Source organism: Varroa destructor, unplaced genomic scaffold (assembly GCF_002443255.2).
Source record: "Varroa destructor unplaced genomic scaffold, Vdes_3.0 BEIS01000003.1, whole genome shotgun sequence".
In the NCBI taxonomy this organism is placed as follows: domain Eukaryota; kingdom Metazoa; phylum Arthropoda; class Arachnida; order Mesostigmata; family Varroidae; genus Varroa; species Varroa destructor.
The window spans coordinates 14,905,474-15,031,598 of record NW_019211456.1 but is presented as its reverse complement, the minus strand read 5'-3'; the positions used below and the strand labels follow the sequence as shown (position 1 = coordinate 15,031,598).

Sequence of the window (126,125 nt, the reverse complement as noted above, 5' to 3'; positions counted from 1 at the left end):
TGTCGAAAATAGCTCACTAGGTAGATGTTGTGCCCGGACTTAGCGACACGTTGAAATCTACGCCGTATTCGTCGACACAGCTCTGTGAAGGGTTGACATTTTTCCAAATGGCAAAATGTAAAATCCTACCTAAATCGATATATTTTGAAAGAAATTGAATTTTATAGAAGTCTATCATTCATGTTACTTTATTTTCCATTAGGATTTGGAAGCGCCTATTAATATGGTTAGAAAGTAGCGAAAGTAAACCTAATTGAGAGGTTATGGTAATGTTAAAAACAATGCAGTGGTGTTTTCGCGTTCTCTTCAAAACAAAATGCACGTGAATGGTGTCTTGTTCCCGTATGTCCCGGTTGGCTTTTTATACAGCTGAACATCTTCTAAGATTGTGAAGTGAGGAGACGTCGGTAAAAATGAAGGAATTATCAAAGCCTTTACTGGAAGGCGTAGAAGAATTTGAAATCGTTCTGGGTATGTTTGCGTGACGATAAAGAGTACCATAGTTGTAAAAACAAAAATGAATCACGAAATTCCAGTTCTTTTTAGAGATACGATTCACGCCAAAGTGACTAGAGTTTATAGTAGATTTTCGCTTTCACCAGCCAGGCATCTGCATAACAGAAGTTTGAAGTAAAAGCGGCGTTTTGAGTTTGAGCCACGGTAACAAATGTTTTACTTCGAGAGTAAACTAACCAGCCTACCAATATACATGAAATGTCAATGTTTTAAAACATAGTACATATTATTTCAGAAAGTCTTAGTACTCTCTTTAATTTTTAGTTTTTTTCGTTTCATTCTGGAGTAAAATTACAAACACGAAGTTTATAAAAATACTCAGATAAACATAAATAATGTAAGACTAAACATTAAATATACTTTTTTTTCTTGAATTTATAATAATTTATTTTTAATAGTATTAAGGTGTATACGTAAAGAGAAAACGTAAAAGAAATCAAAATGTCAAACAAATTATAACGCTTCGCTATAATTACTACGATTCAAAATATATTCCTTAAAGTAAAGACAGTAATTGATCTTAAATCAACTGTAACTAAATATAAGCTAAATTTAACGTTTCAGCAACGTACGAGAATTTTGTTCTTGGCTACTCATTTCGAAGGCTGCAGGATGACCTATTTTGTCTTGTGCAGAGCTTTGCGAATTCAGGTCATCGTGCGTCTGTACGGACTGTGGCGAGTGGGGGCAAATTCATGGCATCCGGCTCCTCAGACGAAACTATCCAATTATATAACATGGCAAGTCGCAAGGAGATGGGAAGTCTTGTGAAGCATGACGGAACAATCAACGCGCTCAGGTTGGCTATATTTTTGTCGATAGAAAGATATTTTTGCTCATAAAGACAGCTGTAAACAAACTTGTTTTTAAGACGGCATGTACGAGCTAACTGAGCTGTGTATTGCAGCTGATATAGCCAGATGAGAATATAGCCAGCCGCTTGCATATATATTGTCAGAGAATATTCGTTTTGGTACATAGGAACATTACCGTTTCATGCACAGAGATGGCATAGAATGCTTTGTACGGCTCATGTTATATGGCCTACGAGAATATTCTCACTGAACTATGAGTATTGTTCACTGAAAAAACAATTGTTAAAATTAATATTTTACGTATACATTTATTGACCTTTAGGTTTCATGGCCAGACACATCTCTTTTCTGCTAGCGATGACGGCACAATTTGCGTCTGGGATACAGGAAGTTGGCAGTGTCTCAGAACGCTCAAGGGGCACAAACAAGCCGTTAATGATATTGCCGTCCATTCATCAGGTGTGTATAGGAATGACTTATCCTTCAGCGGCGTTCATATCATATCCTGTGCCCCGTAAATTAACGATGTTTTGTCAATTCAGTTTGAAATCAGTCGAGAAGTGCTTGAAAAGGAATCTGATTTCGCTACAAATTAATTATTCGCGTATCATTTGAGAATCAAGTGAGGTACAAAGTACTCAAACATTCATTGTATCAAACACACATAGTGAATTTCGCACAATAAGCTCGCTGGTCGTTCACTTTGCAGACCGTCTGTTGATTAGTTAGGACACATTGTACGTCAACCTTAATTTGAAAGAAGCAAAGGGTTATGAGAAAGCCACAATTGCTCATTTGAATCCATCTGCCCATTTAATAGAATTATTTTTCAACGACGGTAATTATTACTTAATACGCAACTTTTTTGTGTTTTAGGCAAACTTTTACTATCAGTCTCTAGAGATAAATCTCTATACACATGGAATCTGGTCAAGGGTCGACCCGCGTTTATCACGAATATCAAAGTACGTCTTCATTGAATTAAGACGAATCTTTTAGATAGCTTACACTACGCTGCCATAGTTGGTTCGATCTAACGTAGTCATTAGGTAGACATCATTAAAGGACTTAATGTTTCTATTTCTTCAAGCACGATTAGTAGACACTTTATTTGAGGTTATATGCAAAATATAGGAAACTAACGAGTGGATTTTACTTTGTCGTCCACGTTAAAGGTGGAGGCTTCACGTGTTGAGTGGTGTCCCACCGACGGACCTGGCGACCTTTTTTTGGTGATCCATGCAAATCAATGCGATATCTATTCAACCGCCGCCGGTGGAATCGTGGGAAGCATTGACTTTGGCAAAAAAATATCCGATCTCGCATTTATCGGTAGACATCTCGTGCTGAGCGGTGAAGAGGGCAAGGTAGATACTTTCAACTGGTTTCTGGTCTGTTACAGCCGATAGATTATTCGTTTCTGTCTACGCTAGTTGAAGCGACATATTTACTGCTACCAGCTTAGGTCCTCATCTAACATCTGAGTTTACAGCTGTTCGGGACATGAGCAATTATCCTAGACAAAACTCGTAAAAGTTCGTTTCGGAAAAACCTGTAAAACAAAACTGGTATTCTTTCCTGTTCAGGACAAATTTTCTTAGAATTGGGATAGCAGTTTGTTATTGGACATCCTGTTTGATAGATCGCTTAAGCCTGTTTAGTATACGCCAGTGTCAGTACCGGACGTCATACTCGCAATGTTTAGCTTAGTAAAGAGAACAATCATCGAGTGTAAAAGGGTCGGCAGAATTAAATGTCTTTGCAGAGATATATAATGACCTCAGAAACAAAGTTGTCGGCTCAACAATTTCGCGTTTCCTTTTCCTTTGATAAAAAAATACTGAGTGCCAACTTGAGATCAGGTTCTCTACTCTCAGCGTTTTACTCATTGCACTATCGCGGCAGTCCTCAATAATGTCATTATCATAATGATGACATTTGTTGTGCTTTATTCTTTCAGGTGAACATATTCGATCTGTCAGTGAGAGATGACCTCGGCAGAGTGGCTCCGTCGTGTTTGGTTGACTTCAATGCCGACCCATCAGGAGCGCGTATAAAATGTGTAGCTTATGCAGGCCCTTCTGAGCTAATGGGATGCCATTACCTCGTCACAGCCACCAGCGAAGGAGTGATTACCGTGTGGCGCGTTAACATCGCAAGTGAAAGCAGTGACGACAAAAATAAAGTACGTCAACTCACAAACACGACAGCAGGTTGCAGGGTGACGGCATGTGACATCTACATAAAAGCAACTGAAAGTGATGGACCCTCAGCAGGCGATGACCGCAAGGCCGCGGCAAAACAGGAAACAGTGTTAAAAAAAACAACTGCTACAAAGAAAAGACCGTCGAAAAGCGAAAATTATCAAAAAAAAATAGACGAACGACGACAACAACAATTCATCGTCGAACCGAAAAAGATTAGGACCCTAGACATAAAACAAGTAAGGAAACCGGGCACTGTCAAAGGCAAGAAGACATAAATAACGTAGTGAAAATAGAACTCGCGCCAGACCAAGTTGCGGCTATTGCGATAAAAAAAATGTAAAAAAATACTTTGTACACATGTCATATTGCAGAATAAAAAACAATGATGACATTCTCATGAGCTAGGTCGGCTATGACATGCAAACTGACACGTTGGCAGAAATTACGTTTGGACTGCCGTTGTGATAATGACAATCTCTTTGTAAAACCTTTAGACCAACTGTTATATCAGACACACTTCAAAGATTTGTGTCTGAGTGGTGCATTACAAAAACGTATATCAGGCAATCAAAGAGAAGCAAGGCAAATTAGTAGTTGCATATTCGTGTATCATAAGTAATGAAATTTAACGCCGTAAGGGCCTATTTATTATCATAATGAGGTATTACATTAATCTGTATATCAAAAAGAAACAAAGTACAAGACGCGTATATATTGATTCTTTGATTAAGAAAGACTAGTATAACAATTTGCTGCCGCACATTTAAAAATTGTGTTTGAGCGGCAGCGAATTTATGCGATACGCCATACGAATTAGGTGCCTCCGGTTCAAATAAAAATGTACTGAATTATAAAATGGGCTAACACTGAGGCGCTCGTTTAAAATGGTTTAGTTATTTCATGAACGTTAGCTAGATTGTATTGTGCTATAAAATAAATACTTCAAATAAATCCATGATGCAGGAAATATAGAATCACAGGCGAGTATTCTAATCCTGCTGTTCATAGTTTGTTTCTCACGTAGGTAGTTTCATCCGGTAATTGTTTACTATAAATAAGGAACTACTGATTTATATTAAATCAGTTGATTATAATACAATAATTGTGTTATTATTTAGTAGATGTTCATGGTACGTATACTGGCTAATTTGAATTCGTCTAACGAAATTTAGTGTAAAACGGTAAATAGCGTAGTATGTTTACGATTCCGCCAGCAATATACTTTCGATTCCGCCAGCGATTCTCGTTAGACGGTCTCGTTAGATTCCACAGTTAGTTGTTAAGGTTAGGCTTTCTGTTCTCTTTATTTATATACTTGACGTCTCTTAAAGGGCATATTGCGAACGAACTACCACCGAATCGAGTTTCTTCGGTCAATTAGTTATTTTTCTAGAAAGAGATTTCCTACAGTCTCATTCGATCTTCGTCGTTAATTTTTGTGCGACCATATGTACAAAGGCGATTATAAAGTTTTAGGGATATCATCGTGCTAAATTTGTTTATCACTGATTCTTTCCGCTTTGGTAAGGGTTATTCAACCTTCCGTCATCCATTTGGCAGTGCAGGTGATGCGGCGACCCTGTCCCGAAAAATGCCGCCCGGGATAATATGCCCGAGTGATAGCTTGTTCCCAAACGCAAACGAATTGATCTTGGCCGTAAAAAACTTAGTCCTGTTTTTTCCAAACGCTTCTTCTACCGGCACAGCGAACTCTGCCAACATGATTGTCTGCTGGTCGAATGGACAGTGTCTAATTCGGGTTGTACTTCAGTGCGTTACCAGACGAACTATCCAATTTCTATTACATTTTAGACAAATTTGCAAACAATTGACCTTTACGATGGACATTCCCCTTCGCATTTGTGTATAGTACACCTGCGCATTGCAATCAGCTGAATATATCTGTCAAGATGTTTCTGTTTACAAATTCAAAATTAACCTTTACTACGCACTCCTTTCTTCCACTGTATCCCAAGCCTAGTGTGGGAGTTGCCACACGATCTATTCATGAATTTGTCTATGTTGCAAGCGGTCGTGACTTCGTGACCGTCATATACTACATCGCGATCGCCCGCCTTATGGATCGGTCACTTCGGTCCACGTCGCCCTGCGTTCTTCCATCTACGTCTGGAAAACATTCAACAAACTGAAAACAACCACTTATATATATTACATGGCTGAGAGGACTATTAATGATGAATTTTATGTGGTTCTTCCATATCTGCTTGATGAGCAAGCGTCAGTCAATTTGGCATCGACTGCTCCACACGCTAGACCCTCAAGGTCGTCCATCGCAATAATGACGATAAAAAGCGGTGACCGTAACTAGGGTCACGCCACTGTTAGTAATGGATTGCTGACAATCATGCGTCTGAGCTCTCACTATTACCTCATGACATTAACATCCCTGTGAGTGAACCGTAAACGTAAAACTCGTTTGAGAAAGTTTGATTTGATGACATTTCATCATTTCTTGTGAAGGGTTTTCGGATATTTCTCAGCATTGCTCTCTCTCTCATGAGGACTAAAAATTAAGCTTATTGCATCGACTTGTCCGGAACAGTCTACACGAAAAACCAGTAAACATTATTTGACTTAAAAGATATCCCTATATAGTGCACAGATGGACTTATAACTATCTATCGTTTGTTCAAATAGTGCAACAGAAAGATAGATATTGTCGTTCCATACGGTGATTTCATTCCACAATGGTTTGAACCATTACAGTGCCTTATGCTTGTGGTCGTCAACGGCACATTGAGGCGCTACTAATTTTTACTTGTTTGAGCAGGCATTTTCTGGACAGATGATCTCATCGACTTTGCCACGTTTACAGTAACTATTACGAAGGCTGCTGAGTGAAGTTATATATTTCTAACTTTCTGACCAAATTCGTCATGAGGGAACAGCAATGACATCGTTGCCTTAACGGGAACACTACATGTTTGTATAATAATGGCGCTCGGACTTTAACTGCGCCAGTTGAAGGCAAGAAATTGTAACTCGTACATATATATGATGTGTTTGAAACAGAGTTTTAGCTTAGAAAGAGTGAGAATTCAATTTTTGATTTATTTATTGGACAATTGACGAACACAGCTTACGTTATAACTTACCCTAACGAAAAAAAAACCTGACTACGAAGAGGTGAGTCAGTTGGTCGGTTGAAATAGGACAGTAGTACTTTTCTTAAAATTACAATTATTGTCATTTGACTTGGATGTACCCGAAATAATGATCTGCTTGACGTCAAGTATGGCGGCAGAACTGTGCATCAGTTGCTCACATGCACGTATAATAATAATAGATAAAGTGAACTCATGACCAAATGCTGGCGTGACATCTTGATTCTTATGCCATTCACGGGTGCATCTTGTTACTTTATCTCCTGTGAGGTTCAGTATTTCTTAAAATACTTAACTCTTGGAGGATATGTTTTATACTATGCCCAATTTCAGAAATTATAGCGTAACAGGCAGGTACTTAGTGGGTGGAATGTGTCAGCTATTATTTTACCGTGTCGTAACTGGGAAAAACGATTGATAAAATTATTTGCACTAACATGGTAATGACCAGTTCGTAAACAGGCCACCTAATTACAGTTGAAAAAAAATGCTGAGCTGAATTTGGAACCTAAAATCTGCTCACTGAAGCTGATATGTAGGTATTTCACAATGAACCTATATTTTTTTTTATTACGATAAAGTATTTAATTGGCTGCAGGCAGCTTTTATGATAGCAATTTCATCTAAATCAGGCTATTTACAAATCTAAATCAACACAGAAATCCAGGAATAACCCGATTAAACCACAATAGTTTCTTCTATGAATCTATGCATATGGCTAACCAACGAACTGACCACTCTTATAGCGGTATGCGTTTCATCTTCGTGCGCAATAATGTGATAAAATTATATAAATAAGGATGTCGTTTATAGGTACAAACGGGAAATAAAATGTCAATTAAATGCACATAGGCAACGCAAGCTCTTTAGATTCGAGTCGAGTGAAAAGAACATATACGGATATTCAAATCAAATGGCAAACTGACATTCAGTCTACTTTTACAAAAAATGATTTAAAAATTTCACCGTAAATCACCTTCTAAAGTGTCTAATTTTTAACGAATGTCTGTCAACGATGCCTGGCCTTCGTAACCAAAAATTTTTCCTAATTTCCATTTGTGTTCTCCCTCTCTTTCTCTCGTTTTTCTACTGAGGTAGACCATTATGTTATTTGCCTTTGGAAACGACTCTCCAACATGTCTGCGGGCATACGCTTTCGCTTGGTTTACAATATTCAGCTATACCATGGTTCACCCCGCGCGGCTGAAACTTGCCAACACCGACCACCGCCAATCCTAAGCCACTCAGTCGACCACCCGAAAAAACTATATTAACTGAGATAATAGCCTATGTGCGAAAACGGCGTGCGAAACTCGAGTCCGGCCATTGCGAGGAGAGTGTATTTGGCTACTATGCTTGCCTGTTGCTCGTTCCTCGGCCAGATCCACAAATAAACAATAAGAAACCAGCATAATATTACACTACCCAGTGCGTCGTCTGCTACCAGTGCTCTTCGCGAACCGTTCATCGTCGCTCGTACGGGTAGGCCGCCGCTGTTGCCATTTCCAACGATGTAGTAGTACCCAAATGCCATTCTTGCACTATTAAGCTACTGCTAGTGTTTAATCGCTACTGCGCAAGGCCGATAGCAGACAGATCTTATTTGTGTACGAACCTATATAACTGGTTAGCGCATGTCCCGGAGCAGACGACCCTAATCTGACGAAACATCATCGGCCATCACCGACGACTTAGCTTATCGGACCACCATTAGCAGACGATGTACAGCAGCTCTGCTGGCACGAGTTGCAACAACACAGCGTTAGGGGGTGAGTGTAGCAACAGCACTGGATCGCTCCGGCCATTCTCGGTCGAGAATCGGCGAGTCTCTCCGGGTACAGGCAGCGCTGTACCAGTCGCGCTCAGTCTCCCCGCCTGGCCGCTTTAGTTGTGCTAGCAACTTGTCCGCCTCGCTCCTGGCTGGCCGTCTGTGGCTCACAGTGGTCGGTGCTGCTGCTGCTGCTGCTGCTGCCGATCTGCTGTTGCTAGCACGGTACTCGGTCGTTTCTTGTGTGGCTGTGCTTGACTCCTGTTGGCTGGAAGAAGCAGAGAACTAATAGCAGCAGCAGCAGCCGCCGCCGCAGCAGCTGTTGTAACAGCAGCAGCAGCAGTTATCGTCACAGCAGAATTAGCTGTGGCCGCAGAAGCGGTAGCAGCGGGGAACTGATGCTCTGTGTTGCAGCTGATGGCGGTGTGCGACGGACGGTTATTAACTCGCTCAGTCGTTCGCTTGTTCACGCAGTCACTCAACGGTACGTTTCTGCTGTTCCGCGTTCGTCCGTCTCTACTGTTGTGTTGCACCACGTCTCTTTCTGTGCCGTGCTCTTCGTTCGTCGCTGTCGTTTCTAACCGCTGCCATCGAAAACGGCGCGTTAGCGGCGCTACCAAACTAATTCGATTTAGACAGCTCACGCCGCAATATCGCATAGGCGGTGGCTGCAGCGGCGACATCGGTCGTAGCATGGTACGAAGAGATGGTTCCTAATGGTATACGACTGTAGTAGACAACTAGACAGACGTAAGCAACAAAGTAAGAACGGACCGCCGGAGCTGAGATCAATGATGGTCGCTAGCTTACGCGAACGAATGAAATCAGCAGGAGCTGAGCAGTGATTGTCCTGCACGCAGCACAGCAGTGGCTTGGATCCCTAGCCGTGAATTTACCGTGAGCTCTAGTTGTGTACAGTAGACGTGTGCACACAGGTCTCTGTCAATCTACCTCGAAGCAACCTGGCGCCAGAAAAACATCGTAGAGAACTTCTACGGTCAGAAGCACGGAAAAAAGCACCGTGCGATTCGTAATAAGACTGCTGTGTGCGTTTGCCGTTAGTGCTGGGCGACGGCCATGGCTCGGTGGAGTTGCTGTTAGCAGCTCTTGCAACGATTACCAGTACGACATTACGGACGATTTATAAGTGCGAGTCGTTGCTTCTACGCCACTCAGTGAGTGGTGATGTCTCGAGCGACGATGGCTCACACAGCGGCGATCATTACAATGTAGGAGCAATGCTACCCAGTTCAACTCGACCTGGCTCTTCCACACCGAGTCTATGAGCGAGTTTGTGAATGGCGGAACGAGGATTTTTCACTGACTACTGACAAATTTCTAAAACAATAGTAGCTTGATTGGTAGCTAGCTGAACCTGCTGCTGGCAAATTCGACCACACCTACAGTTAGTGATAATCTTTAAGATTGGCTTGATCTGTTCTGCTACGTAAAAGGCCGATAACGGACCAGATCCTTGATAGCTACGCCCGCTTGAAAAAGCACTCAATCCTTCGTTGTATAGCTGAGTCGGCTGCTCTGACAAGAACGGTATTTACCCCGGAGGCACAAACGGCAACGGGAGAATGTCACGGGGCCATAGGAAGGGCACAGCTTGTGCTTACCCAGTCGTTTTCTAAGCCAACTCTTAAGTGACAAATTCTACTGATAGCGCTGCTGTCTACAAAGTGTTTGGACCACGTACGGATACAGAGTGTATTTGGTAATAGGCGTGAATGGGTGAGGGCGAAAGGGACGACAAGAAGCTATCGGCAGTTTGGTCACGCACCAATCTTAAGTGATCACAATCACAATGTGTTCGCTTCTGTATGAAACCTAGCTACCATGACGTACTTGTCACGACGAGAAGTGCATCATAGTACCGTCAAAGTGAGAGCAACTGTCCGCTTCACTATGTGGAATATCTAGACGTGAAGACGACGCTAATTTTTTTGTTGTCATTGGGCACTTTCTTCTATTATTGTATGTGCTCGGAGTGCCACGGAACGTGTGGAGTTTGTGGCAATGTGACGTGAAGTAGGAAGGACTGCGAGAATCCAATCACGTTCAAGTTCGCTGGAGTCCTTTCTACATAGTTCAGTGTGTGCATGAAAGCGAGTGATTGTGTACGACGAAAAAAGTCTTCGTAGCCAGCCAGCCAGCCAGCCAGCCAGCCAGCCAGCGTCGCTTAGGACACTTGATACCAATCAATAGCAGCAATAACGTCGACAGTGGCTTTACGCTTTGCCTACTGGTACAACAACTACGAGTGATGATCGCCGACCAGGCGAGTTCGTTCAACCACAAAGCTAGTTGACTGTCCAGCTAGTATATAATACGCTTAGTAATATCACTGCAGAGATTCAGGAGTGACCTACAAACTGAGCTTGACGCAGCAGCGAACAGCGGAGGTGGTAGGTACGGACAAGCGAGCCGAATCCGATTGATCTGTTCGTCGGTGTGTTCATTCTCTGTTCATCGGTCGATCAAACGAGCTGCGCGAAGCACCGATTAGGATTGGATCTAGATCGGTACTCCCGTCTCCGTCTAAACTGTAGGCATACAGCAGACAAACAAGCTGCAGTGATTACCATTACGTGTTTGCATTATCTGCTCGCTGCTGTTATTGTTATCGTAGTGGTGCTGTTCTATAAATGTTGAAAGTGGGCGCGCCGTCCTGCCACTTCTGCCATGCTCATGGCACGCCGCTAATCTGCTAACCAGCCGCCCATCTCAGGCGTCTATCTAGCGATCCTCCAGCTAGCAATCTCAATGTAGGAGCAACCGCGGCGGCGGCGGCGGCAGCGGCAGCAGCAGCAGCAGCGATAAGAGTCGTCTGGGACAGAGAAACCTACAACGATCAAAAGCACCATCGGTAGCAGCCAGTCGCAGCAACTGCTGGAGGCCGACCGCACCACGACCACTCTGCAGCAGCATCAATAACAACAAACACAGCAGCAGCACAAGCCGGCCGTGTATGTCGTGACGCGGAGTTCCACCGAGGATCCATCAACAGGCAACCATCGCTCGTTCCGCTGTTTGGGGTTCGACAGAATAAACACAACAACCACATCGGCAATGAGGACAAATGCGGCGTCCCGGCATCGGCAACAACGAAAACGCTGAACAATACCAACGTGGATACTTGTATCGACATGGATAACGATAATACCAGTCATAATAATAGTATTAATAATACCTGCACGAGTACGGCAGCCGCAAACTCTATTTCAACGGATAGCGTTACTCATCGAATTGAGGTAGGCGGGTAGTTTCCAATAGATAGAATTAGAAGTAGTATACATTTCGCGTATTCATCATTCTGTAGTGTTATTGGTGTTTCTGTGCGAACGAACGCACGTTCAAACAGTCGTAACGACTGGCAGATAGGACCGAATCGGCAAAAAGACATCTATGTAACGTAAACAAATTTAAAATTAAACGGCTAGTGACCATAGCCAGTACGTGTCATCTGTGGACTTCTGAACGAACCCTGTTGCACATTGTAGCCATGTACAGGTAACAAGTAGCGGTGACAAGCCAGCTGCTGGCAACTATTTTGGTTTAGACTAGCAATGTGTTGTTGTTAGTCACATTGTGCTTCTATAGCCTAACTGATCCTATTTAAACAGCATCAATCGTTAGACAGGTGTGTACCTTTTAATATACAGGTGCGCTCGCCAGTTAACAGAGAGCGAGCGGCATTTTAAAAAAATGCCTCAACCATGCTTAGGAACGTCGTAGAAAAGATGGTGTGGCGGCGGCGGCGGCGGCGGCTTCAGTGATAGTCGGTTTCGAAGGCGCATGTTATGTATTATTGTACGACGGTGTAGCAGGTTGCACAGAGAAGTGTACCTCGTATCTGTATTTCACTGGAGCCAGCAAAGGATTGAAATGTTCCTATTGAGCGATGACTAAAGTTACAGTTTAATGGCTGCATTTGGCGTTCCAAGTGGCTAGATTGCGTCACACGTGTACGGATCGAACTAGCGCAAGTGTGCAAGCAGTGTATGATCGAAAAATGTAACGAGTATCTCTACGCTAGATGAGACGATTACGATGACGATCAGCAGCTATGTCGCGGCGTTAGCAACTGTGCTAAAAGTATAACAGGACAACAAAGTCCGGTACAGCGGGACGAGGAAAGAATCGCTTGCTCACCCAACGTTTGATCCCACGCGTTTTCACCATGCTCGAAGATTTCACGCCTGTTTCAGCCGGCTATAATCGCCTACTACATCTGTGTGTCGGGGACAATTGTATGGCCGGGCGAAGTGGCAAATGCGGCGGTCGAAATTCACGGACCGATTGGGTATATCGTATCTCGCCATATATCCACCTCCAGCCTACTGCATATAAGGAATAGAGACATACGTAAGTGTCTTCCGTGCTACCGATGAACAAGTAGGTGTTATCTAGGTTGAAGCGTTTGCTGTCGAAATGTTTGCTCTGTTTCTTGAGAATAAAGCGAGTTTGGCATCGTACGTCGTGCGTACAAGTCGACTCCCCTTAAATCGTTCTTTATTATTGCCAATCACGTGCGCTATTGGCCAGCGTCGACTAGAACAGCTTGTAGAAACTATCGACTAGAAAACGGTCGTCGAACAGTTGACAACAACATTAGCTCACAATTGAACTGACTCCTAGAATAATAATATCGGCTGTGCACTGCAAGGGTAATTGTCGGGCCGCCAGCTAAGTAGTTCACTCGAAACTCGCATTTCGCTGTTTAAATATAAATAGGCAAGACCACCCGGCGCCGAGTAGTGTCGTTTGGTCGCTAATTAAAGTCATTATTTTGCACCGACGGCAGTGAATAACAGAACATAGACCAGCTGTGCATATCTGTACCGTTAGCAAGCATGCGAACGTATGCATGTTCGCACATTTCCTATACGCCTTACATGCACGTACAAATATCGGTATGATTGTCGCCTACCGTTGTGGTGTAGTCCTTTTTTTATGCGTGAATTTTCATCTCACTGCAAAATTTCGCTAGCATTAGGCTGTGCCAACAGCTGGAGGTGCAACAGCAACGGGCAGAGACCATTTACAAACGACGGCCCGACACTGCCAATAGCAGCAGTAGCAAGAGGGTACTTGTATCTCCTAAAACGAACGTGCGGACAGTGGACATGAGGGCACCCAGGCAGCGTCACCACGGCTGACATTCACAGTTGCTTTAGCCGTGGGTAACGGTCCAGTTGTGGCTGGATAGCTGGATTGGAGTTGCATCGGCCGGACATGGCCAGCTGCCATTACACAATGGCAACAGCAGCAACTTGCTTATTGCAGAAGCACCTGACACCAGTAGCAACTTTGGGGCATAACAAGGATATGATGATGATCGCGATAATGGCGACGCCGCTGATGATAAAAAAAAAATGGCGACAGCACCGCTGACGGCACCCACGAATTGACGCTGTTTGCTGTAAGGACTAATGAATATAGCCATATACGATGGATGGATGGAAGGGCTGTGTTGCGCAGTATTGTCAATAATTGCTGGTGTCTTCTTTGTCCTGCTGGTGCTACTGCTGCTGCTGTCGCCGCCGCCGCCGCTGTTGCTGCTGCTGCTGCTGCTGCTACTGCAAGGCGACGTTAAAGCTGTGATGTTGCCGTCGTCGTTGTTTGGGGCTGCTTTTTAGCGTCGTGCTAACACCGCTAAAGTCAATCGACAATAAACTCTGGCAATTTTGTTGCTGATCTGCCACTACTGCCGCTCGTTCGGCAAAAACAGAGGAAGAGAACTTTTCGAACAATCGAAACTTTATGCGCGAACAGCAGACGGTGGTACTTCGCAATGGTCGCGGCATGACAGGAGCGCAGGAACTGAGCCGCCGTTCTCATCATCTTCATGTGCGTTACACAGACACCCCAACTCTATAATATTTGTATATGTGTAGTTGTTCCGTGGCCTATTGCCAGAAGCTATAATAATTAGTCTTCCATTAGCACCGTATTTCGCAACCTGGTGGCCAATATCTCATTGTTACCTCCCCTATTCTGGGCATGTTCGCACAATCAGTTGCTCCACATACATAATTAAACATAATTGCATTATATATGATAAACATAACTGTCATTGTGATTATTTATTGTTTTTGTCTTGCAGTGTAAAACCATGCAGGTAGTAAGCTGCAAGTTATATTTAGCAACGATATGAAAATTCGAGCTCGAAACTTTTAGGTAGTGAACAGTTCTGGCTTTCTTTCTTTCGTTAGTGCCATTGTTGGCGTTAGTCCATAGTAGCATACCTGGGTGGACCGCTAGTGCCATTCCTTCATTTCTTGCTGGAACTGTTAATAGTACCTTTTCACTTGAAGGTCGGCAAGTTAGACAAGTCCGTTAACTGTACTCAGTGGTGCGTGCCACTGTGGAATCCGTGTATGCTCTCTCCCACGGCATTCGCTACCTGTCAGTAATATAAACAACAACAACAACAACTGTATTTCGGCGATAACGTCTGGAGCGACCGAGCAAAAAAAACGCCGGAGGACGCGAATTAACCTACTCACCCCAGGCCGTAGTTGTTATCGTTATGGCTTCTGTTCTATTAGATGGGGTAGTTGAGGTCATTGTTTTTTCTGGACGGACTTCAGAAAAACAGAATAGCTCTTTCGTTCTTCGTATTATTCCGCTACTTGTCGGCTTGCGTTGGTCATGGAGGTACGTTCAGAAAATTAGAGGAGCCTGTGTATGGAATTTAGATCAGGGCCTACTGTGATATTGTCGTTGTCCTTGTTTCGTCGAGTAGTCGTTGAAATGCCATTGGGGTAAATATACAAACATGCGTTAGTGACATAAGTTCCGGCCGCCATCGGTAATTTGAACATCAAGTACTCATCACAAAGATGGAACGTGGAGTGAAATTTGGCTATCGTGAGAGCTCGATAAGTATCATAAAGACACGACGGATAGACGTTGTCAATGTGTCACAAAATCACTTGTCGGTTGTGCAGCGATGGGTGCGGAAAACACGATCATAGACCACGTCTTATGATGGCAGAAAACTTAACGCAACAAATATGGCAAACATGCCTCCATGAACAAACATGAAGCGTGACGAAGATAAATCGTAACTTGTGCGACGGCTCATTTTTTATGCTCATATCGATTTAATAGAGTTGTGTATTTACCTAATTTGCTCTGTAATTTAGGATGGTATGCATTTGTTTTCAAAGTAGACTATTGGAGTAGTATTAATGATAGCCAGTGAGTGAATACGATCGTCGACCATGCGGTCACGTCTATCCGATTCAGCACCGGTGAATGAACACACAGATTCCGTGTAAGTCTGGTGAACAAACAGTCAGATAAAAATTTGATCCACATCGTTGTGAGGCCCAGATGGGCTGGTCTGCACATGTAATGAAACACTTTCGCTCATAGTTATATCTTACTTCCAATAACGTAGACGGGAAGTTATAAACAGCGATGGACCACCTTTTAACGAAACATCTATCTATCTATAATGTTCTCTATGATTGTATATGTACACGCAAGCGTGTAAACGTTTGTTTATTCTATTTAATACACAATGCAAGGTACCCCAGCGCGTGATGTCTATAGGACCCAAATGCTGCTGCTGCTGCTGCTGTTGTCAGTCACCTTTGTCTGTTCTGACACGGGCGGCTGAATAATGCTAAACTGCTGCGCTAAACTAGGCGCCTGTTGCCAGCTGTCGTTCTTTTAGTCTTCTTTTGAGTTGACCTGACAGCGGAAAGTGTGTATAACAATTTTGTTCGCATACGTGCTTTTTTAGTCGTAGGCAGATAGATACCAAGTGGAATAAATGAACTGAGATTATTCAAATCCACTGTCGGTTATTTGATGCCTTTCTGGCTGCCAGTTCTGTCTAGCAATGTACGATTCACGTTTGCTGCCGATGCAACGCTAGATCAGTGACCGCTAGCTGGGTAGTATCAGTTGCAATTGCTTGTTGTGCTAAATATCTTTGATCATGTTATTATCTGTAATACGTGCGTAAAGGTTTGCTACCATTATCGTGCACGTTTATCATTGACAAGGCGGCGACTGGGATTCGCGCGCTATCTCTCTTGAGTCTGGAGTTTGTCTGCAATTATCTGTAGCTTGAGTGCTGTCTGTTAAATTGTCTGCCTAATATATATTTGCTCGTCTGGCTGTGTAGTTACCCACCATTGAATCGGTAGAACACGGTAGAATGGATGGCGTAACGACGCCGCGTTGTGCGTGCTATTTTCTTTCTACTATGAAGTACTTTTCCCTTCTCTTCAGAGCTTTAATGGACAGTTTCTATTTCGGGCTGGCAATAACCAGGTAGACGTACAACTCCTCTATAACTACTTCCTGGGTCGCACTGGAACAGGTCTATTAAACTGGGAGCAATTGCCAACTGGTCTTGCTAATAATGCGATGCTGAGAGATATTTGCGAAAAATGGGTTTACCAAAAACCTGGTCAGCGCTGGTCTTTTGACCGTTCTTATACCTGGGAAATGACTAAAAAAAGAAATATATGCAATAAAAATGGGCAGAAACGTTACTTAAGGTCGAAGTATTACGGTACGATATTTGCCGGATCGCGCGTTTCGACAGAAAACTATCACATTACCTGAGAAAAATTACCTGAATTTGTTGAAGTTGTTGTTGTTGAAGAATTCAAATTGTGCAATAGAAGGGCAGATATAGGAAAGAATTAACACAGTAGGTCCATTTCGGATATGAGCATCAGCAACAAATGTTTGATTTTGAATTGTAAATTCATCTGAAGAATTTCTAAAGCAAACCATGTCTAGCGGTTCCATGAACTCGACGGAATTGGTTTAGAGTATATACGGCTGTTATATTTCCAGGATATGTCCCGATATATGACAATTCATAAATTTGACGTTTTGATGATGTTTCATAGTAGATCTCTCTTTGGTACCCTCCGTTGTTGAATATGAATTCGATGTTAAATTTGAGCTGGATCAAAGATGTTTCGCACTCGCATGAATAGCAAGCTTTAAGCTGTGCTTTGAAGATGACAAGGTCAGTATACATATTGGTAAAAATGTCTATCAACCGCTAGCAGTTTCTTATGGAGCGTCGGTCACCCAAGAGTGCTGTGTTCAAGTGTACGCTATTTGAACTTTAAACAATCATTCCCTTTAATGAAGCGATACTTTTAAGGATAAAGTGAAACAGTGGCTAGAATGTTGGTTTTGAAAGAAAAGTAGAGACGGAATACTCCACGTACGGGTCAGCTTTGAATGGGACCTTTCTTAGCTTCTTATTTTATACCATAGCAGAACTGTTAAAAAAAGTTACGGACCTTATTTTGTCATAATGATTGATTTAGCGCATTTTATCCATTATTGCTAAGCTGAAGCTTCATATTACGATATTTAAATTCGTGCGCGAAATTCGACGCTGTATTAATCTTCTCTTATAGGTTTGAGACTAGAGTCAACAACTGAAAATGTAGTCAATGTTCAATAACATCCATCTGTTTCGCTAGGAAGTATTACTTATTAGGGAATTTTTTGATATTGACAAGCTTGTGATGATTTTAGTTCCCGTAAACGCCATCAACGTACTGCGTTGTTTGCTGCATAGACGTGACGAGCAGGTGAGGCGGTCAGTGATAGCAGTTGTGTGTGCATTACCATATTGGGGTTCGTTGCAATGGTCGTATCGTTGCAAGTGTGTAATTAACGTCCGATGGCGGTTTCGGACGTGCAATTCGAAACATTTCTATATTTAGTAATATGCTTGAAACATACTCCTGCGGTAATCGAAGTTTTAAATCTGTCAAAGAGAGGTGACAAGCTTTGCGTGTGTCCATACTATAGCGGCCATTGTCCCGCTTCCGAAACTGGCTTGGCGCCCCTGTCGGTAGAGTATGATTCTAAAACCGGTGTTAACCTCCACATTAGGCTAAATCTTCCTTTGCTGACGTACGTTCATGACCGAAAATAGGTGCCAAGCGATTCATGGTGTTCTGCAAGAGCGCAGATTAAGAACTGCGATTTATAAACTTCATTATGTAATTTATACAGAGGCTCAAATTGAAGACCGTATTGAAGAAAATCAAGAAATCATATCAAGAAAACACGTACGCTACTGACAAGTGTTTTCTATTTAATATATCCATAATAAGGAAATCTAGATCAAAGAGATATTGCCTAATTTATCTGTCTTGTCCGTACTTCACATAGGAAAATTTCAGGAGAAAATCTATGAATTTATGAATAAGTCATAACTAGCCAGAAAGATAGCATAGAACGCGCTCAAGTTGCCAACGCTAACAATGTCTCTTTTTTTCTGCTGTCTTCAAAAAGCAAGAGCCCAGCAGGACTACTAAGTGTTTCGACATCCACTGTTTGACGCTTGTTTTTATCGCAAAGTACACTAAAGCAGCAGCAGCAGCAGCAGCAGCAACAGCAGCAGCAGCAGGACACGTTTTTTTGCGTTCAACCGCACACGCGCATTCTGATCGTGTGTAACGTTTTCGCTATTTTACAATAGTAAAAACTTCGTATAATCATACCATAAAAATAGTAAGCCAGAATAGCTAAGCTAGTGAGTTGCTCGTTGCTCGTTGCTGTGTCTGTCATCATGTGTTGTATGCACCAATGAAGGGTGGAGTGGGGGCGGGGATGAAGACTCGTAATTGGAAGAGCGGGCCTAAAATCTACAAGTGGCAACGCTGGTGCATTCTACCGCGTTAACTGCTATTAGAGTGTTCAGGGTCAGCGGTTGCATAGTGATGCCGAAAGAAAGCAGAAGCTGTTGCCAAGAGGGAAAAGCTACTCGAAAAGCGCATTACGGTTATACGACGAAGAGACAGAAGCTTCGGCGTCGTCTTCGTAGTGCTGATTATGCAGGTGTGGCTTGTTCCACCCTCGTTCTGCTCGCGTTCCTTTGTTGTTAGATTTGGTCGGCTGCTGCCTCTGTGATGGCTGGTGTTGTCGGATCGTCTGAATTTTTTTCTTTTTTTTTTAGTTTTATCCGACGGTTGCCTCTTTGGCTGTTTGCTTGACTGAGATGGTTCACCGCTGATGCTTCCGTGGATCGGACTCGAGACAGCGGTGCGATTCACTGACTGCCTGGGAGTCAGTCGTTCTTCTACATAGTGTTAGCGCCACTAGAACTGTTGTTGCTCGCGTAAGTACCAGTCTGATCCGTGATTTGGCCAAGCAGCGTTGATATTGGCTATTGTCGCTGCTGCGGTTGTTAAATCTTCTGAAGAATTCTCATCACCGACGCTGGTGCTCGAGGACGTCGCCATTTCGGTGTTCGACGGGGGCCAGCAGCCGTGAATGTAAGCGACCCGGCCCGTTTGCGAAGTTCTGTAAACGCAGACACAAACCCATTTTTCATAGAGAATAGATAATGGTAACCAGTAGATGGGTACGACGCAGCTGTTCTTCTTTCCTAATTCTACACGTGGATATAGAGCGAAACGACAATTTGGTCGTTTCCGCTGCGACGCGTCATGCTCCGTCTAGTTTGTGTGCTTTGCTTGATTTGCCAGCCCTATATATCCGCACGGAAGTCGGTGAACAATAATTGAGTCATCATAGCTTCCTCTATTATTCACCTACCCGGTTTCTTCCTTGTACGCTCCTAGAATACGGTGTATGCCCACGGACTTGATTACTTATTATAAATAATTATTCTAATGTATTTCAATGGTGTTACTAATACTGCACAGTAAAATCAGCAACAAGCATCGTACTACAGAAAACTGCCGCCCCTACAAAGCTAAAATACTGTTTTGAAGTCCGTATCTAGAATGAAGTATCTCTAGTATGATTACGCTTTGTATTATGATAAACTTCATATATATGGACATTTTGAAAGTAAGTTGCTCGCCGATGTCCATAAGCCATGACGCGCAAACAATAATTCGAGAAAGCTCTGAATTAGGCGAGAACCTGAGGAACGGAGGTACGACTATTCGAGACGATTGTTTAGTTTTAGGAAGTCCGGCACTCAATAGGAAACCGTAATCAATTATCTGCTATATCATTGGTACACATTGATATCTATTATTTTTAGAGACACGGCGCCGCAAGCCTTAAATTCGATTCCACCTATCCTCATAGAGCAGGTCGCTTAGCTGTGCTGCGTGGACAAACATCCAGATAAACCTAAAAAGCTTGCGTCTCAGAAACGGCATCCTGATGGAACTTTTGGAGATTAGAAAAAACTTGGGAAAATGAGATAGCTTTTGCTGCGTAATCGACTAGTGCATCGTTTAGGTTTTAGATATGGCAGTTTGTCTCGCAAATCGGGCTGTCTGCGGTCGGCTTAGCACCATGTAGTAGCAAATTGAAGATTATTTTCGTATTAAATACGAGCCTCATCATTACGAATTGTTAAGATTGCCTACTGCGTAAAAACATTCGTGTCGTAAGTTTAAACTTAAAAAATCGAATTTTGGTAGTTTTTTTTTTATTCGACACCACTTTTTGACCTACACACACGCACCTGTTATGCAATGTTCTTTGCAGAAACAATCAATCAATGACGTATGCATGCACAAACAGACTTTTTGGTTTATCGGTTTCTGACGGTACAAAACATCACGAACACCTATGTGTTTGTCTGTATGTGTCTTTTTGCGGCACAGCACATTTATATCTACTCCGTTATTTATTATTGCCATATGGTGGATGGCTTTAATTGAGAACACATCCGCGCGAAGACGGACGGACGGAGACGCATCTAAGTATGTACTTAATGGAATATTTTTTCGGCAAAGTTGTTGTTTGTGGCTGAAAATTGTTTTTGCTGATGGCGATGTCTGGGCGACCTATCGGTTGACCCACTACGATAAATCTGGCTAACATCTTGCTTTTTCACTGTGTCAAAAGCCTTCCGGATGTCCACGTATCTGGTAGGCGATATGGAGAGACTGATACGCTGGCAGAATCACCATAACGGGTACGTTGTTAATACCGCTGTATGTAATGCTGGTACCAGAGAAGGGAGACGTTTGCAACAGTTGGCTGCCTCTCTAGACGATGTTTTCAAAAGGACTGGTTTTGTTTGCCGGTTATCGCCAAAAGGGCGTAGGCAACATGACGGATAACAGACACCCAAAGTGAGCATAAATGAAATAGACGCTTACGGGAACACACACGCACACGTGCCCATCGTAGCATTGCTGCTTTAACGTAGATGAAGAAACGAAAATAGTAGGCGGTTTATTATGTCGCCGCTTGATTGTACGTTATATACTTTTTACACCACGCGTTAGTAGCGAAGCACAAGTATGATATACTGGACTCCGTGGTATTTTGTTTGAGTTACTAAGTGTAACGATGCTTGAAACTCCTGTTGAGTTTTATATACTACTTCTGTTAAGTAGTATATTTATCGAGCGCGCACTATCAGATCGCTACGAGGTAGCGCTAAAATAATATGAGATCTAACAAATTCCGTAGCTGTATTTCTAAGCTTATGCCCGTAGCTATAAAGTTTTAATATTGGACGATAAAAGGCTCAAGCTGATCTCTGATTCCACGTTTTGGCCTCCGGCCGACCTTCACAGTTAGATTCGAGCGGATCGACTCTTAATAAGCGTACGTAGATGTCAAATAATCTAGAATGAACAATTGAACCACTTGTCGGATAGGTCGCACACGTGGCAGATGCGTTAGATAGATATCTATAGCGCGCATCACTATCGTGGAAAGACGTATTAGCTAAGCGATGCTTGATGCCAGTGCCATATACGAATTTCGAGACATTCATTTACTTAGTCGGCTTGTTCATTGTAGGCTAGCGAAGTCAAAACAGTTTCTTCATACACAATACAAATACAAAAAAAAACAAACAACACAACACAACGGAAACGCGAATTTGCTGACCCTTCTCAAGCTCCCGCCCTCTATCGCTGATATCAAAATGTCAGTGCTATTGACATCTAATGGATTTGTATCGATATTTGATTTCTATATTATCGCCGGTCGGTAGCTGAGTGAAGTTAATTCCCAATTCAATGACTGTTTGCTACACATCGTTCATAATTATTAGTGGACCGGAACTGAGTATCAGGCTTTGAGGGGATGAAATCTCGCGCTCTGGGTGTTTCAAAATATGGCGTATTAGCTTTAAGGCGATACAAGTATGGCGTCTGCATTTGGATGCGTCCATTCGTATAACTTTCCGAAAGCTTTTTAGAATAGACTTTTCCGTCCACGTTATATGTAACATCGACGGAAAAGTCTATGTTAAGCGCTTTAACCAATAATCCAGTGCATTGAAGTGTGAAAACGATAACGTCTGCACACTGCTCGGTTTATCTTTGTTAACGAAAAGCTTTGGCTATAAATTCAATAATTGCGAGAGACCTATGTTAATCTTGTTGCCTTAACTTCACAAGCCGTAAAGCTTCGATGATGTCACGTTAAATGTGGAGAAGATGGAACGCGTACCTGCATGCTTTTATTTGTGTCCAAAATTGTACTCGCAGTCAAAACGTTTCGGGGACGTAGTGTCAACGAAGCCTCGCCAGAAGACATGATATGATTAAAAAAATGCTACTAATGGTATTTGCTATCGATTATTGCGGTCCAATTACACTTCCATATCATTATTGTACCTCATCGTCTCTTACGCTGTTTGTTCTCTTCCGTGACTTCATTCGCCGTTCGATGATCTCCAACGTAGTCTTAGAAAAAAAAAAGCCAAACCGGCCACCTGCTCAGCGTTCTGTAACTTTTTCGAACTTAAGCAACTCGTGCAGTAATCATAAGCAGGACATGTTGATGATGACGATGGTCATGTCGGAAGCGTAACCTTGTTTTTCGTCGCCCAGGCACAGAAAAATTGCCAGGTCAGGACGGTGTGACAATGTCTGTTAAAGCAAGCTAAGATGACCGCTCGACGGATCATAATGGTGCGCTGATTTCTCCTATCTATGTATGCAAGGATGCGGCATGGCCTGTATATGCTATTCTGCATAGTCTATTCATCGTCAGGCTGAGTTATAGTACGTGTGCGGTGTATGAGGTCGTCTTGTACTGTGTCTGTCCGTTCGTACATGCTTGTCTATGTACGTATCTACGTAGACCCATATTGCGGCCAAACAGCGCGCCCTTTTGCAGACGCTTGCCAGACCGCCCACACTTTCCGACGAGGGGTTAAGCTAGGGATTAAGTAAAGGGGCATGGAGGGCCGGACTAAGAGGTAGCGGAAGGAACTCTGCTAAAGAGAGGGTAAGAGTGTCGTGCGACCGCCGGCTTTGCCACCATCGTGGTCGCCGTCTACAAAAGCAGTTATGGAATGGGGATGAACGAAGGCATTCGCGGACTGCAGCTGTTAGTAACTTTTGAGGGTGTAGTTGTTCTGCTGCTCGTTGCCTACTGGTCGTTGCTACCCAAAAAAGAGAAAGAGCAACGTGGTGGAGGGTAATCGAAGGACTTGCGGCCTAAAAGGTAGGTAGGCACCGTGCGTGTCTGTTTTCCGAAGCAGACCAAAGGCAAAGAGGCGTTTGCGGGCCTAAAAGGGCAAGGGGCAAGCCAGAACGATGTAGGAGTGGCACAGTATAGCACCGCGTACGGTGCGACGACCAACGCGAAAAACAACGTTAGACTCAGCAGGACTACGCAGAAACATGATGGCTACCTGGATCATAACATAATATGAAACTGTATTGCATTTACCAGTCCATCGTAGTCCATCTGGCCTTTCCATGCCAGGCTTTCGAACTCTGAAATTGCAGCGGCAATAAAAACGCCCAGAGCATAAAGCATGTCGCTATATTCGTGCTACAAATTTCAGGAAATTTTGTTGCACTGTGGTTTGTCCTTTGATTTCAGCTAATGCAGGTATTCGCCTCGCGTATTATTGTAGCCACGCGCCTACGATACGATAAGCAAGAGAGAGATCCGATCATAGAATTGAGGACAGTGGGCAGAAGTGCCTAACACAGAGCAGACTATAGGGCACGCTTGAGAGCCATTGAACGTGCGGTTTTGAGCTCACACTGAAGAGGGCGAGATTCAAGTACAGACGAGGAAACAAATGAGAAAGAGCAGGAAGCCAACAGTGACCAAACCTTCGGCGGCCCTGGGGCTCTAACACCTCCTGTTTTAGCCCGGAGAGTAAGGCGCTCCAGTGGGGGATTTTCGGAACCGAATCTGGTTGGGTTTCTCATCGGGTACTGTAGCGGTTAACCTCCCGCTAGCCCGACCGTTTACTAATAATTTGCAACTACGTGTACATTCGGGAAACCAATAGGGAAGAAACCATTAGGGAACGTGAGGACCTACTTGCAACGATGTTTGCGACTGAAACTACTACATTATTAAATAGGGCTCAAATAAGTATCTATATAGACCTATTAGAACGTGTCACGAATAGAAAACTAGCTGACTAACTTTACGTATTAGATTTATTTAACAAATCTTTCTTCAGCACTGTGGCGCCTCATAGTTAGTAGTTATATATATGAGTTTTGCCGCTGCCTAATCTTTACCAAACACATCTAACTAGCTAAAACACGAAGGGTCCAGATGAATGCTATTTACTGTTGTTTTTCGCAGATCGATATTTGTTGAAATTTACCGTGTTCGAAATGTGATCAGATGAAGGTTACTCTTCAGTTATTTCAGTTATTTCTTCAGTTATTTATGAAATCAGTTATTTCATACGCTCTCTGCCCCCTTTCGGATGTAGGCATTTTTCAATATGTGCGCGAATACGCAATAACTGACTGGTTTACCACTACAAAAGGGAACACTGATTATAACCTCGTCAATGCTATAGAAGTGCAGGAATGAAAAAGGATGATCGCCCTTAGGTCTAAGGTGTCAAGCATGCATTTGTCAGCTGGCAAAAAAGCAAAAGTTGAATTAGTCGCGGTATTTCTCCACAACATTCACAACAGAAAATAATTAAGAAACGAGATATATGCAGATCTTTTGTCTTATTGCATTTATCTGTCAGCGTTGACTTGCTGCCTCCAACGATCGTGTTCAGCTATTCGAGTCTCCTCACCGCGTACTCGAAGCTGATCCGGTCGGTAGGGCTTGATTCTCGCAGCTAAGCACGTCTCCCATGTCACAATGCTCTACGCTGCACTCTAAAGGGCAATGTCACCGGGAACATCTAGGCTGAAGTGGAACATTGTCTGTCAATGTAGCTGTTTGCGGAATGCTTCCATTGCCATCGTATATTCACAGACACATCAAATACCCATACAACATCGGCCGTCATGGCTTGACCACGCTTGACGTCCGTGGTCTAGACTGATCCGATCGAGAGGTGATATTGGCCCGGTTTATTTAGACGCTTCCCATTGATACACTTACATCAGATAGAACTACCTAATATAAATATCTAGTCACGTCTTGCTCTAAACATGAGAAGAGAACCATTTTTGTTGGACCAAAGTACCACGTACGTGTTGTTTTGTTCAGCTGGTAGCCTGACGTAAAAAAACACCTTCTTCGCGGTAAATATTTTCGCGAGCATCTTTTGCACAAAATTTCCTCATTCGAGTAGGCGCTGTATTTGCAGAGTGCCAAGCCGGGCGTCGTTTCAGTTTGGACCGGTTAAATAGCAGCACCAATGGTACTATTCTTTGTGTAGCCGATTTATTTTTAGACTGGCGTATTTTTCGCCCGCAGATGTAATGGGACCATCAATTAAACAAAGAGACCGAGTACAGGCTGTCAGTGTTTTCTTGTCTGTACGTATAAGGGGTAGTTGTTCGGCATCCCAGTGGCGGTCGATCTAAAATTTAGATTTGAAATAGGGCTTCAGCACGACGATAGTGCCAGGAGCTCTCACGAATACCGTCGTTGAGCCGTATGCATGTGTCTTCGAACCGTTATGAGACTTCGGACACTGTCAACTTTGCATAAACAACGATGCAATGAATTTAGTCGGCTAAAAGCGTAAGCCCGCTGAAGCTGTTAATTATCTAAATATCTACGCAATATTTTGCTGGTATTTTGTATGAACACTATTAGTAACAAGATTTATTAGCGGTTATGAGGCTGTTCTAATTGTGTGGGGAGCTTTGTTTTGCTCCCACAAAACTGGCCCATGAGCCTATAACAACAAATATTAAAGATATAATTAATAAGAAAAACGTTATCGCCTATTTCAGTGTCACTATGGCTATGGCATTATGCCGAAAGTCTGTTATAGGAAAAGCTGTGTGGCACCAGCACTGGGAAATCCAATGTAATAGTAATCAAAGAGATAATTGAAATTAGCTAGATAAATATTCTTGTGTTCATAATATATTCACTTTATAGAGGACGCGAGATTTTAGCGCAGCATTGGATAACAATGGTATTACACGATTGCTGTTGCGTTAAATAGACGGCGACTACCTTTGCAGCTTCAACTGGTTGATATTTAGGTGTATCATTTTGAGGCGTTAAAAATTACCGGCCCTTGAGTTTTTTAAGTTACAGTGATATGGCTCACCCTAAGGAGATTAGTAATGTTTGGGTAGCTGCGCTGGGTCTCTACTGTTGGCACTATCAAGGGGTTAGAGTTGCAAGTCAGGTTACATTGCAGAAAACACATCTTAGACGCAGTTTTTACGCAGTTAATTGGTAGGACATAAATAGGACAGTAAAAAATGCTCAGGAATGAATTCGGAGATTTACGGGTAGCTCATTCCTTAAAACTTAAGCCCATACGAGAAATTAGCGTTCTTAGGAAATGAAATATAGCTAAATATCACCGCGGGCACAGACAATCCACCTTAGTTTGTCGATTAGGATCTATGTATCCTTGGGAGAAGGCGCGTTAAGGCATGACGCACTTAGTCCGAGGGCAGTCAGAATATATGCAGAACCTTAAATAGCCTTGTAGAGGCTTCAAATGCGTCTGCGTGACCTTGGACGTGTGTGATTACGTATAGACTATGGCAAGCTATTTTGTGCTCTCGATATTTGAATACCTTTGCATTGCTATGATTTCAGATGTGAAGTCCACACATTCGGCTTGAGCTTTGTGAGTTTTCACATTCTAACTGAAATTGACCTCGCTCAACACTCCGCAGCGCCTACAGTTCATTCGTTAGTTCAATATCTGTCCTATTGAGTGAGCTAAGCAAAGGTCGCCTTTTTTCTACCGACATTTCTCTCATCCTATGCTTCGTCTACCGGTTAGGCCATAGCGACTGCGGAAAGCAAGCAAACGCTAGTCCAGGCTATGATTAGTTAATCTATTTCTGACTGTCAGGATTCATACGTTCCTTTCACGTTGTTCAAACATGAACAGAAAGAGGATAGTTGGATGAAAAAATAAAAAACTTGTTCGATTTTTCGGAAAAAATTTAGGTAAGAGTGGCCATGATGGGAAAAAATTAGCGAGGAAACGGTTCAATAATTTTTGAGTTTGTTTTTTGCTGTCCCTCACGTATTGCGCAGCCAGGGCGAAATCAGTTCATATCAAGACTCCGTTTTAGAACTGTTCGCTGTAGCAGTGTGGTAGGTAAAGCGACCCTTAGACGTAGGATGTATCCATCAATTTTAAGCTGTATTTAATCGAATTTTGTGCATAGACAAACTCACTCTGATTTGACAAGCTGATTGTTATGCGCGCAATGCAGTAAACAACGGTAGTTAATAGGCAGGATTGTTTTCGAGAAAGATTGTAGTTCAGTGATGGGAGGTACATATAGGTTTTGGGAAGGCCGAGCATTATTATTAAGCCAGGCCCCTTTGGTATTATCCATTTAGACGAGGGCAACATCTATCATGTTTTATACAGCCACTTTTCCCTGTCCCTACATGACACGCCCCCCAATCAACTAGACCTGTATCTTGTAACATTTTTTGGGTAAAGGGTAAAGGAAAATCTTTACACCGAGGCCAGGGATGACAAAAACGCAAAGGTTTACGTGGTATCAAGGCCTTCAAAATGCCGCGATTATCGACTGTGCTTAGATGTGTTGAACTCGAGCTGGATTATGGTGAAGACGCACTCTAATCCTAGAATTTGTTTTAGTCAATTTATGTCCTTATGCGTGGTTTTAGACGATGAAAATAATGTGGTACTTATATGATGGCTATACGTATGCGTTAGTTAAAAAAATTTAAATAATCTATACATTTTTGATATTAATAATTTTTAACTAAAATTATTTTGAGTAAATGTGGGCAAAACGTATAATACAGCCAGGCCATCGCTTGACAATCCTTTGTCTAGCACCTAACCACCTGCACGAACATATTTACAATATATGTGGAGCTTATGTGGTGAATTGTTTGCTATTATTGCGGTATCAGGGTGTCGACAAGGGTATATAAAGCATCAGGATTATGGCAGCTCTATTAAGGCTTTGAAGTTTTTAGGCTAATAATGGTATAACAGTGTGACAACAGGCCGCTGTAGTTCTGCACCGCTTCTGATGGCACTCAAATGTCACAGTAACGCGGCTGCCAAGCGACACAGGTGCTAGAAACTTGAATACTCGGCCGCAAAAAACTTAAGCACGACCTTAGAATTTCATCAGCACACACTGTATAAGCAACTTAGCATATTGATGACATTTTAATTGATTTTCTGGGTTTTAGCAGAGTACTTGAACCCTGTTTATCAGTTCCCACATTAATAGGTACGCAGTAACAGTTATTTATAATGCCCCAGACACCCAGCGTAATTCCTGCTTATAGATTCTATAAATTGCCTTCGTTCTAAAACCACACGGAAAAAGGTGTTTTTTTCTTTCAGACTTATCGATCTCCGTTGACTTGATTAGCTCGAAGAGTATGAAGCTCAACTGCTTTACCGAAGTTTGGATCATGAAGCTCTTAAAGAATCTTAGATTAGTGTAATGTGTAAATGTGTTTGTAATTGAAAAAATCGTTTATCTAGATTAATCTTCCACAGTCTTCCATTAATCTAGACAGGCGGGGGCGAAAAGATTGTAGCCTGTTGTCCGTCTTGGTGGCTAGTAAGTTATGGCTCTACGGCCCGTCGTGGTGAAAAAGACTTGCAATTTTGTTCGAGCTTTTCAGAAAGTTTATATTAGAACGATTACGGCCTACTTAAACCGAACGTACGTATTATTTTTGATATACGCAGAAATCTTTCGGTTTTTCCAGAAACTTCTCAAAATTTCTTTTTAACTTCCAGTCTTAACGTTGTCAGTAAACAATTATTTCGACTTGCCTAGCATACCTATCGAAACTCGACTGAATAAGGTTCCTGACGGTGGAAATGATATAGGGTGGATGTTCTTCCGTTTCAAAGAAAGTAAAAAGGAGCGTGACCGCGCATAGTGTTCCCAGAACTTAGGAAAGGCGTTTCCCTCATTTAAGCAAATCGACGTCATCATCTGACTGAGCTAAATGTACGGTACGAAGAGTTAAGTGCGAATGTCAGGCTTTCGTTGATCGTAATGCAGTTTCGTGGTAAATAAAAGTAACTTTTATAATTCTGTGGGTTAATGCGCCGTCTTATACGGACACAAGTAGATTTGAATTTGGAAACGACTACAACTTTAAGAGGAAATGTTGAGGTGAAACTTCAGGCGATTGCGCATATATCGTAGTGTAGAGATTCGTTAAAATTGTTTCGACTACAGCTGAAAAAAAGACCTAAGTAATTCAACTTATAAAGAACTTGCCGATACCGTTTATGAGCGTAGAAAGCGAACTAGGTAAGGGCGCATTGCATAGAACCATAGGCTGTGGACGGGACCATGCGGTGGACTTCACATATGGTCGAAAAAAATTAGATTAATATACAATAGTTCGCCATAATACGAGTGTGTTTCGAGTGAGTGAACCTTCAGATCCACCCAGCAAGAGACAGTTACATTTAAAGTCCTTCGAACATTCTATTTCGGTGGCAAAGAGCGGGCGATAACCGACTACGGCCTCGTTATGCGTATATATTTTAATTAGCAGCTTCTGGCACGCCTGGAGTACGTCATCTCCATTTACTAGCTTTAACAAGTAATGCTTACATAAAGTCTAGAAAAATACAATTTCATTTGCATCAAAAGCATGAAATAAAATCTGTGAAATTTCTGGAAGTATTTCACTACGAAACACCGTGTGGTCTGTCGTTCGCTTACGTCGTCGTTCGTGTTCGCTATGTAGGGAGCGGGAGCAGGCTATGCGAGCGCAGAAGGCGAAGGGAGAATAAAAAAGAAGGGTTCGCCTGCTTTGGGTATACAAGCTCAATTACTAAAACGTAGATTGGCATCATTGTCCTCGTAATGGCACCGTGGGTAACATCTTTGCTTTAAGGACACGTCGAGGTTTTGTGTCGCAACCGGTAGTGAACGCATTTCGCCTCGTGGTCGAAGCCAGCCATCTAAGGCAATGCTGAACGGCACTATCAAGCGTCGAACTTAAAACATTTTTCAAGTTGGCATCTTTGTGTGTATATGCTTAATATTAAATCTGTGAAGTTGCGTTGGCGGTGAGCCCATCAGGGGCTTAGGTTTTCCTTTCGTCTTGGTGGCTCGGACAAGACGGGCGATAACAATGGCTAAGGGCATGATATTGACTGATGGAGCAGTCCAGAATTCTGGAAGAGATTTCCCTTTTTTGTTTCCCTGTTTTGTTCCCTCTTTTGCGTAATGTTTGGATTTCTAATTCTTCGAACAATGACAAGCAAGGTGGTTAGACCAGAAAGGAAGGAAACAAGCATTTCTTCTTTAAGATTTGGAGGCGATCTGATAGCGATATCTCACGCTTGACTAAAGTGATGACCGTTGCCGTTGGAACACTGCTACTGCTTCTGCCATGGTAGGTTTCGGTGGCTCCCAGCATAAATAATGCCGCACGAAAAAAAAAAATCCTTCAAACAGTTGCCTAATTAACTGCTAGTCGTCGATAACAGCCAGTCTGAGTGAACTGTGGCTGATCGTAGATATTAGGCCGATACAACTATATTGACATAGATAATTATCTTGCGCTTTTCGCAATGTTTTCCATCTTTACTAGGCTTCAAAGCATTTCGAGCTGATGACTCAACGCTTTTTGCACGAAGCACCGAATTCAATTATTTGTTTTTTTTTTTTGCTACCAGCTGGTCAGTAGAATAGGTCCCGAAAAGAGTTTCCGCGCAAAGGAAGTTGCGTATTGATTTTACGATAAGAAGGTTGCTGTTGTTAGAAAAGCACAGCCGTGTTCTACAGCTCTACAGCTCTACATACATACTTTGATAAAATCGAGACTGTTGTCATGCTTTGTGCACAGCCCTACGAAAGTTAGTCGAAAAATGGACGCAGACGTGCCTTTTATCGTATCAATATATACTCACCATCCGCAACGGTATAGCGGACGCGCGTACAATGCGCAACACACTCCGGGTCTCTGTATATAGCCGTTCGTCTCTTTGCTCGTGTATTGATACCACTAGTATAGCTCTCTAGCAGCTTTCCTTCCTAGACGATGCAGAACGTAAACAACCGACCAAAAAGGATCGGTATTGCTTGTGGCCTTTTGAACAAGAGACAGATTGGATGGTGCCATTATGCAGTACACCAGCAGCGTTTACTCGTACTTTGTTTCTTTTCCCTAATGTCGCATATATTGTGCACAACCAGTTGGTCATCTGACCATTAGAGCAAGCGCCTCTTCTGCGCTAGTAATCTATGATAGTGCGATTGCTGATGGTCAACGCGCAGAGTTCGATGTCCTTTTGAATTTGACCTGGGCTAGTCCCGTCGCCATGTTGGTGTCAGATTTGTTTACCCTCGTATATTTATATTTGCTAAAATATGGGCCCGTCTTGCTGTGCAGGCAAGACTGGGGCGGTTCTGCGACATGAGGGACCTGTAGTAATAGCGGTAACAGTTTATTGTCTGACTAAATTGCATAGCCAGACGGTGGCCAGACCAAGCTCTTTAAAGCAGGTTCTGAGTAGGTCCGTCATTCAGTTTCGGTATGTCTTTGTGTCGGTGAAAATCTCGGCTAGTGACAGCTTCAGCGGCGGCGTTTCCTATAGCGGCAATGTGTCAAAGGAAAATCACAAATAATAACAATTGTAGTCCGCTATCGATGCTGCCAGTATCAGCAAAGTTAGCGCTGGCGAGAAGTCCATGTCTTTGAAATAATGAGGAAAGCGCGAGCCAATTCGGAACCATTTAGTTTGTTTGCGATTGATGCGACGTAAAGAAGAGCAAATTCTGTTTGCGGCAAGGGGCGCTAGTGAACACACACGTAACGTAGACAGACAGCGTGAATGAGTGAAAGAGGAAGGTTTTCAACAGGATTGGATGGGTAAACCGCCTGCGAGATAGGAAAATTTCGTAGTCGGTGCTCGTCACAATCGTTTTTTTTTTCATTTCTCGTCTTGGCGTACATGTTATGGGTTAGAGGTCAATTTTAGGTGGACGTTAGGGCATGCGTATATTTAATGCAAAAAATCATCTGCGAACATTTACGGATTGGCGAAGTGCCATATATCATATGCAAGTTAGACATCGATGCAAAGTAGTCAGACCAAATGTACGCGTATCTACAACATTCAGTAGAATTTATGGCTAGACACGGATGAGAGTGTTAGATAGATCGAACAGAGGTATTGTCAGGTTAGTATAGTTTGCTTCGAGAAACAGAATGTCGATTAAGCAGGGTTAGCGGCAGAAGAAGGCCGAATGTGGATACCTAAAATAACCCCAAACAGCTAGTGCTAGATCTTTGATTCTAGCGCTTTCGATATCTTTGATTTTTGGGTCTCCTACTCGACATTGTTAGACATATAAGAGTACGCTTTCGAAAATGCGCCACACGTGTTATATTAATCTGGTTAATCAGGGAACCGACGTTCCGATATTTGCTTATTTTTGACAGATATTACCATAAAGAGATCTGTTATTGTTGAGCTGTTAATATATCGTTAAGTTGGAAACCACCAATTTGATTTAGGGAATTAGTCGCTACCGGATTTTAATGCCAATAAAAACCACATACAATGGCTTCATGACCATGTGAATTCAGTCAGCTGCGTCAGCTTCTTGAACTCGTTTTTTAGCTCTGCGCGAGCTTCGCAATAAATTTATGTCATTCACAGCCTTTAACTAAATTTCTATCTGGCTACTCGTACGGTCCTGCAAACGTTTCTCAACGAGGTTAAAATTGACGCTCCTTGTGTAGCTCTAAAAAAATGGCTGTGCATAGTCAGGAAATTAAAAGCAGACACTTCTCAGAGAGGTCGATTCGTTCAAATATTGAGAATATGACGCTGAGCCTACCTGGTCCGTATCGTATGGAGTTCATTTCATATCCGAACTAGTATATGCAAAAATCAGCCGTATCTGCTACTCCTTCTACGCGAACAGGTGTCTACTTAACTCCAATAAAGTAGTAAGGGAAAGAGCTGTTTCCTGTAAACGCGCGAAGTTGCGAGCTGGCGGGCATTTTCGTTATAGGCAAAACCTCGTTTATTCTCGGTTTTTTTGTTGCCCTTTCAAGGACTGCTTCGTACAATTTCTTTCGACAGAGCAATGGCATTGTGGCTGCTGACAAGGGTCCGTTCGGAGGTAGCATTTTCTGTTGGCGAGCTCGCTGTTACATGGATTGCCTTAAGTGATCATTGTATTATATATCTAGCTGCTGCATTGGTGGACTTACGTGCACACAGTCCGCGCTTGGTTTGCCTTCATTCTGGCCGTATCGTTCGGCACTACAGCGGCTGCCACGACGACTATAAATGGTCGTCAATTTCGACGTGCTTGATGAAGATGACAACAATATGAGACCAAGTAACCGAATTCGAGCTGGTATAGGATACGACAAATGGGCGGAGTTCTGTGTTCAGGAAAGGAAGGAAGTCCTCAGGAAGGTGGAAGACCTTGAACGGAGGTTAACAGCAATAGATACAGCATAGGTAAAGCCATTCTGGCCAGCCTCTGGTACTGTCAGAATAACGGTGCAAAGTGTTTTCAGACAGAGACTGTATATAATCAGATTATTATAGGCAGCTTTTGTTCGCTTAATGCCCCAGTTTCTGAGAGCGAGTTTCTCATTGACAGCTTCGCATAAGTCAGCCTGATCTACAACTTACCTTCAGGTGCGTCCATTGGCCAGAGACTAGACGCATAGGGCTCTCCAAGCTATGACCTCTCTTAGAATAAATAACCCCATTCGACGCTGTATAAGTGCATGTGTATGCACGTACATGTGATTAGTTCCGTTAGCAAAACGACCACTTTTCGTTGCACCAATCTGACTTCTCGTACAAGGTACTATGGCGATCGGACGTAGTGAAGAAGCTTGAAAAATTACGTGTTTTCAAAAGACGACGAGGTTTAAGGTTAAACGGTTGGAGCGGGCAATATCAGCAAGTACTGCAAGGTTTTCTTCCACCAGAGCCATAAAACAGGGCTCGACTATTCCTGCACCCTTTTTTTTTTTGTTTATATCGTGTATATGTACAGCAGCAAAACTCGTTATAATGGTGAAGCATTATAACATGTGCATTGTCAAGGTCGATACTGATGTTATGGGAGACCGAAAGGCTGTGTGACGACTAGAGACCGGCCTGGACCTAGGTAAAGCAATCGAGTTAACTATTAGAGCTTTATTACGATATGGCGTGCATCTACTAGATCTTGAGAATCAGCAGCGCGCGGGCATTGGTCGCTTCGGGACCCGATACGAGGCAGTTGTTTATGGCCGTACGTGTAGTGCTGGGATTAGTCCATATGAGACTCAGACGACGTCAAATGTAATGCAACGCAGTCTCTCCCACTTAATCATGCAGTCTGCCAATGTTGATAAATGCATGTTCGAGGACGATACTAGCACGGTACCAGGGAAAAACAGTTAATTGACACTGTCAATATATTTAATGATTAAACCAGGGATTTTTTTTGTGCCATATGTGCATTATGAATCATCAGCCATCCCGGTACCATAGCCCCTCGAGGTGGCCTGACGTCAAGTGAAATAATATTTACGACAACTACGTATCACTTAATGGCGGTTAAAGCGGGCAAGCGGGGCAAGTAAATATTAAATCAAAATTGCCGCTCTTGCTTACTATTTTTACTATTTAGAATAGTTAAAGCACTCTAACGGGCTGTAGCTCATCTGTCTATCGAATATATTTATTAGCGCCAGTAGCATCGGCCTTTTTTTTGGAGTTTTTAGTCGCTATTTAGGAGGGATGCGTCTGTAAGCATTGTGATTGCTGAAATCGGCAATCTTTTGGTACATATATTTGTACTCCTGACTGACTAGACCAGAGAAGTCGATTTTGGTGCCAATCGACAGCTCGCCAAAAGACAAGTCCAAAGGAATCCTATATCTTCCTAGCTAAAGCTACGCTTTGGAACTGAAAAATGGGAAAGAAATGATGCCAACGGTGTTTCGACACGACGCACTGCTACCACCGTCAAAGCATTATCATTACAGCCGCAAGCGCCGTCATACCCATCTCGACGTGCTTTGCCATTTAGTGGTACAATTCGCCCCTTGTTAATTAGTGTACAGCTAATTAGCGTCGTAAAAAGCATTGAACATCGCCCAAGCTGGTATAGACCGTTTAAAGTATTCGATTATGGTGGTCAACATTCGTTGCGGGAATGAACAGGTAACAGACGGTACTGGACGCCATTGGCAAGCGTTTCGAATCGTTTATGGCGGCAATCGTAAGCATTTTTCTTCAGGGGCATCAAGGCGGCATTGTGAAAGCACGTATTACTGCATTGTGAACGTTCTACGTAAATGTACGAATTGTGTGAACACGTCGCCACCTAGGGCTTACCAACAAGATAACGTTAGCTATTGTTGTTGATGATCATCCTATACAGTCAAATAATCTCTTACGAACAACAGATTCGGTACCGTTCCTGTTCGTTGCCTTCCACCCTTCAGTGTAGGGGATGCTTTCGTGTCGTCGAAGGGAGGAAATCGTACTCGACTTAGGTTTGCTATTTAAGGCCATCGAACTTCAATATTCATTAAGCATTACGTAGTCGTACATCTTCCAGTAATGTAATAATGTTTCAAACGCCATATGTGCAAAGGGAATCTAAATATTTAATAAAACATTCCCTTACTGCTACTCATAGACCCATTTTAGCAAGGATATAGTTTGGTAGACACTGCGGCGTCGAGTAACACAGATTTATATTACAAAGAGTTTTTACACTTGGCCCGATTTGTTTTCTGTCTTTAAATTCAAACTTCAAGTGCTGCCTTTATGTTACCATTAAGAACTGAGGTCATTAGCGGTGTCCACTCATAGCCGTTTTCTCTCTATCGATTCTTATCACTCGCTTTCAGTATCGCACACCATTTTACTTATTGTGCCTATAGGGTCCACGAGGTTGCTAGCCGCCAGCTGCTGCATGTGGGATCGGCCGTTCTGTTAGCGATAACCCACCACTACGATATCACCATGATAATTGTAGCATTATTGTTTTCTTTACTTGTAGCAACTGTTGTAATGATGCTAGTAGTAGTAGTGCTCAACCCTGCAATTTTATCAGCTGTGTTAGCGGAAGGCTCCGGTATGACACCTGAATAGGTCACAAGTACTATAATACTCACGGATGAAAAGTCGACTAAAGTATCAGGTCAGAGGAAGAAGATCAACTTTCTCTATTGCTGCTGCTGCTGCTACTGCCGCCGCTGCCACTGAGTTTGTCTGAAGGGGATTAGCGATCAGGAACCGTCAAGTGCTGTCTTCGCCACTTCTGCAGCCTATCCGAAGGTTTAGCGAGGCGACGGATAGGCAAATAGGCGTTTTTGCCTGTCGGTGCAACAATAAATTAGTGTGAGTAGCAGCTCATATATATATATATATATATATATATATGCGTGTGTCCGTGTAAGTCGCAACGAATACCGACTTTCTTCTACCGACAGCGTTCCCCCACGACGAGAACGACGACGACATCAACAACAGGTATAGGAACTTTTGGTCATCTAACCTGTTACCGCTACTGCTTTATAGAGTGTAACACGCGTTAACAGACGCGTGCACGCATAATAAAGAGATAATCAATAGAGTACTACTATTCAGTAAAAGATTAAACGGCGCGCACCTGCAGTATCAACGATCCATGCCGTAGGGAGCTGACAGGAATGAGTACGCTGCTAGCCGGACTATAGAAGAATATGCTAGAGGAATTGGCCTAGGCCCCTGGCAACAGTGAACTCAGGTTTCATCGTCACTGTCGATTGTTGATTGATCATTGAGTCAGTGAAAGAACAAAGGGGGAAGGGGGTAATGTAATCGCTACAACAAACAGTGCCACCACGAGCATCTGAGCAATAATCCTGGGGATCTGAGGATCCGTAGGACGAGCAGTATGAATGGTCATGTTGCTGGTTGGGGGAATCACTGAACGTCATCTCGGTGGAACGTGGCCAGCATTAATTGATTGTACGGCCGGTTATGGCTGGTATTAGCTGGCTCTGCTTGCGCCAGTCGATTCCCAGCCAGGCATGCTACGCACCGTACGTCCTATGTTCTGCTGCGTCCTATAAATTATAGTAGTTCATTTTATTTCAGTTCCTTCCGTGTTCAACAGGCTATACTTTGGCTAGTTACAGATTGCCTCATCAACAAGTAAGTGACGCGGAATAATACGACTTACAAATAACAAAGAACACTGGATAAGACGAATATAATATCTAGCACGAATGGCAGCCAATGGAAAGATGAACGCCAATAGCGGCTATTACCGAAAATTAGAGAACAGAACGTTATCGTTTTGAGATATGACGGTCAGATGGATAACATATAGATAGTGGAAGATATTACTTGTTCTTAAAAGAGAGCGGTCACGAAATAAAAACGATTTTTTCGAACAAATGAGGGCTTGTTCTGTCGTACGAAGTTTATTGCATATGCAGGTACATGCACATATGTTATACCTTGGGGATATATCCGTATATATTATTATTCATTTGCAGCTATTGTGCAAGAACAACCGTGCTAGCATATCATCGTTGTAACCCTAAGGATTACATTTTCGTATTACGTTGTAAATGTCAGGAAGTTAAGACTCGTATATCAAACTCGAAGCGTGTCGTTTCGCAATAAGGTGTATATACTACTCATAAAAACGTTTTTTTGTCTTCGTCTCTGGAACCATTTTCCTATTAAACTCAATCAGAATTTATTGTTATTGGTAATACCTAGCTAAATAAATAAAAACAAAGAGTTAATCTAGCTAAATTCAGCGCGATCTAATTATCATTAATACAACTATAGCGGTGGTTGTTCGGGTCTTTCCAGGGATATTTTATATATTAATCTAGGAGATCGTCGCTTGGATTGGTTGTCAGGCTTTACATTAAACATAAAAATGGTTTATTTTTGCTTTGTATATTTCTTTACCTTCCGAAAGACCAGAAATTATCTGTTGGTGATTCGTGTCTTTTACGATGCCGATATTTAGCTAAAACAAAAGACATCGTTTTTAATGCGTTAGTTATTTAACAGTACGGCGATTTTCAGGCATTTTTAGAGATTTCCGCTATCGTTAGTCAAGCCTAGGATAATAAAGGATGCGTTTGGTGCAATGACGAACTGCAGTTTGCGTATTTACTAGGCGAAAACAGGCTACGACAAAGTAGAAAGTTCACGCGGGGGAGGCTATATTGAAGCGACGCTAGAATTTCTTCATGTTGCTCCTTTTTTCCCAGACCTTCGCTACTTCATCCACCTACATCTCGGCGGTTAGGTGCACAATGTAAACAGCAAAGAATTTCGGTGTGACATTCCCGCGGATACCGATGCTTATTAGGGGCAGCGGCCCTTGCACACAGGAAAAGGTTCCCGGAGCCGTCAAGCAACGAACGGCCACCGTTCGCAAGAAGGCAACACGAGCTTACTATGCAATATGTACGTCTGTGGCCAACTGTTAGGGTCTCCGCCTTCGTTTCCCTCGTAACGTTGTTTGCGTTTCAGCACAAAGCAGTTACGGCAACGTCTACGCGGCGTCACTGCCGCGGCCGCCATTATCGTAATCGCGACAAGCGCCTGGCGGTATCAGGTGGACCCCTGACTTTTTCGGCTGCGCGAACAACGGAGCCCCACAGCTTCGCTTTCGCTTAACAGATTTCTTTCCTGTACGCCAGCTGACTGTTGCTAGTTTGCAGTTGTTGACTACAGTTGCTGTCTGGTCGGCTATTTACGGGACCCCCAACTATTTGAACTAGCTATCGTATTTGTCGCTATTATACTATTAAATCTACAAATGGCAACCTGCCCAATGATAAGTATGCGAAGTTGCCGCCATTTTGTCTATAAAAGTAAGAACGCATCTTATATTTTTTGGTATAGGTTTTGTACAGTACAAACGCACGTGGTGTCTCCGGTACCCGGGCTCCCGGTTCTGTCAGTGAGTGTGTGCACAGAGAATCAGTGTACTACGTGCACACGATACACCGCATTAACGTGTACCAGCCAAAACCACTCGGGAGCTTATCTCGCAGTGTTAATGCATGACGTTATCTTGATCAGTAAATGTTGATGTTAGCCGTCGAACAGCGCGAAATTGTTTCTGAGGCGCTGGTTTCATGAGAACGCGCGAATGTTGGACCTATATTTACTATTACATAGAAATTATTGCATCCCCTTATGGGGCTTGCGATGCTTTCAGGAGTAAGTAACATATGGTGGAAGGAGAAGTTTGATACACGTTAAACCCAACACGTGGTAGAAATTGAACCCAAATGCAGAATAATAACAAATGCCACTGTCGAGGCCAGGGCTACGTTTATGTTTTATTATATTAGATTATTATAACAGTTTAAATGCTATATATACTGTTACGACGAAATTGTTCTTTGATGATTTTTCTCAGATTGGTCCTTGTCGAACTCAATACGTCTGGTTTTTAAGTAATACCTTCAGTTTTAGTGTCTGCCATCCCGAGTGGCTTAGGTCTTATTGTAAGACGAAAAAATAGAAACAGAAACAAATACTGATTTTTCACCATCTCTGGAACCACATAAACTGGAAATTTTGCGATACGAGCAGCTCTAGATAACAACAAATCGATAACTTCATGATAGTGCGTAGCACATGATTAGCAAATGAACTGTTAGAGAGGGGCAACAACAGACAAGGAGCAGCAGAGTATTTTTTTACAGCTAGATATAGAACGCTCATTATTTATCTCGTCTAGTTCTCTTTTAGCTTGGACCTTGAAACTTACGAGCTGAAATTAGTGTACTAAATAAGTTTAAAATGTTGCTCCCACTCTAAGTCTCCTAGGAAGTTCGCCCTAACGTCTTTAGGGCGAACTTACTGATCCCATTTTATATCGACTGTGCGAGGAGTTTAAAAAGCATATAGATCATATCGTATGTTCTGACTCTACCATTTCGAAGGTCAACGTTCAGTTGTATTGCGGAGCTTCCGACTAACGACCTCATGGACGTGATGATAACGATAGTATATATTACCTTATATAGATGAACTGTGTCAGGTACTATGCTATGAGCTACGATATATTGTTAGTATTGCTTCGAAGCAACGCCAGTAGCAACAGTCGTAACCCAATGGCAGCAATTGACTCACTGAATTGACCTAAACGCACTGCGTTCTGGCTAGTGATTTCTTTGCCTTCTGGAACAGATATTTTGCTAACATACACTACATACGTCGTTGGTTTTGGGACGTTTGGTAATTTCATTTAGTATAAACTCTGATACTGAACATATAGCATTTCGTTGGGTCTTCATGAGATCTTGAAGCTTCTGAGCGCAATAATAGCAATTGCAATGGCCCGCCCAATAACCCTAAGCTCACCAAATTTAAACAGAACGTATTTTCGGTATGCCGACACATTCTTAAAAGAGTAACCTATATATATATATATATATATATATATATATATATATATATATATATATATATATATATATTAGGCTCCTACCAGCGAACCCAGCAGACCTTGAATTTAACTAGGAGTTACTCCAGTCTTTCAGAAGTTTGTGACTGACCGGGGGTATTCCAAGAAGAATAGGTTCAGAAGTCTCGAAAATCAATGTCTAGTGGTCACATAGTGCAGTAGAAATTTTGAAGGTATTATAAGAAAACATTAGGCAAATAAATGTTAAGCGAAGGCACAGCACGTAAATTTTTCAAGAATGAAGATTGGAGTGTCCTAAAAAGTGAAGGCCACCGAAGAGGTAGCAAGATAGCGACATTCGAAGGACAAGAGGGCATCGTCACAATCGAAAAGGCTTTTCACGGAAAGTATGCTTGTAGTCTAAGAGCTTGATTAAAACTGGCATTGTTCCGCATGTTACGGAATTACATCATTAACACTGGAAATGCAGCAGGAACTCGTTATAAAACGTGTCTCCTGCGAATCGGCTTTAAGCCACTTGGAACTGCGCATGTGCAATTTTCGAACCTTTAATTAATAGAAAGCTCGCTTCAAGCATACTGTCGCCATAGACGAGGCATGATTCAATCTTTACCTACAGCCAAAAAGGGACCAAGCGAGAAATTGGCGTCGGAATATAGAGAGGTCGAGCTCTATAGCAGTGACGAGTGATTTTTTGGTCGCACTTGGATAGACATCACGAGCTCCTGTTACTATAAGATATTCGCAGAAAATGCAAACCGCTGTTTTGAGTTCTTCAAGAAACTTATAGACCGTTGGTGCGGCAATCGAGAGCGCGCAGTCTCACCGCCATATTTCAGTTACCTTTTGGACTAAGCAAGGGACCATTTAACGTTGACTTTAACCCGCTTGTTTTGTCGATCTGAGTCCATGCTTCCTATCCTCTAGGATGGCCAGCCTGTGGGCAAGTATACCCCTAGCATACCTCTCTGTTGATTCACCTTGAGTAATCGTAAATAGAGAAATTACAGATGCGAACTTAGCTTAAGAGCTGCCTCAAAGGATCATTCTAGCCTATCTATTTCAAAGGATTCGCTGTTTGTAACGGCCATTAACGTAGTTGTTTTCTGCATCCTGCATCCCAAGCCTATTATAACACTTCGCCTTCGGCTGCAGAGAGTAGAGTAACGCAATAGAAACAGTTTTCAATAAATTCCTTCAGAAGCCTCATATTGTAAAAAAAACGCCGGTCTTTAATCGTTGTCTATCGTCTTCAGTACCGGCTGCCTATGTGCTATCAGTAAGGATATAGCTACTGCACCAGCTGTGAGTCTCTATTAACCTATAACCTTATATGTGCGGTATCGCCATTATGCGTTCCATCAGATGGCTGTCTTCTAGCACGAAACGAAGCCTGTCTATGCCCGGGTTCGAACCTAGATCAGAAGGTGTGCCTAAGATTAGCAGGCACGCACGTTACCCACCAATCTATCATGGGGACACATACCAATACGACCTTCTATTAGCTCTCAGTTATTCTAGTTGTTTGCATTCATGGATATATGTTCTCAAGGTCCGTTCGTTGTGCAATTGTAACCGATAGTTTGCATTAAGACACCAAAACTCTGGATAGTACTAGCGATAGTAGCAGCAGAATATCCCGTAGTAATCGTGTCATAGAAATATGTAGCGTATATCAGACAGAAATAGTTTGCTTCCACTGGGACTGCTGACAGAAACAGGTGCCCTTTTGTTAATCTCTGACGTGCTCCTGATGAGACTGGCCACGATCCCTTCCGCGGCTATTGTTATTTTGCGTCTATTGTTATCGTTTTTTTGTTAATAGACAAATTTTACTTTGGTGACGGAATGAGGTTCGTGCTATTGCAAGGTCGTCGCTTGACAGGGTCATATTGCTTTTCGATGACGAAAATCGTTGGCAACTGCGAAATGCTTATTCCGCTCTAAGTACTAATTTGAGTTATTGATTGGTATTACTGAAGAGCGAAGAATTAGCCATTTTGAAGCAGCAGCTGCTCCGAATAAAGGTACGGGAGATGCGAGGTAAAAGCGAACTAGAAATAGTCTAATGCGGTGAATCAGAATGCTATCTTCGCCATGGCGAGTAATTTGCAGAATCACGAATTGTTTTAATTATTCATTTAGGCGATAGTGGTCTTTATTATTCGTTACCGAATCTCATAGGGCGTTGACAATGAGAGGTATGATTTGAGAGATATGACTGCCCGCCTTCCTATCTGCCCATTTTACCGGCCTGCAGAGGCGAGGAAAGACAATTGAACATAAGTGGATAAAAAAAAAAACGGTAGATTCGAATCAGTGTAGATAACGGCGATGCAACAACTGGCGCCATCGACAACAGGACTTCGATTCTAAATGTGATCTCATCGCATTGCTTGCAGGCACAAGTTATTGAAAGGGTTGAGGTAATTTGCCCTTCACCTATGTTATTGCTCCAGGTATGATTTGATGAGGAAGGAGGAAGAACTCGCTGTTGTCACCGATACAGACAGTTTAAAACAATAGGTTTAGTGAACTGGCCGACAACAAGCTTGTTACGCTTCCCTTTCTCGCTCTTTCACCCACGAAGCGAAGCGTGTTAAGCTGCCGCAGAGGCGGCCTCAACGATAAAAAAAATGAAATGTCACAACGATAGCTTGTTAGGTAGCGGTAATGTGTGTCGCAGGCAGTAGTCAGACGACGGTCTCTATTCATAAGCTCATGTTGTTTTTACATAGTGGACTTTGCCGAGTTACTGCGTTCCATTGCATTTCGTTGCTGCATGCGCAGTGTATGACGCTTTTTGTGCGTGCTAGTTTTACCGCTTTACTTATTGTGGCTGTCCACCCTTCTTTTCTCCATCCTAACCAGTCGGCTAGGTGTGAGCAACCTAGCGCTCGCCAAGCGACCAACGTCGGGCCTGCTCTCAGGTAGTACACTAAGTAGTTATAGTTAAACGAGCCTATTGGTGTACCAGTGCACGATGTCAGTCAAGCTGTGGAATAAAGTTTCGAGCAATTGGTATGAACGGCCATCGCTTTCGCTTCGCTAGCTGGACACACGGAGAACCACCTCCTCACAAGTCGTTTAGGTTTCTCCATGATCTTTGGCACGATTGGGGCACGAACCAGTTTTCGATTGTTACTAGTGCTGTTATCAAAGTATCGTCTGCGATACCGTCGGCCTGCTAATAGGTCAGCGAGGCGCCGTCTATTTGATTGGCCTATGACTGTATTAACGATGACACACACATGTGCACAGAAGCAGCAAGCACTGTCAAGAGCTCCCCTTGGTCAAGGCCTCTTACCAACGTGCGTTGACACCGCAGTCACCCACCGACAAACATGCGCCTGTCGGATATGTGTAATGAGGCTGGTAACGAATGCACACCTTTAGTCATGGAACCACTTAAAATATCAGATCGAAAGCGTGAAATGACCATTGATATATGATTATGATGGCATTGATAAGGTTTTATGACAAACTGTTGTTTGTTAATATGATGTTGTCGCAAAACTTACAGATTACACTATGTAATTTGTGTAAATAAAGAAAACTAAACAAAAGAAACATCATTGATCTTGTTGATGCGTAACGTGTGCGTTAGAAACGTGTGTTCGAAACAAAGTAGATAGACGGGCTGCCGTACACGCTTAATTTTTTTGTGTATATTGTCCTAGGAATCCTGAATGAATCTTCAACTATTTATAATGTTTAACATATAAAATAAAAAGTTAGTAATTTTATTATTAAAATGAATGAAACTGTTGTTGCTTAAGCTCATCAAAGTATCTAATTACTCCGCTTATTCAGACTGCAATCGTGTGTGTATCTACATGTGGCCATCAGCATATACACAGTATGCTATCCTAAAATCCAATAATATATATATTGGATCTGCACATGTCGTAGAAACGCTCGTACAAATGACAAAATATATCAGGTGTTTGTTTTTTGTTTCTCATGAATATTTTTGGAGCGAGGGTGTGCAGTACTTATCAAGGGTCATAGACCATCTAGATCCAGTATAGAGAGATCTACTTTTTTCATATTTACCAATTCTCTGTGATATAAGCAGGAGCTAGCCTTCAAATGTCTTTCGAACCGTGAACAGAATTACAAATTCCAGATGGTAGACGTGACTTGTGCCGCGCATGCAGTTTTTGTTAAAGGTCATTATCGTCCCGAAAGGTAGAGCAGAGGTTTCTTCTTTGCTTTGTTTCGTTTGATTCTCGTCTTCATTGTCCGGGACCGTTCGTCACGTCTTTGCGTGTCTCATCACTCCATAGCGCCTTGATCGTCCGTGGCGATATCTTATGCCGATGACATTAGACCAAGCCTCGCATTTGCGTGAGACGATAGTGTAACGGACATACGGTTTTCGGTCTTCTGTGAAACATGGAATGGAATATAAATGAGAGGCAGAATAAAAAAAACTAGCCAGAGTAGGAAATACGTAAGTGCACAAACTTAGCCAGGCCTCTTTGCACACGTTTAGGTCGTACGGCGTCCAGAGAACAGGGCCACATACCACTGGGCGCTGGAGGGTCGATAGAGACCGCCACCCCCGTGCTAATTCCATGCCGCAGACGATTGTCATAGCAGAATAGGATCGAGACAACTACCCGATAGCGTCGGACGCTCTGAGGTAATAACTACGACTATGCTTCTGGCAGAGCTTTCATAATAAAGAAATTACAAAGTAAGGTTCTGGAGTGCCACTTCAGAGTTTGAGACATTAATTCGATGTAAAATCACTTGTGGTCAAAAACTCTCCGTAGCAACAGCGGTAGCGGTGGTCGTCGTTAGTGTACGTTTATGGCGACGAGCTCGTGTTATTCGTTGTTGTTTCACAATGTATTGACTGGATATGTGTTTGCCTTCTTTTTGTGTTGATTTCCTATACTGCCAATCATTTATCATGTGCACTGTGCAGTGTTATTTGGATGACTGATTGGATGTGTTTTGCGGTGTCGTCTGCATCTCTATGTAGCGTTGTCCGTATATATATATATGCTGTATATGAGTATCTGAATAGCGCTATCGTTGTCATTCAACCTGCGCACAATCCTCTGCGTCAATGAGTTCCTCGCTTCTTTCCGCCCGATTCGTTCACACCAGCTTATCGCGTTTTCTCTCTCCTGTTCACTTAATTCTAACAAAATAGAGCGACGACGCCAGCGGCAGAGAGACCAGCCAGTGCTCTGATGAGACACGTTCATGTATGACTTTTTTCATTATGCTCATCTGATTGTACAATAGAAAGAATATAGTTTATCGTGCGCGCTGTATTCCACACAGGTAAACAGCGAGACAGGCCGAGAAACGAACATGGGCTTGGCGAGGCCGGCTGCGTTGGTCATTTGCTGTAACCAATCAGTGTAGTTTTGGGAAACAGACGATTTGATGGAGGGAAGAGGAGATAGAAATCACTCTAGCAAGAAGGCAGGAACGCTAGCAGGGAAGTTCAAGCACTGGTACTTCTAGGTAGATAGTACGTGTACAAAGAACAGGGATGATGTCATATGTTAGGTAGCGGCATTAGTGGCCGCAATTGAACTAGTTATAATAGCGGTAGAAAGAAAACGCAGAAACTCCTCCAGCAGTGGGGCAGCTATCATCAATGCGTTGAGTCATTATTGAGCTCTAGTACTGCTGGCGTTTCTATAGCGGCGATATTGGCGTCCATTAACACGAACACGCTCATTGCCTATCAGTGGTCCTACGGCTAGGACCCTCGTAGCTTTCTGGCCAGCTGACACGGCTTCCACAAAGCCGGCCAAAGACAGCAACGATAACAGATACCGAAAAGTAAACCTAAGTTTTGATGCTGACAATATTCCCGAACAACTATACCATTGGCACACCATTGGGACTGCAGGCTGCATAGCCAGACTGAATCAAGGTTTACGTGGACGTTGACTTTTCGACTGGGATAGAAGAAGTCTAATGCTTTAGTCCTGTTTCCGATGATAGCTATTTCATGGCTAAAATACTCCGTCTAGTTACACTGGTTGTTTACGGGGGCTCACGTTGACGCTAATTAATGCCGGTTTATCGTGCTGTTGGTAGAGTTGTTGTGAGCAACATCTGTCACTTCGACTACTACTGCTAGTGCTATAGGTCAGACCGAAAAGACCTAGCAACCCTTACAAACCTGCCTAGGTTTGCTCTATGCAGCGTCTCAGTGGCGCCGAATGGTCACGAGCCGCCCCGGTACTCATACACCTGAACAAACGCCAGCAGCCATCGGCGCCATTAGACGCTTGGTAGTGGCAATACGCCACTGCATTATCTTTCCTCGCTTCCTTCGTTGCTTAAACCATCAGGCGGCGGCAGCCCCATAAGAGTGACGACTACGGTAATCTTGCCGTGTCGTCTCTTCATCCTCTACTCGACTCAATTGACGCCGGCGTCGCCATCACTGTTGCCTTCACGAGCAGCATATCTGCGCGAGCGCGAGCTTTCACGCTGACAGCCCCAACACCAGTAGAAACGGCTTTGCGCAGAGCAGGCCAACGGGCATTGGGGCTATCGATGAAATGGCATTCGACACCTCTGCTGCTGCTGCTGCTGCCGCCGCCGTCGTTGTTGCTGTTGCAGGCAAACAGGTTTCGATTGTACATATGGCCCTAAAGCGATAGTGAAACGCCGCCGCTTTTTTTTTTTATCTAAGCAGTTTGGCCTGTCTGTCACGCATAAGCTGTCTAGAAGCCTAAAATCGTTGTTAGCGTCGTTGATCGAGCAACTCAAGCGTTTTTTCCAGGCGCTGCCTATCCTCCATTACCAGCTAGCAGCCAGACTAGTGGCGCAACGTTTGTGTCAGTCGAGGACGCGAGACGCTGGACGGTCTGAGTTGTGTCGTTTTCGGAAGGGCAGTAGCGGGCAAGGGACGCTGGAAGAACGTGAGACGCGCTTGGTCGCGCGTGCAGTCGAGGAAGGGAATTGTCGACGTAATCTAAGTGGCAGTAACGACAGCAGCAGCAGCGGCGACTATGGCGCCAACAGAAGCAGCAGTCACAATAATAACAGAACAGTTTCAATAATAGTAAGAGCAACGCTTGCAAGAAGTTCAGACTATGCCGCAAACATGTCTGTCTGCTGAACTGTCTCAACGAGGCAACTGGCTGTTGACAAATCATAAACTAATAAATTGAAGCTAGCCCAGCAACTGGTTTCTGCCTGGGGAGTCTGCCGCTTATGATCCACCTTTGGCAATGTGAATGGCATGGTGTTGTCTCCAGTTCGTTTGTGCCGTTGGTCGATGTTTATCGAACTTCGTCTAGGACTGTTGTGCCACGCGCGCTATCTTAGCGCTGCTATCTGCCGTAGAGAAAGCCAAGGGCTTTATGTACCTGAGTGGGCAAATGTGTTCTTGTACTACGTTAAGCGATCGTGTATTCGCGTCGATTTGTGTGCGATGTGCTGAATTGCCATGATTCTAATTATTGCCCTTAGCACTAATTGGTCGAGCCGGCATCGACGTTTTCTAGCACTGACGCTGCCCTTGCCATTGTCGCTTCTCCAATGCGTACTCGTCGGCGTCTTGTCGCATATGTCGAACGGACTAGAGGTCTGTTTGTCGATGAGGGCTGTGGAAAGGTTCAAGAAGTCTATTTTGTACTGCAGTGTGCTTCTGACTTTTGGATATCACATTTCGGTGAATATCACCTATGGAAAATACACACAATGATAATTTTAATACTAATAATAAGGTTTAATATTACCTCGTTTACTTTTATAGTTCTTCTCAAAGCGAAAAGTAAGCTACTGGTCATTTTTTAGAAGACATTACGTTTTTTTGCACGTTTTTACACAAACAATGCTAAAACGGGTGAGGTGCGTCTAGCGTCACCTCGTTTCGTATTTCCAAGTCTATCTAGCAGTTGAATTGGTATATTGTTGAGTTTATAGCGGAACGATGTTTCAGCTTCCACAAGAAGTTTCAAGGAACACTAATAACGTTCCCTTGGTGTCACCCCGTCATAGGAGGTTATCTACCAGTTACGGCGACTGATTCTTAGCTGACCGATGTCGCACTGAAGTCGAAGCAGCATCAAACATGCCAACCGTGATGACACAGAGAAAAAAATAGCAGGAAAATATTAAACGAAAATAGAGTACCGAAATGTATATGATTGCGCATAGTTTCGATGGATATAACACTAGTAAAAGTATACTTTAATATTACGGGTTATGAGTCTGGGAAATCGACGATACACAATTTTTTAGGGAACTTTTTGAAGGGGCACATATGCGTGTGTACGCTTGCGTGCCTTGTTGTCGATTATTTCTTATCACAGCGTGTACTTGCTAACGATCTTTTCGGGTTTCTTTTTGCAGATATACTACTAGAAGCAGAAGGACGTACTGTCGACACCAGGAGTTTTTCTCAAAAGTGAAATTGGAGGGAAAAGAAAGAACGACTCAGGACTTGTGGCTGCTTTATTGTATTTCACTGCTCAGCCTTAAATACAGCGCGCAAACATATATATACATATATATATATACCCGCGAACGAACTCGACGTCGAGAAAGAACTGTAAGAAGCAGAAGCGATAGCAGCTAAAAAATGAGCCCACAATGAACAGATGGATGTGGTAATTATCGGCATCAACAGAAGCTCAATGCATTTGAACTATTTCAATTGCTATTACTGCTACGGTTACTATTATTAACCGCCATTGTTCTACCACCTATGTCACCAAGAATCATAACACCACAGTAATAACAATAACAACATATAGTCGCCCACAACAACAAACACGCAATGGGCGTCGTTAGGCGACGTTACCCTTTATACATCGATATTTATACGAATCGTTTTCACCGCCGGTAATAATTGCTAACAAGAATCCTGGCTATACGCTTAACTATTATTTGGAATTCCCTGTCAGAGGCTGGAAGGTTTTTGCTAAATCATCTTGTTTTTGCAAGGGAGAAAACTGCGCCCGTTCTCACTAACAGAAGTCAATCAACGCCTGTGCCAACCTCTTAAGCCGGTATCGTGCGCCCTCGTGCTGGTGTGCGTTCAGTGGATGAACCAGATTTGATAGAACCATCTTGTAACTGTGAGTGATCTGGTGCGTGTAGGTCGCGGTGTACTTTTAGTTGGAGGGTCAAAACATTTTGTTACCGTCTGTTCAATCCTAAAGGTGAAAAGTCGATTTAATGGTAACCAATTATCTGTAAGCACCGCGATCCCATCGTCAAGCAGTAAGCATTTTATCGAGCGAATTGATCCACAAATAATGATGCGTCGTTCGCCTGACAAGGAGGCGCTATCACCTTCGCCGCCTCCGCCAGCACCAGTCCGAAGTTCGCTGCGCACGAATCAGGGGCACATGACACCTGAGGGTGGCCAGCACCAACATCAACAGCCACGCAAAAGGGTTTCCATCCTTCGCCCGCAGAAGACCTCCCTGGGCGGATCGGGGGCGCCGAGGCCTCCGCCCCGGCGGCTGGTCTCCTCGCAGGAGAGGAGGTCGCCCCGTGAAACGACACCAACACCTACCGAAGTCAGAAGTCCGACGTCGCCAGAAAAACGCCGTACGCCATCTAGCTCCCGGCTGATGGTCTCCGGCGATGGCTCTCGTCCAGGAGCGGTATCCCCGCGAAAAGTTCGCATGCGCGATGAGGGCTTGCTCGCAGCCTGTCCACGCAGCGGCCCCGGTAGCAATAGTCACCAAATGCAGGATGAAAGCACTCAGGCAGACGGATTAAACGCCACAAATGGCAGCAGTAATGGAAATGACGAAACGAATAATCTACATCACGGAAGCAGCAATGGAGCTCGTAATAACAGGTTAGTAGTAACTGCAGTAGCAGAAATAATAATATTGACTATAGTTTCGGTTACATGTATTGCGAGAAACGCATTAGGACTAATATGGTGTATGTCCTAATCTTGTTACTGTGTCGCATTGGTGGTATTGGGTAATTTGAATTGTGTGTGGTTAACGTTATCACCAGTACCAGATCTGCCTAGCGGCGGACCCGTCTTTTCGACTATATTGCTGAATGATAAGTGAATAGAAAGGGAGAACTTTTGTTCACAGATCAATATCAACATTTTGTCTAACATATATCGGACAGTTCGGTCTGACGTATCCCGCAATCTCTAGCCTTTCGGCTTTCCTTGGGATGTTTACAGTTAGAAACTCTATCTGACCCTGGACTCTGATGCCTTTGATTCAGAAATTGATCCAATCGTTAAGTAAATAGATTCACCTGATGTTGACCGCGTGCGATTCTGTTGAAACGGCAGGTCCAGGTTTCGCTATATACTAATATTTTTGCAGCTCTCCTTATTCACTGAATTTTCATGATAACGCCGCTTTTGTCGAGCGATGTCCAATGAAATCCAGATTATGTTACTTGACTTTTTACCGTACCAATTTCGTAACTGTTATGCGTTCATGGTAAATGGTTCTTCGAATTTATTTAGGTTTGAAATATAGATTGATGGTGCAATTAGACAAAACACATGACGCTTTGAGTATTTCGTGCGATGTACAAGCTTTTATCTGGTTACACAGTGATCTCATTTACAGCACCTAAGGAAGTTGTAAGCATGATATGGGTATGTGCGTCTGTTATATAGATTGCTCGACAAACGGGCACATTTAAACCAAGCGCGCCCCATTCAGCCTGATTGGCGCAGAGCGCACGGGTACGATGAACCAAATATATGAAGGTTTATGCAGGCCAAGAGACATAAAGCTGCAGACACTTGTATTAGTCATTTTTGTTAGACAATCACTCGGAGGCTAAAATTTTCGATATGAAAAATGAATGAGCCGTCCGGGAAACGAAGAGAAGTTATCCGTTCGAATATAAGCTTCCATCGTAAAACTGACCTTTTTTTTTTTTTTTCGTAAAAACCATGCGGGAAATAACACTCTCATCTAATGTTCTTGCGTTTCGTACTCCTATGATACTATTCTGTCTATTAGGATAAATGTTCTGATTATAATAAGACGAAGTATGTGAAAACTATATATTTACACGTTCACCTTGCCTCTTCAGTACCACACAGCTACGTTTGGCATAAATTTCGTTATAAAATCTGGCCTCGTAAGATCGTTGAGCTTCAGGCGCATAGCTATTCCTAGCCATAGATATTCCTCTATGGCAAAATTAATCTACAACACTAATGTTAACGTGTTTCGGATTAATTTTTGTAATCAGGTGGCGGCCATTCGAATATATATATATATATATATATATATATATATAGTTAGAGAACAAGGAACAAAGGACTGCAGTGTGTATACGATAAAACGATTTGGCAAAAATAATACGGGTAGAATTTAATGTGTAATTTTTCTCAATAGCGACCTGAAAATGTTTGGCTTTGTTTAAGAAAGCAAATTTAGATGACTAGTTCCTTGGGCTATGGCTATTACCCTGGTTCTTCTACGTAGTCCTACAGCCTTCTGAGGCTTGGGGGCAACATTAAATAAATATAAGAGTTTATACAGTATCTTCATTGTAGGCGCTTCGAAAAGATTTTGTTGAAACGAATTTTATAGAATAACTTCAAGAAGTTGTCCTGCAAAGATACGAAGCGTTTGGCTAATGAGCCGTTCTCGGCAAATTGACAAACATTAAATATAATGATACTGGTCAGTTTAAACAGGATCAAGTAGGACAGGCAGTTTGTCAGGCTCAGTGAAATATGTAGCTAATCGGATAGAACGGCCTATATTTTTTCATAGGAAACCCAGCACCTATACGATAGGGAATATAGCTCTGTAAAAAGCTTGTGTGTGGAAATATTGGAAAGGCTATTTTAGATGCATCCATTTGGCAGTTCCGTATCCCACATATTGCAAAACATTCCCAACACTGCCCAATACCAATTGTCGTAGCCTTTTTCTAGCCTTCTAGCAAGTACTTGAATATGTCATAAGGTAGTTCTATTTAAGTTTGGAACGGATTAGTGTTACGAGCTTCTAGTTTTATCTGCATAGCTTCGAAAGAAGCGGAGCCTTCAAGCTCACATTGGCCTGCTCCCGCCGGACGAATCTTGCCGACGGATCAGTATCCATCAAACGACTGAGACGTGTTAAACCTAACGGGGCCTGCGCTACCATACGGATTTCATACTGGATTAATTTGGTTGCTGATAACGTTATAAACGGAACGACGAAATGTTCTCCTGGCACTGTAAAGAATAACACAGTTTTGCATACGGATATTCTATATCTGATTAGAGAGAAAAGGGCATAATGTATATTAACGAAAAATAATATTTTTTTTTTTTATCTTTTAATCTAAAAAAACAAATTTTACTGGCCATCAAGTATCCTCTTACTCCAACCTTGATAACTTACGATAAGCTGCTGAGATTTAATTTATTTTTATCGGTAAGTAGTCCCCTTAGCTAAACATGGTATTTGAAAAAAAAAAGTTGTCAGTACACATTCGCTGTTATATAAAGTTATAAAGCTCTTTTTGTCTAAATCAAAAAGTAGGTATATTAGTTCTGCAGAAATATATGTTTCCTATAAGCAGTTTACCCGTTTATTCTGTCAGTTCAAACCAGCTTTGCTATAAAATAGTTTCTTTTTTTTGTGGTCTTTATTAAGGCAATGCTTATGCAGTGCGTTCATCTCGAAGATTTTAGGAATGCTCATTGAGGAAGTGACGATTGATTCTTGTGAGGCAAAGTTCAATATTATTGTCTTCCTCAGTTATACAGAAATGTTAGGAGGATTGTGTCTGATTACAGCATACAAGGGCATTACTCAGATTAGTATTTTCATTGTAATTATTAACGTGCTTTTATTTGTTCCGAGAAGTATTTTGCTGAACGAGTAGGTTTAGAGTCATGCGATGGTCGTTGTGTTCAGATCGTTGTGGTACGGTCGGTTTTAGAAACGTACATTCGATTATCGTCATACATCTTCGATGTAAAGGAATCTTCCCACTGGACCTCTGAGGTCTGCCTAGCAGAGATTTTGATTAATCCACAGTGTGGAGCACATTTTTTGTAATTATAGAAGTTATACAGATGTGTAAAGTCTCATGTCTCATTTTCCATACTTTAATTTTCAGCAAACAAATCAAACACGGGCTTCTCTAAAATCGAAACAGATATTGTGATAATTTTCTAATTAATTATTTAATTTAATGTCATAATAGCATAGACGGGAGTATTCGATTTAATCTGAAAAACATCCGTTGTAAATTGTCAGTGACAGGAAGAAATAAATAAATAAATTTAGAATTTTCTCTGACGTGTTCCATTTCTGTACCCTTACACCCATAGACTAAAGACCTCATTCAGGCTCTCAGGATACATATGTCAGTTTTCGTCATCAATAGTACCCCACCACTTGCTGTATTAATAAAACTATTGAATTGTCTAAGTGTGTACCATGAAACTGTACCATCAAGCCTCAAGCCATTTTCGGAAGAGACGATGGGGTAACATAGTTCCAAAACAGTGCCAAAGCTTATGAATTATTCGCGATAAATAATATCACACTCGGGTCTTATGGTCAAGGACATTGGGACGATTTGTAGGGACGTAAAATGTAGATGAAGTGTTATGCTCGCTCCGAAGTAACTTTCGTTTCCGACAATTATATCAACAATTGATTTTCAACATATTCATTGTTGGCTATCGGCCATCTTGTGGAAGACTCTCCACGCGTTCAGCGGTGCCGGTAGCGATGCCCGCTGGTGGATCTCCTCGATGAGCTCTGATTAGGGGATGTTACCAGTAAATCATTGTTGCTGCTCGTACGACGCAATGCGTACGATTGAGTTAACGGACGCGGTCTTCCAGTCAACGAGCAGGAGCGAGGGAAGATGGCCACAACTTGTACAGAATGCTGCAGAGCGGTTAGCGACAGCGGTACGCCCGCATCGCGTAACGGATCATCTTCCAATGTCTAACGTCCAGCGCGTCCGATATCGACACACCGTCGCAAATGTAGCGACAATAGCAGGCAACCAATTACTCACTCATTGTCTCTATTTCGTCCCGCGTAGAGCATTGTAAATAGGTAAGCAAACTAGCAAGTCCAAGTTTTGCTGTCCATGTACCTGGATTTTTTATTGTGAAACCGGTGTTAGAAGTAGGCGGTCTTGGCCAGCCAGTAGATACTGGTAAAAATACTGCTTTGTATAATTTCTTATGAGCAGCTGTTCTTGGAGTTATTCGGAAAGCCTACTTCGTGCGTGTATGAGCAGGGTTGCTTGTGTTGACATGTGCCTATTGGCCTCGGTTGATCCGTTGCTAGTTCCGGCATCACGTCGAGGAGAACCGTCGTCGAAGTGTAGGCCCCGCAAGAAATGCGCGAAGAGGAGCAATTCCGGATATTCATGTGAATCACACAACCTGAGGGCTATTGTACAGCGCTATTAATCTATATGAGATAAAGTAGGAGGTGTAAGCCAAGGACCTATTTGCAATGTTAGCAAGTATAAATTAATGCAGCAGACAGATGCGTTCCGCGTCCAGTGGCGTAGACTTTAGACAATGCTTTCAAAGTATAGTACTTGCTGCTACCTACATTGTCTAGCGCTGTTGCTTCTTAGACAAACTGCCATTTCTTGGCGAGTACGGTTCGCGTTATCGGGTTCCTGGTTCTTTCAATCGGTCGTACAACTAATTGTCAGGGTTAGTTCTATGCCGCGGTTAGATGCGGCAAGCGATCTCAGGATCACAGACAGGTAGAATGGAGAGGTTGGGCAGTTAAAGGAAGGTAGGTAAGGCCTCGAATGCGGTCGCTTCGATTTTTCCTGGCGGTCTCGAGTTCAATCCACTGTTGCCACTCTATTAATACTGTTACTATTATGCCTCCGAGAGAAGACCTAACAGGCAGCAGACCCCTTCACGTGTCGCGGCTAGCAGAAGCTGTGCAGCTCTTTAACCCTTGTAGTATAATTTATGGTAACAGCATTGAGCGCTCGATTCTGGAATAGAAGCATTTGGTGCTTTCCCTTTGAAGTGTGTTTGTTTCTGTGCATCGAGGGCACCTCTTTCCACAGCATGAAAGCGAAAAACTTTGGGTAGACGATAACGACAACGACGACGTGATGAATATAAGGTTTTGTAGGCAAGTCTTGTTTATAAACGTCTGTTGCTTTAGGCTGTTGACACTGACCTTGCTATTTCGGCTAATTTTGCGATGAATTCGATACTATTCTAAACAATGATCTGTGCAGTCCTGATATTAAATTGGCACGATCCGTTACTCAAATAACATAGCGTAACGCAGGAACGTAAACATAAAAATAAAATGTTCTTTCAGTTATGTATTGTAAGAAATAATAGATGTCTTCAAAGCTATGACCCCGTGTTCATAAATAATTAGTAATCTTAGGAAACGTTTTCACCGGATACTCCTTTCAAAGTTGGCAAACTATTTTCAGGCACCTGATCTCGTCGAAATATATAATTCAGAAGGTGTCGGAAATACATCCTTTTCCACAAAAATTTTCCACGAAAATACAAATGTACCAGGTGGAAGGTTCTCTTAGATTTTCTTTTCGCGTGGTAAGTGGGAAAAGGAAGTTTTTAAAAAACAAGAGAAGCCATTACTCCACAAATCGTTTTTAAGGTTTAACGCTTGATAAAACGACCTAAATAACTGGTTGTTCATTTTTGTAGAGATTTGAAGCAGGTTCCAAACGAAAGCTCCATGCAAACAGATTACATAGATACGAATAGAAGCTATCTTTAATATTGAAGACGTTTATACATCCGTGTCACTGCATAACACAAATGTAGGTGGCCTATTTAGAAAAAATTCTGTCTTCTTTGTGTTTTGGCTACCCAAACTTCGAAATTTTAAGTCTTCGTTCTCTATCGAGGGACGTTGTATAACTTTAGTGAATTCTTTCTATTTCTGCAGCTATTCTACATAAAAACCTAAAGAAAAACTGATCTTTAAGTGTCTTAGAGGTTGCAGGTAGACACGTGTTTTAAGTTAGAAAATATAATTACACCGTCCGATCCCATAGTACTTCATAAATCATCATATAAAGCAACTCAGCGCCAGCTGTGATATGCAAATTGCAGGCAGCGTTGTTCTTGTACTACTGTGATAGCTTTTAAGAACGATTTTTAGTTTATTAGTTTTGTCATATATAATTCGCAGAACACAGAGTTAAATATCTGTTTATTATTGTTTGCGATAAACTTTCTCGTTAGGCTTTTGGGTTGTGTCGGAGACGAGGAGTCAGGAGAAGTTCTGCCAGGTCTTCCAGGTTTGGCTATGGACATGGTTACATTACATACCGTGATGGACAAGCAGGTAAGCTATATTAGCTTAAGGTAGAAACGATGGCAATTTGAATTATGTCAGTATCAACGCTGTACACCTGTTGACCTGTCAACTAACTGTGTGAAAGGTCTCGTATATATATATATATATCGATGAAAGATAATTCGAAAGCTAATTGATGATGTCGCAATGCATGATACTGTTAAGAAATGCTATTCTTCTTTGATTTAGTTTTACGATGAGATCTGACGTCCAGATGGAGGCGTTTGTATCCTTATCCGTAATAGCGGGATCGATAAGCGTCAGTGTTGAATGGGTGACGAACTTTCGGTGAATGGCGTCACGCCTTCTGTTAGAACTAAATAAGTCTGAGGCGCTGATTGCAAACGATATCCCCCAATACAAAAAAATGTCTCTTATGGAATAAGAGTTCGCTTTGCTCAACTTCGCTTTGCTAAAGCCGAAAAGGTGCTCACAAGCAAAGTGGTGGTCATTGAATTAAGTCATTATTAGAGTGGAGTATAAATACATTCAACATCTAACTACTCTCTGATGACGACATGAAGGTGGTCGATCCCAGTCAATTGCCAGCAATTGCTAACCTGACCGACAACGAAGATGTCAACGTAAAGGCCCGGGCAACTTCGCCAGACGGACGCTTCCTGAAATTCGAAGAGGAGATCGGTATATATCTTTATAAACGATGAGAAGTGTTCACCAGTTACATTAAAAGATATTGAAATGGAACCCTAAAGTGGTAGGAGATAAAACTGAAAGTAACTATGTCAAATTTGTCAACACTATATAAAATTGCCCTAAACCTAAGAGCAAGACTATCGACAGTGAGTATATTCAATGCATTTCTAGGTACAACTGTAGTGTAAGTAGGCTATGAACAAAATTACCTTTCGTCTTTTAGTATTACCCATTGGATAAGATTTACGTCCTGCCATAATGGCATAGATTCCCTTGAGTATTTTACGATTAATTTTAGATTTAATTTAAGATGTGCCAATTTAATAACAATTGAACGGTATAATTTGTAAAAACAACTTTTACATAAATAAATAGCATATATTGCGTGTAATGATCTAGAATGGTTAATTTGTAGTACACCTTACCGCCGAACAGGTCGAGGAAGCTTTAAGACGGTCTACAAGGGCCTGGACATCTCGACAGGAGTTGCCGTTGCTTGGTGCGAGCTACAGGAAAGGCTCAGTAAGGCCGAAAGGCAGCGCTTCAAGGAGGAGGTAAGCTCCAGTTTGTGACCTTTATGGACATACACAAATATCTGTACATTAAAATTATACGACTGTTGTCCAACGCGACGTGTCGGTATACCACCGCAGTGACGACCGTAGCTGAACGTAGTTTTTTGAGGTATATATGCCTCATTACAAGATGCGTCGTCTGTAATCTTCGAGGCAATACGCAGAATCGTCAGGTTCCCCTGCTAACATTAGGTCAGCGACACAACGACATTATTATGAGATTTTAGATCTTATGCACGCCGTCGTAATGTTAATAGGTTATCTGCATGGTTTACAATATTAAAGTAATGTTCCGTCTGCGATGATAATACGATGGAATACGGCGATGGAAGCTTTACTATACAGTATAGAATATGGTTTGTTAGAATCCTTCTTTATCATAGTCATGTGCACCTTGACGTCGTTGTTACAGGTTACTGCCTTTACTGAAGGGAAAGAACGTCCGCTTTCACATAGTCTATTATTTAGAAGAGTCAGGCCAGCTAGCGAAACACCTAGACTTGTTCTTCTCGAAAGGGAGCCTGTTTAGCGGTGGGATTCCGCTTCCCAAATTTCAGGCGCCCCTCCGCGTCAGCGGTCGTGCACGTGTCATCTGCTTTGCGCACGCTTATGCCAATTCTGGGCTTAAAGTTCTTCCCGCGGTTGTCAATGAAAAGGCAGTCGAATGCGCTAGTTGTTCGCAGAATTTATTCTCTATAGAACTCTATTCGCTCATAGTCCTCTGGTTTCCTCAAATTAACTTGTGCACCTATGTCCCTACTCCGTTGTCTCGCTCAGATATTGTTTCTCGATTTTATCTCTTCGTAAATAACTACAGCCGCTTTACTAATTTAGATCTATTATTATGAGTCTATGCAACTGTCTATGAGGCATGAGTCTATGACGCTGGCAGATCGATCAGAAATTTTTTGCCTTTAGAAATAATTAGTAAACCACCGTCCTTTTTTGAGGTTGGTTTTGTCAAAATGTTACGCGGCAGAAGTTTTCAAACGAATTGAATCAAGCAAATGACAGACGACGATGTTACGTTTATATTGAAGGGCGAGTTTAAATTAGAGAGTGGGGTAAACAAGCCATGGGTAAGTGCTTCAGAGCGAACGAATAAACCAAGGTAGCCGCACACGATGAATTCGAGAAGATCCATTCAGGAAAACAAGTTGGAAGAGTGTTTGTTTAGTTGAACCGAAATAGACAAAGGAGAAATGATCTTCATGAACGGAAAATATCGTTTTGACACGGTATGGGGAAATCAGTATTCGCTACGTATCGTGTGAATTTCAATTGGACAGAAAGTGCGTGAAGTCTTCGATTGGAGAGTTAGCAGTGGCCGTGCATTGAGCCGTTTGTTTCAGGATGTTCTAGATGTGGTTTTAAAATTTACTAACTTAATTCTTAATAAGGTTTTTAAACCAAACTAAATATTAGGTCTCGAATGATAAATGACTTCATCTAAAACTGTAAATCCTGTTTCGAGATGTTTAATAATCAAGCGAGGCCATTTTTAGAAAACGGTTGAGTAGAGTATACATTTTTTCGTTTACCAAGTGATTAGGTTTTTTACCACTAAAATTACGTTTTTCAGGCGGAAATGTTGAAAGGGCTACAACACCCAAACATTGTACGGTTCTTCGATAGTTGGGAGGATACAACGTCAAACAAACGCAAGATTGTCGTACTCATCACTGAGCTCATGACGTCGGGCACCCTTAAAACGTATCTGCGGAGATTTAAAAAGATCAATATCAAAGTGCTCAAAAGCTGGTGTCGCCAGATTTTGAAGGGTCTTATGTTTCTGCACTCGAGACAGCCGCCTATCATACACCGAGACCTTAAATGTGACAACATTTTTATCACTGGTTAGTTTTTTACTTACCTTACTTAAAAACTTAACGTTTTTTTACGAAGTAACTATGACATAAATACGTCCCTTTTACTGAACATATTTGCGTTTTCATCAGTCTGTTGAATCAATACTCGACGAACAATCCGCGTTCGGCAACTCGATTAAATAAATAGAACAGTTATACAAGCTACAAAAGATGGCCACTGCAGTTCAATGGTTCTACGGCTTATGTGTATATAGACGGAAATTATAAATACTCATAGTGGCTAACTCGTTCACGAGTTATTAGGTACGAACAGGGAAATCTATATGCAATGATCGAAAGAAAAACAATTTCCTCAGCAGAACTTCCAGTAACATATTCTGTAACATCCGCCAAATAATGTTCTCGCATTGGCATGGATCCACAGGTATTTTCTATCGTTGCCCGCTGCACTATCAGTTAGGTGTTAGATTCAGTTTCAGTACATTTAAGCCTTTGCTTCTGGTTAAGAAATATTATTTATGTGGAAATGAACTTCAATATGAAGTCAAGCCATGAAGTCGTCCCGAACGATGTCCTCGCATTTGCTACTTGAACAACGAAAAACAATGAACAGTTGAAGATACCATGCCACATCGACTACAAGCAATTGCCAACAATGGCCAATTTGTTTCTATGAGAAAGCATGCTTTTGAAGTTGGCTTACAACTGAACGTAGCTGCGCTTGCCCTAACTCAAAAACCTAGTAAACCTTTGACCTCATACATAAAATACTTACGTTTCATATTGAACAAAAATTGTCATAGGCACTACTGGATCGGTGAAGATCGGTGATTTGGGGCTAGCGACCTTAAAAAACCGGAGTTTCGCCAAGTCTGTGATTGGCACCCCCGAATTCATGGCTCCGGAGATGTACGAGGAACACTACGACGAATCCGTTGACGTATATGCTTTTGGTAAGTAAATAACTGGAAACAGTGAAGCTCTTATAGGTATTTAGATACATATGGATTTTGGTTTGATTTTTGACCTGCTTTATAGATTTCAGTATAGTGTCTATGAGCTTTATAATAATTATCAAAACCTAACTTGTAAGAATTGCAAATGCTTTTTTTAAATGAGTCTTTTTGTTTTCTACAACAATAATCTCTGAACGAACGATGTTACGAAGAAATTAGCTCGACAGAAGTGCCGTTTGTTGATTGGGGCACTTACAAGTATTTTTGGCGTTTAAGGCTGGTCCCTTCAAACAGCTGTACCTTCCGTGAAGTAATTAACACAAAAATGGCCTCACTGTAATCACATTTATGATACAGTGTTAGATAAATCGTATCTGTGTTCCACATGGATAGGGCAATCCTGTCTTTGTTGAATTTTGTTGTTTTATTACCTATGCATAGTTGAACACTTTAGTTTCATCGAGCCCTATTCCTCTGCGTATCTGCGAGAGGTTGGCGTTCCTATTTGGACTGTTAAATATTTTGCACCTGGAGGATGCAACGAACGAAGAACAGAGAATTGAAGGACAGACCTGGTTACGTACACAGTCAAGTAAAGGTTGTAAAGTGATGGATTGCTTGTGAATACTATATAAATTAACTACATGCAGTGTGAGCCTAGAACAAATACTTTATTATCCTTGGTTAGGACCTTGTGACTAATCTTACGCAATTTTTGAAATAGCTTTACCTCTACAGTGAATGCTGCTAGACTACGTTAAACAGACATGATTACAGTTTGTAGTCATCCAATTCGGAGTTCCGCAATAGTAGGCTCCTATACTGTCCTGATTTTGTCAAACGAACGTAAAACGATATCCTATGCTTCGTTTGTAATAAGTGGCCATCTTTAAGGCTTCACCCTTGTTCACCACTTTCTTTTAGATCAAACTGCTTCATAGAAAAATATTACGCAACATTTATATGTTAAACAACGATGAGTTAATACGACATTATGCCTTCTTGAAGCAGCAGCAACATCATTTTTCTAAGCGAGCGGGTTTAATGTCACTCAATTAGATGAAAGGCGTGAGTAACAAACACAGGTCTTCACGCCGCTACGGTGCAAGTAAGAGCTATTTAGCCAGTGCGGTCACGTGCGGTGCGATAAATGGTCTTCACTCATTTTGTTTTTTTTTGTCAGACACGGACCTTCGGGTCTCTTCCTCGGTATCCATGTATTTACTCCGGTATTAGTGTCTGTTTTTTTCGTTACGGCAATGCCGTATATTACCCAATGTTGCCACTGTTCTTCTCCACTCGAGAAGAAGTTTAGCGCCCTTAGCGTCGAATAGGGTTTATCTATCTGCGATTGTCCCAAAGGCCAGGGCATCAACTGTTCGGGCCAACTCGGCTTCTTTCTCTTAGAACAACTAAAGCCTGGTCTAAGTAATTTTTCGACTATTCCACTCAAGCGGAGAATCATGATTTATATCATCGTGCCTAGATTCAGATTATTTGCTATATACCCTGCACGTTTCGCAAAAGGATGAACAAAAACGGAATAGTTCGAAATGGAAGCCATTCAAGCGCGCAAACGCGGACTCAACCGTGTAAGCGACTTGGGCTCAAGTCTTGAAACCGGGATGATATTCAAGACTTCCTGATGAAGCTTAATATATCCCTAATTTTGAACGAGACACAAATTGCCCCGTAGTAGTATACACGATAACCGCTAGGCCTTTTAGCGACCTGCCTGCAAAAATATAAAATCGGTTGATATTGATTTGAATATCGTTCCTATAAAATCTTACCTTGAAGGCTACGAATTGAAGGCAGCTGTTTTTAACTTAAAATGTTTACCGTAGTTAGATCAAAACATCTATATCAACGTACTTTAACTTTTACAGTTATTATAAACTACTCCAAATATTGCTGATGTCGACAATTTATCAATGTGTAATTGGCATTAAAATCATTAGAAAGATCTGTTATTTTGCGTTTTGGTAATCTAAAATTGCTTCATCCGAATGCTTTGTACGGTCGTGCACAGTTAATTGCTACGTGCTTTCGTTGAGGCTAGCTGCCCCAGAGGTTCTTTCATAAAAATATTGCGCATTTTTTTTGCCCACTGTTGGGATCACTGAAACTGTCTAGTTGCGATTATGACTCTTGTATGCCATGATGTTTGGGATAAATTATGGTTTACTTTATAGTAACGTATTCTTTGTAGTAATTACACTGAATAGCATTTAATACTTTATCTTTTTACAGGGATGTGTATGTTAGAGATGGCTACCTCAGAGTACCCATATGCCGAGTGTTCCGGCCCCGCGCAGATCTATAAAAAGGTCACGAGCGGAACTCGTCCCCAGTGCTTCGATAAAGTAAGTGAATACATACGATAGTGAATTATAGGTTCGTCAATAAGGAAACCGCGTTTATATGCCCATAACACTTTCTTGGCCCCTAGTAGAAAACTAGGTAAAGATCTGCAGCCAGGTCCTTGGTAGCTTCGAAATTTCATACTATTATATTATCGTGCTCTTGTAAAATGACACTGCTAGCCTTAAAATATGCAAACGCCTTGGTTCTGTTTCAGCGTACATTGAACATTTAGAATTGAGACGGTCGTTGTTCCTCCACTTGACCATTATCTAACTCAGAGAATTATCAGAGATGCTCTACTGCGATCAGAATAATGAGGTTCGGTTAGCTGAAATTGACACTCATGTTCGCCTCCGACGCACATGTGCTGCGAGAGGCTTTCGCCGTAATTGCGCGTCATGCTAAGCGTTGTCGCGGCTGCCCGCAATGACTACCCGATACCAGCTAGGCTTTTCCACAAGTACTCGTAAAGTAAAGAACGCCATCAGATCTTGCCCCAGCCGTCAATATCATTATGAGATGCTGCGGTCGATTGAGATCACTGCTTTACTTCTGCCCAGTAGGACGGCCGACATGAAACAGAGCTATGGCGCATTACAGTTCAGCTGTTAGCAAATAGACACGGCTGAACGAAGCCAAGTGACGCTTGAAGTTGTCAAGCGATGGCTTCAGGGCTCATCTTTAGTACTGCAAACACGTCTTCTCTTTCATGCTGAGTCAGACTTCATCGCAGAGAGGGCTGCCTCTTAGCAAGCTGATGGACCAAGGCTACCTTCTTGGTCTACAGATGGGAAGATCTGCGGTTATAATAATTAAAGTACAAGGAAGGCGTGTAAAATGACGGCGGTTCGCACTGATGTAACAACAAATGCTAAGTTCTAGATTCTAGTCGACCTTGAGCGTCAACAACCTCACCGGTCTTGGGCGCAAAAAAAGCATGAGAAGGCTGAGCGAGTGAATCAATGCGTACACGTTTGTACTAATATATTATTCGACCTAAAACCAAATGATACGACTACATCTTGTTGACCTGCATCTTTGAGCAAACTCTACAGATAGGTGAACACATAAACATACATGAAAATGAGCATAGTAAAAATTTGTGTAATCTCCGCCTACGTATTATAGTACTTTGCTAGCACCTTAGAGTATGTCTCGAAACAATGCATCATCTTCACTTTTTAGCATTTACCATTGGTTATTATCTGTACTTTGATCTGGCGTGTATCGAAGTTGCAAGTCAATCTTGAAAGGTCAACGGCGTGCAAGCTGGCGCATAGCGGCCAAAGATACGTATCTAAAAATGCAGGCCTTTTCCTGGGTACTAAGTTGTCAAAAAGAGAAAAAAACAAGAAAAACAAACGGAAACAATCTCATTTCCGTTGCTTCTGTGCTCAAGCAGAACGAAGGTGTCTAGCAATTTTGCCAATAAGTTTAGAATTTAATCTCCACGAGACAGCGTATCAAGGAAAAGCTTCTCCTAACAGATGTGCCCATTGGATTGGGCCAGGACTATTCGTCGCAGCTATGAGAAACATGTTGCACTTGCGTTTGTTGTCAGCTATTTCGAGGATACCCTTACAGATTGTGGCAAAGCGTGCTAGTTCACATTAAACTACGGGGATTCTTTTTAAATGTTCATACTGCTGGAACCGGAATTTATGTCTGAGTTGACAGCCGATCGATTGGGTTATATCAAATAGATACAAAAAAGCGGTTTGCCCCTTATTTTTGCCTGTAGTGTCTCTACGAGATTGATTCTGGCAGAGGAGTAGATGTAAACGTTAGAACAACTGTCCTAACTTTTGTTCGTCCTTTTCGAGATTTCGTTATAAACCCGAATCGTAGCCTCTTCAACAAGTTGTCAGTTTTTCACCCGTTTATGCCACATTTGCATGCAGAACTTGGATGCTGTCACATGCAACATACTGTTATGCTCACAATATAAGCTGCCTTTCATTGCTCTTCGGTAAAGAATAGACTTAGGAGTTTATGACTGGCACAAGCGCAATATAACCTTCGTGAAAACCTGTTCTCGTCATTGTTGTTATCATGTTCAGGCATTTTCTATAATCTATACGCTTATTCATACACCTATATAGGTCACATTTGTGTCAAATAGACGCTTTTGTGGGCATAAAAGGTAATTCCTCCAACGGGGTGCAATAAACGAAGGGGCGCAAAATATGCATCTCACAACTTACATTAGGGGCTAATATAATCAATGAGGATGAAATGCCTTCGGTATGAGGTATGCTGATTTTAGTATGCGTTCTTTCATACGTTAATAGCAAGAAAAGATTAGATCTTTATTAAAGGACTTTTTTCATAGGCCTGATAAGCTGGATAAGGACTTAGTCAACGTATTGAGCTTTATTCTTTAAACACCACAAATTGTGCTAACTCTAATGCAATCCACTAACAATAAAATGTTGATCTTGTGCGTTTTCAGGTGGAATCTCCTGAACTGAAGGATATCATAGGACAATGTATAAGGTTAAATAGGGCTGAACGACCTACAATTAAGGAATTGTTGCATATGGACTTCTTCCAGGACGATCTGGGTATCAAGGCAAGCCGTAGGAATGATCACCGTTATTCTCGTCATTTTTGTTATCATTATGGACGTAATTTTTGTGTGAGCTCTAGCATTTCGCTGCAGAAATACTAATTCATCTTCGTCTTTTCTCAACAGGTCGAATTTTGTGACCGCGAAAAAACATTGAGCTCAACAAATTCGAAGCTTGACATGCGTGTACGCATCCTTGATCCGAAGAAACGCAAGGATAAACATAAGGAGAATGAAGCTATCCAGTTTCATTTTGACATGGACATCGATACGGCTGACGAAGTTGCCAAAGCTATGTCCACGCTCACAGGTTAGTTTACCCGTAGATGCATCTGTTAAACGCCAGTAACTTCATTTGATAACTAGATTTGCCCCAATCAAATGGGTGCGTCCTGTTGGTACACGCACGATGACCTTTTATCGTAAGCGCATCCTTCAGTAAAAGCTTTCATATTGGTATTTCGTTTTTAAAAGCGGTTCCCATGTCATTTTCGAACTAACGCATGACGTTCTCAGATGCTGTTTCTGTTACATAGACATTTAACGACACTTTTCATCATGACCTTCATATTAATATTAGATTCAGCGATTGCGACTGTATTGTTTAGTACGACCGTTCGGCAACTCTGAGATAATACTGTCGGTAATAGCGCCACAGGAGTCTGCTGGCCTTCCCATTGTCAGTCATTCAGATGCATAGGAAACAGCTCCGTAGTAAAAAAAAATGTTCGAGTGCTTATCGCAACGATTTTGGTGCTCATAGTAGGTACAGTGACTTGCTTGCATTAGGTCTGCGCATTTGGTTTAGGCCAAATGGGCAGCCAAACTTCTGCGATAATCTGAGTTTTCTTTTTTCACCTGCATCGGTCTGTTTTCCTAGCAGTCTATACCTCAATGTTCTAGCTATCTGTGCGACGACGAAATATTGTCTAGAGTATGGTCATCGGGATCGTGAGTTTGTTCAACTGAACATTTGATCCGCGTCAAAATTTATTGATGATATAACCGCCCTAGCTGAAATGTCTGATTACCATGACCCGCATGGTCAGTTACTAAAACTGCATTAATCGTGACTTTGTCAGGTGTCTAAACATGTTCTATTGTACCTGGACTAACCAGGGATCACGATTTACTACCATGTATTGTATATTACGCCTAACTGCGAGTTCATGAACAGGTATTATCGGAGAGGAAGATGTTCGACTAGTCTCAATGTTGATCCGCAATCAGGTAGCCTCGATGGTCAGAGACAGACAACACTTTCAGGCTCGACCACCAATTCATTCCACTGTTTCATCGGTCACAACAAACAATATGGCTGGGATGACGACCACACCCGGTACAACGCATGACGTCGAAAACCACGCTGCTACTCTAACAACATTACCCAGTCATCATCATCATCAACAGCAGCAACAGCAGCAGCAGCAGCAGCAAGGCGGGCCGATGGCTGCGCAGGCCGAATTGGCGTCACAGTCGGCCGCACCGACGATGACGAACGTCCAGCAACTATTGCCCCATCAGGTGTGTGTTATCCACTTGTTTGTTTACCTACAGAACCTTTCAGCGAGATGTTCTTGAACTATATAGATCTCTTCTGGTTAGCAAGCTGAGGTCGAGAGCGATCTACTAATCATTCTCACCCACAACAGTTAACCTATGGAAAAGTAAACGTGTAGTCTATTTCTCAGAGATACTGTATAACACTAAAATTACTAAAGTCTGTCAAGTGACGCGTATTAGTTTAACATCGGCTTGTCGGTATACATGGGTACTTAGTATAGCCAAATATTTTACATGTTTGTACACGTACGGATATTACGACTCTCTGACTTGGTAGGCAGACGCTTGTTTTGTCCTTGCAACGACCTTCTTCGAGTACTTCAATGGGCATTTACACTCCCATAGCATCTCAATGGCATTCTTTGGTAGTAAAACGTAATATGAACTTCATCTTCTCTTCGTTGAGCGAGCGATCATGGGCCGACTGGAAAGCTTCTTAACAGGCACAGTTTAGAAAATGGATTAGCCATCTGAAACATGTGTCGCATACCGAATACAATTAGCTAGCTTCACCTAGAGAAATTGTCTTCATGACTTTACCTATAGAGTCAATATGACCGCCTTGCCACTGGTGGCGCCGCAAACAATTGATTTGTTGGCGGAGCCATTATGGACCTTCAGCAGCAGGGCCGGTAGTGCTTCTATAGCCATCGCCAATGTTTACAGACAAACATCGGCCACAAGGTCAGGTAGCTTGAACGTTGCCACGCTCATGGCACAGCGTGCACAACGTGGCGGGAAGCAAGATCGTGCCTACACGAGTGGCGTGCATCGGTGCTTCCCTTTGATTTCACACCGTTGGCTTATTATGGCAGGTCACTGAGGGCGGTGAATGATCAAATCATTTCTTCCATAATGTGCAATGACGCCTCTTTGAGAAGTAAGGCCAAGTAAAGCTGAGAGTTGTCAAAGAAAGACAACGGTGAGATTGGTAGAGAGAAAGAGGCCCGGTTCTAGTCTACCTCTGTTAAAGGTTGACGCCAGCGATGGCGAGTGAAATTCAGGCACATCCAGGCACATATCCAATGTTAGGTTTCTTTCTAGGCTAACCGTACGTACTCGTAGTCTAAGTATAGTCTTGTAACCTTCCACTGTTACCTTATGAGTAGTCGTACGATCATCTTTCTTTTCCATTTTCATTGGCATAAGCACAACAGCAAGACGGGTTTGTCTGAAGTTATGCAGCATACGTGTCTGTCTGTATAAAGTGAAGTAAAATCGATGGCATATAGGATCTCAAAAAACTAAATTTCTTTTCATACAGAGCAAGGTTTACTTCGCAATGGTGTTCATTCAATGAAATTGCTATTCGCCTCAGTCAGGCTTTCAAATAAATATCTATATACCACACAAGCCATTTTTAGAACTTCTTTCTCCGAGAAACTTAGGAGCGACACTTATTGGTGGCCGACAATGATACGACGATGGTACTACCCCGGGATTCGTGGATGCTCCATTTAAACACGCCACCTATAGCGGATTCGATTGTAGTCCTGCCTTATTTGCAGAGCGCTGAGTTATGTGAAATCTATTTTTAATTTACTGGCGTTTTAGCGTCAACTTTGTGTCTTGGAAGGGCGTATGGTCTCAGTCTGTCCCATAAGGATAGAACGGGCCTGAAGTCTTCGTGACCGTCGCAACACGCGCATTTCTAAAAATAAACATCCAAATTCAACTTTGCACTTCTTAAACGATTTTTTTTTGGCTATAAAGTTTTCAAACTTGGCCATGATAGTCCTTTTTGGATTCTTCAGCGCTAACATCGGCGAAATGACAAACGCCCGCTGCGAGAAGCAATTCCCTAAAATATGTATGTATATATATACATATGGAAATTTCATTGCTGTCCTTACAGGAAACTGAAAAAGAACGTGGCAATTACCTATTTTTGACTGTGAGGTTTATCTGTAGTTACAGCAACTACCGAACGGATAATGCAGACGCTTCTCTTTCAGCTGACTACGCGGTGTCTGGGCGCAGAAGGCTGCGTCAAGATGATGAAGTAAAAAAAATAGCTGGTTGACGAATGTGTAGGATAAACCTTATGTTGTCACGAGCAATAACACGGCTGTTTGATTGAGTTAAGATCAAGAGGAAAATCGGTAGTTTATTCAGTTGCCCAGGCAGTAGTAAAGCCCCGGATGGGCTGCGATGTCTCTGAACATGTCAAAATGGATTTACCTATGCTTATGGATCAGAGCCGATAGCGTTAGCAAACCAAATTTGATGGGTTAGGCAATCAATAGATTTGAAAAAAAAATTGTCCTCCCGTCATTCTCACGCTCAGTTGCTGACTCTAGTCTTTGATCTAAATGTCTAATGATAATTTGGTCGAAGGAACCTTTCATTCCTTATCCCATAAATGTGTAATAGCAAATAGAATAGATTTATTATGACGTGCCAATAGACGTAATAACAGCAACGTATCTTTTTGTGTCCTTCACATTCTGCTGTCATTTGTTTGTAGGTGAAATTTATAGGAAAAAAAGCTCTTTCTTGTCATAATACTAAAAATTGGAAAAATAACATTTCCTGAATTCAGATCTATATATATATATATACATTGTTTTTCAGGACATCCGGCTTCCGTATCTCATAGAGAGTTCTTTTTATGAGGTACGGAAACTACGCCACATGCTAACGTTATCCTTATTATATGAGTACTACTATGGTCAATGTGAAGGGCAAGTTGTAACCTAACTTGCCCTTCACTTGTTGTTGTTCAATAAAATATTGAAGCAAGGTGAATAAAACAAGAAGAGACCTAGCTCAAATAGGCCCCATCTAGCTCCGGAAGAGTTTATCTTATCCTTCATTTATTTACGTACCAACACCCGTCTAAAGTACCTCAACTGAACGTTAAATTTCAAGTCTTGTTGTATCAACACAAGTTCAAGCTTCAACACTCCTAGATTGTAGTATTTTATACGATTTGAAGTATGCAGCCAGATTCGCTTACAAATTTCAATAAAAATATTGTAGTTAACATTATTCTTTGCACAAAACCGTTCTAGACTTTTGGCATACATTTGGAGAAGCTGAGTTATAATTAAAAAGCACACTAATAGCACACGATGCTTAAAATACCTATCAAACAACGTAAAACCAGCCTGTGCCAAATCTACACTCACGATCTAATATCACCACTATGAGATCTGATAGGCGCGCCCGTATAGAGTTAACCTTTAGTTTGTTTTACTGTGTTTTTCCCCTTGATGTTACTTCATATAGGTGGATGAAAACAAGGTTGTAGAAACGATATGCACACAGGGCATTGCTGCACTTGTCGTGCACCAAAGCCCTGTCCAGGATTGCCCCCCGGTAGTAGCTGCCCCAATTAATGAGGTGTCAATGCAGTTAACTGTAGACCCCACAGCCCATGCAAATGGGGCATTATTGCCGGCCTCCCTGCTAATGACTGTTCCACCGTTGTCCAGTGTGAATACTGTCCCACAACCCCTGCCACAGTTGCCCGTGACTCCTACACCCGTTCAGGACACTACGGCCGTTGTTATTCAGGCTCAAAGCGTGATGACACCACAGAATATAAGTAAAATTCAACATCAGAACAGTAATTTGACAGCTCAGGAACAGCTGGAGGAGGTGGGTGTGCTTATTTCCCATTGAGTCAATCGCTTAAGACGAGAAATAGAGCAAAAAAGGATTTGATTTGAGAATGGTGTCTCTTTGTCGTCAAGATGGAAGATTTCATCTGAGCGAGGAGAATTACCAGATTGTGGTATTGCGATATTGAGCAACCGGTACAAGCCAGTTGCACTGTGTATTTATGATCATTAAATAAGTCACTAAGCCTTCAAATGACCTCTGTTGAGGGCTAATAATCTTGTTTAAGTATACCTTCTAGCGTCTTGCTTGTTGGTGTACTTTTACAAGCATTTTTCTAAGCGCTTTCTGCTGGTGACCACAAGCACGAAAGCGACCGCGTCGTGGCTCACATAAATACATGTACTTTTTCAGTTGATCAAAAACCTAGTAAATGATAGGTAGACCTCCTTTTATCTGCTGTTACTCACTATATCACATCTAACTTTGCGCACAGTCGATCACATGAGCTTTACACAAATGTTACATACAAATGCATATATGCATTACCTATTTATGCACGCCACCTTTATAATGAAAATGGAAAAAGTTTTTTTTCACAAATAATCTACAATCTAGTAACGCTTGATCTATGTTGTTTTTTGATCTATGTTCTAAACGATGTTTCAATTCTAGGAAGCTTTTATGGCGATGCCAGAACTTCCCGGTGGCGTTCCAGTTCCAGTGTTGAACACACAGCATGCGCAGCAGCAGCAGATGGGGACAATGGCCCGTCAACAGAATGTCTTTTTATCCCTTCAGCTTCATGACGACTCATGTATCGATTCGGCAAGTGAGAACTCTGACCTGCCAGAACACGACCGCCCTCGACGAAAGTCCAAACGAAAACGCAGCCCCAACAGCGGACCGGACGAAGTCGAAGATCGGACACCTTTCCTTAAAGTAATCTCATTAGAAGGCAACATTGTCGAAGTGCTTTTCGACGCTCCTAACCTCAAGCTTGTAACATTTAAATTCGATTTCACCGAGTATGATTCGTCGATCGATATTGCCAACAACCTCGTTATCGAAAAACATCTTGCGGTCGAACATTTGGACTCGTTTGCGCAGCAGCTAGATGATATCATTATACAGCTCAAAGAGAATCCGACGAAGATTCCCGTCACAAAAGAGCAGGAACTAGAACCGGATGAACCAGAGACCAGCGAATCTGAGGTCATCGAGGGCAGTAATCTCGCCTCACCGCAGCGTCGCCAACGTGAACGATCCGCGTTGCCCGAGTGCTCTCAGCAAACGTCGCGACTGGCTTCGCCCGATCGATCCAAGGTGGATTCCGCCGCCGTTACAGCGGACAGCACGCGCGACGTATCCGAAAGCCACGCAACACCTAACCCATCGGGCTGCACCCTCGACCGCAGTTCAATCCCCACGTCTGAGCTGGCCAGTTTGGCGGCGACGCCCGCCGTGCCCGCACAACACGCTGCTGCCCCAACTGCGCCTCTGGCGCAAATTCTCAGTGACACTGCACGCAATCACTTGCAGCTTAAGCTAGCCGAACTAAAGCTAGCAGAAACAAATAACCAGCAGCAACAGCAGCCGCAACAACAAGCTGTACTTCCTCAGGAAGCAATTGCCCCGGGTCAGGAACATCTTAGTGCGGAGCACGTGCTGCAGGACACGCCTCCAAACGGGCCGGACGTTCGTGGGGTGCCACCCCCAGTGGGAAGAGATTCTTTGCAGGCGGCACCGCCCGAGAAAGTACATCCGGTGACGCCTGCCATTCCCGCTCTCGACAACCAGAGTACAACGGCTAGCGGACAAGGTAGCAAAGCGAAAGAGAAAACGACCGGCATCGAACTACAGCAAGGCTTACAGGCAATTTTCCATCCGCAGACACAACCAAGCAGCCCGCCGAACGAGCCTGTAGCGCCGCTAGCTTTACCGCTCAATCAAGTCAGCCAAATCAATCAGGCGGTCAATCAGTTGGCTAGTTCCGGTGGCAACGCTGGCAGTAACAACAACCACAATGCTAATGGCAACGGTATCGTTGCTGCGGGTATTGGCATGCCCTTGCCTCCAGCGCCGATTGAGCCCGGGCCGCCGGCCGACAACGGCCTTCGACAGGCATCCGAGGAGACTCTCGTGGCTGCTCCTGCCATGGGCGTCTCTGTTGACACGCCCGCGACGGTGTCCGAGCTCAGCCCGGCCCAGGAGGAGTCGAAAAAGGTGTCGCGGTTTCAAGTAACGAAGGTCGCCGAGGAGCTGGGTTTAACAAACGTAGAACCCGCCCTCTCGACTATTTCGCTGCTTTCGGAACCGCTTGGAACAGGCCAGCCACAGTGCCATGGGCAGCAGCAGCAGCAACAGCAGCAGCAGCAGCAGCAACAAAGTGTCATAAGTGTAGTCGGTGGGATTGGAGGGGTGGCCACGGTGACTTCTGCTTCCCTCGACGGCCCGAGTAAGATCAGTCGATTTATGGTATCACGTGTCGAGGATAATCAGCTGATCGATTCGGCACTCGACAAGACATCGGTGTACACGACCGAAAACTCGGTCAACTGCCAACAACATTCACTCTATTCGCTGGTAGACCACTGCGAGGCCTTGCCGTCAGCCGAGCAGAATCCCGCTCTGAGTCCTGCTCAACGCTTGGCTTACCTTTTCAGCCGACAACGTCGCGAGCAGGAGACCCTTCAACAGCGACACAAACAGGAATTGGCCGAACTGGTTGCCGCGCTCAATCCCGACCTGGCCGCGCTATCAGCACTTAGCGTAGCTGCAACGAAGGCGCTTGGCGGTCTGAAGCGCAGCTTGTCAACACCAAACCTCACAGTGCGTTCGCAGACCGATCTGCTCGTATATGGTCATGAGCATTGCCAAGACCGAAACGGCCATAACGGTCATTTTGATGTCACCCTGCAGACGGTCGAAGATTCGTTGCAACGTAGGCAACTCGCCCATACCAATGACGAATGACATTGGGAATTCGGCTGCGCTTGTATATAACTCACAATCGCAACTGCCTCCGCGTCTACTGGTGAACAAATACAATAATAACACAATAATTGTTATTACTATTATAATAACAAGCTTGATTCCGATGACAGTAATTACAGTAACATAGTTATATAACATATATGGAAGAGCATGCAAAAGTTCATATTGCCAGGAGCACCTTGACCCTGTTTTCCACCATTAAGTAACGACTACAGGTATAGCCCAGTCATGCCTAGGCCAGATGAATCGAAAAGGCAAACGAACAAGTAAACAAAGACAAAAAGATCATGAGCAAAAAAATCACAGAAGGAACTATAACGTACCCACCCTGACCCTGTTCTTCACCATCGATAGAAATGGACTACTGACGGAATGCTTTTGAAGGCAGCAAGAAAATCAGTTGCCGAACTTGATGATGACTGATGGCCATCGTAGCCGTCCTCGTGGTGTTTTGCATGGACAAGCCACTTAACACAGCTACTTCTCACCATATAGAGCGGATGGAACGGTTCGAAATATAAACTCTAAATGAAAAGCCACAAAATTCAAAGGATATATGTCATAAGGAAAAATTAATGAGAGGCGATTTCAGTTTTCTACCACGAAAAGCCAGAGCCGGCGGCAAAAGTAGTATCGAACACGAAGTCGATACCGGACAGCGAGTACATATATACACGAATGCATAGAGACAGAAAAGTACCATAGCACGAACACAGCAGTTTATTCAAATACTAACGGCATGGGAAACGGTGAAGTTATAACAGAGCTACCAGCCCGTCTTCTGGCTAAAAGTTGAAGTTAACAGCCGTTGCAGATTAAGGTGACAGCAGATTCCGATGATGGGTTAAAATTGCACGTTTCGTAACTTTAGAAACCCGCATAGAAACAAACGGATACGGCCGAGACGAAAGATGGAACAGCCGAAATGTAGCAGAAAAATAGCCTGCATACAATTGTGGGTACCGGTCTATTTCTAATATTCTTGCTACACGCTTAACACGTAATAGCCGGAACGGAAATGACCGTCCAGGACAGAATCAATATGAGTGTGACTGTTCCAATATATGCGACCGAAAAAGTTGTTAGTACGTCGGAGTATGCTACATCCATAGTCATGTTGGAAGCAATCTATTGAGATTGTTCAGCTCTATGATTATTTTGTACTGTTCATCAGACTCGGATGTACACAACTGGTATGTATCTGCTATAGAACTGATATACACACACACACACACACACAACACATATATACATAGCTTCAGTAAGCCAAATATTTTCGCAGATACAAACTTGAATGTAGAAACGAAGTTTTTCAAAGAATAACTCTGTAGCAGAGTCGAGGGGAGGAGGACAAGTAATGAAGTGGTGATAAACACGCCTGCACACAGCCGGATGTGATGTCGCCAACCATATATATATATATATATATATATATATATATAATGACTATGTGTATTATAATAGCGTCCATATTGGGGGTTAGAGGCTGGGGGGAGGTCTTGAACGTGAGGTCCTTTGTTTTTGTACTAGCTTGACGTTTTGGTGTGAAGCACATACGGGGATAGTCAAGCGAGACGTTCGCGACACGGATTGGCCTCGGTCATTAACAACTAGGTCACGACTTATAGTTTTGTAACTGAACGAGCAAAGCGAGATCGTTTGCAGATAATGAAATATCACAAGAGAGCGAAATCAGATGCCTCGTTGATGCCGATAGCTCTATTCAGCGATGAAGTTCGTTATCGGATAAATATGAAACAAAATGGAAAATCGGATCTTTTATCTGCCATGAAGCCAGTCACAGAATGGTAAATCAATCAGCACTTGGCGCTCAGCGAAGTCAGATTGTGAAAAGTAAAAAGCAAGTCGTGAAACGAAAACCGAATGAGCTAGACCAGCAGAATTTAGGGAAGAGAGAGAGAGCGATCAAGGGAGTGATGACAGACTGAGTCTAAGACTACTATGACTGTCAGCTTATATAGTTCGCCAATGCATATGCACAAATCATTATAAATCTGATATGGAATATGAACTAACGTAGAGAAATATTTAATAACTCGAGTGAAGACACGAAAAATGACTTAATAGAACCCTTGAAGCATACAGCTGGCAACAACGTTGATGATTTCCTTATAAATAACTCAGTATGCTTTGACGCTTGTGGTTGTTCTGTGAATGTATGGTCAATCTCACCCTGTTTTTGCGCGCACCTATAAAAAAACTTACTCAGACTAACTGGAGCATACAACAGTTAAACATTGGGAGAGCGTTCTGTCTTCATTCTTAAAACCCTTTTACCCGACCCCCCGCCCCCCCCCTGCTCTATTCGACGTGGTCTTCTAGTGTGATAGATCGTTTCGTATGAAGTTAGATAGTGCATCTACATGAATCATTGCTATTCTGATTGTAGTAAAATTATAGCTTACAGATGAGATAATCTGGGGCTGCCCGATGACCCCATGAACGACAAGTACGGACGAATATTTTCGGGAAAAATCGATAGAAAATTTAGCTCGGTTATTATAGCGTGCGTTGGTAATAACAAAGTCGTCTTTGTCGGTGCTGATGAAGCAATGATACATACATCGGTTGTATTATTGAAGAAGATGGTATGACTGGTTATAATAACTTTTATATACATACTGCTGCTCTGTCTATAAAAAGCACGCTTGACTGATAATTGATGAAATAGTATTGCTGACGAGATGAAACGCGAATACTTTTAAGATATACAGAATTGATTAAACAAAGACACACGGTCAATATTAATTTCTCGTGTGACTTCATGAATAGATGGTATTCTGACGATACCGCAAAAACCAAAACAGCGCATCCTGGTGGAAGAAGGACTCACGAATGCTTCTCGTAAATTACTTTCTTATTTCGGTAAACTTCAACGTAGACACCTCGAGCTTTTTGCCGTATATGCCCGAATTAGGTAGTTGTTATTACAACAATCAAACGCCACGTGATCCCAAGGTATCGAAATTTGATTGATTTTAACACAATAACGAAAGACTCGTCGACGAATAGCAAAAATTCAAGTTGAGATGCATTTCTATTGAGTTGAACAAATCATTCGGATGTGCATGTGACTAGGCCCAATATTAATATAAAAACTCTCAGCTGGACCTGCGACAGCTGAAGACAACTATTATAAAATAAGATCTATGAATCAGTCCGCTTAACAATAGCTGTACGTGAATTTAAGTAGGATGATATACCTTTTACGTGTGTCATAAAGAGAAAACTTGAATCTTCATGCAAATGGCGTTTCAGCTATTGAAATGTAATTCCTTCTTTGGATTTTGGCTTGAGATGTGTAAGAAGCGTTCGACAGTGCTTTTAAATAAATTGCTGTAAGGTCTGTGGACAGATGAAATTTCCCATTTTAAGCTTTCTCCATACAAAGCGCTGTCCTAAAAAAAAAAACAAAAAAAAACAAAAAAATTAAAAAAAAAAAGATTCCTACTGATACTGCCCTAATTAGTGCTAAAGTGTCTACAGTGTTTTGCTGTCAGAAAATTTAGCAGCTAACTTCACTTGCCATAAAAAGGTTAAAATACGACACCGAGGAATACACGCCATTGTGAAGCATATGGTAAATCATACAATTTTAGAAGTTTGCGCTATTGAAACTAAAAGCGATGGGTTACGCTAAGCAGACGAATTTAAATACTGATCGTGTTTCTTTGAAGCAAGGTCTCTTATTTTATTTGTTACACTTAACGACCCTATCCACTTGTGCTCACCACCAGGCCGGGCCCCAAATCTAACCGATTTGTAAACTTGTGAACCTTGGAAAAGTGAACACAGCGGGCAAGCGTTGTTAGCTATGGGAATCCCGTGAGGTGCTGAAGTAAACATGGAGGCGGTCCTATAACAACCGTAGGATACTGTTTTCGGAGTACAATTACACAAATGTGAGCAGACCCTTTTCGTAAAAATGCAGATTAACCGACAACGGTTAAGGGCAAGGTGGAAATACCTGGGAAGTATAGAAGAAGCTGTGTCTACGTCTCAGTTCAGATTCAGGCGGACACATGATGTGGTGTTCTAAGATTAATGTGATTTGTGGTGGCAGAAATGTCAAGACGACGGACGCCAACGATGGCAGTGCAAGAGGCAAATCCTAATCTCGTGAGATTTGGTTTAATATTTTTTCTCTCTTGCCTAGAAAATGTGCAGTCTAAACAAGGGCTTAGTTAATCTATAAGCTATATAGTACAGCTGAGGGCAAGAGGTCGGTCATGACATATACACATATAAATCAGCCGGCCGCAAGTAAGTGAGAAAATCGCAACTCATAATAGCAGATACCAGCTATAAATAAAGAAGAAATAAATATATGTAGAAACGGGGCAAAGAAAAGAGCAATGGGGTAGTAATTCAAATAGTATCAGTAATTATTATAATTATTGTAATGCTATCACATACGCGTCGTACATACATAGATGAATACAAGGATCCCGAATCAAATAATAAGCTTTCCACAAGTATATACAACAGACAGAGTTGGGCGGACAGACATACCGACATTGATAATAAAAACGACAACTTTGTCTAGATAGTTATATATACATATATATATAACGACAATGATATAAAATATTATAATTATTAATAATAATACGAAGACGAGTAATTATGAGAATATGATGGTAATGAAGACACTTATGATAATGAAAAGGAAATACAGACTGTCAATAACTGTACGAAGAAATTTAAGAAAAAAAAAACTAGGTGAACGTCTTGATATGAAGAATGAAAAAGATAAAAACAAATACACCAAACAGATCGACGATAAAAAAAAAATAAAAATAAAACAATTTTGTCAGTCGACAACTACATACATAGAGCGAATATGCGTTTTTATTATCAAGCTGGCTTCGACTCAGGTATTGTGCAAGTGGTTCTGAAGGAAAATGCAGCAGTTCACTCAGTTGATACCCTGTTAATCAATCACATTCTGCTCCCTTTTTACTGATTTCTGTGCTATTTTTACTCTCCAGTCTTTTCCGCTCCCAAATCAAAGTAATTATACTTACTTTGATTTGGATATTAAAATATTATTATTAATATATATTAAAATACAAACAAGACTTGCGAAAATGACTACATGATCTTAATCGATGGGAACAGACAATTATAATCGTTTGCAACAGTCACAATTACAATTGTTGTAGCTTTGAACAATTTTACTTATTTAGTTCAATGCATCTGGCCAATATTTCTTCATGATATCTAATACAAGTTAGTTTCCAAAGCCAAGATTCATGAGATAACCTTATTCGTTGGTTAGTAAGAAATATTGCTCTAAGCAAGACTGTGGCACATACGTGGAGCAGATGAATTTTAACCTCGGCAATCAGATGGTGTTCCGGAATTGCTTAGCTCGATTATCACAGCACAGACAGTGTTTCCCATCCTGGATGTCCTAGATTGGAGCTAAAAATACTAGTATGCGTCAAAATTTTCCACCATATTGATTTTCGTTGTAAATCTCTGATGTATGCAAATGTGTACAAGAGATGTATAGAATTATATTTTACGGGACTTCATTTGTAAGCTACCCCACTTAGCTCTTTAACAGAATAATTCTTCGCAAAATTCTGCATCGAAGACCGCGTAGGTCCAATCCAGTCTGTCTAGGTTCTCAACAATGAAACCAACTTACGTAAAAGATAGGCATGTTATTGAACGCGTAACCTTACGCCGACTATAGGTCCGGTGCCAGCCAGTCTTCTCCGTTTGCACTAACCTAAAAATATATCAAGAACACGGGTGATTGACTGGCAACACGTGATTTCGTAAAAATGTTAACTCGAAATCCCTGTCTTATATCTATCATTAGAAAATCGTGAATAACGAGGTGGAATAACGGCCAAATCGGCAAAATTGTTAGTAGATGATGTCAAGTCAAAATCGCGAGAAACGTTCTAGATGTGGACGCGGTAGACGCCTAATAGGGTCCGGTTGTAGTACAAAGCCTTCCGAAAATGCTGCCAAAGCAGCAGGAACCACGAATCCACAACCAAACAATGATGACTCGAGCATCGTATCGCTCACCTCATCGACCCAGTCCAGACAGAAAGACAAGGACAAATCCGACGCGAAACCGGAGGCTTCAAAGGAACCATTGAAAGATAGCAATTCGATGCTTAGCACTGACCTATATCCCACAAGGGACAGTGAGGCCGAAAAGGTAAACACAGCAAGATAAAAGCCAGATTTCTCGAATTCTTATGAGGTACTCTAATTGTTTGTGCACACAAGTGCATATATATAGATGGATAGAACATACGTTCTGTTATGATAGATGGCAACTAACGTAGGCAGTACAATGCCATCGCATTCATTAAAATAAATGTAAGTTTAATTGGCTTCAATTCAGTCTTCGATTAATTTGCAGAAGTGGTCAGGTGAACTCATTTTGGGACAATATTTGTAATTTTGGCTACCTTTGAAAAATTTACTGTATTTCTTTATATCTCGAGCATTATAGGGATAGGGTTAAGACTTGGCAAGCGGCGACTTAACTTATTCAATTTTTTTTAACAAAAAAAATGCACTGCGGTTCCGAGCTGATCAACCCTTTGCCAAATAGAAACGGCTTTATGAGCTGTTTTTCCCATATGAATCATGGTTATTTATAACTTTTTAGGTGATTCGTGCTGAACTTAAGAATGCCAGGATTGCTCGAGAAGACCAAAGTACTGAGGAGTCAGCTATGAAGCCGCTCATCGTTAGTGGGTCCAATTTTATTGCCTATGGTAATTCCGCCCCGGGTCGTCTTAAGGTTCGAACGAAGTCTCGCTTGAAAGACGATAGGGCTCCAAGATGCTCCCGAGAACGACTGCCTAAAGGCGCAATAAAGCAGCCAAGGCAAAAGCGGCACCAACTAAAGTCGGCAAGAGGCGGTACCGGTGGAACTGACTCTAATAGTCCGAAGGGGTATACTGGCAAAGGTTTTCCAGGAGTAAGCCCCAGAAAATCACCACTGAACCCTGGAGAGCTTCAAACGCCTGGCTCGATTGCTACTCAGACTTCATTCCACACTGAGTCGAAAAATGAGACAGAAGTTAAAGTAGAAACCAAAGGGCCAGCTAAGGTCGCGGCGGAAAGCACGTACGTAAAGGATATTCCATTAAAGGATGCACCCGCGCCCAACAAAGTTCTAAATGACGCTCCAATACCGCCTGATCTATCAGTGAAGTGTGCTACAGTGAAAAATCTAGCTGCAAAAGTGGCTCCGGTACAACAACTCGAACCGAAGGGTCCTGTAACAGATATTTCGCTTACAAAAGATGTCCCATCGACAACTCCTCCTGCCAGGGCTGGTGCGGCTAAAGATCCTGGGCCTAAATGTGCTTCTTCGGAACCTGGAGCAACTAAACCTGATCCAAAGAGTAAGACATCCGTAGTAGCTAGTAAAAATTCAAATACTCATCAAATATTTCTATGTAGGAAATGCGGAAAAGCAAAGGATCGTTCTAAGAAGAGCAGTAAGCAAAAAGAAAGAAATGAACTAATTAATCGAAAAGTCGAACAAATCAAGGCCAATATGAAACGAGTTGAACAATTATCTAAGCCGATTGTGTATTGTGAAAGTTCATCGAGCTTCTCGATCTCCTCAAGAATAGAACTCTCCGAATAATATGAGATCCCTCCCGAAGCTTTCGAAGCACAGTGTAAAACACTTTCATCTTCATAAAAACGCTACCGATGATTATACAACATTCGAAGGTATACCAGTGCATTTTAGGGATTTAAAACATGTCTGTACAGGCTGTGGGGCACAACTTGTTTTATCGCATTTATCTCAGTAGATGCCTAGGATGTAAGCAAGAAAATCAAAAACTTGATTTTTCCACGTAAACGTAGTATAATAGATAAAATAATAATATTGTACGCAATACTGAAAATGTACACACCTGGCTCAATAGGATAGACTTACTGTGTCTAGTTTTTTGAGTTTTTAATTTTTTCTTACTAATACTGTTATTTATATTTGCTTTTTACGAGAAAAACGAACTGTGCGCTCGCTTCAAGTGGGTATTTGTTGAATATCAATCTGTTGGCATGAAGAGACACTATTCCCTTAGAGGCAGATGTTTTTAAGGCTACTATAATTCTCTGATTGTGCGGTACCCAAACTCTACTACTAGCTAATTGATTTTCCACTACCTCTGTAGAAAGAAAGGTACACATACATTAGTACGTAATATAATGCCGTTTTTTTTTCTTAGAACCCTAGGTGATCACCCAAAAACGGATACGTATTCCTGCACGTTTCTTGACAAGCAGCTTGAGGCAGGAGATGAAAGGAGACCAAATCGTCAGATCTCGTTCTAAATAAATTTTTTCTGTAAATAAGTTTTCTGTAAGGCTACCGGAGTTGTGTATTTTAAATTCTAACCACCCATTTTTATACATGTTGAGCACAGCAAAGTCCACACAATAGATGTGAAATCATGACTACTACTAATCCAAAACTCGTTCTCGTTCTACTTCTTTGTTTAGTTCAGTGACGTTTATGGAGACGCGTATGATTTATATCGAATGTTTTTGAGAAACTATAATAGATGTTACATAAATTAAATCTAGTTGCGTAGAAAATGAATGGCAAACGAAGAAATTAACAAATAGTTTGAAAACATTTATCAAATAAATATATTTTAATAATCATTATAGAATATGTTTATAACATATTATATATTATATTTATAATATTTGCTATTGTTCCTTCTATGCAGTTTTACAGCTTAATTTTGATTACTATTAAAAAATTGGAGTTAGACGCGCGCGAAGGTTAAAAAAGAGCGCTGAAATGACTCGAAAAACGCTATAGAGAAGAATATCTTATTGAGAATTTCGAAATCTGTCGAATGAGCAAAGTTTTGGATTTATTCTAGGTGCCTGTTGCCCGGAAGTAAAAAATATGAAGTATAAATATATATTTATACTTCATATTTTTTACTTTACGCACTTTCTGAGATTTCAACTTTATATTTATATAAGTTGAAATCTCAGAAAGTGCGTAACAAGCTTGCAGGCAATAAACACCGTCATCTTTTTCGCTTGTGTTTTCGGAACCTACTAAAGTAGGCGATTTTACGAACATCCAATATGTGAGGAACATGCAACTGTATCAACATTAGGCCTCAAAATGTTTTATCCAAGGTATTCAGAAACTTTTCACGAATATGTCATCGTATATAATAGTCTTTAGCATATTTCATATTGATTTTAAGATCTCATACGCTCGTATAACTCGGAAGTAACCTTTATTTATATAAAAATAGGCTTCATATTGAACAAGTCAATCTATTAGGGACTTAGCACTATACAAGATCCAAAACTTTCTCTTCAGCGCACCGTAATGGGCTGTAGAGTGTGACAGGTGCGCTGGCGCTCACGACATTGTGTATTCAATGAATCTTTTTCAAAACATTTTCTATTGTAATTAGTCAGGATGCAATGACGCATCTTTTGTTTTCATAATTACTACTTTATTACGCCGTTCATCGTCCGAGAATGTTATTTTTACACGAGTACATTATAACTCCAGCAAAAACGCATAATGAATAAATGACACACAGCTGTTGTTGTTGTTGTTGTTCATCATTCAAAAATTGTTCGCTGACAATGATTCACCATCCATCGATAAGATCATTGTTTATATCTGGTCTACTAGTTATAAAACATTCCTATTCTCCGCTACTGGCCATTTTCATCACCTGCACACGGTATGCATATATATAACCCATTGCACTTCTGTGTGTGTGTGCGTTTGAAAGCGTATGTCTGTTGTCGGTAGAAAGATTCCCACTACTCTTAGTATATGTATATATATATATATATATATATATATATATATATACAATCAATCTGTTAATTTCATATTTAATGTAGAAACTACCAGCGCATATATTCAACGGTTATGTAACATACTTAAACATGTTCTCTCATCCTTGACAAAGCTAAACTTTTCCACCAGCTGCAGCAATAGCACCCTCATCCGATATCATTTGAAATTCTTGAAAACGCTGCATGATCCTTTGGTTCATCTTGAGGTATTTATCCATACACCATGATGAGCACTTATCTTCCTTATCGCGAACTGTCCGGACTGCAACAATAATAATGGAACGATTATACTTGAAACGGTTAAACAATGTTCTCGTTCAGCTAAGCGGCTACAAGAAGATCAACTTATTTTCAAAATGAATCCCTCTACGCAATTAATACTCGTCGAAAACAGAAATTCTGGTGACATATTATTTACATGTTAACTCGTGCGTACAAAATACTAAGCTAGGCTAAGCTATAGACAAAGTGCACCTGAATAAGACAGCTCTGAAATTTATCAGTCATCTTACTTCTGCAGGACCTCAGATGCAAACGGTTTAGCTTATTTCTCCTTTTACAATTAAGGAACCACCATTAATCCGCAGAGCTGGTATGTCTAACATTTGCGCACTGGTTTTGTTAGTTATTAACATTAATTATTAGAATACCATCGTAAATACAAACATGCATGAGAAACTAATAAATTGAACTGGTAACAGGTTAGACAGTCAAATTTGGCGCCATATGACGTCACTCTCTCATGACTATTTAAAAAAGGAATAGGAGCAGTCTTATGACGTTCTATTTTTGAACTCTTTCCTGACCAATGATGAACTGCACGATATATATATATATATATATATATATATTGCTGTGCACCGCATACACCATACCACAACATAACGAACACCTTTCACAGTACAAAGCCCGAGTCGTTTGTCCAATATCGAATTCCGAACATGGCTTCACATTGATAAAAACGAACCATACCCACCGGTGAAATCGTGCACGCAGTCGTTAAAGCACAACTCTGTCAGTTTATTATAGTTCATGAGGAAATCCTTGAACTGTTGGATCTGCTCATCGCCAGCGGTCGGAGGTGGGCCTGTAGGGGCCATTGTGATATACGCAGTGGCAAATTATTTTACCGGATTCGTCACAATCCTATGCGGCAAATTCACGGAAGCTTGGCACGATTGCAGCCTATACAGCAATGTGTTGTGGTAAATTCGCGCAGCGGTAGATTGCAGCACCGCTGCTCTGTATACGGAGACCCTGGGAGAGACAGGTCTAGAAGCGCGCTAAAATACAATACAAACTAGGAAAGTGTTAGCAGATTGACAAACGACTTTGTCTACGAAAGATGAAAGATGCGTTTTAAAATTTGTGGTTTTGGCTTACTTTAAAGGGGCGCGACTCGATCAATGAAATTGGTTCAATGAGAGATATAATTTTTGTTGGTGTTGTTGTTGAAAAGCGTGAATGTTAGTTTTATCAAAAATACGTGTTCAGTTTCGTCCTTTGTAGGTGAGAATGACAAAACGAATTCGCCTTACATCTTGTAGAGTTTTCAAGCTTTCCTTGCTACATTGACTTCACATAGTAAAGCAGAAATTTACTTCACTCTTATTTGTTGATAATAATCATGTGTGAATAATCAATATCACTGCAAAAAGAAAAGCACTTCACGTATTGCGTCCACCACTGCATTGGCAGAGATGTAAAGTAACTTCTAAAGTGACTCTACCAGTGATTTGTTTTAAACTGAGTTGGCATGACCTTCGACCGATTTTTTTTTGTGAGGCACTCAATAATTTTTGTAATAAAATACTAATATTTAACAATAGTATTCTGTATCCATCCATTTTCTTCAAAATCACTGTATAAACATGTTGAGCCATTTTATGGCACACGTATTATTTCTTGACAGGATCTATCAATGATTTTTCAATCCATTATTTTTGTCTTCGTACACGAGGAGAACCAGGTTATCTTAGCGGTCGATTGCAGATCCCGAGAAACCTGCTATAACCCGTCAATCACGATACGACTTTTGTTATTGCAGATTGTCGCGCGTGTCGTAACCTGGCTTTGTCTTGTTATAGCCAAATTGCTCATATCGCAAAAGATGCCTTCTCCAGATGCAATAGTGATAGTTCACGCTGGAGTTGGGCGTCGTAGTGAACTTTCCGCTCGAGAAGTGTCTGAGCTCTGCGAGCGAGCAGCACATGGCGGCCGCTTGGTTGGATGCGCTACTGGAGATCCTACGGCAGCCGTTGTTGAAGCCATTCGCATTTTAGAAGAAAGCCCATACACCAATGCTGGAACAGGTCAGTTGTTTAAATACGATGGCAATAGCTCAATAACGGACTATCCTCAGGTAGCTTGATAAAGGCCCACATTGATACAGGGAATCACCATTAAGCCTTCAGTACGTGTCCTACGTGAATAAACAAAACTACTTAAACATTTCCAAAGTTACTTATCACCAACTAAATTCACCTTATGAACGGGTACGTTTACTGCAACTCCTATTTGTATACAGAGCGTGAAAAAGTGTTTGCAGGATCAGAGGCTTGACACACACCGATCTAACGACAATTAATCTACCATCGTCATTTCAATCAAGTAGTTCTACAGCTTTCCTGAAATTTCATTTTAGGCCTGCAGCGATGTGCTGCCGTTGAAGAGCTGTAGAAATATTTTTCGCTGCAGCGTTACCTTTTATCACAATATGCCCATTCTTACGTTGAAAGATTGGTGTAAGCAATAAAGGTCGCAGCCGCCTTCCAGAAGGGCGATCTAACTTGTTATGTAGCTAATTCAAAATTGTTTCACCTGGCTAAAGACTACTTTGTGAAGCATATTGTGAAATAGTTAAGGCTTTTGCTGCCACTGAAGGAACCAAGCAAGCATTAATACCCACTGATTTGCTGTGATGTGATTAGGTGCCAACGTTAATCGCGAATGTGTTGTTGAATGCGATGCGAGCCTTATCGAGGGGTGGTCTCAGCGCGGAGGATCTGTTGGCGCCGTTCCTTCGGTCTCCAACGCGATCCTGATCACACAGAAAATGGTATCTAAGCCAAAAAGTCCTGCTTGCCTCGTTGGTCCTGGGGCACTTTCATGGTTCCGGGCAAATGGCGGAGAGATGCCTGAAAAAGAGCTCATTACAGGTCAACAGAGAAAGGTCAATAAACTTGCTCACTTTGCATTTTAATTTACTATTTAAGTTCTCCTTGTAGTAGCTAGAATCTGCGTGGATATTGCATGTACTTTTCTGATAACGGTCGTTGCCTAATGTTGTCGTCATTTGCATTCGACGGTACTTGTCATATTAATCAGGCAGTATGGCTGTAAACAGAAAATGATTGCCTGCTCAAATTTAATTCAAGTCGTAGGCTTTTCATTTCGCTCTTATTGCAGATGTATGCAAAATACATGGCTGGCGCGACTACTGCAGCACGTGCAAAGGCAACTCCTGCAACAGAAACCCCCTCGCAAGCTCCTGGCGGGAGTGGCGAATCAGAAAGTTCACAAAATAAGTTTCGTATGGATACAGTAGGTGCAATTGCGCTGGTTAGAGGCCGCATAGCTGCCGGAGTCTCTAGCGGTGGTATCTTTCTCAAGCATCCCGGACGGGTTGGACAAGCGGGAGTTTACGGAGCGGGCTGTTGGGCTAATCGCACAGTGGGTGTATCTACGTCAGGTAAGTTAGGTTTTCCTACGAAATGCGGAAAGCCAACGATTTTGTGTCTAGACGGTAGATACAGCCCTACGCATAGTACAGAATCAATGCTTTTATTTTCCGAGGGCCGATGTTCGCTTAAACATTTATTTGAACATCAACATGATTTAATAAACGACTGATAGTATTAGGTGGTTAAGCGTTCAGCGGGTTAGAAAGGCATTGCGGCAGTATTTAGAATTTGAGATAACAAACGATGCCTATATTATAGGTTATGCGCAGTTTTATTTAAATACGTTTCTCATCGTATTGTTGTCCAGGGTCAGGTGAGCATCTCATTCGTACTATGCTGGCAAGTCGTTGTGTTGCCGCTCTCGATACTGCGGTCAAGAAGAAACCTGACGATGGTGATGGCAACAGCGAGATTGAAGATCTTCCACCCGCTATGAAGCTAAAGGTACTGTCAATACTTGGAAAAGAAATTGCTGTTCATTACGAATCGAATCGACCTCCACATGCAAGCAACGCGTTCCTCTTTAGAAAAATATCTGCTTGTCTAGCTTTGTTCCGAGTCCAATTGTGGTTGATGTTTGTTCCTTAGTTGTGCGAGATTCTCACATTATCTATACAAGTGTTTTATCAGAAAAGGATTTGATGATTACACTTGAGACATTTCAAGTTTTCAGGTTTTGGTCCGCAGGATTTTTAGTGGTCCTTCTGATTCCTTCGGGAAATACGAGCTACTAAGACATCTCAGAAGCAGAAATGATTATTATATATGTCAGTCAAATTGCAGTTAGGTAAAGTTGTTGATAGATCACATTCACAATGTTCATTTTAATGGTTTCAGAATTTTCTGCAAACAGAATTTGTTGAAGCAACCTGTTTACGCGGTGAAGGTATCGGCGGTATGGCCGCAGGAGTGATAGGTAGGTAACTTGAAAATTTAACAAGTTTTTTTTTTCGAAAGGTGTTAAACTAGCCTTCAGGAAACTCAGCTGTATAGTTGTATTGTTGCCCAAGCTTGAGAAGAGAATTCAGATTCATCTTCTGCTGTGTGGAATTACATGGGACCGGTGTATTTCTACCGGGATGTGTGCTAATTTAACCATGTGCCTTACGAAAGTCTGGAGCAGATGGCAACCAAATGGGTAAAAGCTTCTCCTTTTTGGTGTTGAACCAGCAGATCCCTCTTGCCTTTACAGTTGCACACATCATAGATGTCCAGCGATTTTGGGTCGAGAATTTAGAAAAGCTGCAGTCCCTATTAGTTTTATGCGGCAGAGACGTTAACAAACAAATGCAGCCACTTGACGAGGTACTTCACGCAGAAAACCCTTACATCAGATTATTCGTATAGCAGCTAAAAATGTTTCGCACCAGGCTTTCTTCGAAATTCATACATACAGATGGACATCGCGTGTAAATGATCAAAGCTAAAATAGCAGATTAGGTCGAACAATGTGTTAAGATTAAACACATTGTTTTTGAAACTCATCGGTGTCCTATAATGTATTGCAAGACTACATTGCTGCTTATAATAACCAGTGTAAAATCGAGGTGTTATTCCCGCGGCAACGGTCGGCATCACGATGTCTAAGCCTTTGGAGTTACTCTATAGGATAGTAAGCCTTCGATCAGCTTTACCAACTGTCACAAGGGGTCTGCCTACTGCAACGATACTTGGTCGGTCGATACAACGATAAAATCGAAATTCCTTACGGTTAGAAATATACCCTTACTGGTGCTCCTCACGACGATGATGATGATTCGCAGGCGTTAGTAAAAATAGATTTTTTCTTTGTTCAAGAACAGGCTTAGGTATGCGATGCAACACAGTAACGATGCACAAACGCGGCAAAGACGTCGATCGTTTGTTACGAAGGGTTACCAAGAGGGAAAGCGCTACTCCATGTGCACGTCTTATAATAGTGGCTAGATCACGACTTTACAACTTAAGCCACAGAAATGCTTATCGATGCGGATATTGCGGACCGTACGAAAAATTCTGTATCAGCTTCTGTACAGCGTATGATTCTTCTACAAACCGGCACAAATCAGTATTTACTTGCCATGCTGGAAGATGCGTCACCGCTTGAAATGGTTTCTGAAACCATACGCGGAATTAGCCGCTAAGGTAGAAGAATCGTACTCCGCTAGAGTACAATGAGAATAATCCGAATTTATCAATTATGATTGGGTCATACCATACAACGCCTACATTCTTGCTTTCGAATGTCATGTTGACTTCGGTAAACTCGATCAACAAGTAGTGGGGATCGTCGGGTCGGGGTTATATGAATCTGTCTGTCTTCCCACGAAGAAGTTTGTTTCTTCGGAATATTAATACTGTAAAGCTCTGTCTTTAGTGCTTAAGGGTCAGTAAGTAATGCAGTTCAGGTGACTGCTCTTGTTCGATCGAATAGGGCGACCTACTTTGTGCAGCTAAGTATTCAACAAACAAAATAACTCTGTTTTTGCAATTTAGCAAAACGGGTGGATTAAAATCAAGTTGTATTTAGAGACTACTACAGGGAGATTACTATGAGGAATTATATAGGTCAATGTAATTTTGAACATCATGTATCACTATTAGTTATGTATATATATACGTATATATATACGTCGGGCATATACCGGAGTATCACACAAAGTTTCAATGATGCCTCTCGTCACTCAACAGAACAGAACTTCGTTTCGACTTAGGTGGAAATGTCGCAATCTATCCCGTAGCTGAATTGTCAGAACAATGCTCTTAGGATAACAAATTTTGTCGGTGGTTTTTTAAGACCTTTTCGCACATAAATCTATATTAATAAAATATGACTCTTCGCGTCAGCAGCACAGGCCGATAATAAGTTTGAGCAACTACACACAATAACATTATAACAACACCAAAAGATCCGCTATTACTCCAGGGGAAAACCTATTTATTTTCGGAAACAAGCGCTGTCCTATATACATCTCATTGCTAATGGCCATGCTGTCGCAAGGTTTAAGAACGTAAATCATCCCTTAAAAAGCAATATCTTACTTTAGTTGTCCGACAAAATAAATTTAATTAAATGTAGTGGTGCTGCTCAAGTGAACATGCTATTCCTTTGACTTATATACAAAAAAACAACTTATATTTAGGGGATATTCAACTAAAGATTATTATACTGATACTTGAGCGTCTAAATATTTGAGCTTTTCATTACAAAGTCATTACTGGCCCATAAAACTCCACCCTTGGGGGTTACAAGCCATACACACTCTGTGGGGCTTTACAAATGACTTGCGTTGACTAACTAATCGTCATGAGGTCGAGGAGTCTTTGGTGAACACATTATCACAGTTTCTTATAAATTTTTCTCAGTGCTCGCCTTAAGTAAATGATGGCATAAAGGCCGATATAGCTTAATTGCAGTAAATGACTATGTTGCCTCACCGAAAATAAGGACATTATCAATTCCATTCTGTACGTATTAAATAAATACATGAAATTCTCCAATACATGAGTGACAAGCTGCCCTTCTGCATCTTGCAGTGCACTTGCTACGCCTCCACAGTCGGATGTTATCCAAATCAAAAAGAAAAAGCTGACAACATTATGTGATCTTCAATATACGTTTGCAAGAATGTCTCTCTATATCAACACAATGAATCTTTGTGGTGACCATCCTTTAAGGTGTACGCAATTGTTTGTTGCTCAGTGGTGATCTTTATTTTATGTAATTATTCGTATTATTATAGTGCTTATCGTCAGTATTAGCGAAAATGTAATAAACACTATCAACATTTAAAAAAAAAGCCTACTCGCAGATGATTTGACACGATCGTACGTACCAGCGTGCCTCAAGCGTTTCCAGATCCGTTTGCAACCGTTTTAGGGATGATGAAGGCCCGTCAAACTCACGAAGCGGCTCGGGGTTGCTGTAACTGATAGTAAAATACATAGGAGCGGACTAGGAGGAACGGTATAATTCTGCCTGTTACCAGTAATCACATACGATCACCCCTTGCGTATCCAGAATAAGCTTACGGACTCCAGTAAGCGGGTACAAGACTTCGGCGGGGCGATATTAACATCCGGCTGCCAATCATCCCAACAGCTACTTTAAAATTCAGTAAAAATCTCAGCGTGACGTACTTTTGAAGCAAGACATCATCAACAATCGCGAATCATTTTGAAATGGTACTGTGTACGTGTTTGGCTGGACATCGATATTCGATGGGTTTCGTTAACCGGCCCGAAGGCACAGGAAAATGCTTTCCCGACAAACTTCATTTTTGCCAATAATAAGGCCGTTAAGCAAGTGGTAGTAGCCGTTGCGTCATCTGGGATTATATCCAGGTAAATGCCTATAAATACTCCAAGTATGAGGTACATATTTTAGGCGAGGAAGGTGCTACATTGGACCAACAAAGCTGTTCAATTGTGGTTAGGGTTTGATGATCAGTAGAGATTGCTTTAATGCATCCGATGATACAGTGTGTAATCTATGTAGAACCTTAACTGTCTATTCAAGATTTTCGTAAATGATTACGCGTTGTTAGAAAAGTTTAGGATAATATTGAAAATGTCTACATTAGAAATACATACCTGTGAAACTTTTTTTTAGAAAACTATAAGAATATATTTAACCTAGTAATGCGTGTGTTACCTGCTTCTAAGTGGGTGTTAGTGAGCATAAATTGTCCGAATGGGGGTATCACACTTCTTGGAATTATTGTGGCTCAGGAAGGCATTGTGTTAAATTTTCAGACAGCATTTGCCCGCCGTAATCCACAATTATACGAGTTTTATATAGGTACGTATTAGTATCTCTTTGCTAATCACATAATCAGTAAAACAGACAACGCCTGTGTTGATTCCTCCCCGGAAACTATTAAAGAATATTAGAGACGTAACAAATGATGTCGGCAGTACCCATGTTATGAGGATCGTGTCTCCCATCATTTTTTTGAGAAATTTAGATCCTTCGAAGTTTGCTACAAAATTCGCACGATTATTCTCAAGCTTTACAATAATTTCATCACCGACACGTTTCAAGGTCCTCTAGTAAACATTAGTGTATATTGAAGCCACGTTTTAACGCAATGTTGCTATAAAGACAGACGATGAAAAACATCCTAATCTGCTTAGATAAATAGATGTTTAACCGAATCCTACTTCATGCCTACAAAACGCAGAAGTTCACCTAAATGAAGGCAATCATTGTTTGCCAAGACGTTTTCGTAATCATATTTTCCATAATCTAACACAATACGCGATTATTGCTCAGATAAAAGATACCTAGTTTTGGTGAGGTTCTCTAACTTTAAAAAGTAGATGATCAGTAGATATGACTTAAAATCAAGGAATGCGTTAAATTATTCAGGTATAAGGCTATCGTTTTACGAAACATTAAGCGATTACAAGCAAACCCAGCGGACCTCGAAATTGAATCATTTTTGAACTACGTGCCGCCGGCAGACGAAGTTCGACTGGTTAAGACTCCAACCTTCTAGAATTCTGTAAGTAAACAGGTTGAGCTTACTTGATGAGAAACAAGTTTGAACGGAAAAGCACATTTTTTTCTCGAAAACTGACGCTCAGGGCTCAGGTCTTCCGAAGGCCACAGCGCTCCGGAAATTCATCAAAAATATTAGACAAAGAGGCTTTAAGCCAAAGCACGGTACATGAGTGGTGCAAATGTTTCAATGGCGGTGACTGGAGGGCGACTGGAGTGTTGAAGATTAGCCAGGAACTGATTAGATGCAAGAACCCAAAGAATGAGAAAGCATTGTCACAATCGAGAGGATTCTCTCCAAGAGGAGAGCTTGAAGTTTGTGAAGTCCGTTGAAACGGGCTTTTCGCGTGTAGCAATTACAGAATTCTAACCCAAATATTGGAAATACAGAAGCTGAGAAAAAATGGGTTATCCGTGAGTCAAATCGGGTTCTGTTGGAAATACGTATAATGTACTCCATATATAATTGGTAAAGTTTTAATCAACAAAAAAACCGCTATTCAATCGTCAGAAACAAGGTAGTGGTGTAGCGTCATCCTAGAGAGAACCTGTGTGCGGTGACAGTGCCGAATAGGTTTAGACATAAAATGATGGTAGCATTTGTAATGGGCAATGGAGACATCTGCCACAGTAGGAGACTCGTCATAAAAGAACAACGAATACAGCTCACTATCTCGAAGTCTTCAAGAGACTCATAGACTACAGGTATAACAATTACTTAATGACGGAGTCGGCTCTCGCTGCCATGGCTCAATTACTTACAAAATTGAGCAAAGAAATATTGAGGAACGTCAGCCTCGACCTGCTGGTGCTTCCGACCCATGAAATTACGGGGTTTTCGATACCCTTAAAATGGCAAATGGTGGTCCGGCATACTTCATTATCGATTCAGCTCGATAAGCCATAGGTAGAGGAAATACATGTGTGAACGCGAATGGTAGATGTACAGCTGTCAGAAAACTGCCAGAGCGCTAGGGCAAATACGTACAAATAGGAGGGTATTTCAACAAATCAGGAATAAGAAATCTTCATTCTAACTCAACTACTTAAGAAGTTGTTCATTGCCAAAGTCCATCGGATTCGTTTGTAACAGCCTAATTCACTAAGAAAGAATAAGGAAGTTTATTTTGTTACAGACACATTGTGAAGAAAGAGAAACCATTACGTGCAATCATATAACCATGCCTATGCACTATATTCATAAATAGATAAAATAGCAACTAAATTCTAAGAAGAGCAACTTCAGTTTATTTGTTATAGTGTTTACGATTGTGTCTAAGGCTGGTAGACGATATAACAGAACATGTCTATTTCTGAGACTCGGGAACTAAAGAATTTGAGCTTATCTACATCTAGGAGATTTCGGAAATACTATATAATTTCATTTTATAGCAGCTTTATATTTTAAATGCGACATAAATTATTTTTTTGTTAGCGGTTCTTTTCCGCGTTTCTCACGGTGTACACGTAAGTGGGGTTTTGGCTAATTTTTATCATTAACAAACTGAAGAATTACTGAAAACTCGAGTATCTTTATCTAACATATGAACCGTATGCGTAAACGTATATATCAAAGGTCGTGGATAAGGAATGACATATTTATTGGGAATATTTTAGCTCCTTTGCTTCGAAATTTGTTGGTCAAACTAATGTGTATATTAAATTCAATAGATAAGCAAATGAGCTATAATTCGAACTATGGATTCTTTCTTAGTTTTAGTATTATAATAAGGTATTAGATATAAATGAAGTACATTCTGACGAAGGTTTTGCTTATGCAGCCCGATAATTTAATTGTCGAATTGCGTAACATCATCCGATTTATCTATGTCCTTTCAGGTCTTATATATGACGACGAGCTGGAGTTGTGCGATCTTGTATGGGCGCATACCACCGCTAGCTTCATCCTCGCGTTCGCTGGCCCAGGGACGCCAAAAGAAGTTCTGAGTTCGGAAGTATGCCCACAGCACAATATCGAAACAGTTGACAAAATAGAAGTTTATGCTAGCGGAACGACGCTGCGGCTCTCTGAAGATTAAGATACAAAGTATAATCTTTCTTCTACTGTATATAAAATTGTAACACATTACGCCTTTTATATTTTGTGCGCTTTTTGATATTAGATGCAGATGCTGAAATTTGCGGGTGTTTACGGATATACTTTTTTGTTTGGTCCACTTGCTAGTCGCTCTTTGATAATTTAAGGACGGCTAGCTCACAATAGGTCAATTCTATAGAACTGAAAAGTTATAATAGTTTGCTACCGCTGCGAGGCGTAGTCATGGATTTGAATTAATGTAGATTACCAGGGTAAGGCTAGTTTGACCTCTGCAGTGCAGCAACTCTCTTGTACTTTTCTTTTTTCTAGCTAAAGAGCAAGCTCATCTCCAAGCTACCGGCATCAATAAGTACATAAGATACCTCGATAGATATCGCTAAAACACGTACATTGTTTCTGTAGTTTTTGTCTACGCTGATTGTGAAATAGTCTAAAAAATCCACTGAAGCGCAGAGTGTGTTTTGACGTTAAAGTGATAGTCTGTTACTGAAGACTTTGCTTGTTTTCTACCGACAGAGTCAGCCTGTCTGAAGTATCATCAACCACCCTAGATTTTGATCTGCATATAAATTTGTTTATAGGACTTTTGATGTTATTGCCATAGTTATTGTGGCTGCAAGATTCTGATGTCTCATTCAGTAACTTTCCTCGCGCCTACCAATGACGAGGAAAAGCTGACTATGGGAGTTGTCGCTATGCACCACATGTTGACCGCGATTCGGTCTCTTTGTACAGGACTGAACATTCGCTTGAGTTGAATCCCACCCTAAAAGTCTACACGGAGAACAACGATATCCACGATTTACTTGACGCGCAAGGTAAATACAGCGCATGCCAGTCGATAAAGAGCGACGGCCGCGAACGTGAGAGGTAGATAAACGAAGGGGTCAACCCAGAAGGCGACCGCGGAACCTTCGATGCTCCAGAACTGAGTTAGAACGATGCGCTGGGAATGGCGTTAACGCAGTACACAATGTACTTAGCATTTTGATCCGACTATTCCATTGTACAACGGTTCGTCCTGCAAACAGGAATCGAGGCTAAAATGAAAAAAAAAATTGCTCCAAATGCTCGAAGTAAAGTTGAAGTATAGTAGTCGTTCGTCGAGACCTGTTCGCTCGTCAATCTATTTTTGCCATTAGACTAGTAGCTTGTACAATACAATATACGAAGATGAACTTCTTGGACTATTCCTTCTCTTACGTGCAGCCTGTTGCTATTTTAAGCGTTCCTTTTGCGTTAACCATCGTAACTATAAAGCGGTTCGAATCATTTCTGTGATATACGTGCGCGTGTATATAGAAACAAACTATCCCGTCCACAAATTGGCCGACTACTTGTCGCTAACGTATACCTCTGCAAACGCGTACCTTTACCAGCACGTACCATCGAGAGCCGCCAGCCGCGCTGTACCCATCAACTCGCTATCGGCAGTGGACCCTACCCGACGGGGCGGAGCTTTAGCTTTGTTTGCCGTCCCAACCAGCGAAGGGACGGCATACGCTTTCGACTCGAAGCGGCCGAAACGTCGAGCGGGTTGGCCGAACGAAGTTTTTCTAGCGCCCGGTTGGTTTAGCGCTTGCCTGATGAGCGCTGACGCTGCTGTACTAGTGTTGGGTTTGTCTTTTGACGTTCCCGCCCGCGACGAGGTAGAAAAGCGGCGCGATTTAGTTATGGCTATAGTCACCGTTGTCATCATCGCCGTCGTCGTCGTCGTCGTCGTCGTCGTCGAGGCTAAACGTGCTGCTTCTGTTGATGTTGTCCTATTTTTCACCCCACCAGTGTGCGAGATAGCGAAGCTGATTGTTGCCGTCGATAACATCACCGCCGATTGTCGCGCCGTGTTGTACTTGTTGCGGTGAAAGCGCGGCTGAGGTCTTTCTGCTTGTCTATAGCGAACTGTCGCTCTTCATCTGTTTTTCGTTCTTTGCTGTAAGGCGCTGTTCCGCTGTTATTTGGTTTGTTGCTGGTTTTGTTCAGCCTGGTTCACTCCAGTTATATGCAGGCATAGTGTTGTGCTTGGCACTTCAATTGAACCTCGACTTCGTCGCCATGGCAGCGGCGGCAACCGCGGACTCGCTGCTTTAAGGATCTTCTATTACAGGCCATTGGTGGCAAGTGGAGACAGGTACTCATACGCGCTAATACAACGGAGACAAAGCGCAGATCTACTAACACACATTATCTACTATACGCGTTAATATATGCAACACGCTTACGCAGTGAAGAAACCTGGGCAGCAGTGATACTCAAATATACTCTCCGCAAGCGTGATCAGAGGCAGTTATCAAAGATAAGCTAATGAGCCGACTGTATATTGTGTACCACTGACGTCTGCAATTTCCGGTACTCCCTTCAGATATTGTACAACTGACGTATGAACTCTTAGGTACGCGCCATCAGCCAAGTGTCTCCTCGGTGCACCTGTAGATGAACTCATAGAAGCAGGAGATGAAATAGCGCCGCGTGGCGTCTACGTTAATTGGTACGGCAGAAATCAGTAACCGAAAATAGCTCAGATTTGACAAAGCCTTTTAGATAAAGGGAGAAAACAAAAATGGTGGCAGGATGTGGGGTTTGCTTGCTAACTGTATCGCTCACTTCTGTGGGACTATAAAGAGAGCAGTCACGTCAATTAGCCTATTAAGGACTTAGCACAAGACAAATGTCAATCCAACAGGTGACCAAGAAGGACCAAACTCGAACCACACAGAAGACACACTGTGCGTGGATTAAGGTATTCATATGTTTATTAGGAAATTATTAAAAAACAGATCGGAGTGATAAAGACACAATGTAAAGGTGAATGTGGAATAGCAGGCTTCATTAGCGATAGAATAAACTCTCGTGCGATTATAGGTCAGAAATCAGGTGCGACATTCGGGTGAAAATTTAATTGTAGGTTGGATCAGGTTTTTGGAACGTACTTCAGTGATCCATGGAACTGTAGATTATGGAAGAAGTAATTACCTCGCCGCATGTTTCCTTATTGGATTTCGAACTATGGACAAAGTTTCGTGAAGTTACTAATGAGATGATTGTTACTAAGAGTGGACGGTAAGTCGTTCGATGGATATCTCCTGATTAAACCGGTTGATTTGCCAGATTAAAAAGCAGTTTTCGAAATTAATTCCCGTTAACTGGTAAAGTGGTCCACTTTTAGGCCAGTAAAATTAGAGTGGTTAGGTGCGCGTCAATGCTATGTTTTTACACTAGTCACGTACACTTCACACCAGACATCATTAAGGTGGTGTGCCCCTGAGTTCGTAATTTACCAGCTTTTCATGGGTTTTTTGTTAACTACGAAGGCCTCAAATGAAGAATCCTATTTAAGTGAAAAACGGCTTGAATCGTATTGTTTTTCTGTCCAGCCATAAACATGTATATATATAGGTTGTTATTCCGTGTTATAGTAATATAAGTGTATAACACAGAATAAGAACCTATACGAACCTCCTAATCCTAATTAAGTCGGACAGAACTAACCGAAAATGGCTTGGCTTAGAGTTTATATTAGCTCAGTAATATAAATAAATTGAGAGTCAGCAACAATGGAAAAATGTATGAGAGAAACAAGTGTGTGCACAGTAGGAAATTTCTGCATGGAAAAGTAGCTTCGTGTTATCCCCATTAGAAAATCATTTCATCATTTTTAAATCTGACAGGGAATAGGAGAGAATAAAATGTATTTCTCCTGGTTCCTGCTTTCTGGTGGTGCCTTTATAACGATCCATTGTATGCACAATGTTCATAACGAACTGCAATGGCGTTCAGGTAGGTATTACGATATGATCCGACTAGTAATGTATAAAAGGAATTCAATAAATTCAGTTCAACGTTGAAGTTTCATCGATAAAGTAAATAACTATACTCCCTGGTAAAATACGTACTCATCGACATTAAACGCCCGATCGAACGATATATGCACGTAGATATCGAGTTTACAGCGTGAGAGTATGACATCCAGTCGTGCCGATAAACATTATTTCGAACGGCTCGTTTCCTATACAAAACCAAGTTACTATGCCCGATTTAGAATCAGAACTACAACATATTTTAATATGGGAACAAATAGTTACTGTCCTATTATTAGCACACAACTTCTCGGCCTTTTGGTTAAGATCAAAGTGTACATATCCACCCGGAAAGCTTTGTCCAATATAGCACTTGCATAGTCTATCTAACTCAATATAGGAACATAAGATCCATAAAGACCAAGACGAAGACTATGTTTCAAGTATAGCTCGTTATGTTAACACGATTAATAAAAGGGTGTCAGGCTGATTGACGACCATTTTATGTTTCACGTTTGACGACAAAGCCTTTTTGGTGTTCGTCGAAGATTAGAAAAGGACCAACCTTTTAGCTATACTTCGATAAGGTAAAGCACTCCACGCAATTCGAGGGTCTTTCACGAGTTGCTGGAATTTGGAACCCAATGGTAATTATTAAACTGTCCGACTATTCTAAACGAATCATTAGAATATGAGAATTTGTACTTATGTGCACTTTCTCTGCATTGAGTACTAAAAAACGAGTATGTCCAAGCTTCGATATGGGAGATTGCGTGTAAACAATTCCTCTGAGCATTACTCAAGCGGTCCAAAGTTCCTTGGAAAACACCACCAGACAGTCAGCCAACATGCACAGGATAAATTTCCTTGGGCTTCATTATTGGGTGCTTTGCTTATCAGCATCCTGCCCTCAAAACGTGTTGGTGTCTTGAACTCGGTGTAAAAGACGGTGTTAACGCAACAATAATGTAACGTTCAGGCAGCGAGTAGCCTTTGAACATATAAAAGGCAATAAACCGACGGAAAGATCATGTTTAAGCGCTTGGCCTTTTTTTTCCTTTGAAACCGAACCGCTAAAATATTGTAACAGGATCTTGTACTGGTTCTAGTTTAAGCGGTGCAGAAATCTATAACGACTTTCAGTAATGTATGCTCTCAAAAGCAAACTAAATTAATGATCAAATAATTCCCACCTTTATTATGTAGAGATGTTCATTTATTTAGCATTATATTTAACATTCAGAGCTAGTACGAGTGTAACCACTGTCCTAGACCTTATAACTTAGGCACATTTAACCTACGACAATGAGTTTGTAACGTTTTACAGCGACTGTCAAAGGGGTAGGCGTGTCTTATTATAATCTGTTTGCCGCTGACAGAGCGGTAGATTACTATTGCGATGCAGGAAACTTTGCATACAAGGATTAGGGAAACTATTCGGCGTCTTGCTTTTTAGTATATAACTTCAGAGGCTGGATAAGGTTGGTCGGCTTGGCAATTTTGACAAACCTAGTTTTCAACGGTTCAATGATGAGCCAAATAACGGAAAAAATTATACAAAATAGGTTTTGCTGTTCGTTGGGTTCAATAAGTGCATTTTGACTATTTAAAAGATAATTTGAAATTGTCAGTGGCTGTTACTAATGATGCGGGGTAAATTATAAGATCGAGGGTTGTAGCGTTTCTGGCTTTGCTTTGGCCTAAAGTCGATAGTAAATAGTGACCCGTTCAGTAATGGGATTACTTACCTAGAGTTAGGTATTGACTAATCGCTCGTAACGAATATTGTATACACGAGAGTTATTTCACGCCATGTAAATAAGGATATTGTGGAAAAATTCAAGCTGCAGGGTTTCGGGTAAAAGGTTTAACCTCGATGAGCCATAATATATTTTACGTTTACATGAGGCCTGTGACGAAAACCGAAGGTCTCTGGCCGCCTTTTTTTTAATTTGCGTTCTAATGTTACTGCTACAGAATTGCTTTTTAGAGGTTTTATCAGTTTACCAGCGCTCTATCGCCATAGCCGATCACACACACTTGTCGCTTCCACAACAGGCCTTGGCACCGCTTTTTGGCATTGTTTCAAGGATCTGTCAGGACGGGGCATTTGGTACGAGTAATCCGGAGGGACCGAGTAGCAGAACGCATTTAGAGTATACCGGTTCCTTTTTCCTATTACTATTGCCGTCTTTATTGCAGGATCAAAATATGTTTACGTTCAAACCTTGCCCTAAGTAGGCAAACAAGTTACTGCAGCGCCCGCGCGAGGACAATTTACGAATAGCCAGCAAACTCATAGACATGCGCGCCATATTAGCGCAGAATATGCCTTGCCACGATGCGCATCGAGATACAATGAAAAGACATTCGTGTAGTCAATTCATAGTCAATCATCCGATATCACTAATTTAGGATAATTTTGAGAGTTTTAAGTTTTCAAACGTACAGGCTTCTCAAGTTCATCGGTAGGTTGGTGTTACGGAATTTACTCATTTTTAGCTAAGTTAATATACTGTATAACAGAGCATCCGACCAGTGTTATGGAGTTCACTTTACAATTGGGAAGGACACTGGCGAAACTATTTAACGCTGCAATTTTATTGTAAGTATTATTTGATTGAGCAGTTACGTGATAATACTTTCTATCTATGAGTTACTTCCGTAGCAAGCAATGCCTAGGGAAGTTCATAGTACAATTACCGTATAGGACATTTATGCATCTAAATAACTATATTAGTATTATACCTATCTATATTTTCGCGAATTATGAAGTCAATCGGATGCTCAGTTACGATACACTCACTTGAATCAAAATGAATGAACTATGTAATAACAGCATGGTGATGAAGATAAGAAGCTTCTAAATTTGACATTGTAAGTGTGTTTTATTCTGTAACAAGTGACTAATTCACATTTAATGACGTACTCTTCATGATTAAACTGTAGATATCATACCCAATATAAAGAAGATATTGTCGTTCCTAATACTTTAGCACGGTGCGTTTCAACATCAGAGCTATTTTCCGAAGGTTGTATTGCGGAAAAACTATTTTTTTCCACGGTCAAATGCCTGTACAGTTTGTTCAACGGGCGGGCCAAGCTTTCCTTTTCAAATGGTTCTATCTTCTAGGCACCTTTTTTCATAAGCTCGCCGATTTGGTCAACTGATACTTCGTGTAATATTATATTTTTATCATAACTAACTTTTTGCATCAAACAAGGTATGCATAAGGCGACAAAGTAGTGATTAATGCCAAAAGACACAGGTTAAAGCTTTTGCCGCACATTCGTCCTGTAGCATTTATTTGCTGAACTTTAAGTAATACATTTTTTAGATATGGTATTTCTACGATTCAGTAACTGTTACATCTCTTGTCCTTCCGCTGTATTAGAGGATTGACTAAGTAAGGGATTAGTCGGTTATCGCAAAATTTCTTTTGAAGCTTCCATGCCATTTGTCAGGTCAAGTCTTGTCCTAGTTCTCTGTGGACCAGGCCAGTGCAGTGTAGTTTTTCTGCATAGCTGCTTCTGCACCCCTTTAGGTCTTGTATGTTTTTCGTCACCCTTTTCTCTGGTTAAGGGCCGTGAGAACTTTCCCTTTAAGAGATCAGCATTTTACGATTCCGCTTCGTTCCACAAGCCGTTTGACACCCTTCGTAAGCACCCTATCGGTATCGCGTATTGTACTGCCGAGTGTTTTCCACAATGACAACGACTCTTTCTGTCGCTAAACCGTCAGTAGTTTCGTCGTGTTTACGTTACGCTTCGAGCTGTGACGTCATTGCATCCAAAATACGAAGAACCTCAATGTGTGGATTTATTGAGCACTGCGTAAAATCAATGGAATTCTTCACTGTTTTGACGTTTCGGATCTTTTACGGTGGACGTCCAACGAATCTCTCACGGTAATCATTCGTATTTTCATTCGTCATTCATAGCAGAGAATAGCAGCTCCTGTGAACACATTACCGCAGTCGTTCATTTGCCCAAAAACCACAATATGCACCTTGGAACGCTGATTGGATTTACCCCTGTTCGGCTGATTCAACTTTTCCCTTAGCGAAAGTCGGCTTAGCGACTGACAAAGCGTAGAGCGAGAAGCAGCTGACGTCGTGTATGTGGGTTCAAGTTCGATCTTGGCACGTATACGGTAGTTATTGAAATAAGACGTCACAATAGACGTATCTCAACGCGGAGAATAAACGTATTTAATAAAGATCGCATATGATGGAAATAGTTTACATTAGTCTTGTTGTAATTGCTAGCGCCTTTTTTTTTTTAGTTACACCAAATGCCCCGTATCCTATGTTAATTTATGAACAGATCGCATCGGTGAGATCTAAGTCAAACGTCTTGTTCTGCGGGATATTTTATCCGCTTTTCAAAGAAAAAAACTGCTTCTAGCATAGATTACGCTTCTAAGGATTTCTGATAGCTTATGGTTTTCTGTCCTGTTGTATAAAGGTATATACGTTGTTCACACTGGAGTATAGGTATCAGCGATGATTTTACAGGAAATTTTTCTACGAGGAATAATATGGCGCTGCTTTTATACGACGTTTTATTCGCATTTACGATACCTCTTATATGCTGGATAAGCATATGCCCAAGACTGATTAAACCTACCTTAATCGTATTGCAGTGAACAGTTGTCAATTAATATTTTCTATACTCGAAACAATGGATCAAAAAAGATTAGTGGCTTTGAGCTGTAGTTATCTAGGTTACAAAAGTAGAAAAAGTCCATACACCTCCGCTTATATAAATATATATACATATATATATATGTATGAATGGACTCTTTCGCCTTGTGATCGCAGAATATATTTGTCGACTATCCGCACAACCTGGTCGTTACGCCATTGTTCTTGGGTTTTTTTTGACGTTTTATCCACTCCATCCACTTTTTAAACTTGCTATTCTCATACTGGAGGCTTTCAGCCCGCACTAGACAGCTTCCACCAACCCATGTACGATTTCTTCTGCTCCACAACAATGCGAAGTTGCAAGGCGTCGATCGTGGCTCGGGCTTTGGTCGAACAAGACTGCTTCTGTAGAAACCTACGCTACGCCCTAAATACCCAAAAACTATTTATTGTAATGTCAGATACCTATATAAGTCCGTTTCACAATATATATGTATATGTAAGTTATTATAGTGCTTTATGAAAGAGGAAGAACTTTATATCGCGGAAAGGAGAAGCGCGTAATCGAGCATGCGAGTTATCGGTCTGTCGCGACGCGTTGTGAAATCTCCGTGCAGATTTCGCTGAGTTCGCTGTGCAATGAAGTCTTGCACATTGTATGTGCAGTTGCTACACAGAAAGTACGAACCACAGTTTTACATCGGGGTCAATGTCTACTCCTAGCAAGTTTAAAAAATATCCGTATCGTGTGATCTGAGTAAATAAGAAACGTATGCGTGTTGCAAACATTTGTAGCCTCTCTAATAAAGCAGTCGACTATAAAAAAAGCAGGACAGGTTACATGGATCAAGCGGGCAAAATAACTCGTTTTCTCAGTTCGCTACGGTATATCCGTCTTTTATAGCTGACGTTTTCGAACCATCGTCGTTTGCCTTACCACCGAAAATCATTTCAGTTTCGCCTGTTATTCCTCCAACAAGAAAATGTGTCTGAGGGTCCCGTCGCATTAATCTGACGCCTGAGCGCGGGGGCCTGCACAGGCCGCTTGTTGCTGATGCTGCTGCTGTTGCTAAAGTGATATCAACCCGTCAAGTCCTTTCCCCTCTTGAATGTTCTATGAAGCCTAGCAGCTTCCGTTCAACGTAATGTTTCTAGATCAACAGCGTTACGGACGCAACCGAGTGCGTGTAACTATTTTAGCGCAGACCTGTAGAACGACTAGTGGGAACGGGTTAAGATACGTCCGTATGGTGAAGTGCAGCTCTGCGGCGTGTCGCACCACTGCCGTTAGTCGCATCGCCTGTGACAGACAAAGTTATAGTGGAGGATTGGTAGGTGTAGCAATCGATGAAGCTAGTTGCCAGGTCCGTCTATCCAACCTTGCCATAAACTAACAATCGGGCACACACTTTAACTACTGAGTTGTCTTGTGTTTCCCTTTTTCTTGTCGCCGTCTTCTATGCTGGCGTTGTACAACTGAAGCCAATAAGAACAATACTCTGTGAAAGACGCCTCTGTACGCGTACGCCGTTCCACAGACTGCCGCCAATTCTCGTCAAGGTGTCATACATACCTTGTTGACGTCTCAGACGGAGACGCCACATGGTGTACCGGCAGTTGGCTCGGTTGGGAAGCAATGCTTCGATGACTGCCGAGCTTGCGTCGTCGCTTAGATGGCACTTCAAAGCGGTTTTTCCGCCAGCAGCGCCGCCTCCTTCAGCGGCAAACACGGGTCCTCTCTAAGCTCTTGCAAAGCGTTTTGAACTCTGCCATTGGTCTGTACCTTTTTATTGTTTCTCTGATCGTTTAATAACTACGTATAGGCGAATTAATATGATTTTGTACATTAGCTAGCGCGAACCGTACGTCGAAGATTGGCTTCGCCCTGCAGGATATAGACATATGATTGTAATACATATGTTGCTGTTGCTGGGAGCAACGACAACTTGAAAAAATGTTAATTTGTTGTACACGCGGTCCCGAACGACGATTTACTGTTGTACGATTGTTCAAGCCTATCTATTATATGAATGTTGATCGTACGAATTGCGCATACGGACAAACATAACGAAAGCCGAAAGTTATACAGGCGATGTTTCTTTGAAGACGACGCTCAAAAACGCCCTGCGTACTAGTGAACACGCTGTTTCCGTACCTGAAATGAAAACTGAGCGAATGCCAGCGAGCTTCTCTTAAACAAGATGACAAATATTGCACCATAGATATAGCACAGTGGTAAAAAGGGTGCTTGTCTGCCAGGCTTTATGGAATGCCTAACGGTTGCTTATTTTAACGGTGCTTAATTTTAGCATACTATGTATAATGTATTTTATTTCTATTTGAAGCTGTTTAGCTATTCAGGAGACAATCTTGTTTCAATAATAGGTTAACACTTCGACCGAAAGGCCTTCGCTAGTCTCTACTGGAACCTTTTTTTAAAATATGGTAGATTGTTTTACACAGGTCCCTTGATAATGCTCATTACGTTGCTCTCCAGAGCAAGATTAGTTGAAAATGTATTGGGATATACTGCCTGCGAGCATAAAATCGATATTGCGATGTTCCAACCATTTTATACCTAATCCGTAGAAAAACGTTTCTAATCTATGCGCAGCTATTGGTTGCTTTGATCTGATGTGTTTGTTTATTTGTTAATATACAAGTGACATTTAAACTGTACAAGAAAGTTGCAGTGTTAGTATCGTCAAAAATGCTGCTGTTTGTGGAGAAACAGCCGTCAGCCTTCAACAAAGAGGTAAATGCATTTGTTGTAGAATTCGATCGAAAGTGCTCTGTCAGATTTTAATACGTCGTCAATGGCGAACAGAGATAGTTCAAGTTTAAACGTGTCATTGTTGGCGTAAAATCGGCGCTAGCTGCGAACGACGCCAATATAATAGATGCCTGCGTGCAAGTTTCTGTGACACCTACTTAGAATTTTAGATGTGTAGACTCGGTCTTGCGCTGATTTCTGCTAAAAGACGTTTTTTCCGTCCATTCCAGACGAATGTTTCCTGTTATTCGCGTACAGCTGTCCGGACTTGAACCTTCAGCGAGATACTCTATTCGACTCGAACTGACGCAGATTGGAAGAAACAGGTACAAGTTTCATGGTAAGTAGTGTCTTGCAAGTGATTTGATGCGAATACGCTGTTGTCTTTTGAGGTGGCTGCAGTTCGATTTACAAGCTTATGAGTGTTGAGGGTTTCTAAATGGAGAAAGCATTGGAAAAATGAAGGAAAAGCACTAGATGGCCATAATATATTCTGCAATATTCGTACAGGAACGGAATGGGTCACAAGCGGAAAGGGTGAAGCGGCTTCTTCCCAGTGTGGATTTCATCATCAGGACTCCCCAAATACGGGAGCCTTCTGGATGAAGGGGCCCGTGGCCTTCAATAAAGCTAAGCTTACTAATAAGCCCACAGCAGATCCGCGATATGTAAGCAAATGGAACATTTGTTACACCCTAATTTTATCGAAACGATTGACCGTTACTACGTCAACATGTTTTGCACTATTGAATGCTCGGACGATTTTTACGGTTTTTTTTTTTACTTTCTGATTGTAGACGACGCAATAAAATTAGCCTTCCATGGAAAATTTCAGATTGTACTAAATAGTCTACACGTATATGAGCCTCGCGTTGTTATTACCCGAGAAGATGTAGAGAGCTTCAGTGACACACCACTTAGTCACCACGTCGTCTGTAGTCCATCAACAGCCGCAGTCCCGTCCGTACATCTCGGCGAATGGAGCTTTCCTCTGCGCGAAACCCAGTTTGTAGCTGTTACGGCATACCAAAATGAGCGAGTTACCCAGCTCAAAGTACGCCATAATCCGTTTGCCAAAGCGTTCCTTGATTCGCGTAACGGCGACGGACAAATGTTAGGATCGGCGAGTAAGTCGACTGTACCTGTGGCCAAGCAGTCTCGACAAGTGCAGCAACTGCATTTACAACAACAACAGCATCATCCTCAACAGCAACCTGAATACCTGATGCAAACGCAACAGCAGGGGCCTAACCTTCAGCCTCAGCATCACCTACAAATGTTTCACACTTCAGACAGTGGTCCCTTTCAGCGGGGCCACCTGTCGCACAATGGTGACTTAAGCCCTTCCGGTCCGAGTAGGACAGCTGGTGACATGCGTGGGAGCATTTCCAGCCTACTACCTTCGACTAGTTCAGAAGGTTGGTTACTTTTCCTTATGGCTTTTTACAGCGTCCTGTCAAATTTGTTTACCTATGCAGATGATGTTCCTTAGCTTAAACAATACACTGGTGCTGTCACTATGCTTCTATGCCTTGATTTATGCCTAACTGTCCAATTACCATTTATGTAAATCTGACAATTGACATTGTTTTGTTGTACCCTTGTTTGCATACACTTTGCAAGCGAATATATCTATATAAGAGCTATCGAGATTTCGTTCCCTGTATAAGAGAAATAAACCCCAAAAAAATGTTTATTTTTCAAAAACAAACTGCTTGGAATGAATTTCCGTTTCTCAGCGATGCGAACGTGTCCTGTCAACGATAAAATTCTCTGGGCCAATGTCACATTAGCTCTGTTTGTTTAACCTGTATATTTCATTGGATTCCGTGTTTTCATATTGTATATTTTGTTATCCAGTTTCCTCGCCGTTCTATAGCAATCCTGTTCCATCCGATTACTGGAAGAATGAGGCGTATCGGATCTTTGCGCCCCCTTCGGCCGGTCTAGTGAGAAGCTCCGAACACCCCGAGGAAGGCACCGCAGGTTTTATAGGTAGTCAAACTTCTATGGGTAGTATCCCCACTACAGGAGAAACTGGCTCCCATACTATAGAAGCATCACACACGGAAGCAGCCCCCTCACCACCCAGTCCAGTACCTCAAATGCCAATTCCATTTCTACCGAGTTCATCTTTTGGATTCCCCTATATACACTTTGTCGACAATTGCGAGCCTCCTCCGCCATCACAGGATCTCGAACAACTTTAATGAAAGCTCTGCTAGTCTTTTCCATTTATAAGCCCATATTATTTATTTAACTAAAAAAGTTCGTCTTAAACATTTGGTATCAGATTAGAAATAGAGTAGTACATAAGGTATAGTGTTCACACCCAATTTAAAAGTTCGTTAAATTTATTAACATCTAACATGTGTGTAAGTAAGACACAGCGCGTTATTATGTATCAGTATTAACTAAATTTTCTTGTACGACGCATGCAGGATTCCTATTAAGTCGATTTGGGTATGATTTTTTAGTCTACATTTTATTAGTTTTCGTTGATCCGAAAACTTAAAATATTAATATAAATATGAAATAAGTGTATGTTTGTTGTAAACGACTCCATGTTATAAATCTTACTAAGGTCATTTTGGGCCCCCTTTAATCTTTTTAAGCGCCTTCCGGTTGACCAAGACTTAAAACGAAGTCTGGTGCAAAGTAAATGCTCTCTCTACCAGATCCCTATTTGCCTCTTTTCTATAGTGTCTCTTGCATGCTGCTTTTGGATTCAGATTTCGAATCACATTTGGTCCCTTCGGTCGCGAAAAAGGCACAAACAAATCTATGTACTAATAAAGTTAGCTTTTGTAAACAGCACATTGTTTATTTTTTTATCATATAATACGTTTATCGATAATTTGATGAAGTCACACACAATGGCGCGTGTGACATAGAAAAGCATCGTTGGCGTCATCGGGATCGTCTGTCGAATGGCTTACTTCGGAGGAGCGCGTCACTTTGTCGTTCGAGAACGGTTTTAGCCGTAAAGATCGTCATCATAAGACTTCTTCCAGATTCGATCATCATCAACACTGCGTCGATAGTCGGCAGTACTAGCAAATGCAATTTGGTTATGGGAAATATTGCATTAACCATAAATATATTCTTAATAGTTAAAGAAACAAATGAAAAACGTTTCGTTTCGATAGAAGAGGCCCACGTGTGTGCATAGCTTATATCTTTTATATAGTCGAATATATAATATTTAGTCATATATCTAAACAGAGAAGAGAGTTATATGCGCGAAAGACAGTGTTGGCCACGCGTATGCCGTGAATCTTATTAAATATCACGTCTATGTTTTTAGGAAGGTACTTTATACACCGGCTTATTGTCCTAGTAACGACGCAAAGTTATCTTCTGAAAATATCCGTTATAATAAATTGAACAACACTTGATGCCCATATGCTATGTAATTACTACCCTGTGCCAAGACAGCTCTATTCACTGCAAGAAAAAAATCGATAAGCCGAGGTGGAGGACTTTTGCTTTTCTTCATTGTAATCGGAATATATCAACTAAACGTTGTTACTATCAGGAGTCCAACTGAAGTAGTAAGTCTAATCAAAAAACACAATTTTATTCTGTTTGTAGCTCCTTGATATGCAATTGGCGCCCTTTTTCGAATTGCCTCACTAAGAAAGTGAGGTTGGACGCATATTTTTGTATCATGCATGAATTTATTTTATACAGATATTCAATAAAAAAAAAGCTTGCCGACTAGTAATTGTCGTTGTCGTGGGTCGAGATGATCTGTTGAGCGAAACGAGAAAAGCTGCATGTTTTTTATTACTCTAACGGGTGACAATGCCGGCACTCTCCAAGACGTAGTAACCGCGTTACCCCCCCCCTCCCCCCATTTGCTGTCGTTGAACTGGATGACCCTACTTAGTTACGAGCTGCATGCTCTCAACTTTATTCATTTTTTTGCAATTTGGCACAGTTTTATATATTTATTAATAACAAACGAATTACAGTTCGGCTCTATTAAATTTTCTAAAAAGTCGCATAAATATAGGGTTAAAAAAAAAAAGAGACACAATGTTAAGAGATAAACAATGTTAAGTTTGAGTCGAATTGTTTTGGGGCACTTCACTCTCTTGAGGGTCATCCACTCAAATATTGTTGCTAGAATACTGAACGCATGTTAATCTCAATCAGAAAGTATACTTTTACATCTACCTTTGTACAGGTCGATGCACTGGAGCTAGAAAACCTACGTTAGCACATTGATTGGTTGGCTACATGGTACTGATGCAATATTGCTCACCATTTTCATTGTCTATGGTATTGATGAGTAGGATGTATACCGTGCACTCGGGACGGCGCACCTTTTGATTTGATGCAGCCGACATGACCTTCACAGCGACCTGCTGGACCGAAAATCCGTTAGAAAAAGACGACAGCCTAAAACATTTTCTACGACGCAACCAACCATGAGTCCAGCCGCATACATGTGTCACAGCTGTCTATGTGTATGCTGAATTTTTATACAGAATATATATATATATGTATAATTAATATGAATGATATTATATAGTATATTGAATATATATGTATATATACAATAAGATATTTCAATGTAAATTTTCCTTGTTCACTTTAAATGAACGATCCGAGATCCGTTCCCCTCTTGCTCGATCTAGTTAGCCTCTTCTAACAAATGAAAAAATAACCCAGCGTACCGAGTAAAGGCATTGTACTTTTACCTAGTCTCCAGTACCAGATGAATGAGATAAGATGCACCTGTAAGAGTTCAGCAATTGTATTCATTATATCTACTCTATTAGTACTTACATGCGGTTTCTTCTCGTTCAGTGCGTACCTGAATGAAGAGGCCTATGTTGAGGAAGCACTCATTCAGACCATGACATTATTACAACAAGCTCTTGTTCAGGAATCCAACACAACACAAATTTTATTTCATACAAGCTTTAGTCTTGCTGGCACTTGACAGGTTGTTACTTTGTCATCTATTTCGTACGAATGTTCGAACTGTGACGATTGGCTGCAACACAGGCTACATGTCTACGAAAAATCTAGTTGTGTAATCTCCGTCATAGCAACAGAAGTTGCAAGGGATTACCCAGTGGCGCGAAAATTCAAACGACTTATTCATTCACAGAGTTACATTATGCGTGTCCGGTTGCGTATATTAGGCTATATGATACGAAAGATTTTTAGCAAAGAGCTATGGTTTGGATAGTCCGCGGAGAGCATAGCCTCTAGGAATGTAAAATTTTTGTGTATATTGAGGAAACGGATTTATTTTTGTTGGAGTCAATGAACAATAGGTATTAACAAAAATGCTTATTATTTTTTGAGTAAATTCATATCATGGGACGGGTTTATTAAGAAAGCTAAGTCTGCAACGTCAAATTAGAGAGTTGAAAATGAACTAGATCATAAAAACGTTGCTGAAAATGTCGATACCGCTGCACCGCATGGCTATCTGGAATAGACCCAACCTTGTATACGACAACCCGTCTTAACCGGGAATTGAATACCACAAAAGATTAAACTTTTTTACATTTTTTTTTTCCATTAATTCTGTGCCCCTTGAAGGACTGAGTATCTGATCTAATTCAGGTTACTTTAAATTGTGTTGTAACATTCTATTTTACACATTTCGCAAATATACGTAAGTTTAGTGTAATTTAAATCGACAGGGTTATTCAAGTTCGATAGTTAACTTAGACGAAAAGGACCAGCTCAATGCACAAAATAGGAATCTACGTACGTAGGCCACTAACCGAACTAAGCGTATACTGATCCAGTAGCAAACATTCCTTGACACTGCTCATTCAGTCCCAGTTTAAACTAAATGAATTATTGTATTCGCCATTTTTCACGAATGTAATCCTTCTGTAAGCCTGAAAAAAAACCCTTTTGTCAGCGCCATACTTAATATGCTCGCATAATTAGGGTTTAGATGTTTAACTTGAACGAATACTTGCTCTGTATACAAGATATAAAGTAAATACTAAATTAATATTTCGACTGAATAAAAGAGAAGCACCATAAGAGACATTCGAACCTCGGTATAAGGCATATTTATCTACAATGGAAGTACAGATAATAAAAAAAAGTATTTTTATATTTATCTACCTTGCAAGCTAAAACATCTTGTAACAATTGATTTTAACATTTTATTCACACACACTTGTTTAGTATGTGTCTTTTAAAACCAAATTATATGCTGTCTATATTGTAAAGTACTACGCGGATGTATAAATCGTAGAGGTGTTTTCAGATACGTCTCTTTCCCCCAGGTTTTTTTTTTTGTTCATTAATGGTGAAGTTGTGATTTCGTTTTTTTATTCTGCCGGTTTTTCGTTGTTATTCTGGTTAAAAAAATACATTACAAGTAGACGTTAAAAACGGCTGGATAATTCACATTTAGCAGTATTGTCATTTCATAAAATAACAAAGATGCCCATAGTAAAAGAGGTCGCGAGAACATGAACTAACAAATTACTGCTAATTAAAAAAAAAATGAATAACCGACTAAACCTTCTTGTCGATTTTAGGCACAAGATGAAGATTTACAAAAGGTGAAAAACAAACTGTAAATAAGTAACTGTTTTTATTGTCATTGGTATAAACGAAAGATTGAAGCCGTTTACCTTCTATCATCGCTAGTAATAACTCTAGTCTGATACTCAAGAGCCATTTTTTTTCTTGCCTGATTATAAAAGATACTTTATTCGCAATTGGAGAGAGAATAGGAATCGTTGCTTTAAATCCCGCTAATGACATGTATATGTGTAGATTTATTTTGTCACGTTTATTTATCACGATTATTTACAGGTATTAATCGATATTGCTCTGCAATAGCTCTGCTTGCTTCGAAATGCTAGTAATTTAATTATATTCAAAGGGCAATATAATTTGCTTACAACTGATACCTTGGGCTAGTTTTGTGTAGGTGCTACACGGGTTTTAACGGAAGTACGCTGGTAACTTCGCTAATACAATGAACGATCAGTCAACGCTGCTATTACAACGCTCAGTTTTCGATATCTATTCCAAACCAGCTTCTACCAAGTGTCCTAGGATTGTAAACAGATATTTGTGATGAACAATCAATTAGTGACGATTAAGTTGGTTACGACAATTCTCTACGAAATCGCCCCATCGAGAGCCAGAGCAAAATTCCACTAGAAATCTGTGCAAATATTGATAGATTGAATGGGAAGAAAAGCGAAAAGTTTTTCTAGGGTTTCAACGCTGCTTTTTTGCAACAACCCGTAATAACACAGAAAATGGTGGAAGGTTAGAGCACGAGACGAATTAGTCTAGGAGGAGCAATGAACTCCAAAAACAACGCACGAGTTTACAGATTTAGTCTCCGATGAGTAGCGAACCACAGACATGCGAATATAACATAGCCAACGATAAATAAATAATAGAGATAATTTTTTCTAGGTCAATTTATTGAGGTGGTAAGACAATAAATAGGTTTATGCACTATCATCTGTAGATTGAGTAAGCTTTAAATATCATCAGAGTTCATAGTAGGGCTCGCTTCCAGCTTGTTACGTTGAAGTAGTACTTATTAAAGTAAGACTACGATTCACTTTCCGGACCTGCTAGCACTTTGTGCCGCAGGAAAAAAGGTTTTTTTTTTTTTGGTACTATGTTAGCTCAGCGCTCCGCTTGAAACAGCACCCTCCGCAACATGCTCAGATAAATGTGAACGCTAAGCGTGCATATCGGGTCGAGGGTCGGCCGAAAAAAGACCTTATTAAGGAGCGTTCTAGCTATTAGTAATACAGTCAAACAAACACTGATTTTTGCAGCAATTACATTCAAAAAGGCACATTTGAGATGTATGATTATTTTTAAAAGTTTTGAGCAATTTTATGCTGCTTCACTAGGCAAGATAAATGGGACGGCAAATTATCATCTTTAGTCGTGTTAGGATCGTAACGCAAATACTTGCTACAGCTTTATTTCTGGGCAGACATTGGCTTATCAATTTGAGGCAAAAAAAAAAAACAGCCAAATGAAAGTACATGTGCGGCTGTAACAATATAAGAAAAGTCACAAACAATGTTGCGTAGCTCGGGCTAACGAAATTAATTATCGTCAATATGTTGAAATGCTTAAATTTCATCGAAAACCTAGCCAGGTTTTTTGCTATCAGGTTCGCACCCTCGGCTGCTATTTGTAACTTTGGTACCATCAATAAAGCGAATTCACACGAATGAAAAATACATTTAGCAAAACGCCGTAGTGGTGCTGAGAGGTTTCAGACTTGAACAAAAACGACTCTCTTATGATAAGGCCGAACCATATAAACACAGTATATAGAGTGTATGAAAAGCCTTTAAGGCTATTTTCCACGTATGGGTAAAGCAGTAGAACGGCTGGCGTAAAACTAAACAAGATACCTAAGACTAATAGCTGGTCAGCACAAAATGCAAAGAAAATGGTGATTGTGTATTGCGGCTGAAACTAAAGGGCCTAAAAATTTTGAAAGCTGATGACGATACTGATAGTCTTATTTTATGGCGTTATTTTGGAAACATTGTTTAGAGGCATATTTCTTATTTTTGGTTTTTTTAAACATTTGAATTATAGTGTATCTGCTTTGAAAAGAAAAACAACAACGACAAATTTGCTTGCTAGATTAAAGATTTTTACTAGCTAACTACAGCCTATTGGGAGTGAATCAAGTCATTCAAGCTAATATATCGTTGGCCATAAATAGCATATTCGAACAGTCTAGCGTAACTTATTTACTGAATGTACACTCAATAGCATAATTATTCGAGTTATGGAGGAAAAAAACTATGAACTCTAGGTAAAAATTAGACGAAAATGTGTCGTGAGCAAACCTGGCACAATGGCGCCAAATTTTAACCTACAAAAACTAGCGTTTATAGTCAAGTGCGTGGGGACGCCTATCCGCATCCATTTGCTATCTGATGTATAGTTCTTTCGAGAACTATAGTAAGTAATCTAGCACGGCTACAGATGCGAGGGATTCCTTAACCAAATGCTGCTCGCTGAAGAAGACATATAAAGAATCTCTTACGTTAATGTCATCACATCCGGCCTAAGCATGACGCACATGTACCAGCTATACCGAATCACAAATTTTTCTGGAACTTGAAGCATTAATTAAATTACTGTAGAATCGTTCCTGGCTTGTTTGTAAGTCATCATCACCATTGTCGTCATTATTATTATTATTCTTCATAAGGATTCTGTCTACGACCACTTTTATAACAAGTCTAGCGAGAATCAATTTGATAAGCTCGGTGCCTGCGAAAGCGGACAGAGCCTACGATGGTTTTAATTAGTGCATACATAGTGAGTTTGTTCTTTATCTGCCAAACTTTCATCTAAAAAGTGAGTACCTTTGAAACTGTTTACCTTTAGGGTTCGATTTCTCTACAAACGGATCTTTATGTGTCACGGCAAAGGCACATGGAAGGTCAGAAGGAATCTAGAACTGTAATGCTAATAAAGTCGTTATGTTTTGATTTTTCCAGAAAAATTAACACATGATTTTATTAAAACGATTCTATAGAATGTTGAGCAAACGTTCAGTCAAACTACCCTAGATTATAAAGGGTAACATTATTGTGGCATCCGGAGATAAAATTCAAAATATTTATTGTTTGAAACTAAAAAAAATAAGCATAGGGGATGTTTAGAAGTAATTTTATGCTGCACGGCTTATTCGTGGACGGCGTGACCTGGGCACATGAGATGCCCAAACGATAAAATCGGTACATATGTTGCCTCATTTAAATTAGAAATATTATGTCAGCGTGAACGTGTTGAAGTAATAGACGCATAACCCATAGCCACATAATTAAAAAATTAGCAAAATACTATTATATGTGGCCATTAATAACTAAACAAGAAATTCGGTTCTACTGTTTGTTTACCGTCTTTTATAGAATCACTTTGGGAATTTATGATACTTAGAAGGTCGCGCACAAAAGATGACTAGCAAGCAGATCATGTCGATCCACGTTTAAGCAGCCCCGCAACCGATCAAAGTTTGTTTGGCAGCCGAATTTTCACAGCATTGCTTATCAGCTTTGTGCCTCGAGTTCGGCTCCGCGGGGGAAATCTTTAAAGTAGATCGCTCACAGCTAACGCAATTGAGTTAAATAATTATGAGAGCAGATAGAGAAGCTATCCATTGAACGCCCCGAATCATGAGCAACTCGAAAGAAAAGTACGCCTTCTTTTCTCTTGTTGAAAATATATATATATATATATATATATATATATATATATATATATATGCAGCGAGATGCACTTGAAAGGACGACAAACAAATCCAAAAACAAGTAGGAGACGATAAGCTGATTGGTTTACCATTATGCTCGTGGCGCTTCAACAACAACGTGTTTTTGCAAATGTTTATTTGGACACGTACACGTTTGTTTCCAATTATTTATATAGAAAAAATAAATTAGCAATATTATTTGTGTTGAAATCATCCTTAAGCATTTTAACTTCGACTAGTCTTTAGCGGGTTAATGATTTATTGAACAGTGTATTATAGGACAAACGTCACTTACGATAAATTATTGATATGATCCCCTAATCTTACGCCATAGGAAATTAGGGAAAATGAAACGGCACAACATGTAAAAGCTGCTGTTGAAATGTATCAATGAGATTTTGCCTGACAATATGGTTTTCTTTGATCGCTTCATAATCTCAGATGCAAGCTTCGAGCTAAACGAAAGAGCTGACCTAAATAAAACGGCCTATCTGGTTTCTAAGTCACGAGACGGCAGGCCGCTTACTTGATGCTCCAATAGCTACTTCCGAAAGCTCATTTACATATAAGTACTCTACGAGTACTGGCGCGTAGCGTTGTGGGGGGTATTTTGAGAATAACACCGATTTACCGTTTGGTCAAGCTGATTTATTAAGAAACATACACTTCAAGATAATTTTATCAAACACCATTTTGACCATAATTTCTTTCTTTGCCGCTACTGTTCTTACAGAAGTAAATCCAAGTCTATGCCCCTAGAGGCAATATAAAATTTAAGATCTGGAGCGAATTGTCATCACATTGAAGCAATATAACGTGTATAAAGAAAGTAGAAGATTATTCTTAGTCGATTTACTTAGCAGAAGCCGACTATGGGTGACCGTCGAATACAAGCTGATCTCGTCGAACTACGACGATGTGTCATATGTAAAGGACTAGCCAAAAAATCAACTACGCTCTTTTTTCCAAGAACTTGAAGGTCCGGCAAGGATCCTTACTTAAAGGGTCTAGAGAAGGTGGTTAAGTAGTTAGCGTCAGGTTATTACCACTTTCTGTAATAAGAATTAAGGAGAAAACGGATTCTGTTACCGACTTATCCTTTTTTATATCAATTTCTCTTGTGCATTCTATTTTTCTTTCATAAAACGTCCTATAGGCGTTGCAAGCTGGAATCAGGCATCTACATAAACTCGCGAAGTTATCTTGCTTGCGCTTGGAGAAATTGCGGTCTTGGTAACTTTTGCTTCCATGATCGCCCAGAATCATATCCCCTTGGATATAAAGGCACAACTATCGCCTCCCGAAGTTATTTTTTGTTCATGAGATATCACCCATCCAAAACCGTAGATACTTAGCTGGCCTAGCAACTTTATATTATCCAGTCGTAAGTAAAACCCTGAGTGTAATCATCGCACAGCCTTACGCGTATAGGTCTGATAACGAATCGTTTCCAATGATACCAAGTTAGGAAGCTTTATACAGTCAGTGGACTGTCATTATATGAAATTTCCTGATGATGACATGACTGGTCAAGATTAGCGATGTATATGGATTTGCACTCATGGATGTGTGCCTTTAGTTTTTATCCTTGACATTGAATTCTTTGTTCAAGATTAGCTCAACTGCCATTTTGTTCGGCGTCTAACCTTCATGCCATTGAACTAATCACATTTGTTACAAGCAGTGCCCGCTAGAAGTATTGCTTTGTGGCAGTGTGTTATGATGCATTATCACTGCGGGAAGTAAGCGTGGATTCGAGATCCTGTCAAGACGGTAATCCTATGAAAATGTCTAACATCTTATACAAGCGTACTCCAACTATATAGCAGGCTTTCCGTTTCATTAAGTATATTGATATAACGTAATTCAATTGAAACAATTTAAAAGCTATATTATTTTTATACTTCCTAATAAAGTTTATCCGGCGATTAAAAAACGTTCAAAAGGGGCATCAGCGGTACACCTGCGCCTAGAACCACATCGGAAATAAACACAACGCTCATCGTGTTACTGGACACCATGACGAGACTTCGTCCGTCAAGGGGTGTTCCTATGAGGCAGCCGTGGATTGCGGAAACTCAAGCAGAGTTCCACGACTGGGTTGCCATAAGCTCAGTGTAACGAAGCGGGCGGCTACTTTGTAAAATAAATATATGGACGGGAAAAATTCCCCTACAGTTAATATATCTAATGCTTTTAATGGTCTGAGAATACTTTTATACGTAGTTTGCTTGCGCAAAGCGCGGTACGCCCCCTCTTTAGATCGACGTCTTGCGTCTAATTGTGATTTCTAACAGTACTGCGGTAAATGAAACGTTATGCGATCAACGGATATTGTAAGGACACGCTACTCTGCTTATTATGAATAGGTTTCGGTAATATAGTTACTTATAGATTATACAGTGACGAGCCGTAAATTAATTGTAACAATACTGTAAAAAATCTGAATAATTTCTCACAAATTAGTCATCTTTAGGATTGATTATAATTACACTTAATGTTGCATACTGAATAGGCGTTGGTAACAATCTAGTGAAATGTACTACATAAAAACCAGAATTTAAATATAGAATTATTTAATGGCATTCCTTCTTCTATACAAACATAATTACAAGGGCCTGTCTCATCTATGTTATAGGGATTGTACACGAAAAGCTTGAAACTAGCTGGAAGTGGACTGGTCAGATCTTCATCCATTTTCCACAAGAATCCTGTTCCCTTCTCTATCAGGTTTTGCCGTTTTGCCCCGATGATGCTTCGAACAATACAATCTGACGCGCTTTTGTGTTTCCCGTATCGGGCACGTGCTGTTCCGCGCGTATCCTTGGCCCTGGAAAAAAAGTCAAAGCAAGCTTACCACGGCGGAACTACGTATGTTGCTTTTGGAATTATGACAGTTATCTTCAGCATGTAGCCGACGGTTCATTCCGCTGTTGCAGCCGAAAGGGAATATTTCAATACGCCATTATGGGAGATCAAACAACGAAAAGCCAGGTCTGACGATCTCGGAACTTTTGTGTCGTTATTAGAGAGCTTACTCGGGAAATATCTGTGATGACTTGAGATTTGTGATAAGACGAACTTTTCAAATAGTATTGAAAGAGAGCAAGTCTGTCCAATCGGCAGATAACGAATGTCGATCAAAAAAGGGTGGGAGATGCTGGCAGTCGAGACGACGGATCCGCAACATATAATTTTATCTCTCACCTTATCACCGATCTCTATACCTAGCAGATGTTTTGCGATCTTTATATTTGATAATAGAGTTAACCATTCTCTTGGTGATTGTGTTTGTATGCTTGAATAACCGCGTACAAAGCATACGATATATAAATAGTTGATCTTCATAGCGTGTTCGTTATCAGCTCGGCTGTTGAAAATAATCCCGCTAACAAATCCGCGATTCTACTACATTGTAATTGCAACTGTTGGCGGTACTTGGACCAGCTTCAAAGTTTGCATCTTTATCAACGAAAGGACTTAGATGAAACCATGATGATGTATAGTATATGTACATAAGGAATATAAGCATAACTTGTTTTGTCTTTCATACATTAAGTTTCGAAAACACTTTGTCAGGCTGTTTAATATGACAGGCATCAACTCAACCGCTGCCTTTAGTATTGAGGAAAAAACAGTTCCCGCTAAAGCAAAATGGCAAATGGCTTTTCGTGACGGAAGGCTGTGCATCGTTTTTTGCAGTTTGAGTAGTAAAGGCGGACTAGCATGGATTGTCGGTACACGAAACCCCACCAAGATTTAAAGCTTTCTTCTTTGTCCGAAGTCAACAATCGGCGCTATTGCCAGCTTTCATGCGTTTTCCTTACTAAGAAATCGAGAGAGCATTTTCATGAGACGAACCTGAATAAAAGCTTAGATTTAAAAAAAAAAAAGCTTGAAAATTCACCTAAGTGGCTTCACTTTTGGTAGTATTCTTTAACTCAACCTAAATAGGTCGTTTAGTATGTTCATTTTTAATACGGGTCTACGGGTAAATTTCAACGGTCAGATTTCTCGGAACTTTCTAATCTCACTTCTATCTTTCGTTTCGTGAGATACTTAACATTTAACTAGGATCATTTATAGTCATAGGAATCATTTATAGTAGCACTTGAAAGCTTATATCGATTAAAGAAGAAGTACTTTGAAAATGCCTAGTACCCGGTTTAGGTTTCGAATTGAGGTTGTGTAATGCAGAAAATTTTCATGCAATATTTATTTTCATTTAGATAGAATTTTAGAGACAATTGCCAAGACTAGGTTTAGGTATTCGTTTATCTGACAGAAGTATTATTCTACATATTTCTATATCTATAATTGTTAACATTCCTTTCTTTAAAATCCGTCATAATATATGTATATTTGCCTGTCAATGATGTATTTTCAGCCATGTTTTCCAAAAAAAAAAAACGTTACTGTCTTCCTGGTGATTATAAACGCGTTGCGATTTTGGCAAAGTAAGTTGAGCCCTGTTCGACAAGTTACAAAAATAAAAATAGCCTTTCGGTGCACTTTATATACTGCGGACCTGTTTATTCAGCCTAATGTTGCGTCCTGACCATTCCTATAAATCTATAAACTGTCATTATCAAATCTTTTGTATCACGTGGAGCCAGTGGCGTTGTTATAGCGCTGTAAATATATCTATCTATGGCGGAATTACGGCGACGACAGTAGCAGCAGCCATCTTCTCTGTGTTCCGTTAGCTTCTACGTGATGGCGTTCCTAAGTAGCAGTCAACCTGATTTTGTGCCCATATAACTGACCCAGCGGCTCCAACCTAAACGGTTAGAATATCAAGTTGATCGCTACTCACGCACGCATAAGAAATACAGAGCATGTACCGGCTTCTATGGCATTGAATACGTATAATACATTGACCGAAATATTTACAACGATGGCAGGTAACCCTATACTTATATGCACTCGGATTGTTTGTTCAGATGACGTAAGCGCGCATTGACACACGTGACTGCTATGTGAAACGATCTTTTGATAAAGCTTCGGACGCGCTCGGAAGGTTTTCGCTAAGAGCGTGTTGCACAACCAGCGGGGGTTCAAGTACTGGTTATGGTTAAGGCTTACTTCTTACGGTTTGCTGACATCTGGACCAGATAATGAACCTATGAAGTCGGTGAAAGTAAACAGAGCGACATTATAGTTTGTATATTTTCTGATTTTGCACGTTCCGCGATTCTCTTTGGGCCTTGGACAACCTTTGTTCGGTAACATGTAGCTACGGAAGATTGGATAGTCGCCATTAATCTCGTTACCATCGAGATAGCCACGTCGACCGTGGGTCGTAAAGATATATAAATGAATAATGTTTCCAATACTGCAATGACATAATCAAAGTGCTGGCTGCCGATTCGATATAGATATTCAAGTCTACTCTGCTATTGAGTCTTTCCCGACGCGAGGGATACATTCAATCTGTGACCGGCAGACCGCTGGAGACGTCAAATGTCAGTAGGAAGATTGACGGAGAAAAACGGTAGGGTGCTAGTAGGTTTTAAGTTGATGAGAGGTAGCAAAATAGATGCAAACGCTGATTGAGTGGTATCCACCACTATTGTCGTAGTATACCGTTGTCGTAGTATACCGTTGTCGTAATATACCGTTGTCGTAATATACCGTTGTCGTAATATACCGTTGTCGTAATATACCGTTGTCGTAATATACCGTTGTCGTAATATACCGTTGCGTGCTCCACTAGTACGAGTGTGGCACGCGTCACAAACGAAATAAATGCGCGCTTCAGCAGTAATAGCTTTCAGGGCGACGATATCTAAATCGATGTTGTCCATTAGCGGCTACCTGGCAGCTTACATATCACAGTATGAAACTACTAATTAGAAACAACGTTAACATCATAATAAACGTAGTCGACAAGAGGTTAAAACACGTAGACTGGTCTAAAAGAAGTGTCAATACGGATTGTCAAGGGAATATGGATTACGCAAAAAATAGTATGGAATATAACTAAGGTCGCAGCAAATGGTGGCGATTCGTTGTTTCTTATCATCGTATAGCGAAAGAATGGCAATTTTTTGATAAAATTTAGACAACCATTATAATTCGCCTACAATCGACCGCTAGTCTAAAGAAAGGCTCTCGCTATTAGTCTACGGAATACGATAACCGGCCTCACAGGTACTGTGAATACGATACGCGTTCATGCTACCAAAACGCCAACAGAAAGCAGGCGACAGTCAAAACGCATGTGAGACCAATTTAAGACACATTTTTTAACAGTTTTTTTTTTTTAGAGAAGCGCAGGTGGGTCGACAGAATAGTACAAACGAATAGGGCGGGCCAATGGAAGACTTTTTACTTGTGTATAGTAAAATTTTTTTTTAATATTTGACACCAATCTCGGTTTGACTGAATCGAAATCTGTCGGGCACACGGAGCAACTGCCTGAGATCTACTATTTTCCAGATGACGCACGCCTCAGTAACTACGTAATTTTGTGACTTAAACTTAAAAGAAAATGGGGACAAAACTGTCATGCGCGTCTACTTTATAATTATATATATTATAATTATATATATATATATAATAATAGGGGCTAAAATTTTGATAGGCCTCATCGTACTATGAGGTTATCGAATGTTTACACGATTATCGGTTAACGAATGTCAAATCAGGTAGAACCTTTTCGCTACCGCAAACTACCCAATAGATGCCTACACTTGTTTCTTGTTCCCTTTAGGATAGTATTTAGATATTGAATGATACCCCTTTTGCTGGTGGCCCTCCTAGAATTTGTAGCTGCTTTCTGACCCTAGCTTTTACCCCTAAATAGCTGCTTCGAATTTTGTGTCTGATACTAGCATTAAGTGTTGTTTTAAGGGCTTGACTCCTTCTAGCATAAAACGCACCGTTATCAGCGTCCAGTTTCGAGACTCAACCATTACATGGTTCTAGGTTCAGTGGGCAAGCACGTTACCACCGTACCAGCACGGGGTATCATTAGTATACTATCATAACACTGCATTGATCAGCACGAGATGTATTAAAAGTGCGCGATAACAGCCTAGAACTTATTATCAGAGATTTATTTTAAATATTAATAACTTTTAGAGATTTTAAACTTCATTTCAAGTAACTAAAATTCCTCATGTACTTTAAAAGAACGAACGTTTTAAAGATTTTTGAAAAATTCTAACTTTACGTCTAACATAAAAGCTGCTCGCGGGCTTTATACGTCTGACTATTTGATCTGTGTGTTACAAACTGTATACGACTCTAATTTGTATTTCCTTTCGTTGTTGTTGTTGTTCACTACAATGAGTCGACAATGAAGCTTGAAGTCTCAGTCCATTGACGATAGCTCTATTGCTCGCAGAAACAATACCATCTTCAAGCCATTTGAGTCGTACAGCCGCACAATTTTAGCGTTACTTAGGTTTACTGCTAGGAAGTGTTAATCGAATAATTCTTTTTGAGTCATGGTTAACAGTTAAGTATGAAAAAACTCGGACAGAGCCTTAGGGCGTCGCCTGCTGAGAGTGCCGGTTGGAAGAAACGACAGAGGCATTGAAGGAGACGATAATAAAGGTAAACTACAAAGCAGTTTTTGCGGTGTTTCTCTGAGGCCGGAACGTACATGCGGTGATGTACGCTACACCGATCAACACAAAAGAATCTACAGGCATCAGACAAGTAAATAAAGCAAGCACCTAAAGTCGATTTTAAATTACACATTTGCCAATACAGCTGTGAAGTTCTTGGGCATCAATGCATAGTACGTCAGTCGTAGTACTTGCACCTAACCGTAAGATGCTTTTAACAACGACAAAAAAGGGTCACGTGAGTGCGATTTCAAAGATATCGGAAAGAAACCCTTTCACAGGCAAATGTTCTCAGTTTCTCAATCAAAGCGGCGCTTCGCGCGCCAACACGCGCAAAGACCGTAATGAGCATGCAGGTAGAGTCCTAAGTGTTAGTTGTGACGAAGTTTTTATACAACTCGCATGCGGTCGTAGTAACTGGGCAAAGGTTACATAACGGCAACGTTCCGTTCTGTAGTAGCTAACAAACACGTAAACGACACATACGAGCATATTCCGAAGCCACAGAAGCTTCGAGTGGCAGCAGAAGAAGGAAATGATCACTTGAATTCTGCCAAAGCTATAGCAGCGTGCGAATATGATGTAGTTCTTAGTAGCTAGCACAGATACTTGCGATAACATATACGAGGTGATAATTGCAAACATTGTCTTATCTTTATACAACAGGTTTTACCCTATTAATATTATAATATGCTCTATTATATATATTGCTATAAACAATATGGCCTGGTTAATGGTAATTAGCATTTACTTAGCATCTTTTCAAGTACGCATAAACTATAATTTTGTATGTATAACATCAATGAGCTTACTCCATTGTTCAAATTGTTCCTGCGTAAAAATTGTTGTACTAGCCCCACAGGCCTACTTCGGTTATTCTCATTGAAATAATCGAACTACATGTTTTGCTATCCTTTGGCCCTATAGCAGAAGTCTCACTTACCAGCATCAACTCGTTCGTACTTTTAATGTAATAATATCATCGTCATCGTTATCGTGCGATTATTGATCCATGACATCATCATCTTGTGTATTCCGCTATGTAAAGTTAAAACTGACTGAACTTCCAAACCCTACAAACGTTGCAGCGTTCCTGAAGCAGAGCAAGCAAACAACAAAAAAAGATCTAAATTTTCTAAAAAAAAAAAAACTATTTTTTTGGATTTTCCTGTTCTCTTGAATGAAACCGTTGAGATCGTGCGCGTATCGACAAAATACTTTTTAAATTTTGTTGTATACCTATCGATAATAGCTCAAGAAGCTAACCTCGATTCATTAACGATTTAAGAAGAGCATTTTACGTTCATTTGTGATTTTTATCACACACATTTTTTTAGAGACCTCGTGCTAACCACACTGTTCTCTTGTTGAGCCGACGCGAACGACGACAGAAATCGTTAAAATCGTTTTTAAGCTATTCAACACACACACACATATACCTATAT

At 41.3% G+C, this 126,125-nt stretch overlaps 6 protein-coding genes and 1 long non-coding RNA gene across 28 annotated transcripts in view; 5 read left to right on the top strand and 2 right to left on the bottom strand.

Annotated features, from left to right (window-relative positions):
- Positions 1-4,640, top strand: LOC111248088 (p21-activated protein kinase-interacting protein 1-like). 2 transcript variants are annotated; one of them, XM_022799843.2, is made up of 6 exons: positions 1-471; positions 1,081-1,315; positions 1,654-1,790; positions 2,208-2,296; positions 2,507-2,698; positions 3,292-4,640. In XM_022799843.2, the coding sequence occupies exons 1-6, from the start codon at positions 414-416 to the stop codon at positions 3,811-3,813; spliced, it is 1,233 nt and encodes a 410-aa protein (XP_022655578.1). In that variant the 5' UTR covers positions 1-413; the 3' UTR covers positions 3,814-4,640. The 2 variants fall into 2 exon arrangements, with proteins under 2 accessions (XP_022655578.1, XP_086841023.1); XM_086984897.1 differs by having other exon boundaries at positions 82-471; positions 1,081-1,256.
- Positions 4,641-8,382: 3,742 nt separating this feature from the next.
- Positions 8,383-79,397, top strand: Wnk (Wnk kinase). Of its 8 annotated transcripts, none has more exons than XM_022798837.2 (14): positions 8,383-11,688; positions 49,522-50,983; positions 57,350-57,452; positions 57,989-58,106; positions 58,554-58,672; positions 60,276-60,549; positions 61,326-61,475; positions 63,732-63,844; positions 66,298-66,417; positions 66,541-66,724; positions 67,592-67,938; positions 70,552-70,593; positions 71,209-71,580; positions 72,217-79,397. In XM_022798837.2, the coding sequence occupies exons 2-14, from the start codon at positions 50,430-50,432 to the stop codon at positions 74,515-74,517; spliced, it is 4,797 nt and encodes a 1,598-aa protein (XP_022654572.1). In that variant the 5' UTR covers positions 8,383-11,688; positions 49,522-50,429; the 3' UTR covers positions 74,518-79,397. The 8 variants fall into 8 exon arrangements, with proteins under 8 accessions (XP_022654572.1, XP_022654578.1, XP_022654579.1 ...); XM_022798838.2 differs by lacking the exon at positions 8,383-11,688 and adding an exon at positions 11,697-12,802; XM_086984885.1 differs by lacking the exon at positions 8,383-11,688 and adding an exon at positions 11,697-12,832.
- Positions 79,398-79,543: 146 nt separating this feature from the next.
- LOC111247647 (uncharacterized) lies at positions 79,544-85,566 on the top strand. The gene is made up of 3 exons (XM_022798852.2): positions 79,544-80,743; positions 81,203-81,947; positions 82,788-85,566. The coding sequence occupies exons 1-3, from the start codon at positions 80,447-80,449 to the stop codon at positions 82,793-82,795; spliced, it is 1,050 nt and encodes a 349-aa protein (XP_022654587.1). The 5' UTR covers positions 79,544-80,446; the 3' UTR covers positions 82,796-85,566.
- Tim9a (translocase of inner membrane 9) lies at positions 83,807-85,520 on the bottom strand. The gene is made up of 2 exons (XM_022798853.2): positions 85,385-85,520; positions 83,807-84,670 (listed from the first exon to the last, which is right to left on the bottom strand). Exons 1-2 carry the CDS (start codon positions 85,506-85,508, stop codon positions 84,522-84,524), a joined length of 273 nt encoding a protein of 90 aa, XP_022654588.1. The 5' UTR covers positions 85,509-85,520; the 3' UTR covers positions 83,807-84,521.
- Positions 85,479-95,671, top strand: LOC111247645 (threonine aspartase 1-like). 7 transcript variants are annotated; one of them, XR_015324691.1, is made up of 8 exons: positions 85,479-85,613; positions 86,456-86,720; positions 87,339-87,580; positions 87,817-88,099; positions 88,399-88,535; positions 88,929-89,007; positions 91,951-92,414; positions 95,413-95,612. XR_015324691.1 is itself a non-coding variant. In XM_086984893.1 (7 exons), the coding sequence occupies exons 1-7, from the start codon at positions 85,557-85,559 to the stop codon at positions 95,610-95,612; spliced, it is 1,263 nt and encodes a 420-aa protein (XP_086841019.1). In that variant the 5' UTR covers positions 85,479-85,556; the 3' UTR covers positions 95,613-95,671. The 7 variants fall into 7 exon arrangements, 5 of the variants coding, with proteins under 5 accessions (XP_086841019.1, XP_086841022.1, XP_086841021.1 ...); XR_015324690.1 differs by having other exon boundaries at positions 91,883-92,414; XM_086984893.1 differs by lacking the exon at positions 91,951-92,414 and having other exon boundaries at positions 95,413-95,671.
- A 138-nt stretch (positions 95,672-95,809) lies between these two features.
- On the top strand, positions 95,810-110,252 carry LOC111247644 (uncharacterized). Of its 8 annotated transcripts, none has more exons than XM_086984892.1 (5): positions 95,810-98,117; positions 107,079-107,188; positions 107,359-107,516; positions 107,684-108,266; positions 108,709-110,252. In XM_086984892.1, exons 2-5 carry the CDS (start codon positions 107,083-107,085, stop codon positions 109,056-109,058), a joined length of 1,197 nt encoding a protein of 398 aa, XP_086841018.1. In that variant the 5' UTR covers positions 95,810-98,117; positions 107,079-107,082; the 3' UTR covers positions 109,059-110,252. The 8 variants fall into 8 exon arrangements, with proteins under 8 accessions (XP_086841018.1, XP_022654581.1, XP_022654580.1 ...); XM_022798846.2 differs by having other exon boundaries at positions 95,810-98,369; XM_022798845.2 differs by having other exon boundaries at positions 95,810-98,689.
- Positions 110,253-117,822: 7,570 nt separating this feature from the next.
- The window catches only part of LOC111247191 (uncharacterized), an 11,361-nt gene continuing 3,058 nt past the window's right edge, over positions 117,823-126,125 (bottom strand). The window contains exons 2-3 of the long non-coding RNA XR_002671997.2: positions 125,624-125,773; positions 117,823-119,933 (exon numbers count right to left, since the gene is read on the bottom strand). This is a non-coding gene — a long non-coding RNA (uncharacterized LOC111247191). The remainder of the gene's footprint in view (positions 119,934-125,623; positions 125,774-126,125) is intronic.

Coding starts and splice junctions, on each gene's coding strand:
- Tim9a (XM_022798853.2), bottom strand. CDS start 85,508: ATGGCCCCTACAGGCCCACCTCCGACCGCTGGCGATGAGCAGATCCAA. Junction 84,671..85,384: donor CTGCGTGCACGATTTCACCG/GTGGGTATGGTT, acceptor TTATTGTTGCAG/TCCGGACAGTTCGCGATAAG.
- Wnk (XM_022798837.2), top strand. CDS start 50,430: ATGATGCGTCGTTCGCCTGACAAGGAGGCGCTATCACCTTCGCCGCCT. Junction 50,984..57,349: donor AATGGAGCTCGTAATAACAG/GTTAGTAGTAAC, acceptor CTTTCTCGTTAG/GCTTTTGGGTTGTGTCGGAG. Junction 66,418..66,540: donor AGGACGATCTGGGTATCAAG/GCAAGCCGTAGG, acceptor TTTTCTCAACAG/GTCGAATTTTGTGACCGCGA.
- LOC111247644 (XM_086984887.1), top strand. CDS start 103,135: ATGACAACGACTCTTTCTGTCGCTAAACCGTCAGTAGTTTCGTCGTGT. Junction 107,189..107,358: donor AAACAGGTACAAGTTTCATG/GTAAGTAGTGTC, acceptor ATATTCGTACAG/GAACGGAATGGGTCACAAGC. Junction 107,517..107,683: donor CCACAGCAGATCCGCGATAT/GTAAGCAAATGG, acceptor GGAAAATTTCAG/ATTGTACTAAATAGTCTACA.
- LOC111247647 (XM_022798852.2), top strand. CDS start 80,447: ATGATGTCAAGTCAAAATCGCGAGAAACGTTCTAGATGTGGACGCGGT. Junction 80,744..81,202: donor GGGACAGTGAGGCCGAAAAG/GTAAACACAGCA, acceptor ATAACTTTTTAG/GTGATTCGTGCTGAACTTAA.
- LOC111248088 (XM_022799843.2), top strand. CDS start 414: ATGAAGGAATTATCAAAGCCTTTACTGGAAGGCGTAGAAGAATTTGAA. Junction 472..1,080: donor AGAATTTGAAATCGTTCTGG/GTATGTTTGCGT, acceptor TTAACGTTTCAG/CAACGTACGAGAATTTTGTT. Junction 1,791..2,207: donor TATTGCCGTCCATTCATCAG/GTGTGTATAGGA, acceptor TTTGTGTTTTAG/GCAAACTTTTACTATCAGTC.
- LOC111247645 (XM_086984893.1), top strand. CDS start 85,557: ATGCGGCAAATTCACGGAAGCTTGGCACGATTGCAGCCTATACAGCAA. Junction 85,614..86,455: donor CTATACAGCAATGTGTTGTG/GTAAATTCGCGC, acceptor TTGTTATTGCAG/ATTGTCGCGCGTGTCGTAAC. Junction 88,100..88,398: donor AGTGGGTGTATCTACGTCAG/GTAAGTTAGGTT, acceptor ATTGTTGTCCAG/GGTCAGGTGAGCATCTCATT.